At 43.0% G+C, this 127,792-nt stretch overlaps 1 protein-coding gene across 2 annotated transcripts; it reads right to left on the bottom strand.

Annotated features, from left to right (window-relative positions):
* Window positions 1-2,163: 2,163 nt before the first annotated feature.
* FZD6 (frizzled class receptor 6) lies at window positions 2,164-83,483 on the bottom strand. 2 transcript variants are annotated; one of them, XM_033933931.1, is made up of 6 exons: window positions 83,009-83,483; window positions 43,081-43,277; window positions 34,751-35,768; window positions 12,450-12,598; window positions 10,732-11,163; window positions 2,164-3,049 (listed from the first exon to the last, which is right to left on the bottom strand). In XM_033933931.1, the coding sequence occupies exons 1-6, from the start codon at window positions 83,201-83,203 to the stop codon at window positions 2,896-2,898; spliced, it is 2,145 nt and encodes a 714-aa protein (XP_033789822.1). In that variant the 5' UTR covers window positions 83,204-83,483; the 3' UTR covers window positions 2,164-2,895. The 2 variants fall into 2 exon arrangements, with proteins under 2 accessions (XP_033789822.1, XP_033789824.1); XM_033933933.1 differs by lacking the exon at window positions 83,009-83,483 and adding an exon at window positions 67,912-68,017.
* Window positions 83,484-127,792: the final 44,309 nt, after the last annotated feature.

The following is a 127,792-nucleotide window of genomic DNA, read 5'->3' on the forward strand; positions in this document are numbered from 1 at the left end:
ACAGAAAAGTCACCTTTCTTTACAAAAAGGGAGAAAAGACCTCAGTGTCTAATAGGGGCTCTTTAAGCTTCCCATATAGACAGGCTAGTTTTAAACAGAATTTAATCCTAGCAGACACATCCTTGGTCAGAAAAACTCCCAGTTAGTGCGTGAACTTCTATTCTAATTTTCTAATAGTTTTATATTTTTAACAGTTTTTCCTGCTTGCTTTACTCCAGGACTACACCTGAATATCGAAGTGCTCAGATAAGTGACTTCTATTTTTGACAATTGTTGTTTGAAGAAAAGTTTAAAAAAATATATAAAACTATAAGAAAATACATAAAACTATAAGAAAATTAGAATAGAAATTCACGCACTAATTGGGAGTTTTTCTGACCAAGGATGTGTCTGCTAGGATTAAATTCTGTTTAAAACTAGCCTGTCTACATGGGAAGCTTAAAGAGCCCCTATTAGACACTGAGATCTTTTCTCCCTTTTTGTAAAGAAAGATGACTTTTCTGTCCTGTATTTTGGAGGGTGCAATTTTTTGTGATTTATTTTGGGCATCCTTTTCTTGATTTTTTGGATATTTTTGGCCATCATAACAAAACATTTTTTTCCCCCCATCCTCTTAGGGACTTAAAATCTCCTTTTTAGCCACTTATTGAAGTTTTCTATATTTTGTAGCCTTTCTTCACCCTTTCCAAAGGCAGGCGGTATTTCAGAAAAGGCTTCGGTTCTTACCAAGGAAAAAGAACGAGATAGCCGATTTAAGATAAGAGGCTCTTGGGAGATATAAACCCGGGAATCAGACCAAATAAAATGAAAGTGGAAGTAAGGAAGAAGTAGGAACTAGAGAATGACACAGGGACAAATTTGCACAGGAAGGAACTCAATTTCCCCATCCCTGCGAGTTATATCGCTGTCCCTGTCCCAATCCTTTACGCTCTGCCTTAACTGCACAAGCTTCAAACATTTGTGATTTTAAAAGGCTTGAGATTTGTGCAGATGAGGACAGATCTTGCAGGAATGGGGCAGGGATAGGAAAAGAACTTGCCGGGAGGGGGAAAAATTTGTCCCAGTTCATTCTCTAGTAGGGAACTACAGGTCTAAGTCTGACTTCTGTGGTAAGTAAATTAATGGAAACTCTTTTAAAATAGAGAATAGTGAAGTCTCTGGAATCCAATGAATTGCAAGACCCAAGGAAATATGGATTCACTAGAGGCAGGTCTTTTCAGATAAATTTGAACAACTTCCTTGACTGGATGACCAGAGACCTGGTTAGAGGGAGTGCACTAGATGTGTTGTATTTAGATTTTATCAAAGCCTTTGACAGTGTTCTACACAGGTGTCTAATAAATAAACTAAGTGCTCTCGAGATAGGCCCCAAAGTGATGGGTCAGGAACTGGTTGAGTGGAAGGCGACAGAGGGTAGTGGTCAATGGAGATTGCTTTACGTAAAGGGATGTTACCAGTGGTTTGTCTCACAGTTTGGTTCTTGGGCCTGTTCTTTTTAACATTTTTGTAATCAATATTGCTGAAGGGCTGTCAGGTAAGAATTTGCCTCTTTGTGGATGATACCAAAATCTGCAACAGACACCCTGATGGTGTGGATAACATGAGGAAGGACCTAGTGAAGCTTGAGGGATGGTGTGAAATTTGGCAGCTAAGATTTAATGCTAAGACATGCAAGGTCATGTATTTGGGCTGCAAAAAACCGAGGGAACAGTACAGTTTAAGGGATGAAGAACTTTTGTGCACAGAAGAGGAGCGGGTCTTAAGTGTGATAGCATGTGATAATCTTAAAGTGGTCAAACAGGTTGGAAAGGCAACGGCAAAAGCTCAAAGGAAGCTTGGGTGCAAAGGGAGAGGAATGGTCAATAAAAAAAAGGAGTTATTGATGCCCCTGTATAAGACTGTGGTGAGACCTCGTTTAGAATACTGTGTACAATTCTGGAGACCACACCTCACAGGATTGTTGGTCCAGAGGAAGGCTACTAAAATGGTCAGTGGTCTACGTCATAAAACATACGGGGACAGACTCAAAGATCTCAATATTTATAGTTTGGAGGAAAGGCAGGAGAGAGAAGATATAAGAGACTTTTAAATATCTACATGGCATAAATACGCATGAGACGAGTCTTTTTCAATTGAAATGAAACTCCAGAATGAGAAGGCATGGGATAAAGGCTCAGGAGTTATCTAAAGAACCTTTTTACAGAAAGGGTGGTAGATGTATAGAATGGCTTAGTCTCCCAGAAGAGATGGTGGAAACAAAGACTCTCTCAATTCAAGAAAGCATGGGGCAGGCAAGTGGGAACTCTTAGAGAACTGAGGAAATAATGAATGTAGCAGATGGGCAGACTAGATGGGCCATTTGACCTTTAACTGCTGTCATGTTTCTATGTTTCCATCATCTCCACACTTCAGGGAACCCCTATTCATATTACCTGTTATTATGTCATCAGCATAGCTTGCTGGGACTTGTTCAATTCTAAATTTGCTTGTTCTGCGAGTCATCTCTAGTCTAGCCCCTGCGCAGCATCCCCCTTTCCACACATAGGAAGCATAAGCTCCATTATGTCAATCCATGGGTGCAGTAAAAATGAAACAGTAAAATCTTTGCTCCTTTTTTTCTCATCATGTAGAGCAACCAGGGGGCAGATTGAAGGGACTGAAAATTACTACAGTATCACAAGGACTAAGCATATCCATTTCATTGTCCTAATGGGTCCCCCTTAAACAAATGAAGCAACAGGAGCTAGTGCAAGGGACAACAAATATCAAATTTGCCCTATGTGCTCCCTGGACACTGTCTGCTTCAGCCTTTTTAATAATGGTAACAGAAGAGTGAGTATGTGTGTGTGTGTGTTTAGACAGTAGTTTTAAAGCTAAAACCATTCATGTACTCATTCAGGCACTTGGAAGTGTTGTTCCTGTAGACTGATCTTTTCCAGCATCAGGAGTGGAGTTGCTTGGCATCATTATAGCTCCCTTGCTGCTGCTGGGTCGAGAACTGCTGGCATGTACCGAAGATGTTTCACTAAATTCTCCAGCAAGTAGAACTCTGAAATTAGATAAAGAAAAAAAATATATATATATATAGGTTAGCTACAGAATTCATTGGAGGCAGTCTTTGCTTTTATACTTTTCCATGCCCTTTTGAACTTGCTAAAGCAGTGCAGTGACTAACTGTGGGCAAATATTTTTGGTTTCTGGCTTTAGCCTGAGCAGACATGGCAGGAGCAGGCTTGGTCTGCTACATATGCCTGCTTCTATTGTAGATATTGATGTCTGGAGAGGAATTTTGTGTATCGGGAAAGGGATGAGGGCAGTGATGATTTTCTGCTGGTTCATGCCACTGATCAGGAATTTTCTGAATTGTGACAAATTGCTTCCTTTTTTACATTGCAGCCAGATTGGAAGCTGGCTGTATTTGGGCCTGACCCAACATTTTTTTGTTTCATTTGTAAAGATCACTGGAATGGGGTCTTACATGTTGTAATGAAGTTGATTATGTTACTCTAGTCCAGAGATTTTCAACCTTTTTCATTTCATGGCATATTTACACAGGACTAAAATTGTCAAGGTCCTCCACCCCCACACATGTTCCAGCATTTTATCTTCTTTCCCCCCACTCCCACAAATGGTCCAGCATTTTACCTCTCTCACAAATAGTTCAGCATCTCTCTTTTCTGTCCCCTCTCTAGCCAGGCATCTTCCTTCATCTCTCTGCAACCCCCCTCCTCACATGCACATGCAGCGGTCCTGCGGGGGGGGGGGGGTGAATCGGACGTAGGGGGGGGGCATCAGGCTTTCAGGGTGGGGACAGGACTTCAAGGGGGAGAGCAGAGTCGGGGCGGGAGAAAGGAGAGTCGGGGTGGCCAGAGGAGAGTCGGGGCGGGCGAAAGGAGAGTCGGGCAGCGACGGGAGAGTCGGGGCAGCATGCACGGTATACGGGTGTGCGCGGTATATAAAATTTTTTTTCCATATATGTCGGTTTCCCGCACGCTATACCCGTGTGCGCGTTTTACACAGGTGCGCGTTATCTACATGAAAATACAGTAATACATGACCCTCAGCTCACACGGCACACCTGCGGACTAGCCACAGCACACTGACTGAAAAACGTTGCTCTAGTCTGAGCAGCAGCTGGTCCAAAAAAAAAAAAAAAGGTGTAAAGAGAGTTTATGTAACTTTCTAAAGACATACAGATACTCTGGGAGATAGCAATATTTTTATTCTCTTAAAGATGAAATCTTTAGGTTGCAATTCTTTTCCCTATGACATTACATTGGTGTGAACTAATTTCAGAGCTGGCTATATTAAAAGAAAACTAAAGGATCATTTAATGTCATTCTCTTACTAACTACCAGCAGATGAAAGAATTTAAATTGTGTTGAAGTACTTTAAACATTAAACAAAAGTTAATTTGTCACAGACATAGTAAAGTTTTTTTGGCACATTCAGTTATTAAAAAAATAAAGCACAGTTGCCTACTTGTAATGGGGCTCTCCTCGGAGAATAGGATAACAGCCATCTAAAGTGGGTGACACTGATGGCGCCAAGATGGATCAGTGTCCCAGAACTCAGAAAAACAGTAAAGGTTTCCTGAGCATGTGGACTGGCTTGCTGTTTAGGCAAAATATAACATTTATAAATGAAATTTCCAAGCTGCTGCTGCTACTACATCAAGTACCTCTTTCTTGTATGCAGCTCGCTTCATGCTTGTAAAGGAGGGGGAGACGGTATAGCAGATTTATCCTGCTCTCTGAGAACCTCGGTTATAGGTAAGCACTTTCTCAATCAATAAACAGAATATACAGTAGCTAAGGATTCTGTAATTAGAGGTAGCCACTAGAGAATGACACGGTGGTTGTTACCCGCAGGTAACCCGCCGAAACGGAGAGAGAAAATTTAGTGGTCGCTGCGGGGATGGGAACAAGGCCATTCACCGCCCCGTGGAGCGGTGAATGGTCTTGTCTCCGCAGTGAAGCCAGCACGGATTGTGCAGTCCAGCATCCCCACCCGATCGCCGCATCCTACATCCTGCCATCTCCCTCCCTCCACCTCACCTTAGGTGCACAGCAACTTGGGCTGCTGGTATGGCACTGCTCCGTCATTGATGTACAGAGTGGCTTTGCTGCCTGTCTGCTACTGCTCCATCTCTGGACCTACAGTTTGGCTTTCGTCCCTGTTGGGCACTGTTCCTTCTCTTGACATATGAGCAGCTTCATCTGCCTATCAAGCCCTGCTCCGCCTCCGGATCTATAGGATGGCTTAGGTGCCTGCCGAGTCCGACTTTAATTCTTCTCCCAGTTGCATGCTTTAAATAAGCCGCGCGTGTGCGGCTGCTTGAATTGTTGAATCTCCTCCTCCAACGCAATCGGAAACAGGAAGTTGGGTCAGAGGAGACGATTCAACAGCTCAAGCAGCTGCGCATGTGGCTTATTGAAAGCATGCGGCTGGGAGAAGAATTAAAGTCAGACTCAGCAGGCACCTAAGATAAAGTGGAGGGAGGGAGATGGCAGGACGCGGCGATCGGGCGGGAGGGGGCTCCTGGACCGCGCGATCCATGATCGCGCTTGCTCCCTCACACTAGGAAGGAGTGGACAGTAGTCGCGGGGACGGGGTGGGCACAGTGGTTGCGGGAACGGGGCGGTGACAGGGATGGTGGTCGCAGGGACGGGGCGGTGACGGGGACAAATTTTTTCCCCGTGTCATTCTCTAGTAGCCACAACCTGTGAACTATTCTAGGATGGATAGAAAATTGAAGCTATTACAAAAAAAAATGTTGGAGGACTCTCTGACCAAGAGCAGTTTGATCTTGAGAAGGTAATATGTATGGATGAACAAGTGGCTGCTCTTCAGATTTTCACAAGAGGGTACTTTAAAGCGATGAGTGCTAATTTTACCAGAGAGGTGCAGTCTATGCTTGCTTGTAATAAAGACACAGTAGAAAAACTCATTCCTTGTTTAACTTTCCTTCTGTTCAGGGCTGCAAAAGCAAGAAATTTTTAAACTACACACTAGCGTCCTAAGCAGCTCTTCATGATAAAGAATTTTGAACATTCCTGCTTACAGCTTATTCTTACAAACATTTTAGAATGCAATTGAAGACTTATCTTTTTTTCTAAATATCTGACTATTTAGCTCATCTTATTCCATGCATTGTGACTATTGTTAGTAATCTTTTGTAAATCGCGTTGAACTTATGGTTACGCGGTACAATGTACAATGTAATGCAAGTACAAGTACAATGTAATGCAAGTACAATGTAATAATGATGAGACAACGATGACCTACTTGAACTTGTAACTATGTATTTGTAATAACTATGACCTAACTGTATTAACACCTGTACTGATTTACCTGTACTAGCAATTCTATTGAATGTCCATGTCAAATTGTCCATTGTAACTTCTGGGTAACTGACCCAACCTCTTATAGTGTAATCTGACCTTGAACTGCATAGATAAAGGCTGAATAGAAAACATCACACCATAACAATTTTATATTCAGTATTGTTTGGTTTCTGGGTGGGGTGAATGGTTTTAATTAAAAAAAAAAAAAAGTTTTATGTTTATGGGTGGGTTTCTATGTGGGGAGAGCTCTACAGTGCCCAAGATGGTTTTAATTAAAAAAAAGTTTTTATATTTAATGCTGGTGTATTTACCTGCTAATGAATACAGCTTAATCAAGCATTTATAAAACAAAATTTTAAGGATATGTGCCATTATTATAACTATTTTGCAGGATACTGTTATGTGTTGAGATGTTTTCCATTATACCAAGTGATAATACCTTACATAAGTCTATCTTAAACTTGACCAGACAACTATATTTAAAATGTTGGTGTTTCCTTTAAGTATATATGCAGTTTATGTTGAAGCAGGACAGCTGTTGGGCAGAATTTGGCAAGAAAAAACATCCATTTGCCCCTTTATGCTACTTTTGGATGTCTTTCTCTTTTGAAAATGAACCCCATAAGGTGACAAGCTAAAACCCAGCAGCTAGGTACTCCCAAGTCCTTTTCCAAAGGCTGATGTTTCCTGATGTGGTTTATATGTACACCACATACTTGATGATAGGATAGGAGCTTGAAACTAATCCCATACATAAGATGTGTGCAGAACTGGAATAGAATGGGATACACTAGGTCAGTGTTCTTCAACCGCTGGTCTGTGGACCGGTGTCGGTCCGCAAAAATTTCCTACTGGTTAGTGAATAATTTGTGTCCCCTGCAAGCGTGTGTCCTCTGCAAGCGGTCCCCTCCAGGCAGTTACCTCAACCAAGCAAGTTTGACACCGTCTTCCTTCTGGCTTGGCTGCTTCTTATCTTCAGCGTCAGCTGTACTTGTTTGCCGGGACAGTGCACAGTGGCTTTTGCATGCTGCATGTGGCTGACCCAGACCTGGGAGTAGGAGAGATGCACCATGGATCTCTCTCTCTCTCTTTCCCCACTCCCTGTGCACGGGATGGAGGTGGGGACTGAGTTCAAGGGGACGGTGCGGGGACCGAGCTACGGGGATGGTTACGGGGATGGTTTTTTAAATTTCAATCTCAGTAGGTTGCCGGTTCACAAAAAAATTATTTTATTTCTGCCGATCCATAGGTGTAAAAAGGTTGAAGAATACTGCACTAGGTTATGTGCAGCCTTCCTTTTCCCAACCCAAAGCCATATACCATTCATTCCAGCAGTGGCGTACCTAGGGCATGTGACACCCAGGGCCGATCATTTTTTTTAAACCCTCCCAATATAAAAAGGGATTGGAGGAGCACCCCATAGGAGCTGCACCCAGAGCAGACTCCCCCCCCACCCTGCTTTGCTCCCCCCTCCCCTTGGTACACCACTGCCTGAAGAAGGGGTTTTGGTCTCCAAAAGTTAGTAAAAAAATGTAATACAATTAGTCCAATTAAAAATTACCTTATTTCCATTTTCTATTTATAAATGTTTATCAATACAGCTACAATACTACTTTATTCTAAAGCAACAACAAAAAATATTTTTTTCTACCTTTTATCTTCCTTTCCCTCCCCCCATCATATATATATATGATGGATCGCTAAGTAAATACTCTGCCCAACAGTTGTCCTGCTTCAACATAAGCTGCATATATACTTAAAGGAAACACCAACATTTTAAATATAGTTGTCTGATCAAGTTTAAGATAGTGCCCGCCCAAAATGTCAGGTCTGGCTATGCCACTTCAGGGAAGGTTGATTAATGTAAGATTCAACCTTATATGAATGAATGTCAATAAAGGCAGCATTAAATCATCCACAAACAGCAAAAAAGGAACAATAATAGTTATTAATACAGTTTCAAAAATGGCGTTTAGAATCCAAAAGTAGAGTAAAATAACTCAGCATAGGGAAAAACCCTTTTATAAATTTTCATAGGATCAATCATTGCACCATCTTGTTAGAATAAATGATTTTTAAATAACTTCATAATTCATAAGTACTGTAATTCTTAAATTTCCATAATGTGAAAATAAAGTCCAAAGTTTTGTGAAAAGCTCATATAAGTAAACAGATTTAGTTTCAATGTCTCTGCAGCGGTGACCCAGCGGGGTTCTGACGCGTTTCGCCGTCCTGGCTTCCTCAGAGAACCCGCTAATGCTGTGTGTGACCTTAAAAAATAAATCCTCCTTTAATAAGAAACAACAAGAAAGATACATAGTAACATTTTACAAAGAGAACTTTTAACAAAGAAAACTTTTAACCAAACACTCACAGACTTGTCAGTTGGGTACCTAATTCAAAAGGGAAAAGAAACTTCCTCGTGTTCTATGACATGAATGCTCTGCTGAGCACCCTGTACTTATGAAGTGTGAGGCTGTCTATCATCTGTGAAGAAACGCCCACCATTCTACTTCACGGTTTAACCCAGCAGGGGTGACTGTCTTCCAATGGTAAATCCATCTCTGCTCTCTTTTCCACAACCAAGCTTGGACATTTCCTCCTCTCTTTAGCTGAGCCACTTCTAGTACTATGAACTGAAGATCAGAAAGCTGATGTGAAGCAGTGTGCCAATGCTGCACTAATGGAGCCTTTAAATCGTTCCTCCTAATTTTGCTCAAATGTTCCGTAATCCGAACTTTGATACTTCTAGTGGTGTGGCCAATGTAAAGTAAATTACATGGGCATATAATCATATACACCACTTTCTGTGTATTGCAGTTTGTATGTTGTTGGAGGATATGCTTTTTAGGCAAAATAGGGTGATTGATGTATGTTGTAACTAACGCATGGGAGCAAATAGTGCAGTGTCCACACATAAAATGGCCTTTAAGATGTTGGGGAGTGCTAGTGTGGTGACTAATATATTGGGAAGTGGTGAGATGGTCACGTAGATTTCTGCCTCTAGAAAAAGCAAACATAGGGGGTTGGGCGAGACTTTTATGAACCTGGAGGATATGCCAATGAGATTTGATGATTTTTTTAATCCTAAACGCTTTGTATGAGTGAGGAAGTGTGCACACCATGCGGGCTTCTGCAGGAGATTGAGTTTGCTGAAGGAGGTAAGTTCTGTGTGCATATAGAGCTCTTTTATAGGCTTTCTTGATGGTACCATAAGGTTCATAGTACTAGAAGTGGCTCAGCTAAAGAGAGGAGGAAATGTCCAAGCTTGGTTGTGGAAAAGAGAGCAGAGATGGATTTACCATTGGAAGACAGTCACCCCTGCTGGGTTAAACCGTGAAGTAGAATGGTGGGCGTTTCTTCACAGATGATAGACAGCCTCACACTTCATAAGTACAGGGTGCTCAGCAGAGCATTCATGTCATAGAACACGAGGAAGTTTCTTTTCCCTTTTGAATTAGGTACCCAACTGACAAGTCTGTGAGTGTTTGGTTAAAAGTTTTCTTTGTTAAAAGTTCTCTTTGTAAAATGTTACTATGTATCTTTCTTGTTGTTTCTTATTAAAGGAGGATTTATTTTTTAAGGTCACACACAGCATTAGCGGGTTCTCTGAGGAAGCCAGGACGGCAAAACGCGTCAGAACCCCGCTGGGTCACCGCTGCAGAGACATTGAAACTAAATCTGTTTACTTATATGAGCTTTTCACAAAACTTTGGACTTTGGACTTTATTTTCACATTATGGAAATTTAAGAATTACTTATGAATTATGAAGTTATTTAAAAATCATTTATTCTAACAAGATGGTGCAATAATTGATTCTATGAAAGTTTATAAAAGGGTTTTTCCCTATGCTGAGTTATTTTACTCTACTTTTGGATTCTAAACGCCATTTTTGAAACTGTATTAATAACTATTATTGTTCCTTTTTTGCTGTTTGTGCTACATTTCCTTTGGAACAATATTCAATTTATTCAATTACCCAGTTGTATTATATTGAGCATTAAATCATCAGCATATTATACCAGAATAGAATTTTCAGGAAACACTGCCGCCAAGCAACACCGCACCGAAACCCCTCTTCAGCAGCAGGAGGGATGCCCATTCCCTCCCGCCAAGCAACAGCCCCCTGCCCCCCATCCCCCCCTTGCCTTATTTAAGATCAGCCGGAGGGATGCCTACTCCCTCTGGACAGCAAGCCTGCCTCTTCAAAATGCCAAAGAACATAAGACACCTTTGTTCATTCATTTATGCATCTTTCCAGTGTTTCTGCTTCAAAAATAGCATCTTGTTAGACAAAGCATACAAACTATGCATTATGAATTATAGCCCACTCAAAAATATAATTTTTCTTTTAAATTTGAATACAATAATACAGTGCCTCACCTTGCTTCATTCATAGGTTGCACGCTTCCAGATAAGCTGCTTAACTTCTTACTATTACCAGTCTCACTTTTCTTTTCCATCTGTAGTGTGGGCATCTCACAACCAGATGGTGCTTGTGATGAATGTTCTTCTCTGTCATCATTTACTTTTTGGGTGCATGTTTCAAGCCCTTTCGTGTCGTCTTTTATTGATATTTCTTGGGTATTTTTTGTTTCTGCACATGCCTCTTGGCTTAAAATGTCATGATTGGTAATTGACACTGCTGAAATTCCATGATTTGCCTTCATACCTGTACTTGTCCCCATTGACTTGGAGATTACCTTCAATTTGTGTGAGCTAGATTTGTAGCGTTTCTTATGTTTTACTTGAGAATTATGCTTCAAAAAGAATTCACACGATTCCTGAAGTACTCTTCTGCTCTCTCTGATTGGGCTGTAAAACACAAACACAGTGACGGTGCTCAGCATTGAAGGTAACGAAACCTTAAGTGGCTAACAACAAAAAAAAACGGATCCAACAATTCTGCAGTGGAAAAAAGTATCAAAAACAAAAAGGAAACTGCAGAGATGATGTACTGAAGTCAGGAATTTTATTAAAAGACAACAAGTGTTGTATTTCAAATAATGGTTCTTTTTTGAAAAACACCGGGACCCGACACGGTAGGAAACGCTGGTTTCTATTTTCCATTTGGTTCTACTTTACACCTGGTACGATTCGCAGCTAGGACCCCCGAGGAAGGAGCATTTCTTCAAAATACGGACCGTGTTGGGTCCCGGTGTTTTTCAAAAAGAACCATTATTTGGAATACAACACTTGTCTTTTAATTAACTAAGAAAAACCTCCACAGATTCCAACAGATTCAGAATGCTGCGGCCAAGCTCATCTTCGCTAAAAGTAAATTTGACCATGTCTTCCCGCTCCTGGCCAAGCTCCACTGCTTCCGATAATCGCCAGGGTCCACTATAATGCACCTGTTTAACTTTCAAAATCCTATATGGTATCCTCCTCCCTTTATCCCTCTTCTTGGAATTCCTCAAACCCTAATACCACCAGATCCTCCCACAAATTAAAAACTATCCCTTCCCCTCGCTAAAAAGGCATTTCCCACACAGGAAAGCTGGGACCTCCTTCCACTTCAAAATCACTGAGCTCTGGAACAACCTTACCTCCCCTCTTCGGAACTTGAGCTCTCTCCAAGTTTTCCATAAACATCTGAAAACCTGGCTTTTCTCAAAAAATGTAAGTCTCCCTCCCAACTTAGGAAATCAAGGAAACTTCTTATTCTTGGCATCTCCAAGTCCTCTAAATTTTCTTCACACTTCTACCTCTAACCCTCTGTTGTAGTTCCTTCCTATTTCTCCTACTGTAAACTGCGTCGAGCTCTACGAACGTGGAGATGATGCGGTATACAAACCTAAGAATTAGATTAGATTAATAAAATTCCTGACTGCAATTTCCTTTTGTTTTTGATATCTTAAGTGGCCATGCATTCATAATCTTACTGTTGCTGTGAACTACTGCATTAACTAGAAGGATTATATTCCAAAAAAGCTCAGCAGTATTCTCTCTGCAAAAGTTTACATCTGTGAAAAAAAGATATATATTTTTGTGCCCATGCCATCATTAAAGAACTGATAGTTTCCCAAAACAAAATAGCCAATAAATAATTGTATTTCATCTTCTTCCTCTACTTCCCACCGACAACAGAAAATTCTTACTCTCTTTTGTGATTCCTGTTGAAGAAGTTGACCCATTCAGAGCAAGTCTTTCTACTTCCCACCCAGAAGACAGCTGAGATGCCAACAATTAGTGTCATCAAGTATTTGATCAGAAACAAGGACAATTCAGGTCTTGCCAATGCTTTAACCTTAAAAATAAAATATAGTACATTTCAAAAATCTGAAAAATCTATCTAGACAGGCATATACATACTGTACAGCACAAATATTAAGACACCTCTGGAATTTTTCTTGACAGTTTTGATCTCATGGAGACATTGTGTGCTTGTTTATTTTTATTTAAAACATGCATATATACCTTTTACTATCATTTTCTGACTTATTAATGGTTCACTAATGTTTTAAGTATTAGAAATTCAATTTAAATTTGAAAATGATTTTTAGCTTTTTGGATTATTGAAAACCAAATTAGAATCAGTGCATTAGATGACATAGCCGCAATTAAGCTGAAAACCTGAAGAGGAAAAAGTAACCCTTGGTTATGATGATAACACTTTTAGACTCAGAAACAATTATGTAGAAGACTGGAAAAGAAATGGAGGACAACAAAGATACTTACCTATACAGGTGTTTCTCTGAGGACTCCCCCCCCCCCCCCCCCCCCCCCCCCCCCCCCCCCCCCCCCCCCATTACATATATTCTCAAATGTGGCCAACGTTATCCATGGAACCCAGTACAGACACTACCAAGTGCACTGTCACTTTAAATCTATAGGCAGTGCCCATACTGTGTAAGTGCCTTTGCCTTCCCACCAGACGGCTTACAGGACCATCAGTTCAGTAACAAAGCTACAAGTCAACTAAGGGAGGTGGAAAGGTTGTGGGAATATATGCCTGCTGTCCTCATAGAAAACCTGCTTTCTCATAGCATAAGCAGGCGTAATATTCTCACAAGTGGGATTCCCAAGCTGCCAGGATCACAACTCTAGATGAAGATAACAGCTATTACACAGCCTTCCTGAGTATACATGAAGGAGATACAGTTCACTAGGCAAGTGAAGATACAGTCAAACCTCGGTTTGCGAGTAACCCGGTTTGCGAGTGTTTTGCAAGATGAGCAAAACACTCAGCAAACTTTTGACTCGCAAATCGAGTGTTGACTCGATTTGCGAGCACCCCCCGATAACTGGCATCGCTCCCCCCCGCTCGCAAAGGCCCCCTCGCCCCCCCCCCCCGCCCCCCGCCTGCACAACTTAACCCCCACCCCAACCCCCGTCTAGCACAGGCATAGATCGTGAGCCTAGAAGATCTTCCGGCTTCTGCCTGCCTGCCTTGAGCATGCATCTGCGCATGCTCAAGGACTTCTAATTCTCCCTCTCGCCGAGATTCTCAGGGGGGGGGGAGCGATGCCGGTTATCGGGGGGGGGGGGAACATATCAAAGCGAGTTTCCATTATTTTCTATGGGGAAACTCGCTTTGATAAACGAGCATTTTGGATTACGAGCATGCTCCTGGAACGGTTTATGCTCGTAATCCAAGGTACCACTGTAGTTCTCTTGGTAACAGAAACTCCAAGTCTGTTAGAGTCAAATGCCACAAAGAGTTGTGAAGATCCTCTGTGATAATAATAATAATAGTTTATTTTTATATACCGCCAAACCATCAGTTCTTGGCAGTTTAAGCAATAGTAATTACTACAAGTAATTAAAATACAGGCAAATACTGACTATAATTAAGGAAGAAACTAAGGATTTTAACACTGATGTTGTTATCCATCTGGGAACAAATGACCTGGCCAACAACTCCACACTTGCAGCACAGAAAGCTTTTCGGGAGCTTGGTGAGGGCGGTGAAACCTTTTGTAAAGACTTAGCTTTTTCTGAAATACTGCCTGCATATGGAAAAGGAGAGCAAAGAATGAAAAAACACAGAGGACTTAATAGATGGCTCAGAGCCTGGTGTCATCAAGAAGGCTTCAGGTACATTAGGAGGATGGGGAAATACATGGAAGACAAGAAGCTATATTGCACTGATGGGCTACATATTACTACAGCAGGAAAAAGAAACCTTGCAGAGAAATTTAGACATATATTTTTCTAGGCATTTAAACTAGAAGGTGGGGGTGGTGTATGTAGAGACCACCCCGGCAAAAGAAAAGATGTGATAGTAGTAAAGGCTGCAACAAAAGCAATATCAGCAACTCATTTCTTAGTATTGCAACGGAAAGTGAAACGACACAAAAATCCATACAAAAAAGGAGATTATCGCTGAAAATAGCTGGAAAGCGATGACCACAAATGCTCGCAGTCTAAGCAACAAAGTTCATGATCTGCAAGCCCTGATATTAGAGGCAGATCTAGATATTGTTGCTATCACAGGACATGGTTCAGTGAATCACATGGATGGGATGCAAACATACCGGGATATAATCTTTTTAGGAAGGACAGAGATGGTCATAAAGGTGGAGGAGTAGCTCTCTATGTAAAGATCAATATCCAAGCGACCGAAATGCAAGGGACCTGGGGAGAGGAAGAAGCGATATGGATTGCTCTGAAAAAGAAAGATGGAACTTCTATCTACGTGGGTGTAGTCTACAGACCTCCGACTCAATCGCAGCAAATTGATAAGGATCTGATTGTGGATATCCAAAAGTTTGGAAGGAAAGAGGAGGTTCTGCTGTTGGGAGATTTCAACCTGCCGGATGCGGACTGGAATGTTCCGACTGCGGAATCGGAAAAGAAGTAGGGAGATTGTGGATGCCTTTCAAGAGGCCTCTGCTCAGACAAATGGTGACGGAACCCACAAGGGAAAAAGCGATTTGGATCTGGTCCCACACAAATGGAGAGAGTATCTCTAATGTTCGAGTGGGTGTTCACCTGGGTAGTAGCGATCATCAAACGGTTTGGTTTGATATAACGGCTAAAGTGGAGAGGCGGGCCGCACGATACTTAAAGTCCTAGATTTCAAACGTACGGACTTTAATGCAATGGGAAAGTACCCTGAAGAAAGAGCTGTTAGGATGGGAGGACATAAGAGAAGTGGAAAGACAGTGGTCCTAAGCTGAAAGGAGCGATAAAAATGGCTACGGACCTTTATGTGAAGAAAATCAATAAAAACAAGAGGAAAAAGGAAGCCGATATGGTTCTCCAACCTAGTGGCTGAGAAAATAAAGGCGAAAGAGTTGGCGTTCATGAATATAAAAAAACCCAAGAAGAGGAGAGCAGAAAGGACTACAGGGTGAAAACTGAAAGAAGCCAAGAGAGAGATACGTTTAGCGAAGGCACAGGCGGAAGAACAAATGGCTAAAAATGTAAAAAAGGGAGATAAAAATTTTTTCAGATATATTAGTGAAAGGAGGAAGATAAAAAATGGAATTGCTAGGCTAAAAGATGCTGGGAACAAATATGTGGAGAGTGATGAGGAGAAAGCAAATGTGCTAAACAAATACTTCTGTTCTGTGTTCACAGAAGAAAATCCTGGAGAAGGACCGAGATGTCCGGCAAAGTTACACGAGAAAATGGAGTAGATTCTGCGCCGTTCACGGAGGAGGGTGTTTATGAGCAACTTGAAAAACTGAAGGTGGACAAAGCGATGGGACCAGACGGGATCCATCCCAGGATACTAAGGGAACTCAGAGAGGTTCTGGCGAGTCCTATTAAAGACTTGTTCAACAAATCTCTGGAGACGGGAGTGATTCCTGGGGATTGGAGGAGAGCGGATGTGGTCCCTATTCATAAAGTGGTCACAGGGATTGAAGCAGGAAACTACAGGCCGGTGAGCCTCACTTCAGTTGTTGGAAAAATAATGGAAGTGTTGCTGAAAGAAAGGATAGTGTATTTCCTTGAATCTAATGGGTTACAGGATCCGAGGCAACCATGGCTTTACAAAAGGTAAATCGTGCCAAACGAATCTGATTGAATTTTTTGATTGGGTGACCAGAGAGCTGGATCAAGGGACATATGCTAGATGTAATTACTTGGATTTCAGCAAAGCCTTTGATACAGTTCCTCATAGGAGGCTGTTGAACAAACTTGAAGGGCTGAAGTTAGGACCCAAAGTGGTGAACTGGGTCAGAAACTGGCTATCGGACAGACCGCCAGAGGGTGGTGGTAATGGAAGGTCGCTCGAAGGAAGGAAAGGTGACTAGTGGAGATCCCTCAGGGTTCGGTGCTGGGGCCAATCCCTGTTCAATATGTATGTAAGTGACATTGCTGAAGGGCTAGAAGGAAAAGTGTGCCTTTTTGCAGATGATACCAAAATTGTGTAAACAGAGTAGACACGAAGAGGGAGTGGAAAATATGAAAAAGGATCTGCAAAAGTTAGAGGAATGGTCTAATGCCTGGCAACTAAAATTCAATGCAAAGAAATGCAGAGTAATGCATTGGGGATTAATAATAGGAAGGAACCGTATATGCTGGGAGGAGAGAAGCTGATATGCACGGACGGAGAGAGGGACCTTGGGGTGATAGTGTCCGAAGATCTAAAGGCGAAAAAACAGTGTGATAAGGCAGTGGCTGCTGCCAGAAGGATTCTGGGCTGTATAAAAGAGAGGCGTAGTCAGTAGAAGGAAGAAGGTGTTGATGCCCCTGTACAGGTCATTGGTGAGTGCCCCCACTTGGAGTATTAGTGTTCAGTTTTGGAGACCGTATCTGGCGAAAGACATAAGAAGACTTGAGGCGGTCCAGAGTGAGGGCGACGAAAATGATAGGAGGCTTGCGCCCAGAAGACGTATGAGGAGAGACTGGAAGACCTGAATATGTATACCCTAGAGGAAAGGAGAGACAGGGGAGATAATGATTCAGACGTTCAAATACTTAAAGGGTATTAACGTAGAACAAAATCTTTTCCAGAGAAAGGAAAATGGTAAAAACAGAGGACATAATTTGAGGTTGAGGGGTGGTAGATTCAGGGGCAATGTTAGGAAATTCTACTTTACGGAGAGGGTGGTGGATGCCTGGAATGCGCTCCCGAGAGAGGTGGTGGAGGGTAAAACTGTGACTGAGTTCAAAGAAGCGTGGGGATGAACACAGAAGATTTAGAATCAGAAAATAATATTAAATATTGAACTAGGGCCAGTTACTGGGCAGACTTGCACGGTCTGTGTCTGTATATGGCCGTTTGGTGGAGGATGGGCTGGGGAGGGCTTCAATGGCTGGGAGGGTGTAGATGGGCTGGAGTAAGTCTTAACAGAGATTTTGGCAGTTGGAACTCAAGCACAGTACCGGGTAAAGCTTTGGATTCTCGCCCAGAAATAGCTAAGAAGAAAAAAAAAAAAAAAAAAAAAAAAAATTTAAATTGAATCAGGTTGGGCAGACTGGATGGACCATTCGGGTCTTTATCTGCCGTCATCTACTATGTTACTATGTTACTAGAACCAAATAACAGTGTCTTATAAAAGAAAGTAATACAGTTCAAAAAAGATACTAACTAACAAAATGCAACCCTAACTTATTCAGAGTAATATATACACAATACAAATTATTTATACTAAAATAGGTAAGAAACTATGAAAGTTATTCCATAAAATAATAAAAATCCACTTATCATGATAATTTTAAAATCGATTAAATTTTGTATTGTTTAAATAAATAAGTTTTAAGATCTTTCCGAAATTGATAATAAGTAAGGGATGGAGAAATAAGAGTATTCAAACATGAATTCATTACTCCTGCTTGATAGTGGTTCTTAAACCTGTGCTGGGGAACCCCCAGCCAGTCAGGTTTTCATAATGGCTGTAATGAATATGCATGAGAGAAATCTGCATGTCTGTCACCTCAATTATATGCAAATCTGCCTCATGCATATTCATTAGGGATATCTTGAAAACCCAACTGGCTGGAAAGGTCCCCCAGGACAAATTTAAAAACCACTGCTCTTTGAGGTTTAGTCTAATCCAGGTAGTATGCCAGAACACGCTTACAGTCCAAGGTGTGATGAACTATCTGTCCAGGATGTATATGCAGTTTTGGAAAGAAAACAGACAGACTATGGACTTGTTGAGGTGGAATTCTGAGACAACACTAAATAGGAATTTTGGATGAGTTTGAAGCACTACTCTGTTGTAGTAGAACCTTGTATAGGTGAATCCGATACAAGAGCTTAAAGTTCACTCACATGGCATGCAGAGGTGAAGGTTATGAGGAAAACGACATTCCAAGTGAGAAGTTTGAGAGAGCAAGATGTAAGCAGCTCAAAAGGGAGGCTTCATGAGAGCAGATGGTATGACATTAAGATCCCAAGCAACAGGTAGAGGATTTCATGGAGAATAGACCTTTCATGAAACAGGCTATCAAGAGGTGAACAGAAAGAAGTTTGTTGTCCAAGGGGAATGAAACGCACTGAGATGTACTTGAACAGAATTGGTTTTTAGACTAGAGTTAGAGAAGGTAGATGGTAGTGGACAGGTGACGGGTTCCATGGAATGTAAAGTACACCCGGAAGAAAATCTTGTCCATCTGAAGCGGTAACAGCGCTGAGTTGAAGGTTTTCTAGATGCTTCAGTGCCCGTAGGTACTGCAGCCAAGAGGGAGGAAGCATTTACTTGCTTGGTGAAAGAAACCACGCTGTATTAAGGAGTGGGGATTAAGGTGAAGGAGCTATAACATGGCTATAACATGTAAGGTTTCTTGGTCAAGAACTCTGGGAAGAGTAGAAACTAGACGCCCTAAAACAGTGTTCTCCCCAGAAATTTTTTCCAGCCGGGTGGCATGAAAAAGTAGTCGGGTGGAGCGGGACGGGGAAATTTGGTGGTGGGGAAAATTAAGGGCTCCTTTTACTAAGCTGCAATAGAGTTTTTAGCGCGTGCAGAATTGCCGCGCTACACGACTAGAACTAACGCCAGCTCAATGCTGGTGTTAGCATCTAGCATGTGCGGCAATTCTGCGCAAGCTAAGCGCACGGTAAAACTGCTATCGCAGCTCAGTAAAAGGAGCCCTACATGTGTACTATTTGCATTAGTTAATTATTGTTATTTTCCAATGCTCAATATGACTGCCTTTCTTAAGGTTTGACACTTGTTCCATAATTTTTTATTAAATTTAAGAAGTATCCAATTCTAGAAGTGAATAATTAGATATTTGCCCTCTTTCAAATGGTATAGAGCAGCGTCTCTCAAACTTTTTTAACTCTGGCACACTAAACAGAGCAAATGTTTTTTGTGGCACACTAAATGCAGCAAATGTTTTTCATGGCTGGAAAAATTTTCTGGGGAGAACACTGTTGCCGTTAGTTTTCAAGGTCCAATCACGTCAAAGACTGATGCTTATCTGGGCAGTTGTATAATACAAAGAATGGATAAGATAACATGAGAAGTGAAATTGTCATGAATCAGAGGGATACATACCGTGTAGGTCCTAAAAGCAGGCTTGTGAATTAGATATAAACTATGAAGCATATGTGACACCCGAGGCCCATCATTTTTTTTACACACCCCCCATCTGTATGAAAACACTGATTTTTAGTAACAATCCACACATCACGCAAGAGTGTACCTAGGAAAAGGCAGCATCTTACATACTGCAGTGAGCAATACATCAATACACCCATTGTAAAACTAAACAAGCCAGACTAGTACAGATCAATCCTACACAGTAAATCCTAACTGAAAACCATGTCCTTTCGAATACACAGAACACAGAAAACACACCTTCGCCTAGTATGGAATATGTAATCACAACTAACCCCTCTCCCTTTTACAAAACTGTAATGTGGTTTTTAGCCATGGTGGTAACAGCTCAGACTTTCATAGAATTCTGAGCAATTACCACCATGGCTGGTGCTAAAAAAACTCTCTACAGTTTTGTAAAAGGGGGGTAAAATAGAAAAACGTAGACAAAAGGTGAAATTGAACCACCAAGAAGCTAGACTCTGCATACAATGCAACACTACAAAGAACAGCGATGCATCTCCCCCTAAAGCAAAAAATAAATAAATATAATTTTTTTCTACATTTTCTTCTCTGGTTTCTGCTTTACTCATAGTCTTGTCACTCTCTTCCTTTCATCCACTGTCTACCCTCTCTCTGCCCCTTCTATATGTCATCTTCTCTCCTTGTATTCCATTTCCATCTCTCCCTTCACCCCTATTATTCTGGCATCCATCTTCTTCCCTTCCCTCCTCCAATAGTCTGGCATCTCTCTCCTCTTCTTCCCTTCCCTCTCCCACACCCCCATGTGTCTGGCATTTCACTCTCTCCTCTCCCTTCCCCCCACTTCCATCAGCATCTGCCCCCTTTCTCTCCCTCCAACACCCTTCCATACCACCCTGACCCCTTTTTCTCCCCTCCACCACCCTTCTATGCTCCTCTCTCCCTCCAAACCAGCAAGGTCCCATGATGACTGCTTCTGTTGTCTCTGCCTCTGGAAGATGTAAGTGACGTTGGAGGGGGTGGGCCGGCAGACGCAGGGAGTTGCAGCTGCCGGTCCACCCCGTCCGACATCACTTACGTCTTCCGGAAGCAGAGGCAGCAAATACAGTCATTGCGGGACTTCCTGCACTTCAGTGCGGCTGCCGACTCTGCTTCGGAATAAGTACGGCAGCTGTGCTGAGGTGCAGGTGCCATTTAGAGCAGCTCAGAAGATTCTGGATCCAGCCGGCTGTGTACCCTCCTAGGGCTGGCACCCAGGGCGGTCTGCCACTAATGGAGGGGACAAAAAATAATAAAAAGAATGGATAACTTGACCGATTTAGATAGGTCATACAATTATAACCACAAAAATGTCATAAAATGTAATTCTAAACTCAAAAGACTCCAGATGAAAAGCAGACTATAGAAAGGAAACCAGAAAAGACCAACCCATAGTACTAAGATCCAAATGCTAAAATCGGACATGTCCATTATGAAGAGACGTATGGATCACCGCTAATTATAATGAGTGAGTCTTTAAAATATGAGACGGTAACGGATAGCCAGACCTTGTGGACGGAAGTGACAAATACTGGAGCCAAAACCAGAGCACTGTGATGAAACTTGCATGGAAATATGGATACCTATTTATACTTTTGAGTAAAATTGCGATGCGAACATGTCATAGAAAAGAATAAATAATGTGTAAACTAAAAACCAAGAACAATATATTGTAACACCAAACTCAGAATTAATGAAATAACATGCTAAAAGAACTTAAACACTCCCCCCTTAAAATAGGGCATATACATACTTAAAATGATGGCTGGTTACAAACAGTATGTCTAGACTATATAGACCTAAACAGGGCAAAAGTAAACGTATGAGAAATGAACAATACAGTGTATCTTGAAAACATAAGCCGACAGTAGCTCAAAGACAAGCCGACCGGGTAGATGAAAAGTGAAACCTGGGAAAGATCTAAATTATTGTTCAAATGAGCTTCTTTTTTTTTTTTATTATTATTTATTTATAGAATTTTTACAAAATTTCCAAGCATATACATCTTGTACAGTAAAGTGAGATCACACAACATATTAAATTAACATTCCAAAATTAATATTACTACAAGGAACTTCTAATCTAGCTGATCTCACACTAGTCCTCAATATTATTAGATCCATAATTAAGAGTAGAACAAATATAATTCAAATTAGTTAAATAAGAAAAAAATCCTTTTCTGACTAAAGTGCAGGGAATTAACCTTCAATAGACGTTATTATGTTGTTATTATTCCTTTTTCTAGACGTTTCACTGAGATAAAGCTAATCAGCTGAGATGGCTCTGTAAATATATACTTAAATGATAAATATCTAACTACACATTTACATGGATATCTCAAAAAGAAAATACCCCCTATTTGAGTCACTCCAGGCTTAAGAATTAAAAATTCTTTCCTTCTTTTCTGAGTCTCTCTAGAGACATCAGGAAAAATCTGAATATGCTGCCCCAGGAAGTCTTTGGATCTGTTTTTGAAGAAAAGTTTTAATATCCAATCTTTGTCTGGAGCCAAAGCGACAGACAACAAGAGAGTAGCTGGAACAGCCAGTTCCCTATCTGATTGTTCCAGTATTGCCGAAATGTCCATTGACCTCTCCCGGGGTTCCTCAATTTTCCCTTCTTCTTTGGATATGGGCTTAGCAGATAGATAATACACTCTTGTAAGAGGAGGTAAGGAGTTTTCAGGAATTTCCAAAATTTCCATAAAATATCTTTTCACCATTTCTCTAGGAGAAGTTGACAGGATTCTTGGAAAATTTATAAATCTCAAATTATTTATACGACCATTATTCTCCTGCACTTCCAACTTCTTTCCTGAGTAATATATTATCTTTAACCAACATATCTTGATTTTGTTTCAGTAAGATTAACTCCTTATTTGTATTTTGTGTCTCAGTTTTAAATTGTAACATATCCTGCTTTAAAACTTTTATTTCTTCCTTTTGTTCTTTTAATTCTTTATCCAAACTTTTTATTTGAGGATTTAAGGAATTCCCCAAATTCACTACCAAGTCCCATAATGCTTCGAGTGTGACTGTAGGAGGTTTGTAGGTGAAAAAAGTTGTAATGGTGTAGTATCTAAATGTTCAGAAATTAGCTTTACCTCAGTGTGGTCTTGTATTCCTCCAACCTCTGTTGTTGTCCCGGTCGCAAGTCCCGTTGTCATATTCAGCGAGCCCTCCATACTAGCCTCTGTGGACAAAGAACTAGCCACCTCCTCAGGTGGATTCTGGTCCCGTGGAGAGCTAGTAGCTTGCGGCGTGGGTTGGAGGGGTGGCGTCCTAACGTCGGGGCTAAGAGTGACTTCATGCTCAGGGGAGCCCACCGTACTACTCTCCGGGGGTATCCCCAATGAGCTAGCACCCGACCCTTCTTGTTCCCGTTGTAGGCGTCGGAGAAAATCATCAATAGTAACCACTGGAGTTAAGGGTCGCCGGGAGGCTCCTCCGGCGTTCCTTCCTCGTCTTTTTGGCATTATTAAGAAAAAGAAGAAAAGAGAAAAACTTCAACGCCGTCCTCACTGCAGCAGTTAAGGAATATATACTTCTTGGATCCAATAATAGGGAGCAGGATCTGATCCGGATCTAAGTAATCCATATGAATTTCCCATTACCGGCTCCCGGTCTCCACGTGGCTCCTAAGGGGCTCCCAAGGGGCCTTGCGTGCCCCTTAGGGCACGCCCCTTAGGCCACGCCCTGCGGCCGCGCGGCTGCGGCCGCAACCACAGCAGCGGCTGCTTTAAGTAATATCGGAGACGGACCTGGTGACGTCAGGGGTCCGTCTCTGCTAATGCCTGCATGCACCGCCAGCCAGCCAGGAGGAAAGGAAAAGCCGCCGCCGTTCAATCCGGGGTCAGCACGGGACACCCCACAACTCCACTCCGGTCCAGTAAGCTGCTCCCAGCACAGTCACAGCAGCGGCTGCTTTAAGTAATATCGGAGACGGACCCGGTGACGTCAGGGGTCCGTCTCTGCTAGTGCCTGCATGCACCGCCAGCCAGCCAGGAGGAAAGGAAAAGCCGCCGCCGTTCAATCCGGGGTCAGCACGGGACACCCCACAACTCCACTCCGGTCCAGTAAGCTGCTCCCAAATGAGCTTCTTTTAAAACCAAAGAATAAAACCACAGCAATCGGGAAAGTAAAAAAAAAGGGAGAGTAAAATGGACTTACCGAAAAGGTCTCTGCACTGATGAGATAAACTCGTACGCAGAATAAATGTGAACACGTGACAGTGGGGCTATGATATTTGATCCGTTGAAAGAGGTGCCAAAAAAGTGTCGGCAGTGGATTGGATGCATACTGATAGGGGAGGGGCATCGGGCTGTTAAAAAAGCTGCTTTAATAAATGAAAATACTGGTGAAAAACTAAATAAAAAACCAAAACCATGATAAAATACCAAACCTGACTGCAAATGGTAGTGAAAGTAGCATAAGGCACCCATTGTACTGTTAGTGCCAGAGCTACTTAGAATAAAGAACCGTGCTGTACTTGAGGAGATAAGATGTAAAGTGCTGGCCCCTCACTGCACCACTTGATAAAACTAAGAAGCGATGTTCTAGAGCAGGGGTGCCCACACTTTTTGGGCTTGCGAGCTACTTTTAAAATGACCAAGTCAAAATGATCTACCAACAATAAAATACCCCACAAAGCACACTGTAAGCATAGAAAATGTTAATTATCATTCCTATTCTGGGTTTTTTTCAAAGAGGTCAAAGCAGATGACTCTATGCACTGTCACCTCAGTAACAACCATAGAAAAATAGACAAATATACCCCCTCCCTTTTTACTAAACCACGATAGCAGTTTTTAGCGCAGGGAGCTGCGCTGAATGCCCAGCGCTGCTCTCGACACTCTTAGGCTCCCTGCGCTAAAAACCTCTATTGTGGTTTAGTAAAAGGGGACCATACTGTAAAATATAGACTGCAGATAAAAATTCAGACACATTTTGATCACTAAATTTAAAATAAAATTTTTCCTACCTTGTTGTCTGGTGATTTCATGAGTCTTTGGTTGCACTTTCTTCTTCTGACTGTGCATCCAATCTTTCTTCCCTTCTTTCAGCCTGTATGCTTCCTCTCCTCCAGACCTCATTCCCTCCCCCAACTTTTTCTTCCTCTCTCCCTACCCTTTCTTTCTCCCTGCCTCCCTTTCTTTCTTTCTCTCTTCATGCCCTTTCTTTTTTTCTGTTTCTCTTTTTTCTTTCTGTCTCCCTGCCTGCCCTCTTTCTTTCTCCCTGCCCTCCCCCAAGCCACTGCCACTGCCATCGGGGAACAGGCCCCCAAGCCTCCGCCATCGGATAACAGGCCTCAAAGCCACCGCCACCGCCCTAAGCTCTCCCTGCTTCGGGCCGACCAGCATTCCTCTCCCAGATGTCAATTCTGCCGTCGGAGAGAGGAAGGCTGACCGACCCAAGATCGCGATCGACCTATTGGGGAAATACTGCCACTGCCGGGTCCTGCCTTCGTGGAAACAGAAAGTAGGCAGGACCCGGCAGCAAGAAGAGCAAATTGTAAGCTTTACTGACCCATCTCCCGCCTTAGCCTGTAGTGAACGCATGTTTTGGGGCTCTAACATGTGTGTGCCGGCTTCCCTTCTCCCCCCCCCCTCCGGACATAACTTCCGGTTTCGGAGGGAAGAGAAGAGAAGCCGGCATGCACATATTAGAGCCCCGGAGCATAAGTTCGCTATGGGCTAAGGCGTGAAATCTCCAAGCTGGTTTTTTTTTTTGGGTGTTGAGCAGCACCGGCGGCAGCAGCAGAATACACAGCGGATGATAGCCGGGCAGTCATCTAAATTACCTGGGCAGACCGCCCGGCTAAAAGGCCCTAGGGAGAACACTGCCGCATTGAAGTATATGATATTGCGTATACAACAAACCTTAATAAAACTTGATTATAATTTTAAGTATTTTTACTCCTGTCTATTTTCTTATTTGTTAGTATGTAAATCATTGTTAGTGTCACTCTTTTATGAACTGTTTCATGTTATGTGTTTTAATTATAATACATTGAGAGTGAGAGATCCCCTCCATAAACTGGCAGGCTAAGTCATTGCTAAGTAAGTAAATAAGATGGGACTGTCACTTTTTCTCGTCCCTTCAATCCTTAGCCTTTTGACTTCACTACAGAAGTGCACCAATACTGCCCTTTATTTGCTGCATCAGCACATGTGTCCATCTAACAGCTGGCTGCACCAGGCTATATACAGAGGTCTAATAGTTTAACTCTGTCTATATCTGCTGGCAGAGGGATATAACCCTTTTGTCTGGACTAGTCAGGCAAGGCCAAAATCGGAATGCGGAGTGATGCATGTGAGGCATAGAAATTCAAAGAAGTTGTATGCAATAGGTCTTGGAGGTGAGAGAATGAGGCTATGTGCACAGACAAGGCCAGAGACCTTGGGATGACAGTGTCTGCAGAACAATATGACAAAAGTGGAGTCTAAAGCAATAGGATTGCTGGGCTGTATAGAAAGGAATACAACGCCCCAGTGCAGGTTATTGGTGAGGCCTCGCCTGAAATACTGTGCTCAGTTTTGGAGGTTGTATCTCAAAAGGAAAGAGAGAGGGTAGAGCTGGCTCTGAGGAAAGCAATCAAAGCAGTGCAGAGTCTGTGCCAAAGACATACAGTAAAAGACTTGAGGACCTAAAGATGTATACTTTAAAGAGGAGGAGGAACAGGGGAGATGTAATGCAGGCATTAACATCTGAAAGGTAATAATGCACATGAAACAAACATTTTTCAAAAGAAAGAAAGCTGCAGAACTACGCAACATGATATAAAATAGCAGGAGAAACTTTTTCACGGAAAGGGTGATGACACTTTGGCTTTATCTGCTGCCACGTATTATGTTACCATGTTAAAAGAGATCTGGAACATAAAGGTTTCAATAAATCTACTCTCCTAGTTGAGCAAATTCTAACCAAGAATTAATCTTTCAGAAAAATTTCCACTTAGTTTTTTTTAACATTAAGCAAATAGTGGCTCTAATGTATTCAACACAATGTGGTGGGTGTGTTCCTCTTAAATCACACAACAGCTATTTTTTTACTTTGAATTCCCATTTCTAAAATAGATGTTTAGCTAAACCAGTCTGCTTACACTTTCTAACATCCCTTACTTTGGATAATAGACAGACTTTACAAATAATCTTGTGTCCATATTAGTAAACTGGATGTCTCCAGAATCTTTATAGGAAAAGGAAACAAACACCTTCCCTGATGAAAAACCAAAAAAGAGAGGTAAATAGACTTTAGTGGCAAGACTATCGCTTCTTAAACAATACACAGCAAGAATAATTAAAATGAATTCAAGATTGTGAAAGGAGCAGAAGATCATCAAACAGGGTAAAAATAGCCTATAGCAGTAGTTCCCGAACCTGGTCCTGGAGGCACCCCAGCTAGTCAGGTTTCCAGGATATCCACGAGTGAGATTTGCATGTACTGCCTCCACCGTATACAAATTTCTCTCATGAATATTCATTGTGGATAACTTGAAACCCTGACTGGCTGGGATGCCTCCAGAATCAGGTTTGGGAACCACTGGGCTATAGGATCTCTTACAGCACACAGCTGTTTCAGGTCCACAACCTAAACGTTCTTTACTATCATCTGTCCAGCTTCTTACAGAAAGCCAGTCATGTAAACCAATTAATATGATACAATTCTCTACATTACATTATGCAGGTACTTATATTCCACAACTAGCAAAAATTCATTAGTAAAGAGGTAGGGACAAAACATTCCGGAGTTATATAACATTCTAAACTATAAAGGATAAAATAATTTAAGAACATAAGAATTGCTATACTAGGGCAGACCAAAGGTCCATCAAGCCCAGTATTCTTGTTTCTAACAGTGGCCAACCCAAGTCCCAAGATAGATCCCAAGTGGCAAAGCAGATTCTATGCTGCTTATCCTAGGAATAAGAAGTGGATTTCCCCAAGCCATCTCAATAATGGCCTATTGACTTCTCTTTTAGGAAATTATCCATAAGAACTTAAGAATTGCCATAATTAACTAAACAATTTTCTAAACAAGAAAGTCTTTGGTAATTTTTTAAAATTAATATAATTTTGTTCAGACCTCAACCATGAAAAAGTGAATTCCAAATAGAAGTAGCCTAATAAAAATAGTGAAGAAAAAATTATTTAATATCTAATATTTTTCAGCTTAGGAGCGTTCAAAATATAGAATTGCATTTTATTACGTCAAGAGATCTGACAGTTCTCTAAAAGTGGTCATTTTTACTTTCTGTATAAAATGTTTTCATGTCTAGAGAATTCCCATGTTATATTAATCTAACAATTAGTATATTGATTGGCACTGTTCAGGAGGTTGGATAGATGATAGTAAAGAATTTTTAGGCTGTATACCTGAAACTGTGCACTTTAACAGATCCTATAACCTGTATTTACCCTGATTTGATGTATTTTTATTTATTTATTTATTCATTCATTCGATTTTTAGTCCCTCCTCCCAAAGGAGCTCAGAACAGGTTACAAATCAGGTACTCAAACATTTTCCATATCTGTTCCAGTGGGTTTACAATCTATGTAATGCACCTATGGCAGTGGAGGATTAAGTGACTTGCCCAGGGTCACAAGGAGCATCGCAGGGTTTGAATCCACAACCTCAGGGTGCTGAGGCTATAGCTCTAACCACTATGCCACACTCTTTTCCTTCTTTTCACAGACTTGAATTTATTTTATATATTCTTGAGATGTATTGTTGTTTAAAAAGCAACCACCAATAAAAGCATGCTGATTCAGATCATGCAACCAGCTGGATTCATGATATTTCACTATTTTTTTTTCTTTTAGTATAGACTCCATTAATTCATGTGGGCTTCAAGTGACATAGCCAGTTCAATCGCTCCCAAAATCAAGTGACATAGCCAGTTTGATCGCTCCCAAAATCAATTTATGTACCAGGACAGGGTTATAGAAATCCAGGACTGGTTCAGAATTTCTCTCCTGGAACTGGGTAGCTTGCCAGCTCTCCTGCTCTAACCATGAAGCCTCTCTTATTCAAAGGATGTGCTTGCATAGTCCCCATGTTCACTCACAAACTATTACTGCTATCATACCCACAGCTAGGCTCTGCACTTTTCCCTGCTACTTTTGGAGAGGTAAAGTAATGGTGGGAGGGGGGGGGCCCTGTTAGGGAGGCCAAGAAATATATATTTGCCTAGGGCTCTCACAAGTGTTAATCTGGCCCTGGTAGTACCACTAATATTTTCAAGGACATTCTGATACAGGACTAGATATCATGCCATTTATAGAAGGTTGTTTGCATGGAAGCAGAAAACTGAAAGCAAATAAAACGGGACCAGAAAATAAATATCCTAATCTAATCTAATCCTTAGGTTTGTATACCGCATCATCTCCACGTTCGTAGAGCTCGACGTGGTTTACAGTAGGAGAAATAGGAAGGAACTACAACAGAGGGTTAGAGGTAGAAGTGTGAAGAAAATTTAGAGGACTTGGGATGCCAAGATATAAGAGTTTCCTTGATTCCTAAGTTGGAGGGAGACTTACATTTTTTGAGAAAAGCCAGGTTTTCAGATGTTTGCGGAAAACTTGGAGAGAGCTCAAGTTCCGAAGAGGGGAGGTAAGGTTGTTCCAAAGCTCAGTGATTTTGAAGTGGAGGGAGGTCCCTAGCTTTCCTGTGTGGGAAATGCCTTTTAGCGAGGGGAAGGATAGTTTTAATTTGTGGGAGGATCTGGTGGTATTAGGGTTTGAGGAATTCCAAGAAAGAGGGATAAAGGGAGGGAGGATACCATATAGGATTTTGAAAGCTAAACAGGCGCATTTATAGTGGACCCTGGCGATTATCGGAAGCCAGTGGAGCTTGGCCAGGAGCGGGGAGACATGGTCAAATTTACTTTTAGCGAAGATGAGCTTGGCCGCGGCATTCTGAATCCGTTGGAGTCTGTGGAGGTTTTTCTTAGTTAGGCTTAAGTAGATAGAGTTGCAATAGTCCAATCTGGAGAGGATGATGGATTGGACAAGGAGGGTAAAATGTTTTTGATGGAAGCAGGATCTAACTTTCCTCAGCATGTGAAGGCTGAAAAAGCATTTTTTTACCAAGGATTGGAGGTGGTCATTGAAGGACAATGTGGAATCAATGATGATGCCCAAGACCTTGCTCGAGAACTCAAGCTGCAGAGAGGAGCCAGAGAGTAGTGATACTAAGAATTCAGAGAGGTTCTGGAAGTTACTTTGACAATTCTGCTCAAAATAAATTTCAGCAGAAGTGGCTTCAGAGGACTGGAGAAAGGGGGAATATCATAAAAAAGTGAAAATAGTGAGGAGGCCGATAACCAAGCCAGGGTGTGTGATTTCAGTGGTGAGTAAAATTAATGAAGCCACTGCTAAAAGAAAAAAAAAATAGTGAAATATCATGAATCATGCTGGTTGCATGATCCGAGTCAGCATGCTTTTATTGGTGGGAGACCCTGTCAAACAAATCTGGATTGGATAACCAAAGAATTAGATCAGGGTGGGCACTGGCTGTGGTACATTTTGACTTCTGTAATATTTTTTGATAGTAAATAAAAAAACAAAGGTTAGGTCCAAAAAGAACAAATCTAAGATGACCAATCTTCACAATACCATACTTTTTTTATTTTGTAAGGTACCATTTCCACTTGAAAGTCACAACATAGCAAAGATACTTACTGGTAAGCAGATATTCTCTGAGGACAGCAGGCATATAGTCTCATACGTGGATGACATCATCCACAGAACTTGGTACAGACAATACCAAGTGCACTGTCACCTTAAATCTTTAGGCAATGCCCATACTGCACACTTGCTGATGCCTTCTCACTTGATGTCAGCTCGCAGTTCAGTAACAAACCTAAGAAGCCAACTAGGAGGTGGGCAGATTGTGAGAATATATGCCTGCTGATCTTGGAGAACAAACACCTGCTACAGGTTAGTATCTTTGCTTTCTCTGAGGACAATTAAGCATGTCTTCAACATGTGGGATTCCCATGCTGCCAGGATGTCTCTGGAAGAGGTCAAACACTGAATATACAGGAGTCTGGCGAAACCCTACAGGTTTGGAGGGAAAGTTGGCTTTAAGTAGATTATGCAGAACTGCTTGCCCAAACAGACTGTCTCTTCTGGAACTGTGTTCTAAACCACTGTTCTTCAACCGCCAGTCCGCAGGAAATTTCTGCCGGTCCACACAGGGCCGGCAAGATTAAAGTGACCATAGGTCTGTTTTCAGACCTCCTGTCCCGTTGTCCCCACACACAGCTTCGGGACAGCGTCCCGAAGCTGTGCTCGAGGACAACAGGACAGGCGATCATTTCCTGTCCCTCCCTCCTTCCTTTCCCCGAGTCCTCTTCTCTTACCGCCCTGCCGCTGCTGCTAAAGCCGACAGGCTGGCTGGCCCAGAATGTCCTCTCCGACGTCAGAATTGACGTCAGAAAGAAGACTTCCTGTTGGCTTTAACAGCAGCAGCAGGGCGGTAAGAGCAGAGGAAAGGAAAGGAGGCTTTTTTTTTTTTTTTTTTGCGGGGCAGGGAGGGAAGGAGGTAGGCAGGCAAGCAGGCTGGCTTTGGCCAGGGAGGGAGGGAGAGAGGTAGGTAGACAGGCAGGCAGGCTGGCTTTGGGGGTGGGACAAAGTATGGAAGGCAGTGAGAGGGACATAGGAAGGAGGCACTGGGGGCACTAAAGACATGGGAAGGAGGCACTGAGGACACTAAAGACATGGGAAGGAGGCACTGGGAGCACTAAGGACATGGGAATGAGGCACTGGGGGCACTAAGGACATGGAAAGGAGACACTGGGGGCATTAAAGACATGGGAAGGAGGCACCGGGGGCACTAAAGACAGGAAGGGGGACTAAGGACATGGGAAGGAGGCACTGGGACTAAAGACAGGAAGTGGCACTAAGGACATAGGAAGGAGGCACTGGGGGCACTAAAGACAGGAAGGGGGACTAAGGACATGGGAAGGAGGCACTGGGGGCACTAAAGACAGGAAGTGGCACTAAGGACATGGGAAGGAGGCACTGAGGGCACTAAAGACATGGGAAGGAGGCACTGGGCGCACTAAGGACATGGGAATGAGGCACTGGGGGCACTAAGGACATGGAAAGGAGGCACTGGGGGCACTAAAGACATGGAAAGGAGGCACCGGGGGCACTAAGGACATAGGAAGGAAAGAGGGAGGGAATAGAAAGGGACAATTCTTGGGCCCGAGTGCAGAAAAAAAGAAATGAAAGAAAGGATACACAGACAGAAGGAAATGCAACCAGAGACTCATGAAATCACCAGACAGCAAAGGTAGGAAAAATTATTTTATTTTCAATTTAGTGATCAAAACGTGTCAGTTTTGAGAATTTATATCTGATGTTTATATTTTGCACTATATTTGTCTAATTTTCTATAGTTATTGAGGTGACCGAGCTCGCAGAGATGGGGCGGAAACGGGGTTTTTAAATTTTAGCCCTAGTAGTTTGCCGGTCCACAAAATAATTCTTTTATTTCTGCCGGTCCACAGGTGTAAAAAGGTTGAAAAACACTGTTATAAACAGTAGTGGTTTGAGGACCAAGTAGCCGCTTTGCAGATTTCTTCAATAGATGCAGAGCAAAAATGAGCAACCAAGGCAGTCATAGCCTATATACTTAGAGCTGTTTTATTTATTCAATTTTCAATACCATTCTCCCTGGGGAGCTCAGAATGGGGTACATTAATTTATTCAGGTACTCAAGCATTTTTCCTTGTCTGTCCTGGTGGGCTCACAATCTCTCTAATGTACCTGGAGCAATGGGGGGATTAAGTGACTTGCCCAGGGTCACAAGGAACAGTGTGAGTTTGAACCTACAACCACAGATTGCTGAAGCTGTAGCTTTAACCACTGCACCACATTTAGTACAGCCTGAGTATACGCAAAGGAAATACAGTCTGCTAGCCAATTGGAGATGACTCTCTTGAAAACAAAAATTCCTAACCTATTAGGATCAAAGGTGAGAAAGAGCTGGGAGAACCTTCTATGTGGTTCAGTCTGCTCCAGGTAGTATGCCAGAGCATGACAGTCCAAGGTGTGAAGGTGGGAATGTGGCTTTGGAAAGAAAACAGGCAAAATGATGGACTGGTTGAGCTGAAATCCTGAGACTATTTTAGGGAGGAAATTTGGGTGTGTTCAAGTAACTACCCAGTCATGACAAAATCTTGTAAAGGAAGGATGCAATACAAGGGCTTGAAGTTCACACACACACAGCATGCAGACATGGGAACCATGAAGAAAACGATATTCCAACTGTAGAGTTTGAGAGAACAAGATGTAAGCGGCGAGAGTGTATAAGAGCAGAGAGAACTACATTAAGATCCTAAGACAGGATGAAGCTCAAGAGGTAGTTTTGTGTGGAAGAGGCCTTTTATGAAAAGGACCACTAAGGGATATGCAGAAAGAGGCTTCTTGTCCAGGTGGGAGTAAAATGCACTGACAGCACTTACATGAACTCTAACTGAATTGTTTTTGAGACTAGATTTAGAGAAGTAAAGAAGGTAGTCGAGGATGGACAGAAGTGGATATGAGACGGGTTCTAGAGAATGCAATGCACACCAGGAAGAAAACTGTGTCCACTTGAAATGATAACAGCAATGAGTGGAAGGTTTCCTACACGCTTCAATGACAGCAGCTGAGAGGCCGAAAGCATTTTCACCAAAAGCATTTTCCTGGTTGGTGAAAGAAACCACACAGTTAGTGCCAATGAGCATGAACTGGGATGGAGGAGGGGCCCTTTAGTTAGGAATGGTGGAAATGGTTGCAGGTTCCATGGCCAAATGGGTGCCCTGATCTTGGTACAGTTTGAGTAGAGATTTCCCTATAAGAGGAACTGGAGAAAATGTGTAGAGGAACTTGTCCTCCCAATGAATTAGAAAGGAATCTGATGCAATGCAATTGGGGGCAGTAGTTTCAAGTTTATTTATGTCTTGATATACCGCTTTTATAAACAAAGCAGTTTCCATTTTATACAAAGTATTTAAAAGTTTTATAAAAATATAGAGGGAACACAAAGCATTCTGAGAAGCAAATTGTTTGGTGCTGGCATTTAGCCAGGAGTTTATGCTGTTGAGAACTTTGTTTCGTTTATGTGCATTCAGTGGAATAGTGTCAGGTCCTACTGTCCACTTGATCTTCATACTGGATACAGAAACTGAGGAGTCAGCAACACCTAAGACTGTGGACCTTTTTACATGTTGTGACTTTTAAGTGGATGTAGTTACCTTCCCAAATAAAAAGTGTGTTGTTGTGAAGATAGGTCCAAAAAGAACAAATCCAAGAAGACCACACATGTGTCATTTATTTGTTGTTTTACATCCATGAGGTGCCTTCTCCTTTTTCTCATCTAAACTTTTGACAGTGTCATACCTAAAAGGTTCTCTGCTTCATATCTGAAGGAAATTATGATCTCCGGAGATTGCTGTTTTTGTAAAACAGAGATATATCCTCATTGTGTATGAAATTTATGGTATGTACTTTAAATTTAGTGATTATTGGGGATTGGGGGGATTCTTTGGTTGGGGTGAAAATGTGTTTGATGGTACGTTTGGTGTTCGCGACCTTGTTGTATTGTCGTGCTGTATTGTGTATTTACTGATGGTGTGCCAATAAAACATGATTTCTACTAAATTTAGTGATTATGTAGTGTTCCTTCACGTGATGTTATTACAAGAAATAATTCTTTCCACTATAACGTATGTGTTAAGTGTTCCTGTTGCCATCTGAACCACTATCACAGTTAGTGTCATTCTAATCTTTGTGGATTGAGAAAAATGCTGTCAGAAAGGGGTGCAATACATTTTGAATTAGTTAATTCCACATCTTGGTCTTTCAAAACTAAAGATGGTCCCATAAATAAGACGATGCCTTGAAATTAACCATATCAATAATTGTATAAAGTTGTGCTAGCTACCTGATAAGGACACGGTATGTGATATTCTCTACAGTGATCAGAGAGCCATGTGATCTCCCAGGTTGTCCTATAAACCTGCTCAAAAGCATAGCATCCAAGAAGTGTGACCAGTGGTACAAGATACAAACCACTAAATACTCCAATTCGAATCATGAACTTCTTCAATTTTTCTTGGTTTCTTTCGTCGTGTTGTATGACTTGCCGCACATGATTTAAAGATATAATTCCTGCTAAAAGGAGAGAGAGCCCAATGATAACACATAGGCACAGTGGCATAAGAACAAAATAGCGAGCTGCATCCAGGTCATAAAAACCAACAAAGCAAACGCCACTGATGTTATCCCCTTCAACTTTGTTCATGGCCAGAAGCATAACTGTGAGAATTCCAGGAATGCCCCACGCAACAGCATGAAACCACATTGACTTTAGTTCAATAGCCTCACAACTCCATTTCCGTCCAGCTGCTAAGAACCAAGTTATAGTGAGAATTACCCACCATATAGTTCCTGCTATTGTAGAAAAATATAGAAGCATAAAGAGAATGGTGCAAGCCTTATTTTGTGAGCCAAGAACAACTGTCTCTCCAGTGCCCAATTTTTCATCAGCCTTATTACAAGCTGTGCCGTTACCCAGTAGAAAGCCAATAAAGTAGACGAGGGATACCATGCTGTAACAGACAGAATAGAAGATGATTGGTCTTTCTGGGTAACGAAATCTACGGACATCGATCAAAAAAGTCAGAAATGTGAACAAAGTTGCACAAAGACAAATTATTGAAACTATTCCAATGAAACCTTTCGCAAAATCTAATTCTTCTTTGCCAAAGTACATGTTAGGACAAGGTGGTGCACACTGACCGACTCCCAAAAATGTGTAACTTTGTTCATTGGGGGTCTTCAAGTGTTGTGGACACCAAAATCCATAGTCTCTCTCAGCCCGCTCTGGTAGTTTCTGCTTGTCTTCCACCTCTGATGTCAGATTAGGTGCAACAATTACAGTATCATCACAATCCTCCAATCTACAGAGAGAAAAAAAATACATGCATTAATATTTATATCATGACTACAAATATATTTGGTTTCCATATATCCTATATCAGTAAGAAATTTGCATATAATTGAGGTGGTATGCATCCAAATCGCTCTCTTGCATATTCATTAGGGATATCCTGGAAACCCATATCCCCCAGAAAGGTTTGGGAACCAGTGTCCTATACTATTGAGAGTTATTTGTAATGCACAGTTAGTTTGTGCCCCTTTGGTTCCTTCTCTCTTCTATCCTAATGCTGATGCTAGTCAGAATAAACAATTTTGAGAATGCATATTTTTCAGTTTATCATGGATTGATCTTCTCACAAGTAATTGCAACAAGGATCGAGTAGTCATTGTCTACAATTTTGGTATTATTCAGCATCATAATATACTGCCCTATATTACTATTCCCTTTCCCTAATTGATCCTCTTCTCTGTACTTAGAATCAGGCACTTTCTTTTGGTCTACATTAGACAGCAAACAAAAGAATCTATTGAGCTCTTGCGCTAATCTGTAATTGACTAAGGCATCATCTGGAATCAGCATCAGTGCACCTGGATCAATGTTTTAGTCCTGGCTAGGTAACAAAAGAGTCTAAAACCCCAAACTAGATTTTCTTAGAGCTGTACATTGATTATGTTTTTTAACTGCATAACCCAAATGTAAAAGACTTGAAAGAAATTTAGCATGAACAGCTCTACTAAAAAATAAAAGGGCTCCATCTACAAAGCTGTGGACTCAGGGGCACAAGGGGCAGGAAAAGGCACAGGAGAGAAGAGAGGACCTGGAGAGGTAAGAGGAAGTGCTGGGAGAAAACCGAAGCGGGGAAGCAGGTAACTCATGCAAAATTTTTAATGCTATTAGGTTATTAACAAGTATATTTTTAAAACTATTTCTTGATAGTCCTACTGTTAAGTTTCAATTTACCGAATTTAACTCTACCTCATTCATTGTATTTATGTTTATATTTGGCTTTTTTTTAGCTACTGTTTTGTTGTTAACAAAATTTTAAGTTTTATGTTGAATTATACCTTCTGTACACCACCTTGAGTAAATCTCTTCATAAAGGCAGTTAATAAATCAATACAAATAGGACAAAAGTACTGAACCTTATGGAATTCCACAGGGAAGGTATCATAAGTCAAATGAGTCAAAGCCTACATTTTTAAAATTTATTTATTCACTTTTCTATACCGTTTTCCCAGGAGAGCTCAGAACGGTTTACATGAGTTTATTCAGGTACTCAAGCATTTTTCCCTGTTTGTCCCGGTGGGCTCACAATCTATCTAATGTACCTGGGGCAATGAGGGGATTAAGGGACTTGCCCAAGGTCACAAGGAGCAGCGAAGGTTTGAACCCACAACCCTAGGGTGCTGAGGATGTAGCTTTAACCACTGCGCCATACTCTCCCCTACATGCCATAACAAGATTCACAATAGCTTAAGAATAGCCATACTGGTCCATCTAGCCCAGTGTTTCTCAACTTAGTCCTGGAGTACCCTCTTGTCAGTCAGGTTTTCAGGATATCCACAATAAATATGAATAAACTTGATTTGTATATACTGCCTTCACAGCGGTCTGCCTTACGGGGAAAACTTTGCCAGTTGCTCTCACTTTCGAATATCTAGGTGTCATTCTTGATGCAATGTTAATGTACGATCAACAAGTGACCAATATTATTAGGCAGGGTTTCACAATTTTGCAAATGCTAAAAGCTATGAAGGGTTCTTTTCCCATGGTCCACTAGGTCAAAGGCAGAGCTCATATCAAATTGCATGATCAGGGCATTAAGGCCCTTGCTGAACAAGAGCTGCAGATTAGAGAATGACACGGGGAAAAAATCTGTCCCCGTCACCGCCCCACCATCCTCTGCACCGCCCCGTCACCGCCGTTCCCTTCACCGCCCCGTCACCGTCATCCCTTTCACCGCCCCGTCACCGCCACTGCCATCCCATTCACCGCCCTGTCACCGTCCCCGCTGCATCCATATAAGCCTTAGTACTGTAATATTTAGCTTATTCCTTTCTTATAAATCAAAGTTCCTGCTGCTGAACTAGAGAAAGAGATGTTCAGCTGGCAGGGCTTTGTTTATAAATTTTTATCAACACAACTAATATACTATTTTATCCTAAAGCAAAAAATAAATAAATAAATATAATTTTTTTTTCTACCTTTGTTGTCTGGTTTCTGCTTTCCACATCTTCTCATTGAATTCCTTCCATCCCCTGTGTGTCTTCTCTCTGCGTCTTCCATTTGCTGTTACTGTGCCTCTCCCTTACCCCCCCCCCCCCCCCAATTGGTCTAGCACCCATCTTCTTCCCTCCGCTCCCGCATAGTCTGGCATCTGTCTTCTTCCCACTCTGTCTTCCACATTTCCCTTGGGGGTCTGTTCCTCTCCACCCTCCTTCAATGTCTGTTCTATTCCTTTCCACCACCACCCTTCCCTCCCTCCTTTACCATCTGTTCCTTTCTACTACCCTTCAGCTCCTCTCGCGTGGCCTATCTACCTTCCTTCCTCTTATTTTCATGGCACGTTACAATGTAATTTGTGCAAGCCACTGGAGCCTGCAAGCTCGGTCCCTGTCCCATCCCCACAAACCATCTCGCTTCTGTGCTCCTATTTTCTCCATTTCTAATATCTCCCCTATGTATCTGTCATTGCCCCCCCTGTGTCCATATACCATCCCCATGGCATGTCCCCTTTATGTCTCTGTCCCTATGCCCCATGCACATAATTTCCCCTCTTTCTGTTACCTTCCTGTGTCCAGATTTCCCCTATCTCCTCTTCCATACCAGTGTGTCTCTTCTTTTCAACCCCATCTAGCTTTTTTCCCTCTTTCTTCCCCCCCCCTGCTTCTAGCATCTGGCTCACCTGCCAGTCCTTCCCTTTCTTTCCTGCTGTGGGTTTTTCTTTCCGACTTCATCCCCTTGGCCCAGAATCCTTTTCCCTTTCACTCCCTCCTTCCAATTTGAGCCGGGAACACTAGCGATCGCACGGTCCCTGCAGCCACTACCTGCCTGCCCAATCTATCCTAGTGTTTAGCCAGCTCTCTCCCTTCTCCTCACCTTAGTTTATAGGTTTTCTTTTTCGGCGACCTGCACGCTTTCCCAAAGAGCTGCGCACACGCGGCTGCTCAGTGTTCAATCTTCTGCTCTGCTGCAACTTCCTGTTTCCGGTTGCGTCAGAGCAGAAGATCGAAACTGAGCAGCAGCAGGTGCGCGGCTCTCTGTTAGCGTGCGGGTCGCCGAAAAAGAAAATCTACAAACTAAGGTGAGGAGAAGGGAGAGAGCTGGCTAAACACTAGAATCGATTGGGCAGGCGGGTGTGAGCTGCGGGGACCGTGCGATCCTTCATGCCTCACTGCGGGGACAAGACCATTCACTGCCCCGCGGGCGGTGAATGGCCTTGTCCCCGTCGCCGCAGCGACTGCTAGTTTTCTTCCCCGTTTTCGGCGGGTGACCCGCGGCTAAAATGCGGTGGCCGCGGGTAAACCGCCACCGTGTCATTCTCTACTGCAGATTATCTAAGATAGCGCAGTATGATTTAGAGTATTTGTTATATAGTTTGATATAATTATTCTATTCTGGATCATGAAAGGAACTCCAGATCATGTCTGCTGGTATTTCATTTCCTTGTATGTTAGCTATTTGGTGATCATTGGTGTCATTTGTTGAACAATTGTTTCTTAGGTTTTTAATTTTTGAATCGAAGTGTTGTGCTAAATTATTTGCTGAAGGTAGATTAATATTGTGTACGAGTTGAGTGTAGCGTGTGGTGTCAAATAAATTTGTAACTAAGTTGAACAACTCTTTTGTATTGATTCCTTTTGAACTAGTGCTAGATAAGTTGATTTTGGAAGAGTAGAATGCTTTACGTTTGTCTTTTATCAGTTGTTTGTAGATTTTTTTTGTTAGATCTCCAGTTGTACGGTCTGACGATTCTCCTGTTTTTTTCCAAATTCTTTCTAGTCGTCTTACTAGTTGTTTCATTTTTAGAAATTCGGTGTCAAACCATTTGTTATATTTATTTGCGCAGCTTTTACTATTTCATTTAGGGGCAATTTTATCTAAAATGGATGTGCTAGTTTTTGTCCAGTGATCCCCAAAATCGACTCCTTCACCTATCTCCGCTTGTAGTTCATATTGTGACCAATATTCTTCTGGATTAATATAACCTCTTGTGTGATGTTCTATTTTTATCTTTGGATGTGTTTTAGATTTTGAATGAGTCCAGCTTAACTTGAAGTAATAAGTAAAATGGTCAGACCAGATTTCGTGACACCAGGTGTCATCAGGTAGAGAAATGGCAGGGTCTAAAATTTCCTTTGTGGACTTGGCTACCACATCTAAGTGATGGCCTTTTTCATGAGTTTGTGTGGGTACAGGGAGATTGTAATTGAGTAGGGAAAGAAAGTTTTTAAAGTCTTTTGTATCCGGATTGTCCTCTTCATCTAGGTGTATGTTTATGTCGCCTGCGATGATATTGTAGGAAGGAATAATAGAATTATGTAGAACAAATTCACAAAAGTCCTCTTTGGCTTTTGGCCAGCTTTTCAGTGGGACATAGAATAATATGCAAGATAGGGATTCTTCTAGTTCCTTACTACTGATTTTACAGGCTAATATTTCTAACTGATTGGTCATTTTGGAATCCAATAGTTCAAACTCAAATCCTTCCTTAAGAATAATTGCTAGTCCTCCCCCTTTTCTACCCTCACAGTTTAGCGTAAGAATTTTAAAATTATCTGGTAGAAGATCAATTATTATTGGATCATCTTCAGATAATAGCCATGTTTCGATTAGGAAAAGACAGGCTATTTGCTTTCTGATGATCCAATCTTTAATTAGAAAAGCTTTATTCCTGACAGATCTAGTATTAAGATATGCACAGGGATAGAGGCAGATGTGATAGGTTTGTTAGGAGTAGTGGCTCTAATAGGCTTTACTTCCCTTATTCTTTTTTAGGGGTTCGTTGATGTCTTTCTTTATTTGAGATTACATTAATGTGATTTATCTTGTCTTCTTGTGGGTTAATTATGTACTGGATTGATAGATCAGGGTAATGGATTGAGTGTAATTGTGGATAGAGTGAGTTAACATCTTTGATGCTGCCGCTTATTAGATAGAGCAATGAAATCAATAGGAAATTCATGTTTGCAGGGTAGTATGTCCCTTCCTGTCGCAATAACTATATTAGTTTCCCTGATACTCCTAATTTCTAGGTTGTTTAGTTGGTAAACAGATTGATATAGTTCTTAAGATGGTGCAGATTGATACCGCTCTTAAGATGGTACAGATAGATATAGTTCTTAAGATGTAGCTAGTAACTGGTAGTTACTGGCTAGTAGTGGTTGAGTTGGGGGAGTTAGCTCTCACAACTTAAGTCATACATGCATCTAATACATGCGTTAAACAGTCATTCATATGTCTAATACTTGGGTCTAATACATGCGTCTAAAATATGCATCTAAAGCATGTGCCTAATTCATGTGCTTAATTTATGCAGCTAAAATGTGTGTGACATGTCCAATACATGTATCTCATGCATCTAATACATGCGTTTAGCAATCACATATGTGTCTAATACATGCGTCTAGTACAGGGGTGTCCAACCTTTTGGCTTCCCTGGGCCGCACTGGCCGATAAAAATGTTTCTGGGGCCACACAAATGCGCAAACGCTGCAGCAAGACAGAGAAGAGAGCCGGCAAGATGGTAAACACCCAGGGGCAGCAGAGGAAAACACTGCATCGTCCTCGACCAGAGCCGCACAAAATACTTCACTGGGCCACATGCGGGCCACTGGGCCCTCGCAGGTTGGACACCCCTGGTTCTAGTACATGCATCCCAAGTGTCTACTACTACCTACGTTTAGCAATCACACATGCGTCTAATACATGCATCTAACAATTACACATGCAACAAACAATCTGGCAAGTATAGTGTGAAGAACAAAAAACTTTAGCAAAAATCTTAACAAAAGAACCTTAGCAGGTCGCTGGTGTTGGTGGGAGCAGGCAGGCGGGCAGGAACTGGTGGTTGGCTCTGGTTGCTGCGGTTGTAAGGGTTCCCAGCCGCTTCTGGGGGGACGGAGCACGCTCACACGCCCGGCCCAGTAAGAAGAGAGGCGGCTTGGGAGCTCTGAAGTTGTTGGTCTCGGCGCGGGTCACTGGTATCCTCGCGGAGCTCCTCGAAGAGTGTGTGTCTGCTCACAATCAGCAAGTTGATACTCTTCAACACTAATATGAAGATCTACATGCAGTGCAGTAACTTATCAGACCATGGGTCTGGTTTGCAAGGACCAGTTCCGCAGAGAGGTGCAAGCTACTGTAGTAGATGTCCGGTCTGTAACAGGTCCGGTCGGCTTCCCGGCAGTCGCTTCACAAAGGTGCGCACTAAGGTGCACGCGCCTTTGCCATGCGTCTTCGCGCCGAACGGCCGCGCGCCGTTAGACCTGCTTCTTTTAAAGTTTCTCCCCTGCTGGATCGGGGGAGGGGTGGAGCTGTGTTCAGGTGCCCTGCTGGTGAGGGGCTCCTGATATTGTCGCTGATTATGCGCCACACTTTAGGTACAACCACTTACAGACATCCAGCTTCTTCAAACTACTGACTCCTCAGAAACGGACTTGCTTTTCGTTCTCTTCCGCAACTCAAGGAAATTGTGAAGGGACTCTCGAGTAGCAGATTTAAACTAAACCCAAAATCTGTTAGTCGTGTTCTCTAGCTTAAATCTGTACCAGTTCTTATTCATTGCAACTTCATGGTACACCAATTTTATTTCAAGACTCTAAAGTTTTAAGTAAACTTTACATAAGTTTTTGACCTTTGATCAACAGATTTCTAATCTTAGGAAAAAATCCTTCTTTGTACTAAAACAACTACATAAACATCCACTCCATTTTAGATCGGCCAATTCCGTCATCTCCATTTCTTAGTACTTTCACGTCTATTGTAACTCCATTCTTCATGGCTCAAAGTAATCATTCCTTCAAATGATACAAGTGATTTAAAACACACATCATAGCTTGTTGCTCTTGCTCTCCTCTTCAGGCTACGCCTTTATGCATATGTATAATATCCAAATGTAGCTCACCCTGTGCAACAAATAAGGCATGAGCTAACAGAAGATTTCAAATAAAGAGGCAGGGACAATAGTAAACATATGCTTCTTAAATCATTTACTACTCCAATATAATTTGAGAAAGAGATTTTTTTGTTTTCATTTTACACAAATTTGTTACACAGCCCACTCTTTTATTACAGTGGCTATCAAATAACTCCCCACAATATTAATATTGTACCTTTCACATCTCAACTCTTCAGGCCAGGTGATCGCAAAAGTTTCAATCTGATGTTTGCAGTCTGAGAATACTTGCTCACAAAGGCTTCGGCAAGGTTGAATTACATGGACCTGATCAGTACAAGCTGGCACATAGGCTCTGCAGAGAAACCTTTGAACATCTGGTGAGCAACGAAGTGTCAGAAGAGGAAAGAAAGGCTGAGGGGGAAAAAAAAAAAAAGAATACTTTCATATGTAGGAAATATAGCCTTTTACAACACTTAATATATACAACTAAAGGGAAGGGGGGAAAAATTTAGCTCATGCCTTTTTCAGTCATAGCTACATTCAGGTACAGTAGGCATTTCCCTGTCCCTAGAAGGCTTACACTCTAAGGATCATGTTTACTAAAGCTTAGTGTGTGCTGTATGGACCACAGAAATAAAATGATCATATGCTAAGCTTTAATAAACATGGCCTATGCGGCTTACCCAAGATCACAAGGAGCCACAGTAGAATTTCAACTAGTTTTTATACTCCTGAAGTGGAGGAGTAGTGGAGGAGTAGACTAACTTATAAAGCGATACAGGGACTTTTTGATTCAAACTTTTCACCATCCTATTTAAGGATTGGGCAAAAAAGCTTGAAAAGCTATCTGCATACAATTTAGAAAAATAAAGTATGTAAGTTATCTCAATCTATTGGGGTTTTACAGTTATCTGAAAAAGTTAAGTCCCCTCCTACTGTATATATGTCACATTGAATGGTTTCTGATCTTTAAACAAAACATATTAGACAAAGGGAGCCTGAGTAAATACATTTTTAAATTATTACTTCATTTATTGTATTGTAAACCCTCTGGAGTGTTGAAATAACTGTTTTTAACTGTTATATTGTTTAATTTTCTTTCTCAATTTGCTATTACCTCTTCTGCCACCGCACAGCAGCGGTGCGCCGGACGCCTCCCCCACTAGGTCAGCTGATGCTCTTCATAACTGGGCCTTCTGCGGCACACGCCGCAGAGGCGCGCCGAAGGAGCGTGCTAAAGGAGCAGACCCTGTTCCTTTGTGCGCTCCTTCGTGCGCAAACGGAGGGCGCCGCATTACCCAGATTTTTACTACATTTCAATCCACACAATCTGATCCCTATTAGTCACAAACGTTGGCTTACTTTTTTCTTTACTTTATTTTTACAGGAACCCAAAATATTGGCTTGAATTATTCTACAAAAGTCAATATGTCTACCAATAATATCCCAGCTTTTTGGGGTCATCGCCCCCAAACTCATAGAACAATAGTCCCTCGTCATCCCTCCCTCTTAGAAATTCCAACTTCTACCTCTTTCCTTAATATTAAATCATCAACCACTACCTCAATATCTCTTACAAATGTTTTTTTCAAAAATAACAGCTTGAAATTAGGACTTGTTAACGCTAGATCAATCAAAAACAAAAGATGATATCGTCCATCTTGATTTACACATTCTCTTTATCACAGAAACCTGGCTCTCTGAAGGTGACGAAGCATACCTTTCTTACTGTTGTCCCCCAAACTATGATTACCTCTTCAATCACCGCCATAACCGCAAAGGTGGAGGACTAGCTGTTATATTTCAAAATATTACTGATTACTCTGATTACTCTTCAAAAAATGCTACAATCGAATATATCCACCTTACACTCAACTCAAATACCAAAATCAACTTTTTATTACTCTATGTTCCTCCCCCGATCGGACAAAACAAATTCTCTCTCCTTCAGGATATTCTATTTGATTACTGTTCCTCTACAACTCTTCCCCTTATCTTAGGTGACTTCAATATTCATTTTGATGATCCTTCTAATACATTTACTAAGGACTTATCAAATTTCCTAAAACCTCTTAACGTACACCCAAAAATAGACGAACCTACTCACACAGCAAACCATACTGTAGATATGATTTTCTCTCCATCATCTCACTATTTCACTCTCTCTGATCTCTTAGTCACTCCTGTCCCTTGGTCTGATCACCATTTCATATCCTTTTCTCTTGATCTGTATAACGTAAAATTACCTCAATCAGTTTCTAAAACTAAACTTATCTCATACCAAGACTATTCCAAATTGGATACTACAGATATCATTTCTTTTCTTGAAGATTATAACATCTTCAGCCAATTCCATTGAAGACCAATTAGCATCTTGGAACTCTTCCTTGTTATCTCTTCTAGACATCAAAGCACCAATAATAAACAAAACTCTATCTCTTCGTAAATTCTCAAATCCTTGGGACACGGCAGAACTTCACTTGATGAAACAACAATTACGGTCTTTAGAAAGAAAATGGCGACATACCAAAACACAAATCAACCTTCAAATTTATAGAGATAATGTTTCAACTTATAAAATCAAAATCAACCAGGCAAAAAAAACAATACTATTCAAATAAAATTGACAAAGCAAAAATTTCCTCTACTTTATATAGTATCTTGAAATCCATAGATCAAAATAACAAAATAAACACTACCACCCAGAAGTCCACCTTAAATGCACAGGAATTAGCTGATGCATTTAATCAAAAGATCAATAACATTCGAAGTTCCTTTCTTTCTAACACAACCAGTAATCCCATGAATACTAATCAAACTGAATTTATTCCCATATCAAAGTGCTCTAACTTCAAAATCCCTTCCATTAAAGATATAGAATCTCTCTTTCGAGGGGTCACGTGATGCAGCCTGTCTGAGTAGATGTGCGTTCAGAGAGCTCCTGCCCAGTGTTCCCGCTAAGCTGCGCTGGCGTGCGCTGGCGCACAAACTATTACATCGCAGCGCACAAGTTTCACGTCACAGCGCACACTCGAGCGGAGGTGAGAGGAAGCGGCGGCGGTCTGCCCTGATTGCCTAAGATGCAGCAGCGGCGGCTCCTTTCATGATCCCCGTAAATTACGGGGATGCCGCCGCTGCTGCATCTTAGGCGATCAGGGCAGACCGCCGCCGCTTCCTCTCACCTCCGCTCGAGTGTGCGCTGTGACGTGAAACTTGTGCGCTGCGATGTAATAGTTTGTGCGCCAGCGCACGCCAGCGCAGCTTAGCGGGAACACTGCTCCTGCCCCACGGAGACATAATCGGCGATTAAACCGGCTTTTTCTGCCTCCCGAGAGGACGCACACGGCCCTACGGTTGGGGGAATTCCTGTGCTCTCTGGCAGCCTCTTTGAGCTTTGGATCCGGTGCTGGGTATGCCCGTAAAATCGGCACAAAGCGTTCGGGATAAGCCCACTCTTACCCCCTCCAAGATGGCGGCGGAACCTGCTACTTTCACCATTCCCGCGGGCAACTGGATCACCGACATCACGCGCTCGGTCTCGGCGGCGCTGGCTGATAGACTTAACAAAATACAGTCGGCTGTGGACGAGATGAATGAGACATTTGATTCCCACAGCCGACGACTGACGGACGTGGAACAGCGAGTGTCCGACCAAGAAGACACGTGCGCGGGCCTGACCGCCCTGGTGGTGGATTTGCAGAACAAAACCAGGGAGCTACTGGCCACCATGGAGGAGCAGGAGAATCGGAGCCGCCGTAACAACCTGCGGCTGGTCGGGCTCCCAGAAACAGTGAGTGATCAAGATCTGTATGCTGTATTTAGTAGGTGGCTGCCCAAGCGCTTAGATCTAGCTGGAGCCACCGAGGGGTTTGCGTGTGAGCGTGCACATCGCATCGGAGCCCGACCAGCGGAGGGGGGGAGAGCGAGGACTGCCATAGCCCGCTACCTTAATTGGCGGGAAAAGGAGCTGATACTCCGGGCTTACCGCAAGGCAGGGGCACTGGACTACAACGGCGCTAGAGTTCTCCTCTTTAATGACCACTCCGTGCGGGTGGCGGCCCAGCGTAAAATCATGGCGCCATTCTGCACGGATCTCCATAATCGGGGAATTAAGTTTGCGCTGGTTTTCCCGGCGAAACTCCGGGTATGGCAAGATGGCAAGACCTTCAACTTCAACACAGCGGAAGAAGCCAAGGCATTCCTGTCGAAATTGCCAGTCTAAGTGATCGTCCTGAGCTTTTGCGTCCTCTACCTTCTACCTTTTCAGATGGGACTTTGTGGGTCCGGGACGCCCGAACGCCACTTGACACCTGCCTGCAATCTTAACTTTGCCCTAATCGGGGTTGCGGGGCTCCTGCTACAGCGATGGGATCACGTCTGCCCGTTTGGATATCGTTCTGGGGGATTATGCGGAGCCTTGGCCTTCTGTGACTGCGGGGACCCTTCTTTACCATGCAATACCCTGGGACAGTCCGGAGACATAACTTCTGGCTGGAACTTCTGCTCCTTGGTTTTTAGTTGGTCCCTCTGAAGACATGGCCCCGGACTTGATGGTGGTCTCGAGTGACTTTCTTGGGTTGTGCGTCCTCTGGGATGCGGAAGGGGAGTTTACTGGGGGTGGGAGGGAGGGTCTCTGGGCAGGCTGGGGGAGATAATGGGACTGTATGCTGGCTGGGAGGGCGCAGTTTGGGGGGTTGGGGAGGGGGGTGGTGGGTTGCTGGGGGGGTTTGGGATGGGGTGTGTGTGGGGGTATGTGTATGCTTCAGTGGTGTGCGTGGGGAAGGGATGCATGGGGGTTCTGCACGATGGGCTTCGGGGCACCTGTTCACTACGGGCGGCGGAGCTTAGCTGGGAGGCTTCGTATGCGCCTATCTGCTCAAGTTGTACCTGTTCAATTTTTGTACGACCTGAGGATCCTGGGTGACTCTTTGTACTTTTGGGGGGATGCTTCCCTCCTTTTTTCTGCGGGGTATGCTGCTTCTCTCACATTGCTATGGCTGATTTAAGGGTTGTTACCTTCAATGTAGATGGCATCAGGTCCCCAGTTAAACGATCTCGCATACTTACTACTCTGCGCCGGATGAATGAGGATGTGGCTTTCCTACAGGAGAACTAAATGAAAACCAATGTACCAAGTCTAAATAATCCAAGGATAAACAAAAAGGTAGACTAGTAAAACTTAAGGTTTAAGATACCAAAAGTGTTTGTGTACTCTCAGATACCCGTCTCTTAGATCAATGAAGTTTTCACTAAGGTTGTATATACGGGTTCAGATATCAATCATTGAGTACCCAAATTGCAAATAATATTGTGAAGTGCTATAAAGTGCTGTAAAGTGCTAAATGAACTCAAAATAAACATGAAAGTAAATCTGTTGCACTTATCTTAATGCACCCAATACACCCTACGGGACCCGTTTCACCCGAATTGGGCTTCTTCAGGGGTCAAATTTTTGTGTTGTCTCGAGTTTACAAGCGCCATTTTTTGTCTTGTAAACTCGAGACAACACAAAAATTTGACCCCTGAAGAAGCCCAATTCGGGTGAAACGGGTCCCGTAGGGTGTATTGGGTGCATTAAGATAAGTGCAACAGATTTACTTTCATGTTTATTTTGAGTTCATTTAGCACTTTACAGCACTTTATAGCACTTCACAATATTATTTGCAATTTGGGTACTCAATGATTGATATCTGAACCCGTATATACAACCTTAGTGAAAACTTCATTGATCTAAGAGACGGGTATCTGAGAGTACACAAACACTTTTGGTATCTTAAACCTTAAGTTTTACTAGTCTACCTTTTTGTTTTTCCTACAGGAGACCCATCTAACTCAGATTGAGCATTCCAAATTACGGAGACAATGGGTCGGGGAGGTCTACTCTTCCACTTCGGGAGGCCGACAATGGGGAGTGGCAATTTTGCTCCACAAGCGGCTGCCCTTTGCACTGCATAAACAGCTGGTGGATCGAGAGGGGAGATATGCCATTCTCCTGGGGGAAGTGTGGGGCCTGAAGCTGCTTCTTTGTAATTTGTATGCCCCGAATTCCTACTGTCACAAATTTTTTTCCACAGTCCTCTCTTTGGTTTCGGCTTACCCAGACTACCAAGTGATCCTGGGGGGGGATATGAATATCACCGCAGACCCAGGGGTGGATTGTAAACCTCCTAGGGGTAGTTTGAGGGATCATGACAACAAGGGAGTGGGTTTCCCGACACAACACTTAGGCCTGGTGGATGTCTGGCGGGCACTTCACCCGTATGATTCGGACTACACTTTTTACTCCCATGCTCACAAGGTGTATGCACGCCTGGATTACATCTTACTTGATCAGAGGCTGTTTTCTCGGGCTACTAAGTCGGAGATTGTTGAGGCTACGGTCTCTGACCATGCCACAGTGGATCTCACCTTGACTCTTGCCTCTGGCAGTAAAGCTTCTTCTTGGAAAATGGCACTGTACTTGTACCACGACCCCGAGTTTAGGACCTTCTTACGGGCACGCTGGGTTGAGTATCGGGCCACTAATGCTACTCCAGAGATAGGACCGGTATCTTTCTGGTATGCCTCCAAGGCAGTCCTAAGAGGGCATGTGATTGCCTATACGGCTGCCAAGCGCCGAGCTCGGGGTGCGGAGCTTTTGTCGCTTACTCGTCAGTTGCATAAATTCCGCAGGGCTCATATCTCCTCTTTGTTGGACTCGGATAGATTGGAATATAAGACAATCCGGGAGCGCATTGAGAGCTTGCTCCATCAGCGGGCGGAGCAGTCCCTTTTGTTTCAACGGTATAATCTGCATAGGTGGGGCGGTAAGACGGGGAAACTTTTGGCGAACTTGGTACGACCCTACAAAAAACGTCAACTTATTACTGCTATTCGAGACGCAGCGGGAGTTCGGCATGTTGGGGAGAGTCAGATTGCTGACCAGTTTGTCCGGTACTACGAGAGTCTGTATGGAAAACGCCCGTTGGATACGTCTGCGCTCGCGGATTTCTTTCAAGGCCTGTCTTTACCGCACCTGGCAGAGGAGCAGGTTGCCTCGTTGAACCAACCTGTCTCTGAGGCAGAGTTGCGTGTCTCCATTCGGTCCCTTAAACTGACGAAGGCACCCGGCCCGGACGGGTTCGGGCCTGAATATTACCGGATTCTGGAAGATTTGGTGGCGCAGCCCCTGAGTGCGATGTATAACGCGGTAGCGGAGACCGGAGGTTTGTTCCTGGATAATATGGCTCATGTAGTTCTTCTTCCTAAGCCCAGTAAGGACCCGGATTTAGTGGGGTCGTTTCGTCCCATCTCTCTTTTAGACCAGGACATTAAACTCTTGGCCGTGACCTTGGCGAGGCGCTTGAATTGCTTTCTCCCCGCCCTAATTCATCCAGATCAGGTTGGTTTCGTGCCGGATCAATATGCCTCCATGAATTTGCTGAAGGTCCTGGGCGCGATTTATGACAGGGTGGGCCGGGGCGGCTTGGAAGCGGTGGCGGGATTGGATATGGAAAAGGCGTTCGACAGTATCTCCTGGGATTATCTTTTTTGGGTTCTGCGCAGGGGTGGTTTTCAGGGTGGGTTTCTGGCTTGGGTGATGGCATTGTATGATAACCCTAGGGCGCGCTTGCTGATTAATGGGGGTCTAACCGTTGATTTTGGCTTGCAGAGGGGTACGAGACAGGGTTGCCCTCTTTCCCCCCTTCTTTTCCTTTTGGCTATCGAGCCCCTGGCAGCTAAAATTCGACAGGATGAGTCTATTCGGGGCATCGAGGTGAGGGGTCAGGAGTGCAAGATCAGCCTTTTCGCTGATGATATCTTACTTTATATGGATCAGGTTACTGTGCACCTGCCCAGAGCTTTGGAAGTGATACGAGCCTTTGGTGCCCTGTCAGGCTTACAAGTTAACTGTAGTAAATCGGAGCTCTTACTGCTGTCTGGGGGTCCGGTGGAGCCCTGGCATGCTGTGTTGCCTATCGCCCCAACGATAAAACCGATGCGCTACTTGGGCATATACCTCAGTACCGACTTACCTACTCTTTATAATGCCAATGTTCGGCGTCCTATTGAGACCATTGGAAAGTTGTGCCAGGCCTGGCAGGAGCTGCTGTTGGGCATCTTGGGACGGGTGGCTTTGGTAAAGATGGTTCTGGTTCCGAAACTTCTATACCCTTTGCAGACTATGCCACTTTGACTTAGCCGGCGTGATGAACTCGCTTTTAAGTCGGCTGTTTCCCGTTTTATTTGGAGATCCCGAGCTCCTCGGATAGCGATGCTTAAGCTCACTTTGGACAAATGTTCAGGAGGTCTCAATGTCCCGGACATCAGGCTTTACAATGTTGCTTCTCTCTTCCGCTGGATCCATGAGGGTTACACTGGGTGTTCTCGCTACTCCCCACAGGGATGGTTGACTAGCTGGAGCTCCCCTTTTCACTTTTTGAACACGCTCCACCATCAGGAAGACCCTGGAAGGAGGTACCGGGTCTGCTTTCATTTTCTGCGACCGTTTCGGGTGGCGTGGCAATGGTGGCGGCGCAGGAAACAGCTCCCGCCGGAGGTGTCCCCATTTTTGCGCCTAGAGGGCGATTCCCGGTTCCTCCCGGGTTGGGGTAGGTCAGTGTTTCGGAACTGGGCGGCTCGGGGTTGTGTGGCTATGGAACAATTGATTGACTTGTCACCCGAGAGTTTCCCCTCCTTCCAGCAAATACGGGATACGTGGGACCTTCCTTCCTGTTACTTATTCTCATACTTTCAACTTCGTCATTACTGGGATGCTGAGAGGCGAGGCAGAGATGGGGTATGGGTTAAGGGACGTTTGGATACTCTTTTCTCGGCTACTCCGTCACTGGCTAACTCTCTCGCTCATTGGTATCGAGTACTCAAGTCGTCTCTTTCTTTATCAACACTTACCCCAGTGCGCTCTTCGTGGGAATGGGATTTGGGACAGAGCATTTCTGAGGCCCAATTCTTGGCTTGTTTTAGTACTTTATACTCGTATACCAAATCTGCTGATTTCCAGGAGCTTCAGTTCAAGATCCTTCACCGAGCCTACTTCACAGCTCAGAGAGGGGCGCGCATAGGGCTGTGGGGCAGCGAGTCCTGTGTTAAATGCAAGGGTCGGGTAGGTACATACCTTCACTCCTTTTTGGAATGTCCCCAGCTGAGCATTTGGCAGGAGGTTCTTCCCCTATTGGAGCGTGCTGTGCAACGTACTGTTGAGTGAGACTACGGATTTCTCCTCCTGGATCTGCAGGATTCCCTCCAGGATCAGGGCTTTACTATTCCCCAATGTCGATTCTTCTATAATGCTATTCTCTTAGTTAAGAAATTGATTTTGACTTACTGGTTGTCGGTGGACTCGCCCCCAATACCCCAATGGAGGAGTAGACTTCGGGAAGTGGCTCAGTTTGAAATTCGGTCTTATGCAAGATCTCCAAATGTGCTAAAGCAGCACTATGTCGGTCTGTGGGAGAGTCTGAGGGACCTGGTGCCATCCTAAGAGCTCGACAAGGGCTGGTAATCGGGTAGTGCTCTTCTGTGCACTCTTTATTGTGCCTTTGCTATGTTTCTTTTTTCCTTTTCCGTTGATTTCTGTGCACTCTTTAGTGTGCCTTTGCTATGTTTCTTTTTTCCTTTTTCGATGATTTCTGGTGCTCCGGGATGGGGGAGAGGGGGGGTTCTGGGATGCTTGGGGGGATGAGTGGTATGGTGAGTGGTGCGGATGGAGTTGAGTGTGTGTGGTGGTGTGAGTCCTGAGTGGTTCTCTTGGGTCACGGGTATACTAAAAAAGGTGAAAGGTCACTGTCCATGGTACATGGTTTTTCTTCTTCTTCTGTCCATTCCTGCACTTACCTTAGTCGTCCTCTATTTCTTCTTTTCCCTAGCTCCTATTTGGTATTTTGATGGGGATGCGCTGGGAGGCTTGTTTATGCTTTTCCTGTTTTCATGTTTGTAATGGACCGTTTTTGAATCATTGCTGTTTGCCTTTGTGCCCCGTTGGGTGGTGTATTTTTCACTGTCAATAAACATATGTTTAAAAAAAAAAAAAAAAAAGAATCTCTCTTTCATCAAATCAACCTAAAAAGTTCCAGCTCAGAAATTATTCCACTTTTTTATTTAAAAAAACATTTTTCCTGCTTTGGACCTTTCATTCATTCACTTATTCTAAAGAGCCTACTCACTGCTACTGTACCTTCTCTATGGAAAACTGCAATTATTACTCCTATACTCAAAGACCATAAAATTAGTACAAATGATCCATATTACTATCGCCCAATAACCAACTTGCCCTTTCTAGCAAAATTAACAGAAAAATTGATATTCAACCAAATTTCCGATTTCATTGAAACAACTAATGTTTTACATCCTAACCAAACAGGCTTACGAAAATTCCATAATACGGAATATTCTTTGATAGGATTAACAACCAATATAAAATATTTCTTAGATCACCATAAATCTGTAATCCTATTCTCATTAGACATTTCTGCAGCATTTGACACAATAGATCATGACCTACTTCTAAATCGGTTAGAATCGATAGGTGTAAATGACAAAGTACTTTCCTGGTTTTCTTCGTATCTTGCTAACCGTACCTCATTAGACAGGTTCAATAATGAACATTCTGAAGCTTATACGTCTTCTTTTGGAATTCCGCAAGGCTCTATCTTGTCCCCTCTCCTGTTCAATATCTTTCTCTCTCCACTACTAAGTATCTGTCAGTCTATCGGGTTCACCCCTTTCTCTTACGCTGATGATATTCAACTCATTCATCCATTGGATCCAGAAAATAACAATGATATTTCATCTATCAATAAAAAACTAGAAACAATTCAAAACTGGCTTAACTCAAATAAGTTGTCATTAAACATAAATAAGACCAAAACAATGCTCTTCACTTGGAAAAAGGACATAGCCTTGAAGACCTCTTTTGTTCTTAACAATATTCTCTTGAATTTAGTTTCCACTATTAAAATTCTTGGGGTTACTCTATCATGAGCATATTTCTCTCACTGTTAAAAATTGCTTTTTTAAGTTACGTTTGATCCGATCAATCGCTAAATTTTTGAGCGCCAAATCAATCAAAATATTGATCCACTCTTTGATTATAGCAAAACTAGATTACTGTAATGCACTCCTACTCAATATTTCCCAAAAAGAAAAAAGAAGACTTCAGGTCATACAAAACACAGCGATCAAATTAATATACAATGCTAGGAAATATGACCACGTTACCCCGCTGCTGATAGATGCCCACTGGCTTCCTATCAGCCATCACATCTCTTTTAAAGTAATACTGCTTACATTTAAAACTTTAATGTTTAATGTACCCCAATTTATATCAAGATTATTAATACCCCATAATACCCTAAGTCCACTTCGGTCATCAAGCCAAAATCTCCTCTCAATTCCGTCTCTGAAAATAGTAGGCACAAGACGATCAGACATGTTTTCTGTGATGGGCCCTCAATGGTGGAATTCTTTGCCACAATACATTAGAAATTAAAAAGATCTTACATCTTTCAAAAAATCCTTAAAATCTTATTTTTTTAAAGATGCTTTTAACATTTAAACTTTTAAATATAAATTTCTAAATACATCAAAAGTTTTATTTACCCCACTCCCTTTTGTTTTTTTTCTTCTCGTTCTTTTCTTCTAAGACAAAAATTGTAACCTTTCCTCTTTCCCCCCCTACTCATGTTTGTATTATATGAAATAATTTTGTTAATTTGTTTGTCTTTACGTATTATACTTTATTTTTGATTCTGTTCATCGCTTAGTGTTTCTAATAAGCAATTCATCAAATGGTAATAAAACATGAACTTGAAACAGCCCATTGGATAAAGCAGCAGGGTTCATCTTCCACTAATACTTGTTATGATCTTGGCAAATCATTTAACCCTCCTTTGCTTCAGGTACAAAGTGAGATTGTAAGCCCTCTGGGGAAAGAGAAAATACCTAATGTACCTGAATCGAATTTGCCTTGAACTACTGAGAAACACAGGAGCTAAAGTCAAATCTTCCCTTCTGCACTGATCATACCTATATAATGCTTAATTACAACAGAGCAAGCAGTATTACCAAATAAATAATGGAATGGAATAGGAACTGTTTTGGATTGTTTTAGGTTACCTTTCTAAATAATGCTCAATGCAGCTTCCAGAATTATTAATAAATTCAGGTACAATAAGTTCCAACCTGAAAGAGTTTACAATCTAAGTGAGTATCTGGGGCAACGAAGGATTATATGACTTATCCAAGATCACAAGGACTCTCAGAGGGGGAAATAAAGATCTAAACCCAGGTTTTCAGCTCATTGCTATAACATTTTTGTGTCATCTGCTTTTTTTACAATCAGATTCAGATTCTGACATCAGATTCAATCCCGACGTCAGAGAAAAGGTTACGGAGTGCTCTGGGGGAGGAGGGAGTTAGTCCGGCTCCAATGAAGTAACAGGGTTGGCTTCGGGGGTAGGGGTGGTCCAGCAGGCAGGGAGATCCCCGGCGGCTAGGCCGGATACCCCCAAGGGTACATGTACCGCGTGTTAAGAAACACTGCATTAGAGAAACATGAATTGATCAGGACTTGGCACTTACAGTATATACTACAGAATCCAGTTCAAAATACAACAGATTAATATGGTTAGCTTTGTGGCTTAGGTAACAATGCAGGGGAATCAGGTTTGCTCTCAGATCTTGAGCAGAGGAAGAGAACTGTTACCTAGCAACCTCTACCAATTATGAGGATGCACCACAAAGACAGCAGTCTCCCTGACTTCAAGGTGGCGAGGCAATCCAAAGATCATACTTGGGAAAAATTATTTTAAAAAACCCAAAAATAAAAACTACACACACACACTCCTAAATAACAAGCCAAAAATGACTTGTAGTAATATGGGGTTAGCTTGTGATGCCATAGAAACATAGAAGATGACGGCAGAAAAGGGCTACAGCCCATTAAGTCTGCCCACTCTGCTTACACACCCCCTGTCTATGCCCTAATGACCCAATTTCCTTATCTTGACCCTCGTAGGGATCCCACATGGGTATCCCATTTATTCTTAAAGTCTGGCACGCTGTCTGCCTCGATCACCTGCACTGGAAGCTTGTTCCAATGATCAACCACTCTCTCTGTGAAGAAATACTTTCTGGTGTCGCCATGAAATTTTCCGCCCCTGAGTTTGAGCGGGTGCCCTCTTGTGGCCGAGGGTCCCTTGAGAAAGAAAATATCATCTTCCACTTCGACACGTCCCGTGAGGTACTTAAATGTTTCGATCATGTCTCCCCTCTCCCTACATTCCTCAAGAGTGTAGAGCTGCAATTTGTTCAGTCTCTCTTCGTACGAGAGACCCTTGAGCCCCGAGATCATGCAATACACAGTGCAATATGGAAGTACGTTTAAAATCCTTTGTTTGATTTATAAGATTCTGGCAAATGATGCGTCATTATTTTTTCCATCTTCTGTGGTATTGTGCTCTTCTTCTAGATCGTTGAGGTGTGAAAATACTAGGAAATTACCTGCCAGTCAACAGTATTGGTTGATTGAACCATTTACTTTATGTGGGTCATTTGAATAGAATGCTTTACCACTTGATATTTAGAAGGACAAATAACGTTGTTTCTTTTCTTAAGAGACTGAAAACATTTTTGTTCTCACAGACTTTTAATACATTAGGCAATGACATTCACCTAATGCAGCTTATAATGTTTTACTATGGGATGCACTCAGGCATCCTGGGGCAACTGCTGCCATCTGTGTGTGTTAAATCACGCAATAGAAAATATTTTTAAGGGTTTTTTTTTCAGCAGGTGTCTAAATACGAGTTTGCTGTGAACTGCCTCATAAATTTTTGTGTTATTTTCTAATTTAAGTGTTATTGCACTATTTATTCACACGTTGGTAGCACACTAATGCACCCAATGATGGTGTGTGGCAGTTAGGGAGCTGTGTTTCTCCTTTCTGCCTTGATTGAAGCCTCGGAGTGACGACTTTTGTGGCCATCTCCCTTAGGTGACTATCTCACACTGAGGGTTCATGTTACACAAATTATTATTCTTGCATTTTTTAAAGAAATAATTAGTGAGGCTAGTTCTAAGTGCAGTGCGTGGAGCTGGTCAGTGGCTCTGCTTCTTATTATCTCTTGTTCTTTCAAAGGACAGAGAGTGGGCATTCCTGTGCGAAACAGCTAGGGACATATTCTATATATGGCACCCAAAAAAACTGGCACCAACTAGCACAATTCTATTAACAGGTACATGCGCATTATAGAACTGCGCATCATAACTTAAGCGAACCTATTTAGGTCAAGGAAAACCAGGCCTAAATACTTGCACCTAATTTGTACGTGCATTGGGCATATTCTATAAAACAGTGTGCATACATTTTAGGAATGCCCATGATTCGCCCATGAGCCTTCCCTGGCCATGCTCTTAGATTTGCGCACTAGAACTAGCACACCACTCTACAGAATGTGCCTACCAAGATGTGCATGTAACTTCTAATTAGTGCCAATTGGCACAAATTAGGCTTGTTAAACAATTAAGTTGTGTGTGCAAATTGACTGTGCACACTGATTTGTATGCCCAACTTAAGGTGCCAAACACAGAATTTGGGGGTTAGTATATCCACATTGGTGGTAATGCTCACAAAGTATTTTTTTTTTTTTTAACTGTGCACTAATGCAACATTAGCACATGGTCATTGATACAAAAAAAAAAAAATTGTCCATTTTACATTTACAAAAAAATGCCCTTAACACATAAAAAAAACCTGCACAAGGATGCACTAAGGCCTCTCTCTACCCCAGCTTAGTAAAGGATCGCTCAGGTTTTGCAAGACCTGAAGGGACAGGGAAATAACTACTGTACCTGAATGTAATTCGCCTTCAGCTGCTAATGAAAAGGAATGAGCTAAATCCAAATCACTTCATTCATTATGTTTTTTGCAACATCACAGGGTAGAGTGGGGCTCTCTGGTAGCTGGACACACTTATTCAGGGTCCTACAATTTGGGAGAGGTAAAATTGAGTCTGTGGGGTTCCCAAATTTGGAACCCCCATGTCCGAGAGCCTCTAGTTTGTGTACCTCCATATTTTTTGCATGCTATAACCCTTGTTAAATGAAAAAAATACTGCCCACACAAAAACAGTACTAAAATGAAAATAAATTCTTATGTTAAAACTGCTCTAGTACGCAAATGAAAGCCTCACTGGTTTGGCTTTTGTATCTTATTCTAAAAGTAAGGCTGTGAAACTGTGAAAGTTAAGGCCTCCTTTTATTAAACTGTGAGAGCAGTTTTTAGCACGGGGAGCCACGCTGAATGACTCGCGCTGCTACTGAAGCTCACAGGAACTCTATGAGCGTCGGGAGCAGTGTGGAGCATTCAGCGCGGCTCCCCGTGCTAAAAACTGTTATCACATTTTAATAAAAGGGAGTATTAGTTTCAAGACAGTAATAAGGCGTTATACCTGTTAATGTATTTTCCTTTAATAGGGTGGCTGTATCATACTGAACAACTGGGTTATCACCAGCTACTAGCAGATTGGGGGTAGAACCAGTATGTGGGCTGATAATTAGTGGAAAATTCCAGTATGCCTCAGTCAAAGTAGCATTAAGTCCAGAATGCACACTCATACCCCATGCTATAGAGAAAGTCCATTTTCTTCCTCTTTTTTTTTTTTTTTTTTTTAAACACCACTGGAGAGATCATGAGTATCAGCCACAACACTTGATGGGAGGTGGGGAGTATCATCTCAGGAAGGTACAGCCTGATCAAAAGAAAGGAAATGAACAGATATAACTATATTTCACCTTCCTTATTGTCTGGCCTTAACCATTTTGAACTGGGATGTACCAAAACAGAACTCAATGGAGAAGACAAAGGCCCAAAATAACTCTTCTAAAGTCTGAACAGGCTTTGGCCAGCATATCCAGCCTGTAATGCTTCATAAAGGAATAAAGCAATGACTATGTCCCTACCCAGGTGGTATCCTTTGGGGGGATTGCCCAGGCCTCTGTCGAGGTCACCTGTTATTTTTGACCCATCATAGACTTCAAAAGTATCCATGCCTATTTCATAGAAACATAGAAACATGATGGCAGATAAAGGCCAAATGGCCCATCTACAGTAACCATTATTTCTGTCTCTCTCCGAGAGATCTCATGTGCCTATCCCAGGCCCTTTTGTATTCAGACACAGTCTCTGTCTCCACCACCTCTTCTGGGAGACTGTGCCATGCATCTACCACCCTTTCTGTAAAAAAGCATTTCCTTAGATTACTTCGGAGACTATAACCTCTTAACTTCATCCTATGCCTTTTCATTGCAGAGTTTCCTTTCAAATTAAAGAGACTCGACTCATGCTTATTTACATTACGTAGGTATTTAAACATCTCTATCATAATCTCCCCTCTCCCGCCTTTCCTCCAGATTGAGATCTTTAAGACTGTCCCCATACGCCTTGTGATGAAGACCACATACCACTTTAGTAGCCTTCCTCTGTACCAACCCCATTCTTTTTATATCTTTTTGAAGGTGGGGCCTCCAGAATTGTACACAGTATTCTAAAAGAGGTCTCATCAAAGTCTTATACAGAGGCATCAATACCTCCTTTTTCCTACTAACCATACCTCTCCCTATGCAACCTAGCATCCTTCTGGCTTTCGCCGTCATCTTTTCAACCTGTTTGGCCACCTTAAGATCATCACATACAATCACACCCAAGTCCTGCACTTCTGTCATGCACATAAGCTCTTCACTCCCTAATCTGTACCGTTCTCTTGGGTTTTTGCAACCCAAATGCATGACCTTGCATTTCTTAGCATTAAATTTTAGCTGCCAAATTTCAGACCATTCTTCAAGCTTCGGTAGGTCTTTCTTCATGTTATTCACACCATCCGGCGTGTCTACTCTATTGCGGATTTTCGTATCATCCGCAAAGAGGCAAATCTTACCCGACAACCCTTCAGCAATATCGTTCATAAAAATGTTAAAAAGAAAAGGCCCAAGACAGAACCTTGAGGCATACCACTGGTAACATCCCTTTCCTCAGAGCAATTTCCATTGATCACTACCCTCTGTCGCCTTCCACCCAATCAGTTCTTGACCTAGCCTGTCACTTTGGGACCCATCCCAAGGGCACTTGGTTTATTTATTAGATGTCTGAACACTGTCAAATGCTTTGTTAAAACCTAAATACATCACATCGAATGCACATCAGATTTGTCTGACAAGATCTACCTCTAGTGAATCCATGTTATCTCCGGTCCTGTAATCCACAGGATTCCAGAAACTTGACCATTCTCTGTTTTAAGTGTTTCCATTAATTTGCTTACCACAGAAGTCAGACTTACTGACCTGTAATTCGCTACTTCTTCCTTACTTCCACTTTTGTGGAGAAGGACCACATCCACCCTTCTCCATTCCTCCGGTACCACTCCCGACTCTAGAGACTCATTGAAAAGGTCAGTCAGCGGAGCTACCAGAACTTCCCTAAGTTCCTTCAGCACCCTAGGATGTACACAATCCAGCCCCATTGCTTTTTCTACCTATATTTTAGCTAGCTCCTCACAAACACAATCCTCTGAAAATCGATCAGGGTCTATTACTCTTCCATCCCTATTCACGTTTGTCTTATGCGGTCCTGCTCCCAGCGCTTCAGCTATGAACACAGAACAGAAATATCTGTTAAGCAATTTGGCCTTTTCTTTATCAGTTTCTATATATTCCTCCCCTTCACCTTTGAGTCTCAAAATGCCACTTTTACACTTCTTCCTATCAATAATATATCTAAAAAAAGTTTTGTATCCCCGTTTTACCGTGTCAGCTATTTTTTTCTTCCATTTGCATCTTTGCTTTCCTGACTATAAGACCAGCCTCTCTTAACCTTTCCAGATATTTTTGTCCGTCTTCCTCTTTTTGCGATCTTTTGTAGTTTATGAAAGCTAACCTCTTATTCCTTACCTTCTCAGCTTCTACTTTTGAGAACCAAAGTGGCCTTCTTTTCCTCTTACTTTTACTTACTTACAGGGTTCAGCACTTTAGGATGGAGATGATCAAGACTGCTTAGGTCAGATATATTTTGTCAAATCATGTAATCCACTTTGAACATCACATTTAATGCAGAATATAAGAACCATATTTGATGTAACTTAAGTGGATTAAGTTATTATGTGATTGCGAGGTAACTGAAGGTATTTTGTAACTGTATTGTCTACGAACTATTATGAATGTTTTTATTGTTAACCGCTTAGTTATAGGCGGTCTAGAAATTCTAGAAATAAAATAAATAATTAAATATCTCAAAAGAGAGTCACATTGTTGAGCTTTTCCTTTCTACAAGTTACAGGAAATTGTTGCACCAAAGGACATATGATTTTTTTTGTGTGAAATATTTTTTATTGAAAGGACATATGATTTAAACACCATGCAAATGAACTGAACTGACTTCAAGCTCACTGTCCAATTTTCCAAGAAAAACTCAGAATTTGGCCCTTATCACCTTATGCAAAGAAAAGTACTGAACTACAAGCCATGTAATTAGGATATAACAAATATTTCCTTTCTACAAACTTGATCAATACAGTCAAATTGATTTACTACAAAGTTCTGAAATGTTTTCATTGTAATGTACATTGGAAACTTTTAGTCTCAACATAAGCAAATTGTTAGAGGACTAACAAAGACTCTTTCAGAATCCTGAATGCAGCCCTGTGTCCTTACTTTGCAACATTGAACTATCTGCAGTGAAGGGGTGGGAGGGGAGGTATAGGACACTGGGGAATAGAACTGGGAAGCCAGGTAAGAGGAAAAAAAAATCAGATTTTGAAAGCACTCATTATGTCAGATAAATCTCCTATTCCAAAAATGCACACATGTCTTTCATAGAGCAAAATGCTAGTCGGCAGTTTTTATAAATGCACATAAATGATTTGCTATAATCCTACAAGCAATATATTCCAAGACCAAACACTCTAAGGTTTTCATTTTTTTTCCGATGTGTAGCTTGTCACTCTGCAGTTCAACTTTACAGCACAAAAGGCCAGAAAATACCCTACACAACAGAACATAAAGGGTATAATGCAATAATTTTTTTAATTAGACAAATTACTAAATAGGATTCCTTTTAGTACATGAGGCTCCGGAGTAATCTAAGGAAATACAAATCTAAGGAAATACTTTTTACAGAAATGGTGGTAGTAGATGCATGGAACAGTCTCCCAGGGGAGGTGGTGGAGACAGAGACTGTGTCTGAATTCAAAAGGGCCTGGGATAGGCATGTGGGATCTCTCGGAGAGAGAAAGAGATAATGGTTACTGCGGATGGGCAGACTAGATGGGCCATTTGGCCATCATTTTTATGTTTAGATAAAAAATTTATTTGATACCGTGTTAATTTTAATCAGTCATTCATGTTTTCCTTTCTACTGCTAAAGTTACAATGCTAGGTTCTCCACTTTTTGTTCTTAAGCCAACAGAAATTGGAAAGAATTAAAACACAAAAGAGGATGAGAATGTTTATTTCTGAGGCAAAATAACTCTCTAAAAACTTAATGGCATGGGATGAAACTTCACATGTGTAAAAACCAGTAAAAAGAAGAGAGTTTGAAATTTGACCAAATCAGAGTAGGGGTTCCAGAGAAATAAGCCCCCTCCCTTCCGAAAAATAGTCCAATGCATTCCTAAGGGAGGAGTTCAGCTTTAGTAGCATAAAAGTTAGCAAATTCCTTATTTCAAATGGCCACTTCCCATGTTCTACCTTCTTAGTCCCCCAAAAAGTATTCCTGCACACACAAACAACTAGAGAACTGCGCGGGGACAGAAATCCCACCCGTCCCCACCAAAATACCACCCGTCCCCACCTGTCTCCGCGAGGAATCCCCTCCGTCCCCACCCGTCTCCGTGAGGAATTCCATCCGTCCCCGCCCGTCCCTAGAAACTTCAGAAATAGTTATTTCATTTAATTATGCTACTGAATTAAAGGCTCTGGTAGAGACCCATTTACAAATAAGCAAAGACACTATTAATTTGGAAATATTAATTGGGAAGAATACATACTTTATAAATGAATTTTTACCAGAGCCTCTAATGTAAATATAAAATATAAATACTCAGCTGATGAGAACCCCCAAGCTGTCAGCTGAAGACTTCCTTTGCAGTTGGCCAGGGGTCCCTTCTGCCAAGCTTGGCAGGCAGCAGTAGCGTCCCTGAGTCACAGATGCTGGCACCTCAGTGGCTCATGGATGCTGCCAGCGACTGCTGCGCTTGGTGGAGGGGAGTTCTGGCCATCTCTAGAGGAGGTCCTCTGCTGGCGATGCTTGGGGATCCCCACTAGTCACAGCAAGGGTCAGCAAGTAGGACACATCATTATCAGACCCATTATAAAAGACAAAAAATGTGCCACTTCTCAACCTCACTACTACAGACCCATCGCACTAATACCACTTTTCATAAAACTTATGGAGGGAGTAATATGAATTCAATTGATGAAGCACCTGGAACACTTTCAACCACTCCATGACTCCCAATCAGGCTTCTGACAGTCATTCGGTACTGAGACGGTAATTACACCACTTATCACTGATCTATATAATCTAAAGGGTCTAAACGCACTCGTCTTCCAACTGGACTTCAGCAGAGCTTTGACCATGTGGATCATGACCTGATGCTATCCTGCCTAGATGTCTATGGACTATCAGGAAAACGTTTGTAGTGCATACTGTTGTTAAGCTGTCTATATGCTTCTTGATTATATTTTTCTTTGGACTGAATTACTGTCGCCCCAACTTTATCTGCTCTGGAAACTAAAATCATTGGATCCTGACTCAATTCTTGAATAGCTATGTTTCCTATCAGGAAACATACTGAACTGGTTCAAGGGCTTCCTGAAATCTTGCAGCTACCAAGTCAAAATTGGGGACACACTATCTACGGCATGGACCAGCGACTGTGATGTCACACAAGGTTCCCCATTGTCGCCCTTGCTCTTCAACATCTACCTTGCTTCCCTAGGAGAACAGCTCAGTAGTCTAAACGACTGCCATTATAGCTACGCTGACGACATTACAATAGTCCTTCCTGTCACATGCCTGATGACCATAGAAATACACAGAATAGACACCATCCTGTCTACAATAGAAAATTGGATGACCCACTTCAAATTAAAACTGAATACCTAGAAAACAAAATTAGCCACAGCCACCAATTCTTCAATAAACTCTATAACCCTAAGGGAAAACAAATTCCCCATCTCTTCCACAATTGGAATCCTGGGCGTGCATCTAGATAGACAACTGTGCATGTCCGCCTAAGTCAACCTTGTCACACGCAAAGGATTCAACACTCTGGAAACTCAGATCCATCAGAAAATACTTTGACCAGGCACCTTTCAAACTCCTAGTCCAAACACTAGTCCTAAGCATCCTACATTACTGCAGCATCATCTACCTAGCAGGACTACGCAAACATTTCTGGAAACTTAAGTGTCATCCAAAATGCCGCAGTAAGGCTCATATTCAACCTAAAAAAATTCAATCACATCATACCTGTCTACCAACAACTTCATTGGCTGAAAATTGAAAGCCGAGGACTTTTCAAATTTTGATGTCTCTTTTACAAAGCTCTGTACGGTCTACTGCCCAACTACCTCACCAATCAGTTCACATTCGCCAGACCCAATCATTCTTCCCCTTCACCTCAATTAAAGGATGTACCCATAAGAGATTCATCAACAGACTTCTACCCTACCAAGCAGCCTCCAAAGTTCCCAAATGGAGCCAACTGTTCAGAACATCAACCTCTTACATGCACTTCAGTAAGCTCCTAAAAACGCTGCTCTTCCCCAAACAGGACCCACCTTAAATTTTCCATGAAAAGACTCCCAACCCACTGACTCTCTATTCCACATTGTTGCTCTAAGACTATGAACATCCTTACCTATTTGTTTATCTCCCTCCTTATAAAACCCTGCTTAACCTCCCTCAATGCAATCTATACCTTTTTCAGTCCTCTCTCCATTGCTGTAGCTCACTGATTCTCCTCAGCCATTTTTCTTGTAAACCACCTCAAACCGAAAGGCGTTCGCGGTATATATATAAAGATTTGTTATGTTATTTGAATGTGGTATAAAAAAATCTAAGCATAAAAGGAAAACAAGGTGCCAATCCGGCATTTTCTGGGCTTTCCAGCAGAGGAAGATGTTCAGTTTTGCATCAATATGCCTCACATGAAGTCAGATGTTACCAACAAGTCTCTTCATGTTTCCTTCAACTTGTGTGTTCTGTGGCACCTACCTATTCATAAGGCACATCTGCCCAATACTGATTTCTAGCATAATTATGTCCCAGAAAACGTTGTATTAACTTTCTGAAGTCTGATGTGTATAGATTCCCATTTGCTTAATATAGATGAACTTTAAATGTTATACTTCAACAATCCCGAAAGTGGATTTACTGTGTGCTAACAGTTTTGTCTATTAGCAACTCTAACTGTGATCCCTTTCTTTCAGCTTGTTTCGACTTACAATTAGTTTTCGGAACAGAAAATTTTAAATAAACTTGGACAATTTTATTTTCTAATTTATTTATTTTATTTATTTAAAACATTTTAAATCTGCGGCTCACAGTATTACATACATATTTCAGGATTTGCACAACATAAAGATCTTATACATCAGCAAAAATCATAAGATTATACCATCTCAACCTATAAATTGCATCTCAACTGCTCTTTACTACATTGCTTCAATTAAGCAGCACAAAAAGATGATATTCAGAAAGTAAAGTATTAATTCAAGAAGCAGAATATTAGCTTAAAAAAGCTTGAACAAACAAAGTTCTAGTTTTTGTTTTGCTATTTTGAGGCTTATGTTTTCATGATTATGCAGTGCAATGAATTCAATAAATAGTCTAAGAAAAAGAAAATCAAAGCAGTGTAACTTGGCCAATAGTACATATTAAAAACCTTTGATGTACTGCCGAAAACGATATACCACATTCTTTCCTTTTATCCTAACCCTCCACAAAGTCTCCTCTCTTTCAGCTAGCACAGAATTACTAAGCAGAGAACAATACAGCACTTAACATTTCAAAACCGAATGTCCTCTCTTGAAGCCTTCACTTTACATTTTGTAGGGCAAAATTTCCCTTATAGATAAACCAACTTCATGACTAAGTTACTGGCAAATTATCATATGCTGGGTTAGAACAAAAATCCATTGAGCTCCATCTCCAAGGATGCTTAATCCAGGTACTTACACCATGCACATCTAAGGAGTAGACTGCTTTCAGCCAGAATAACAAGAAAACCACATTTTCCTGGCTGGATGCAAAACCTGCCCATTATCCATTACTGCATAGGCAAAGGACACACTTTAGGGCATGCATTAAATGATTTCAAAGCATGCACTGTGAGCAGTGGCATAGTAAGGGGGAGCAGACTGCCCCGGAAGCCATCTTGGTGTGGGTGCCAGCACCTCACCCCCCCCCCCATGCTTGTGCCCATCATATCATTCCTTCTGTTAGAAACTCCCCAACCCCAAGATGTCCTGACTGTCGAAATTAGATTGTAAGCTCTTCTGAGCAGGGGCCATCTATTGAATGTTTAATGTCTGTGTACGCCTTTCAGCGCTATAGAAATGAAAAATAGTAGTAGTAGCAACAAGAGGAGAGGGAAGAGATGCTGACATGGGATACGGATAGGGAAGGGAAAATGAGATGGTGCTCTCCAGCTGTGCCTCCCTATTCCTGAAATGTTGCCACCCTAACCTGATGCCTTGTCCACCTAACGGAAGTGATGGCCTTGCTTAACACTGACCCCCACCCTCTCCCCCCAGAACATGTGTGTGATGTCTAGGGGAGGAAACACAGTCAGCACCTGATCCTGGTGAAAAAACTGCCATGGGACCACTCAGCATGTGCTCAAGCTCTCTGTGGACAAAAACTGGAGTTGTGGGTTGTGGGTTCAAACCCCACGCTGCTCCTTAGGACCCTGGACAAGTCACTCAGTCCTCCATAGCCCCAGGTGCATTAGAAAGATTGTGAGCCCACCAGGACAGATAGGGAAAATGCTTGAGTACCTGATAATAATAATTATTTTATTTTCTTGTATACCACCCCACCAGCAGTTCTAGGCAGTTCACAACAGAAGAACAAACATTTCAGTTAAAAAATACAATTTCAAAAAACACAAATATTATAACTACTACATCCATTAAATATAGCATCAGATAAAAAGTACATTTAAAGTACAGAGCCTAATAAAAAATACCTTCTTAAATATCAACATTCTTGTTTATCAAATAGGTGAGTTTTCAATAATTTCCTAAATGTAAGATAAGAATAGGCTTGAACAATCAGCGGACTCATCCAGGAGTTCAACTTCCCCGCCTGATATTCCAATGTCCTGTCCAAAAAAGTCTTATAGCGACAGGCCCTTGGGGTAGGGAAGAGGAACATACCGGAATTTCTGGTACATTTTAATGAATTAAACAGTTTCAGGTAAGATACCAAATAGGAAGGTAATAAACCAAAAAGAGCCTTATAACAGATACACCCAAACTTTAAAAATGCTCTGGCCTCAAAAGGCAGCCAATGCAGTCTAGCATAAAAAGGACTAACATGATCACATTTCTTAAGATCAAAGATTAAAAGAACTGCTGCATTCTGAACTAATCGAAGCCTTAGTAGAATTAGTAGACTGGACCAGCACCCGAAAGGACCCTAGATCAAAATACTTCTTAATGGTCCTCAATTTCCACAAAATTGCATAGCTTTTTTAAATTAATGAATCCATCCGTATGCTTCTTAAAAGTTAAACTACGATCTACAATTATTCCCAACCTCTTAGATAACCTTGATAGGCAGTATATAAAAACCTAATAAACTTGAACGTAGGCCGGCCAAGCAGGCTGCCCCTTAGTTAAAGACTACTGCCCTCAGAATCTGTGTTCTCTGCAACTAGAGATGCCCCTAATTTGGGAGCTTCTGAAGCATCAAAAAGCTTCACAACTGGATTTAAAAAATGAAATAACTTTTAAATAAACACGAGCAGAATAGACTGATTCCTACCATCTCACTTGTAGGGAGGTAGTACAGGACAGCCCAGAGGGATGGGAGGAGGAGCAGAAAAATAATAAGACACTCTACACAGGATCTCGCGACCAGGGATACACAACCCAAGTGTTCCAGAATGATATGCCTATTGCACTAGAAATGATTTACTTGGCTCAGTGTGTCTCAGGGAAAGTGAACAGTCTACATTCCTGTGTGAGTGAAAAAGAAATACACCCCTCAGGAGATTAGTTTGCTCAGTGTGCAGTTACTCTGATTAAAACAGAAATCCATATTTCACAATATCACCTAAAAGAATTCAGCACAGTTCAATGTGGTTAAACAGTGTTTGTCTTTGTTCACATTCAGAATCTTGAAAAAAGGGGGAGTGAAGTTGTGTGTCAAAGCAGAGAGAGGAATGTGCAAACAATGTGGGATTACTCTGCAAGAGGTAACTAACCTTACTGGAAACTGAACAAAAGAGATCAGCAAGTTAGTTGTTAAAAGATGAAGTTATACAATTTTGTTTCATGAGCGCACAGTAACTGATTACATACTGTTTAAGAGTAGTGACAGCAGGGATAGGAAGGGAAAAAAAGATAGTCTGAGAGACCAATAACAAAAAAGATTAACAATACATTTTTAACTTCTTTTGAAGGCCAGAACTTTCTTCCACAAGTTAGTCACCCTTTGCTCATATTATAAAGGCATTCAAATGATTGTCTCAAGGGCAGGGGATAAAAAATAAGGAGAGCTAGAAGGGGTGATCAAGAGGTAAAAAGGCAGTATAATTTGATGGTTGATACGATTCTGGGTTTCCTATTATGTTAAGTCCTTTCTTGTTGGTAAGTATTTTATTATCCTAACTTAGGGGCGGTTTTACTAAGATGCAGTAAGCACAAACATGTGGAGAATAGGCTTGCCCAAAGAATCACTTCCAGGGTGGCTGTCATGGAAACCAGGACCTTGAAGCACAAGACTGTAACAAGCAATTAATTTGCCCCTGCAACTTCTTCCACATGAGTTCCGAAATACAACTTCCCCTGCAAGATGTAGAAATGAACTCCTAGATAGTTGAGTTTCTAGGAAAGAATCAAATGACTCTTGGGAAGGTTGATGACTCAAGTCCAAGGACTGCAATCACTCAAGTACACATCTCCCTTCAAATTTGCGGGGGTTAGGGGCACAACTCTCTCGTGAATATTAAAGAATCATGAATAACTTTAAGGCCCCCTCCCCTCCTCCCAGACCCCTCCACAGTTTACCTTTAAAGGCCCTGGTGGTCTAGCGGTGAAGTGAGGCAGGAGTGATCTTCCTACACTTCAGCCCTGTGCAGATCCGCTAGAATAAAAATGGCTGCCTTAAGTTCCCACAGCAGTCTTGCGAGACCATAGTAATTTCTGGCAGTCATTTCTGATTGCGGATCTGTATGGGGAGTAGCGTAGGAAAATCATTCCTGCCCCACTTCACTGCTACACCACCAAGGCTTCAAAGGTAAGCTGTGACATGGTAACAGTAAATGACAGCAGTTAAAGACCTGAATGGTCCATGCAGTCTGCCCTGTAATCCCATGCATTATATTTTCATGATTAAATTAAAATGTCTTGTTTTTCTTTGTTTATTTCTGGGTCATAGACCTTAGAAGTCTACCTGGTACTGACCTTTGGTTCCAACTACTGGAGTTATCATTGAAGCTCACTCTGGGCTATCCAAACCATCTCCTTTGCTGGATTCAGACTGTGAAAGTTTGCTCATTTATATTCTAATTCGCGATCCTCTGTGTTCATCCCACACTTTTTAATTCCATCACAGTTTTCCTCTCTACCACCTTCTTTGGGAGGGCATTCCAGACATCCACCAACCTCTCCATGAAGAAGAATTTCCTAGCATTACTCTTAAGTCTACCACCCCTCAACCTCAAGGTATGTCCTCTAGTTTTACCAATTTCCCTTCCCTGGAAAAGATTTGGTTCTATATTAATACCTTTCAAATAGTTAAATATCTGTATCATATCACCCCTGCCCCTCCTCTCCTTCAGAGAATACATGTTGAGATCTTCTAGTCTCTTTTTGTACTTCTTTTGGCGCAAACCTCCTACCATTTTGTATTGCTTTCCTCTGGACCACTTCAAGTCTTTTTATATCTTTGGCCAAGTATGACCTCCAAAACTGAACACAATACTCCAAGTGGGGCCTCACCAATGACCTGTATAGGGGCATAAACACCTCCTTTTTTCTGCTGGTTATGTATTTCTCTATACAGTCTAAAATCCTCCAGGCTACAACCACTGTCTTATCACACTGCTTTGTCGCCTTCAGATCCTCAGACACTATCATCCCAAGGTCCCTCTCCCCATCTGTGCATATCAGCCTCTTGCCTCCCAGCACATACATCTCCCTCGTATTTCTGCCCCCATATGCATCACTCTGCACTTCTTTGCATTGAATTTTAGTTGCCAGACATCAAACCATTCTTCCAACTTTTGTAAATCCTTTTTCATGTTTTCCACTCCCTCTGGGGTGTCCACTGTTACTAATCTTGGTATCGTCTGCAAAAAACCAAACCTTTCCTTCTAATCCTTCAGTAATATCGCTCACAAACATATTGAACAGAATCGGTCCAAGCACCGATCCTTGAGGAACTCCACTACTCACCTTTTTTTCCTCTTAGCATATTCCATTAATCACCACCCTCTGATGTCTGTCCATCAACCAGTTTCTAATCCAGCTCACCACTTTGGGTCCAAACATCAGCTGGTCAAGTTTGTTCAAGAACCTCCTATGAGGAACTGTGTCAAAGGCTTTGCTGAAATCTAAGTAAATTATATCAAGGGCACTTTGTTGATCTATTTGTATGGTCATCCAGTCAAAGCATTTAATCAGATTTGTCCGGAATGATTTACCTCTAGTAAAGCCATGTTGTCTTGGATCTTGTAACTCATTTAATGTAGGAATTTTACTATCTTCTCCTTCAGCAATGTTTCCATTATATTTTTCATAACCGAAGTAAGGCTTACCAGCCTGTAGTTCTCAGCTTCATCTCTGCAACCACTTTTGTGGAGAGGAACCACATTAGCGCTTCGCCAATCCCATGGATCTACTCCTATTCTCCAGGGATTTATTGAACAAATCTTTAAACGGAGCCACCAGAATTACTCTGAGTTCCCTCAATATCCTTCCAATCCCATAGCTTTATGGAGGCGGGAGGGGGGCTGCTTGTTTGCAGGCTTACGAATAACCAAATTCATGAATCCCAAAACCACAAATATGGAGGGAGACCTGTACTCTCCAAGGAAGATAGTATTAGCCAGTCATCCACATATGAACGCACCCTCCCCCCTTCCCAAACAAAGGAAGGCACCACAATGACCTTGGAAAAGGCCCTGGGAACAGTAGAGAGTCTGAAGGGCAATTGGGGGAGGGGAAGGGGGAGACCGAATCATCTTTAGTTTAAAGAAACATTTCTGCACTACTGAGCTAATTTGTACATTAAAGGAAAATTTATTGTCCAGAATTACCCCTAAGAGTTTAATCGTGGATACCAGTTGTATAGAAGCAAATGAAATGCAGCTTGGGGATAAAAGAGGTTTATTTTCTTTTGATGAAAATATCATGGCCTTTGATTTACTGATGTTTAGGGAAAGAAGATTCTTGAAGAGCTCCCTGTAATGCATTCATTTCCATTTTCCTTGTTAAAAGGTTTTTGGCTTGTCTACTGCATCCCTTGCATGCTACTGTCTCTAATAGTCTTGATTCTGGTACATTTCCTGTAACTTGGAAGCATGCAATGGTGACTCCAATTCTGAAATCTTTGAAGTCTGATCCAACTGATGTTAATAATTATAGGCTGATTTCTAACTTACCTTTTCTTTCCAAAATCTTAGAGAAAGTAGTAGCTGTGCAATTGTCTGATTATCTTGAGTAAATTCATGCTCTTCATCCATGCCAAACCGGCTTCCGCCGACACCATTCCATGGAACACTCTCTTCTTGGACTAACGAATTATGTGCGATTAATTCTAGATGTTAACCGAGAAATTGTCCTCTTTTCTTTAGACATGTCGGCAGCATTTGATCTGGTTGGCCATACAATACTGTTAAATCGATTGAAGGATCTCAACATCACTGGCACAGCTTGCCAATGGTTTAGTTCTTATCTGACAGATCGGACCTATTCTGTTTCTCATTCTGGTAGTCTTTCCAGTTCTCAATCACTTTTATCTGGTGTTCCACAGGGTTCTGTTCTTGGACCTATTTTCTTTAATATCTTTCTTGTGCCCCTAACACTTTTGTTACAGGCTCTGGGCTTCACCTTTTTCATTTATGCTGTTGATATACAGATATTGCATCCTCTCAATTCTAACAATCCCAATGACTATTCTTTGATATCTACAAACCAGGATGAGGATTTTGACTGGCTAACCATGAAGATATTAAAAATCAATTCTTGTAAAACTTCTACCATGATCTTTTCTCCAATTAAGCGCACGCTGAGCCTGCCAGGTCATATTTTTAGTTTGAAAGGTAATCCTTTATCATATTCAGCATCGATTAAAATCCTAGGTGTCACCATGGATTCCACCTTGTCGTTTCACTTGCACATCTCCGATGTACATAAGAACATAAGAGTTGCCTCCGCTGAGGCAGACCATAGGTCCATCTTGCCCAGCGGTCCGCACCCGCGGCAGCCCATCAGGCCTATTGCCTGAAACAGTACTCCCTGACTAATTTTATAACTTACCTCTACCTCTATTCTTTTCTGTACCCTTCTATCCCTTTGTCCTCCAAGTACCTATCCAAAGCTTCTTTGAAGCCCTGTAGCGTGTTCCTGCTTACTACATCCTTCGGCAGCGCATTCCATGTATCCACCACCCTCTGTGTGAAGAAGAACTTCCTGGCGTTTGATCTAAACCTCTCCCCTTTCAATTTCTCTGAGTGCCCCCTTGTACTTGTGGTTCCCCTTAATTTGAAAAGTCTGTCCCTGTCTATTTTTTCTATACCCTTCATGATCTTGAAGGTTTCTATCATGTCTCCTCTAAGTCTCCGCTTTTCCAGGGAGAAATGCCCCAACTTTTTCAGTCTGTCAGCATATGAGAGGTCCTCCATGCCCTTTATTAGTTTAGTTGCTCTTCTCTGGACTTTCTCAAGTACTGCCATCTTCTTTTCTAAAGCTTCGTCAGCTTTGCTTGGTTAGGTCACTATTAAACCTCAATTCTTTATGAATCCATGTGCATTCACTAGTCATTTCTAAATTGGATTATTGCAACTCATTACTTATTGGACTTCAGCATTAACAACTGTGTCGACTCCAGCTAGTACAAAATACTACGCTCAGGCTTCTTTATAATCACTCAAAATTCGACCATATCCCTCCACTTCTCAGACTTGAGCACATGCTTCTGATCTCTTTCAAGATACCTTTCAAATATAGCCTTCTCACTTTTCAGATTCTGGACTCTGGTCTTCCTCTAGTCTTATTTTCTCATTTGATTCCCTATTTACCCAGGAGAGAGCTGCATTCCTCAAATCAATCCTTATTGTCTATTCCATCCTTTAGGCAGCTGGTTTTGGATATTTAGAGAGACTCTAGTTTCTCTGTAATGGCTCCAACTCTCTGGAACTCCCTCCCGTTATATCTGCGAACAGAAAAATCTCTGAAGTCGTTTAAGTCTCACATTGAAGGCTTATTATTTCAAAATAGTATTTGAACCCAGTTCCTAATAGTTTGCCACTTCGCAACTTTTGCCATGACTTGTGACTAAGGAGTCACAAGTCTGCAATATTTTCTCATAATTCTGACTAGGTAGTTAATTTCCTTGTAACTTTTTCATATTACTTCTGATCATGTAGTCACTATCTTACACTTATCTTTACTTTTCTTTTTCTTTCTGTATCCTACCCTCTTGTTCCTATTTTTCCCTTAAGATATTAGAAACATAGAAATTGACGGCAGATAAGGGCCACGGCCCATCCAGTCTGCCCACCCTAATGACCCTCCCCTGCCTTTACTTTGCGAATAGATCCCACGTGTCGATCCCATTTGGCCTTAAAATCAGGCACGCTGCTGGCCTCAATCACCTGAAGTGGAAGACTATTCCAGTGATCAACCACCCTTTCGGTGAAAAATAATTTCCTGGTGTCACCACGCAGTTTCCCGCCTCTGATTTTCCACGGATGTCCTCTTGTTGCCGTGGGACCTTTGAAAAAGAAGATATCCTCCTCTGCATCGATGCGGCCCGTGAGATACTTGAACGCCTCGATCATGTCTCCCCTCTCTCTGCGCTCCTCGAGCGAGTATAGCTGTAATTTATCTAACCATTCTTCGTATGGGAGATCCTTCAGTCCGGAGACCATCTGGGTGGCCATTCTCTGGACCGACTCCAGCCTCAGCACATCCTTACGGTAATGCGGCCTCCAGAATTGCACACAGTATTCCAGGTGGGGTCTCACCATGGATCTATACAGAGGCATAATGACTTCAGGCTTACGGCTGACAAAACCCCTGCGTATGCAACCTATGATTTGTCTTGCCTTGGAAGAAGCTTGCTCGACTTGATTGGCAGCCTTCATGTCCTCACTGACGATCACCCCTAAGTCCCGTTCTGCTACCGTTCTTGTTAGGATCTCGCCATTAAGGGTATAAGTCCTGCATGGATTTTGGGTACCCAGGTGCATAACTTTGCATTTTTTGGCATTGAAGCTGAGCTGCCATGTCTTAGACCAGGTCTCCAGTAAGAGTAGATCGTGCATCATATTGTCGAGCATTGAATTTTTTTCTATTGTACTTTTGCCCACTACATTGCTTAGTTTGGCGTCATCGGCAAATAATGTTATCTTACCTCGGAGCCCTTCTGCCAAGTCCCTTATAAAGATATTGAATAGTATCGGGCCTAAGACAGAGCCCTGGGGCACCCCGCTGATCACCTCCGCCATTGCAGAGGGGGTGCCGTTCACCATCACCCTTTGAACCCTACCTCCAAGCCAGTTCCCAACCCACTTCGTCAATGTGTCACCCAATCCTATGGAACTCATCTTGCTTAGCAACCTGCGATGAGGTACGCTATCGAATGCCTTGCTAAAGTCCAGGTATACGATGTCCAGGGACTCTCCAACATCTAACTTCCCCGTCACCCAGTCAAAGAAGCTGATCAGGTTGGATTGGCAGGATCTCCCCTTAGTAAATCCATGTTGACGGGGATCCCGTAGGTTCTCTTCATTCAGGATCGTATCTAATTGGTGTTTGATAAGAGTTTCCATTAGTTTGCTCACTATTGATGTGAGACTCACTGGTCTGTAGTTTTCTGCTTCTGTCTTGGAGCCTTTCTTGTGGAGTGGAATGACGTTAGCCTTCTTCCAGTCCAACGGGACGCTACCTGAACTAAGGGAGAGGTTGAAGAGCGCTGACAGCGGCTCCGCCAAGACATCACTTAACTCCCTGACCACCCTGGGGTGCAGGTTGTCCGGTCCCATTGCCTTGTAAACCTTGAGCTTTGACAGCTCCACGTAGACACTGTTGGGCGTGAATTTGAAATTGCTAAATGGGTCTACTGAGTCAGCCCTTGTCTGTAGCTGAGGTCCATGCCCCGGTGCTTCTCGGGTGAAGACAGAGCAGAAGTATTCAATTAACAGTTGAGCTTTTTCTGAGTCCTTTTCCACATAGTATCCGTCTGGTTTCCTTAGACGTACTATTCCCCCTGAGTTTTTACTTCTGTCACTGATATACCTGAAGAATGATTTATCTCCCTTCTTGATGTTCTTTCCTGCCCTTCTTATCCAGTTGGTTAATTTGTTTGTGTACATTCCCCTTATGATATTTTTATTTTAAATATTGCCCAGATTTTATTTATTGTACACCACTTTGACTTTTTGTTAAAAATGGCGGTATATCAAATAAAAACTAACTGTATTTGTATAACTTTGTCAGTGGCTGCTCCCACGCATATGTGCCAGCTCTGTGGGTGCCTGAGCATCCCCAATATATTTGGGATCTCAAGTGACCAGGCCGGTGTGCAGTCCAGGCATCTCTTCCCCTTCTTGACCCTCTCCTTCCTTAGAAGTCTCCTTTTAATCTTCTTGTTTGGAGGGGCTCCGGCACAGCAACTATTCTCACAAGCTGCCGGTGCTGCCCCGAAACTTTTCCTCTGCTGTAACTTCCTATTTCCACCTGGGTGGATTGTGATAGATGGAAAGGTTTGGGGCAGCTTGCAAGAATGACTACCATGATGGGGGCCACTCCTAACAAAAAGAATGAAAAGAGACCGGAAAGGTGAGGGGAAGGGAGGGATAGAAACAGAAGGGGAAGAGATGACCGGACCACGGAGCCCCCTGTAGCTGTTTTAAGTTAGCACAGGCGTGATGGTGAGAAGGGATGATAGCAGAGGGAAACACAGATGTGGGTGGGTGGGAGGAGGAGAGAGATGCCAAGCTGTGGGAAAGAGAGGAGAAAGATGTCAGACCACAAGAGGAGGAGAGGGAGGAGATGGTGTACAGTGATGGAAGGGAAGGGGATAGAGAGAGGGAAGATATGGTGCACAGAGATGGAGGGGAAGAGGAACAGAGATGGTGTACAGGGATAGAGAGGGAAGAGATGGTGCTCAGGGATGGAGGGGAAGAGGAACAGAGATAGTGTACAAGGATGGAGGGGAAAGGGAAAGAGAGAGGGAATAGAGATGGTGTACAGGGATGAAAGAGGGAGAGAGAGGGAACAGAGATGGTGTACAGGGATGAAAGGGGGAGAGAGAGAGAGGGAACAGAGATGGTGTACAGGGATGAAAGGGAGAGAGAGAGAGAAGGAACAGAGATGGTGTACAGGGATGAAAGGGGGGGAGAAAGAGAGAGAATAGAGATGGTGTACAGGGATGAAAGGGGGAGAGAAAGAGAGGGAACAGAGATGGTGTACAGGGATGGAGGGGAAAGGGAGAGAGGGAACAGAGATGGTGTACAGGGATGGAGGGGAAAGGGAGAGAGGGAACAGAGATGGTGTACAGGGATGAAAGGGAGAGAAAGAGAGGGAACAGAGATGGTGTACAGGGATGGAGGGGAAAGGGAGAGAAAGAGAGGGAACAGAGATGGTGTACAGGGATGGAGGGGAAAGGGAGAGAGAGAGAGGGAACAGAGATGGTGTACAGGGACGGAGGGGAAAGGGAGAGAGAGAGGGAACAGAGATGGTGTACAGGGACGGAGGGGCAAGGAAGAGAGGGAACAGAGATGGTGTACAGGGACGGAGGGGAAAGGGAGAGAGGGAACAGAGATGGTGTACAGGGACGGAGGGGAAAGGGAGAGAGGGAACAGAGATGGTGTACAGGGACGGAGGAGAAAGGGAGAGAGGGAACAGATATGGTATACAGGGATGGAGGGGACAGGGAGAGAGGGGGGAACAGAGATGGTATACAGGGATGGAGGGGAAGGGGCGATAGAGAAGGAACAGAGATGGTGTACTGGGATGGAGGGGAAGGGGCGAGAGAGAGGGAATAGAGATGGTGTACAGCAGGGGTGCCCAATACGTCGATCGCGATCGACCAGTAGCTCAGGAAGGCAACGTGAGTCGATCGCTAGACTCGTGTTGCCGTCCTGATCTACCGGGCCGATCAGCCTTCCTCTGTGTTCTCCCTAGGGCCTTTTAGCTGGGCGGTCCGCCCAGCTATCATCTGCTGCTGCCGCCGCTGCTGCTGAACGTTAAAAAAAACCCCAGCTTGGAGATTTCAGCCCGTAGCGAACTTATGTTCCGGGCTCTAAGGTGTGCGTGCCGGCTTCTCTTCTCTTCCCTCCAAAACCAGAAGTTATGTCCGGGGGGGGGGGGGGGGAGAAGGGAAGCCAGCACGCACATGTTAAGAGCCCTGAAGCAAGCGTTCGCTAAGGGCTAAGGTGGGAGACAGGTTAGTGAAGCATTTCCTCTTCTTGCTGCCGGGTCCTGCCTACTTTCTGTTTCGGCGAAGGCAGGACCCGGCAGCATTTCCCCCAATAGGTCGATTGCGATGCTGGCCGGTCGAAGCAGGGAGAGCTTGGGGCGGGCATTGGCTTTCGGGCCTGTTATTGGTGGCCTGTTATTACTGGTCCCCGTTATTACTGTTATTGAGCCTGTTATTACTGGTCCCCGATGGCAGTTTGGGTACTGGTCCCCGTTATTACTGTTATTGAGCCTGTTATTACTGGTCCCCGATGGCAGTTTGGATACTGGTCCCCGATGGCAGTGGCAGTGGCAGTGGCTTGGGGGAGGGCAGGAAGAAAGAAAGAAAAAGGGCAGGCAGAGAGACAGAAGGAAAGAAGAGAAACAGAAAAAAAAGAAAGGGAGGCAGAGAGAAAGAAAGGGCAGGGAGAGAGGAAGGAAAAGTTGGGGGAGGGAATGAGGTGTGGAGGAGAGGAAGCATACAGGCTGAAAGAAAGATTGGATGCACAGTCAGAAGAAGAAAGTGCAACCAGAGACTCATGAAATCACCAGACAAGGTAGGAAAAATGATTTTATTTTAAATTTAGTGATCAAAATGTGTCTGAATTTATATCTGCTGTCTATATTTTACATTAAGATCTCCTTTTACTAAACTGCAAGAGGTTTTTAGCGCAGGGAGCCTATGAGCGTCGAGAGCAGCGCTGGGCATTCAGCGCAGCTCCCTGCGCTAAAAACTGCTATCATGGTTTATTAAAAAGGGAGGGGGGTATACGGACCTCAGCTGGTATCAAATTCAAGCGTGGAAGACCCATTTCAGAACTTTGAGTTCACACCGGCTGACGTTTACAGCGAACTGGCAAGACTCAAGGTGAACAAAGCCATGGGACCAGACAAAGTGCACCCAAGAGTGCTCAGAGAGCTGTGCGGAGTCCTGGCAGAGCCATTAGCCATGCTCTTCAATCTTTCCCCAAGGACGGGGAGAGTCCCACTGGACTGGAAAACAGCTAACGTCGTTCCTCTGCACAAAAAGGGTTGCAGAGCAGAGGCTGTGAATTACAGACCAGTGAGTCTCACATCGATAGTGTGAAAACATCCCAATCAACATGGATTCACTAGGGATAGGTCATGCCAATCTAATCTCATCGGCTTCTTTGATTGGGTAACAATGAAGCTGGACACCGGGGAGTCTCTGGACATAGTGTACTTGGATTTTAGTAAAGCTTTTGACAGTGTCCCACACCGCAGGCTTTTAAGCAAGATGAAATCAATGGGGATAGGTGAGACGCTAACTACTTGGGTCAAAGATTGGCTGAGTGGTAGACTTCAAAGGGTGGTGGTCAACGGCACCTTCTCTGAAACATCGGAAGTGACCAGCGGAGTCCCGCAGGGCTCAGTCCTGGGTCCACTCCTTTTTAACATATTCATAGGGGACTTGACATGAGGGCTTCAGGGTAAAGTAACATTATTCGCCGATGACGCCAAAATATGCAATATAGTAAGGGAAAATAATTTGCAGGATTGTATGACGCAGGACCTGCTTACATTGGAGAACTGGTCCTCAACATGGCAGCTGGGCTTCAACGCCAAGAAATGTAAGGTCATGCACCTCGGTAGCAGGAATCCATGCAAAACCTACAACTTAAATGGAGAAACGTTGGCTAGGACGATAGTTGAGTGAGACTTGGGAGTGATCATCAGTGCAGACATGAAGGTTGCAAATCAGGTGGAAAAAGCATCATCCAAGGCAAGACAAATGATGGGATGTATCAATAGAAGTTTCGTAAGCAGGAAACCTGAGGTCATATTGCTACTGTACAGAACCATGGTAAGACCTCACCTGGAGTACTGTGTGCAGTTCTGGAGGCCACATTACCGCAAAGATGTGCTTAGAGTCGAGTCGGTTCAGCGGATGGCCACTAGGAATATTTCGGGGCTCAAGGGTCTCTCGTATGAAGAGAGACTGAACAAACTGCAGCTCTACACTCTGGAGGAACGCAGGGAGAGGGGAGACATGATTGAAACGTTTAAATACATCACGGGTCGTGTCGAGGTAGAAGATGACATCTTCCTACTCAGGGGACCCTCGGCCACAAAAGGGCATCCGCTCAAACTCAGAGGAGGGAAATTTAGGGGTGACATTAGGAAGTATTTCTTCACGGAAAGAGTGGTGGGGCACTGGAATAAGCTTCCGGAGCAGGTGGCCAAGGCCAACAGCGTGCTTGACTTTAAGAATAAATGGGACATCTACGTGGGATCCCTACAGAGGCCTAGTAAGACACTCAGACTTGATAGGGCAGGTCAGTAGAGTGGGCAGACTTGGTGGGCTATAGCCCTTTTCTGCCGTCACCTTTCTATGTTTCTATGTTTTTATTTCTCTATTTTTGTATGGTTGTTACTGAGGTGACTGTGCATAGAGTCATCTGCTTTGACCTCTTTGAAAAACCCCGGAATAGGAATGATAATTAACATTTTCTGTGCGTACAGTGTGCTTTGTGGTTTTTTTTAAATTTTATTGTTGGTAGATCATTTTGACTTGGTCATTTTAAAAGTAGCTCACAAGCCCAAAAAGTGTGGGCACCCCTGGTGTACAGGGATGAAGGAGAAGGGGCGAGAGAGAAGGAACAGAGATGGTGTACTGGGATGGAGGGGAAGGGGCGAGAGAGAGGGAATAGAGATGGTGTACAGGCCAGGTGCTCTGGTAGGAATAAATGTTGAGAAGCATACAGTGTAGTTTAATTTTGTGGTTAACCATTATGTACTGTTATTAAGATTATATTGTGTGTATATATGAAAAATAAATGGAAAAAAATGACAATTAGTACTATTATGGGGTAGAGGTCAGAGGAGGAGCTTAGGCAAAGTATGGGGCGTAGCTTTTGAGCACCTCCAATCATTTTGAAAAGTTGGCTCCTATGCTAACGTTACGTGACTGGTAGAAACACCCCCCCACCAAGAACGCTTTTGAGCATCAGAGGCTGAGCTGCCTTGCAAGTAAGACTGGTTACAACCAGTCTTACTTCCAGGGCAAGCTTTTGAGCATTGGAGCCTAAAAGAGGTTAAGAAAAGCTTGGGGTCATTATCTTCTGTGATGAAGAAACAATCAGTAGATGAACAGACTGAAATGAAATTTGGGGATGAGTTGACACCATAAAAGGAGAGGGTAGTGATATTTGTTCTAAAAGAGTTTGGTGGCTCCAACCCAGTCAAAGTGTTCAAACTTGAGAAAAGACAATTGCTGAAAACAATGAAAAAAAAAAGCCATCAGTTATAAACTAGGAGCAACATAAGAACATTCTCATGTAAACAGGCAGAACGAGGCAAGCCATTAGATTTTACTGCCCCCTACAAGACTGTCTTCCCTTTGCATATGGGTAGACATACTATTATTAATCTACTAATTTAGAGGCATTTTCTTACAGGCAATTTTTAGGAAAGCAGCATTAAAAAAAGAGACAGGAAAATCTGTGATCTCAAGTCCTGGCCCAAATTTGTAGATTTTCCTCAGTGGCAGGGTTAATGAATCACAATAAGACTACAACAAACAGGAGGAGGAACTGAGGGGCAGATGCTCAAAAGCTTACCATGGAAGTTGCATAACTTGTAGCCAGTCTAGCTTGAATGTATGTTCGGCCTCTGATGTACGAAAGGGTTCTTGATGGCTTTTACCAATCGTGGAAGCAGCTATCAAGAATCCTATATAAATGCATTACAAGGAGCTAATTAGCATTAAATGGTCTGTGTTGGGTCCCCCACTCACTTAAAGCATATGTGGATTATTTACTGATGTACGCCATTATACTTTGTTCTATTAACGAATAAAAGCCTGCCTCACGTACATCTTTTTCGCAGTATTCCCCCTTTTATGCGTAGAGGAGAAGGGTACAGATAACAGAGACTTATCCAATGAGCAGAGTGCCTTTGAGGTAGTGTGGGAAAAGAGGAGAGATACTGAGTTGTTTCACAGTCAATACACTTGTAGGTTAGTAAAAGGAGTTTGAAATGTATTTGGAAACGGATAGGGAGACAATGAAGCAACTTGAGGAGAGGGATAATATGGGCATAGCAACACAGGCGGAATATGAGGCATGCAGATACAGAAAGAGAAAGCAGGGTATATGAATAATAGCCTATGATTCCAGACACACCAGAATGTGAAGCTGTAACAACCTGCGTAAAAAGTGATTCAGAAGGCTGTAAGGGTGTATGTGAACAGCATAGATGTACTGTAGAAGTATAAATATATAGTGAGGGATGGAGGGAGTTTGGGGGGGGGGCGATAGGATGACAAGGAGATTCAGGAGCAATGCATATGAGGAGATAATTGTTAGTCAGACCAGCGTTGCATGTTTGTAATGGAAGGCAGCTAGACACTCACTGGGCTTGATGGAATCTTCAGTGTGTCTCAATATTGCAGGGGTAGGGAACTCCGGTCCTCGAGAGCCGTATTCCAGTCGGGTTTTCAGGATTTCCCCAATGAATATGCATTGAAACCAGTGCATGCAAATAGATCTCATGCATATTCATTGGGGAAATCCTGAAAACCCGACTGGAATATGGCTCTTGAGGACCGGAGTTCCCCTACCCCTGCAATATTGCAATTCTTATGCTATTTGTGTTGAGCATTGCCCAACAAATGAAAATCGCTCCCAATCCAGTGTTTTCTACCAGGTTGCCAGAGTTTTGTGCATTGAACCTCCAGTCAACTACTATCCAATTTTCTTGCAAGTGTTATAATTTGGGAATATGGGATGATAAAACCTACCTGAAAACACAGAGTTCTAAAGATTAGGATTTGCAAACTCCGCTTCCATGTTTTTAAAAGCTGTCCCTCCCACCCCAAACAAAGGGTGTTTGAGCACTCCTAACATTGAGTAAACTCTAACTGTATCCAGGAAGGGGTAATTTCTATTGTGTTTAACACCCTCAATCATTTTGAAAAGTTGGTTTCTATGCCCACCACCGTCTTACACGTCCTGCTCTACCCATATGCCACGGCTGGATCGCACTATCACTGCACCCCAGAACAACCAAACAAACAAACAAAAAAAAAACCCAAAGAGAAGGAACAGTTTTCACATACACTTTCATCAACAGTGGAAAAAAGGCTTCTGAATTTTTTTCTCCAATGCTCCATTAAACATATCCACACAGCTGTAGACAGGGTATGTCGGAACGCCGCATAAAAACTGATGCAAATCTCGTTGCATATTTACCAGCTAGAACACACTTACCACCAGCTCGACAGCAGCAATATCTTGCTCATAATGTCCCATCAAATTGGGGAAAAATGTCATGTTGTAACTCATACCCATGCATCGGGGAACCGTGATCGGTTCACAGGTGAACAAACCATGTCCCTGAACGAGGCCGAACACTAAGCCGCATAAGACAAAGAGTTTAAACGCTCCCATTCTCCTCAGCAGCATAAGGTCACTCTGGAACAAAAGCACCGTCTACGGTAAACGTTAATCTTCACTGAACGGAAAGATCCAGCCCTGTGCCATTTTCTGGGAATCCCCTGGCTACAGCACTGCTCACTAGACGAATTTTCCCGGTAAACCCCGTTGCTTTTAAAAAAAAGTTGCATGCGAGACTGTTGCCCGGCGCTGCCGCCGACGAGGAGGCCTCCCTCCCTCCTTGCTTCCCGGTGATCGTGAGTGCTGAACTCGTGGAAAGCAAAGAGGTAGGGACGGGAACACAATTCCTCCGCGCATGCGTACCCAACACAGCTACGTCACAGGCCACCTAGAGCCCAGAAGCCGTCCTAGACCAGCAGCGGTGAACTGTCGGCGTGGATCAGTATTGCGCATGCTCGTTGTGGGTTCCTGGATGCAAGAGGAGCGTTTGGGGAAGGGAATAAGGTTAGAGCAGAGTCTCTCAAACTGGAAGTGACAGGGGAAAATCTATTGATGGAACCAGAGTGTCTTCCATTCTTGTTGAAAAGACTGTAAACTTTTTAAGTGAACTGGAAGTAACAGGGGGAAATCTATCAATGGAACCAAAGTGTTTGCCTTTCACTGAATGCCTGTAAATAGTTTAAATACTGTTCCTTAATCAACTTCAAATAAAGTTCCAGTTTGGTTTACTCATACCTGGAACTGAGCTTTCATTTCATCAGAAGGGAGTGAGAAACCGCAGAGTTGCCTATCCTACTACTACTATTTATCATTTCTATAGTGCTGAAAGGCGTACGCAATGCTGTACATTTAGCATACAATAGACATCTCAGAAGAGCTAACAATCTAATTTGATAGACAGGACATCTCCAGCCTAATGGAGTTATCTGGCCCTGGCCTACGCCCAAGCTTGAGTGTGAACTGTTAGTCCATGAGTGATTGTAACGACCATCTGTGTTCTTCATCAGTTTCATCTTTTTCTGAGCCCTGGCAGGGCAGGATTAACCAATAGGCCAAGTAGGCACGTGCCTAGGGCCCGAAATGGTCAGGGGGGCCCGATGAAGAAGGGCATCAACATTGTTTTTTCCAAACAGCGATGGGCCCCTTCAGCATCGATCGGCAACGCAGCCCTCCCCACCCCCCCATTGACGGAAAGTAAGACAAGCAAGCAACGCTTGCCCAAAGCTTCCCTCTGATGCAGATTCCTGTTTCCGCCTGGGCGCATGGTTGGGTGGGGCGGGGCAGGGGGCCCAGTGTACTTGTGCCTAGGGGCCCTCAATGAATTAATCCTGCCCTGAGCCCTGGTATCAAGCGGTCAGCCCCCCCCCCCCCAAAGAGCTGGCTGGAGCCCTGTGCCAAGCTGCGGACAGGGCGGGAGACCAGGGATACACTAGTTTAGTAGAAGAATTTATCCATGACATTCTGTTTGTTGGATTTTTATTGTTGTTGTTTTAAGATGGGATTGCATATTGGGTAAAAATGGGAAGATATTGCTCACAGTGATGCATAAGCATTACCATACTGTGACAGACCAAAGGTCCATCAAGCCCAGTATCCTGTTTCCAACAGTGGCCAATCCAGATCACAAGTGCCTTGGTTCCTAAACATTTCTGGGTCAACGCCAGCAGGGTGTAGAAACCACTGCCTGTGGCCTCTTGACAAGGTAGGAGGAAGTGAGAAGGCCTGTTGAAGAGATAGGAGGAAGTGAGAAGAAATGCTACACCTGGGGGTGGGGCAGGGTGGAGAGAGAGAGGAGTGCTATTATATGAGGCCCTCTCATAATTTTTGCCAATAGGCCCCTGATGTTCTAGCTACAGCACTGGGTGTTGCACTTAATTAAAAAGATGATTGAACTTCACTGGTTCCTTGTAAATGATTTTAAATTGGCTTCTTTTATATTTAAAATTTTCCAAGGGTTGGTTCCAACTGATTTTCTTCTTTGGTGTATTTCCCTTGAAATCGGTTAAAGGATAATCATATGCTAATTTTTCACTTTTTAAAACCATTTGACTTAAGAAGATTCTGGAAAAATCATTCTCTTGTAATGCTCTTCCTATTCAAGTGAGAAATATGGGCTCATGTCAATCTTTTCATAAGAATCTGAAGACTTTTATTTTTGAACACTTTTAACTTTAAAGCTGTTTTGATTATTGCTCCCCCCACCTTGTATGAAGCTGCATTAGGCTTTTTTATCACTGGCCGTGGCAGTAAAATCTCCAATGTTCATAGAATTCCTATGAGCATCGGAGCTAACACTGTCTTGGCTGGCGATAAAGAAAAGCCTAAAGCAGCTTCATAAAAGGGGGCCTGTATTTGTTTACATTTATTGTAAACTGCCTCGTGCCAAGTGTTGTTCAAAGTACCAGGTCAAAATACTTAAGTAAAAGTAAAATTACATGTATATTTTAATACTTAAGGCCCCCTTTTATCAAGCTGCATTAGGGGTTGTTTTTTTTTGGGGGGGGGTTTCTTTATTTATAAGTTTAATACATTTATAATATCAAATGGTATCAAAGAAAAAAAGGGTTACAATACAAAATTTGAACAAACATTACAAAAGAAACAATCCTTTACAAGCCCACTAAATGGGGAGATATATTTGTATTTTAACTAACTTAGTTTTAAGGAAAACAAAGAAATGGGTTGAATTCTAAAGAACCCAAATCATTCCCTACTAAATTAGGACTCTGACATCCAACCAAATTTCTCATCAAATGAATAAAGAAAGCAAGGTAAAAAAAATAAAGTAAGATCTCACTTCTGTTCACGAGCTAATAAAAACTGCTGCAATTGAATGGGGTCCCAGAAAACAAATTCGGTGTCTCCTCTCTGGTTATTCTAGTCCTCTAAATTTTCTCTTCATTTTGCCTCTTCCCTCCACTGGAGTTCCTTTCTACCCTAACTCTTGTTAACCGTGTCGAGCTTTACGAATGTAGAGATGATGCGGTATATAAACCTAAGGTTTAGATTAGATTAGATTAGATTGTAACTTTACGAAACATTTACAAGGAAACTTTAAATAAAAAGATGCTTCAAGTGCTAATACTCTAGCTCTCAATTTCAAAAATTCTTTCCTCCTAAACTGCGTAGCTCTTGCGACATCGGGAAAAATACTGACCAAATCTCCACAAAACTTGGTCAGTCTATTTTTAAAATAAAGTTTCATTAACAACATTTTATCTGTCTCACTCATGCATATTAATATAAATGTGGACCGAGTCTGGATAACATCTTGAGAATCTTCCAGAAACTCTGTCAAATTAACCTCATCTGTTACCAGATGGTCCACTTCCTGAACAGTTTTCTTTTTTTTCTGGGGAATATGATAACAATTATTTATTGGAAAGCAATCCGCATTGGGTAATCCCAGTATTTCTTTAAAGTATTTTCTCAACAATATTTCCGGTGACAACAAATGAGTCACTGGGAAATTAACCAAGCGGAGATTCTTTCCCCGATGCATATTTTCTAACATTTCCATTTTTAAATGTAGTGTGACGTAGAATCTTTTACCGCAGATAGTGAAACAGCTTGCAATGTATTAGTTTGAGTTTCAATCACACCTAATCTTTTTTCCAAACAATTTAAATTGGAATCCACATTCTCAAACTTTTGAACCACAGAGTGTGAGAAATCCGATGTTTGTTTCATTGATTCTCTGAGAAACCCTTCAACTCTAGAAATACCTAACCATAAGTCTTTAAGAGTAATATCTTGTTTTTCCACTAGTTGTGATTGTTCATCTACTACACTTGTAAACTCAAGTGATTTAGGTATATCAGTAAAAAACAATTTACGTTTTTTGATCACGCTCATAGACTAGGCGGTTGGAAGTTTATTGGACCTTCAGAAGTTACTTTTTCAACCACCCAGCAGCGATGTGATTGCTTGTCATGAGCTTACCAGGATCGTTTTGAACAAGCTCTCAGGACTGTTTTTGAAACATGCACTAGTCTGGTCTCCTGAGGCAGGCAACGAAACGGGGCCACGTTGGGACCCCTTTAACCTTGTTCTTGCAAGCTAAGTGAACGCTTTTCTAATCTATTTATGCAGTGACATTTCGCATGATTGACATAAGAAGAAAGGAAAACTACCATCATATTTTGAAATTGTGAAAAGTTCTTCAAATTTTATGGAAAAAATCCTAGTCTATGAGCGTGATCAAAAAACATATATAGTAGCAATGACTGGAAGGTGAACTCTTTACACAGGGAGGTTTTTCAGCCTTCCCTTCAGAGTTCCCTATCTCTGAGCTTTTATAAAAGTTTTTTTTTGATCACCTTCTTCAGACAGAATACTCTTAGGGTCAGTTGTTTTGATTATATAGCAAGCTTTTTCTGACCTTGGTTTTTCTCAGTATATTTCCCTGATATTTCTTAAGGAAAGATGGATGTAGGGCAGAAAGTGAAGAAGAAGAGAAAAAAACAAATCGTGACCTTAGAATTACAGGGTTCTAAATGACAATTTTCAGCATTTTTAACTCCGATGACTTCCAGGTTCTATCTGACATATAGATGTTACAACACTCACGAGGATTTATTGCAATTTAACCGTTCCTTCATTTCATAAGAAATTACATGGTTCTATGTACAGAAATTAGTCTATGCATAGGATTACAAGGTTCTAACTGCGGTACAGTTAGAACCATGCAATTCTAAGGTCGTAAAATGGATAAGAAGGCCCTGGATACACAGTTAAGATCACAGACAGAAGGAAGTGCAGCCAGAGACTGGGAAAAGATGGTTAGAAAGATAAAATCACCAAACAACAAAGGTAGAGGAAATTATTTTATTTTAAATTTAGTGATTGAAATGTGTCAGTTTTGAGAATTTACATCTGCTGTCTATATTTTGCACTGTTGAGGAAGAAATGAATTTGTTTCTATTTCTCTGGTGTTGTACTGCATGCAGAGTCTTGAATCTTAGGGTTTGGTTTGTATATATTAGTACTTTTAGTTTGTGGTTCTGCATGTGTAACCAAGGCTAGGTGTTCTGGTAGAAATGAATGTTGAGAAGCATATAGTGTGCTTTGTGTAGTTTAGTTTTGTGGTTAACCATTATATTTTATTAATAAGATTATATTGTGTGTGTGTGTGTGTATATATATATGGAAAATGAATGGAAAATGGTATTACAATTAATACTATTATGGGGGCGGGGTCTGGGGCAGAGCTTTTGGGCGTTCTGCTGCCCATGGTGCTATCTAATTCACTTGCATCTTCATCTTTATCTTCATTGTCTTCGTCATGCCATCCAATTTCAAAGAAAGCTTTCTTAAAATTGGAATCATTATCTGTTCTAACAATTATTTCTCTGATGGCAAACTCTTTTTGAATATCTTTGAAAACTGATGCAAGAACATCAACTGTGTGGAGACCCTTCAGTCTTAAAGAAAGACAAGCAGATTTCCCTTCTAAAGACTATCAATCCAGAGGATGACACCCCAATGTAAAATTTTCCATGGGATGACTAGCAGTTTGATGTGATAGAGCCATGTCTGTTCACCAAGAATTGCTATTAGCTTCAGCTTCATCTCCACTTCAAAGTGACCCAACAGTCATTACTGTTGTGTTTGACTGGAGACCAGTAATCAGCTAAACAAAGGCAACTCTACTGTTCTTATAGGCTATATTCACTGAACAATAAAATTTAAGATGAAATGATCCACAGTTTGCATGTCGAGGTTTGCAATAGCAAAATTCTGTTTCATTTGGTTTACTGGGAATCGTCATTTATATCTTGCTTCTGCTTTTACTTTTTTACTTGTAACTGCAAGCATCAGATATAACTAGGTAAAAGTAGTGGAAATTGACAAAATTATTACTTTAGTAAAAGTAACAAATGTTATCCCGTACTTCTTTACAAGTAAAAGTAGCAAAAACTTTTATTTAAGTACAGTAATTATTTACAATTTGCCTAGTTACTATACAATACTGCTAGTGCCCTTTCTTTGGGGAAAAAGTAGTATAAAAATGCAAAGATTAGATTAGGTAAGACTGAAGAGCTTCAGACCCCAGCAGAGGCATCAAAGGAGCCAAAAAAGACTGACCCACTCAAACATAGAAACATAGAAATAGACGGCAGATAAGGGCCACGGCCCATCTAGTCTGCCCACCCTAATGACCCTCCCCTTGTGAATAGATCCCATGTGTCGATCCCATTTGGCCTTAAAGTCAGGCACGCTGCTGGCCTCAATCACCTGCAGTGGAAGACCATTCCAGCAATCAACCACCCTTTCAGTGAAAAAGAATTTCCTGGTGTCACCTCATAGTTTCCCGCCCCTGATTTTCCACGGATGCCCTCTTGTTGCCGCGGGTCCCTTGAAAAAGAAGATATCTTCCTCTGCCTCGACGCGACCCGTGAGATACTTGACCGTCTCGATCATGTCTCCCCTCTCTCTGCGCTCCTCGAGCGAGTATAGCTGTAATTTGTCTAACTGTTCTTCGTACGGGAGATCCTTGAGTCCCGAGATCATCCGGGTGGCCATTCTCTGAACCGACTCCAGTCTCAGCACATCCTTGCGATAATGCGGCCTCCAGAATTGCACACAGTATTCCAGGTGGGGCCTCACCAAGGATCTATACAATGGCATAATGACTTCCGGCTTACGGCTGACGAAACCCCTGCGTATGCAACCTATGATATGTCTTGCCTTGGATGAATCCTGCTCCACCTGACTGGCAGCCTTCATGTCCTCACTGACGATCACCCCCAAGTCTCGTTCTGTTACCGTTCTTGTTAGGATCTCACCATTAAGGGTATAAGTCTTGCATGGATTTTGGCTGCCTAGGTGCATAACTTTGCATTTTTTGGCATTGAAGCTGAGTTGCCAGGTCCTAGACCAGCGCTCTAGTAGGAGTAGGTCGTGCATCATGTTGTCGGGCATTGAATCTTCGTCCGTTTTGCATTTGCCCACTACATTACTTAGTTTGGCATCATCGGCGAATAATGTTATTTTACCGCGAAGCCCTTCTACCAAGTCTCTTATAAAGATGTTGAATAGGATCGGGCCCAAGACCGAGCCCTGTGGCACTCCACTGATCACTTCCGTCATTTCGGAGGGGGTGCTGTTCACCACTACCCTTTGAAGCCTACCTCCAAGCCAGTTCCCAACCCATTTCGTCAATGTGTCACCTAATCCTATAGAACTCACTCACTCATTCTATAATCTTGCATGCATATTTTTTTTAGCTTGGTATGCAAAATTGAACATACAGGTTATAGAACAGTGCCAGTTATACACGCAAATTAATTGGCAAATTAACTGCTAATTGGTACTAACAACCAATAATTGTAGTTGATTAACACTAATTTGATTGATACCTAGTTGCTATTCTAGAAATTTAGTATAGAAAATCTATAGTGCATAACTGGAAGGACGACTGTGGAGAGGCATGGGTGGATCAAGGACATGCCCAGCACTTATGTGCTAAGATTCTTGAATATTGTCAGTTATGTGCACAACTACAACATTTAGTTGCAATCATTCACACCAGTCATTGACATGGTGTAAGCAGCTGCGCCTAAATGTTCGCATGTAAATGCCCCCTTATGCAAGTATTCATTATAATTATACATGTAATTGCTGATACAGAATTTTCATTTCACATGTAGTATCCTAGCGCCTAAATTTCAGCAGCCTTTTCATAATTGCCCTTTGTCTGGGGGAAAAGTAATCAAGTCTTGATGCATCAGACAACAGTGTGACAACTGGACATCTGGGTGACAGACTTCCAGATCATTTCTGTTGGAGCGAGCAGTTATTGGCAAGAGTAGCTATTAGAAAAACACAGTAGAGCCTGATTAAACCCAGGATCTTCGGTTTCTGCTAAAACCAAATGTGCAACTGAAACTGCCCACTCAGTTTTGGCAGGAACCAAATCCATAAATGAAACTCCTCCCACTCTGGACCACAAAAATCCCCCTACTGAGCTGGCGATCTTGGTGGTGGTAGCGCCCCTTTCTCTCAACCCACCTCTCCCACGATCCCTATCCCACCTGTAGGCCCACCCTGGGCCTACCTTAGGAGGGCCTGATGATCTAATGGTGTTTTCGGGGGCAAGATCAAACCCCACTTGTGCCTGCCATGTGCTACTACTGCTTCATTGCAATGGCTGCTGAGACTTCCCTCATAAGACTGCCATGGGAGATCCTGGCAGGCATTTTGCAATTGGAACCAGCATGGGCAAATTTTCTGCCCATGTTGGTTTCAATCGCAAAATGGCTGTTGAGACTATTATAGGAGGTGCCAAATGCTATTTTGCAAAGGGCAGCGGCATGGGGAAGGAATGAGTGGTGTTTGTTTCTGCCCATGAAGATACCACTAGACCGTCAAACCTTTCTAAGGTAGGCTCAGGGAGGTCCTATGGGTGGGATGGGGGGAGTGATCCCAGCGAGTGAGGGCGGGGGGGGGGGGGGAGAAGTGAGTTTCAGCAAAAATTCAAAGGCATTTTCTGCTGAAACCTGAACCTAGATTTGGGGCCAGTTTCAGTGCCTAATCTAAAACAAATTCAAACAGCCTCTAAAACACAGTAATTATATTTAGACATACATTTTACTATTAGGTACTATATTAAAATGCACTTATAAATTAATATATTTTTCCATGGAAAGCAGTGTCTGTATGGTATACTTATATAGGTAAAAACCTTTTGATTATACAGTATAGTAAGGTGTGGCTTTCTCTTTGCAACAGCTTATGTAAATAAAGTAGGTCACAGTATTGGTAACAGTAGCTGGCAAATTCAACAGACAGTTGCAGTTTCTATAGCAAAAACAAGCCCAAACCAAATAGTATTAACCTTTATGACCCTTTTCAGTATCAGGCTTCTCCTCTCAAAAATAAGCAATTTCTTTCCTTTCTATATGTGATTTCTCAGCAGCATACAACAGATTATCAGTGTCAAATAACTACTTGACTTACTATTGGAACTTCCTTTTAGCTGCACAAATTAATCACAGATCTAGATTCTTTTAAGTACTGAAACAAAACAAAAAAAAGAAGAGTAAAACATGAGTTGCCATACTGGGACAGATTGAAGGTCCATTAAGTTCAGTAGCCTGATTCCAACAGTGGTCACAAATATCTGGCAAGATCTGGAAAGATCCTAAAAGAGTAAAACAGGTTTTATGCTGCTTTTCCTAAAAAAATAAGTAGTGAATTTTTCCAAGTACATCTTAATAATGGTTTATGGACTTTTCTTTTAGGAAATTATCCAAACCTTTTTTAAACCCTGCTAAGCTAACTGCTTTCACTACATTCTCTGGCAACAAATTCCAGAGTTTGATTTAAATCTTCTCCTTACGTAGCTTCATTGCATGCCCCATAGTACTAGTATCTTGGAAACAGTAAGCAAGTGATTTAGGTCTACCCATTTCACTCTAGCCTACAAAGGAAATATTTTATTGTAGCGGGGGGGGGGGATTGGGGGGGGGAGAGAAAATACCCCTCAGTCCATCTTTGGGAACCTCTAAAAATGGATTTCTGGTTTTGCTCCTACTACCATGGTTACAGCTTCAGTAATACCTTTCTCTTATCTCTTTAGTAATTTTCCTGCTGCTTTGGCTTTCCTTCCTGTAGCATTCTTTATTTGCTGCCTGTTGCAGCTTTCTTTACATGCTATGGTTGCAGCTCTGTTCTTATTCTTTATGATGCAAGGGGAAGCTTATGCTCCAGCTTCTCCTCACCCCATGGGACAGGCAATCACCCCTCTTCCTCCTGGTTAAATGTATTTGTTAAACTATTTACAATAAGACAAAGCCTCCATTTCATTTGTCATTTTCACTTGCATGGACTTTTCTAGCTTGGTGCTTCAGTTTGGATTTCTGCCAGGTACTGTGGCCTAGATTGGCCACTGTTGGAAACAGGAAACTGGGTTAGATGGACCATTGGTCTGACCCAGTTTGGCTGTTCTTATGTGCTCATTTATTATAGGCTTTCATCTGGGTATATAATATGTTTGATGCTAACAGATATCCTGAGAATTCCTATTGATGGTATAGAGCAGTTGGGTGTGTTTTGTTCATTCATCACAGGAAGAACCACTGTCACTTGATTGTATGAGAGCAAATGAATTTATTATATACCCTGATAGTTTCTTGGAACCAGCAATCACCCAATCTAAAAGGCAAATAGCTATTATACTGCAAAAACATACACCACTGAAGCTAAAATAAGCTTTGTCAGCAAAGTGGTAACGTAATATAGGCGTTTAAGGGCTGCAATGATCAAATGGGTCACTAGATGACAGCAAAACATATCCCAAAGCACAAAGAAATGCATATTCAATAGTACGAGTGGAGTTATGAAAATTCAAAGTTAAAAAGTGAGAGAATGGAGAAAATACAGAAAATGCACTAGTAGTAAATCTTCAGAAATTGCAGTCAGTTATCTATTCTTAGCAGTACTGAAACTATAAAGATGACTGATATGTATGTAAGAGTGTATACTATTAATTTTAAACAATGTAAACTCATAATTCACACTTTCTCAGTTTAATTTCCAACAGGTGGCTTCTTGCAATGGCAGACAATGAGAGTGGTGACTAGACACAGGTGAGTACAGGGATTCCATTAGAAAATATCATGACAGATATTTGATAGAATGAGCTATTTTGTGTAGTACAAAAGTTTGTTTACTCTTCCAGATTGGCAAAAAGAAAAACTTTTTCTTCTGACTCCTTGGCCATATCGCTTACAAAGGTTTTGAATACAACTGGCACCAAAACAAATCCTTATGTTGAAATATATTTATTAAAGTTTCCAAGAAAAAGTGCAAATAAAATCACTTAACAATGCAATCTAGAAACTCTCACATATGCACAGATCAAACCCCCACCACCCCTCCTCCCACTCCCTCCCCACCCCCACCAACCACAAAGATATCAATATCTAACAGTCTGACATATGGCATGGGACCCCCTTCACCAATTCAGTAATCGTCTACGAGCCCAGGGTGTAAGGTCCATCCAAAAGTGTTCCCAAATCTTACAGAAGTGGCGACCAGGTCTCAGGTCCAGGTCACCAGCCTGTCTCCGCTCCAAAGAAGCATGTACTATCATCAAAGATCTCCATTGAGAATAAGTTGGTGGATCCCGGGATATCCAATTGGTCAAAATGGCTTTCATTCCCATAAGCACAGTTCTCGCTATAAAGGCTGTCATCCCTTTCAATTTTGGTGTGGCTATAGTATAATAGCCAAATAAGGTTCTGGGCGTAGGTGACCAACATCTGCCCCAGAGAGATGTAATATATGTGCCCAGACCATGCCAAAAATGGAGGATCAGAGGACAAGACCAAAGCATGTGTCCCAAAGAGGCATGAGCCTGTGTGTACTTGGGGCATTTATGAGTAGGGGTAATTCCCATCCGAGCCGCCCTTTCAGGGGGAATGTATAGTTGCAGAACCACTTTCAATTGTAATTCCCAGTGGGTAACATTGGCAGATACACGCTTGATGGTTTTCAGCACCTGTTGTAGCTGTTGGGCTGTCAAAGAGTACTGCAAGTCTTCCGCCCAGGAGGCCGCCAAAATGTTCAGGTTAGGTCCCGCTTGACTATCCCGGAGGCCCATGAGATGAAATTTTAGAGGGATCCTCTGTTGGGCTGAAACACTAAAGAGCTCAGAAAGTGCTTCACGACTGTCCTCCGTAAAATGTCCAATTGGCAAAGACTGAACATAATGTCGTATCTGGTAATAGGCAAATATGTCCGTGGCTGGTAAATCAAATGTGCGACATAAAGTTGGGAAGGAAGCCAAAATTCTGTCCTCCGAGTACAACTGGAATAAATATCGGAGGCCATTTACAGTGCAGCGTTGAAATGAAATATTTTGCAGTCCTGGCAAAAATGCGTCATTGCCCTGAATGGGTAAATATAAAGACACCACTGATGACAGCCTAGCACTTTTACAAATCCACCACCAGGTCCGCCTAGCCGGAGCAAAAATAGGGTAATTTGCCACCACCAGGCGGAGCGATGTGTCAGTAACATGTAGCATATAACTAACATGAAAAGGAGCTAGTAATGACAATTATCCCAGGACAAGCAGGCAGCATATTCTTAACGTATGGGTGACGTCACCGACAGAGCCCCGGTACGGACACTTTTAACTAGAAAGTTCTAGTTGACCGCACTGCGCTTGCGCGGGTGCCTTCCCGCTCGACGGAGGAGAGCGTGGTCCCCAGTTTCTTCGTTTCCGCGGAGCGAAGAAGACGCATGTGCTTTCAACGGCTGTTGAAATTTTCTACTTTGCCTTCCCGCTCGCGTAATTTTCTTCCTTTTTTGCCTTTTTCCCTTCGGGTTTCTTTTTCGTCTAAAAAAATTCTTTAATTTGTCTTTTCCTTTATTTTTCTGGCCGGCCCTGGCGGGGCCTGTTGCCAACATACAGGCCTCCGGGTTTGATTTTGCGGAGGCCGTGTTTCCATTCATGCCCCCTCAGCCGGGTTTTAAGAAGTGCCAGCGGTGTGCACGCCCGATCTCTCTCACTGACCCGCACAATTGGTGCTTACAGTGCCTGGGTCCAGAGCATCGGGCTGACACCTGCACCCGCTGTGCTACTCTTAAAAAACATACGTTAAAGAATAGGCAGATCCAGCAGAACATCCTTTTTGGCACCGGATCTGCCATGGAGTCTGCCACACCATCGACGGCGCCGCTAAAGTCGGCACCGACTACCTCCACACCGCCTGATCTTTCCTCGGGGTCGATGGCATCAGGTAAGCCGGCTAAGAAGCCTTCCACTTCCCTTGAACACCCTCCTGCCATGGCGGCGACACCGGTCCTCCCGGCATCCAGCCGACCCCGTAAACGCTCCGCCCCGATTTCGGTGAGTGCCTCGTCATCGGCCTCCTCATCGCCGGGGCGTAGAGCAGCACCTATGGTACCGAAAAAGAAAAAAGCGGTACCGGTGCCTCCTCTGGACGACCGCATTGCGGCCATACTCCAAACTCAATTACAGGAGCAGCTACAGCAACAACTACAGCACCTGTTGCCAACAATATTGGCCCCGCTCCTTCCGGTACCGGACGGGCCCGAGCCTCGCACCATACCACCGGAGTCGACTCCATCGGTACCATTAAACACGTCCATGCCGGTGCTCGTGGCGGAACCCATCAACCCTCTCGTGCAACTACACTCTGATGCCGATCCTCTCCGACATCGGGACCGTCGCCAAGCCGACCGAGACCGGCACCGCTCCTCTTCCCCCGGTACCGTCTCCATGCGTTCTGGCAAATCTCTCTCTAAGACTCGCCACGCAGAACCATCCACACCACCGTCCCATCCTATACACACCGACGTCAGGGACCCGGACCTCTGGGAAGAATCCCAACCCGGTACCGACGATGAGGCTTCTTCAACCGACGAGGAGCCCTCCTCAATCGATACCGGTTCCAAGCCTGAACAATCCTCGTTCACCAAATTTCTTCGGGAAATGTCAACGGCTCTCTCTATCCCATTAGAATCTGACTCTAAGAAGTCACAGGCTTTCTTAGATGCCCTGAACTTCGAGCAACCCCCCAAAGAATTCCTAAAGTTACCCGTCCACGACATCTTACGGGAAACTTTCTACAAGAATTGGGAGAACCCTCTCTCGGTACCGGGGGCCCCTAGAAAACTAGATAGTCTCTACAGGGTCATCCCTATTCCGGGATTTGACAAACCCCAACTACCCCATGAATCTCTTCTTGTCGAATCCACCTTGAAGAAAACCCAGGGATCCAGTATTTATGCTTCTACCCCTCCTGGCAGAGAGGGCAAAACGATGGATAAATTTGGCAAGCACCTTTATCAAAATTCAATGCTTGCAAACAGAGCCAATAATTACACCTTTCACTTCTCCTTCTACATGAAGTATCTGGTTCAACAACTCTCTTCATTACAAAAGTATCTTCCTGAATGTAAGGTCCCTCTTTTCCAACAACACATTTCCAGTCTGCTCCAACTCCGCAAATTCATGGTGCGCTCTATTTATGATTCTTTCGAGCTCACCTCTCGAGCTTCGGCCATGGCGGTTGCCATGAGATGTCTGGCCTGGCTGAGAGTTTCCGACCTCGATGTTAACCACCAAGACCGCCTGGCTAACGCACCTTGTCTTGGTGATGAACTTTTCGGAGAGTCCCTAGACTCCACCACCCAGAAACTCTCTGCTCACGAGACCAGGTGGGATACTCTCATCAAACCGAAGAAGAAGACTCCACCTGCTCGCCCCTATAGACAGCAGTCTTCATACCAACGCAGATTCTCAGCCAGACCTCTTTATCCACCTCCGCAACAACCTCGCCGACCTCGTCAGCAACAGCAAACTCAGGCTCGCTCCCAATCTCATCAACCTGCCAAGCCTCTCCCTCAGTCAAAACCTTCTCAGCCCTTTTGACTCCTTTCTCCAGGGCATAGCCAGTCTCTCACTAGTGTTACCTCTTCCTCAACCTATCGGAGGACGCCTGCAACTTTTTCTCAGCCGTTGGGAGGTCATCACGTCAGACCAGTGGGTCCTTACCATCATTCGCCACGGCTACTCTCTCAACTTCCAGACTCTTCCACCAGACAATCCTCCCATAGAGTCTGCTTCTCACTCCTCTCAAACCCTCCTCCTTCTCAAGGAGGTTCAATCCCTCCTTCTTCTCAATGCCATCGAAGAAGTCCCCCAAGACCAAAGGGGTCAGGGATTCTACTCCCGCTACTTCCTGGTACCCAAGAAGACAGGAGACCTACGTCCCATCCTCGATCTCAGGGACCTCAACAAGTGTCTGGTCAAGGAAAAGTTCAGAATGCTCTCCCTTGCCACGCTTTACCCTCTTCTCTCTCAACACGACTGGCTATGTTCCCTAGACCTCAAGGAGGCCTACACTCACATTCCAATCAACCAGACTTCACGTCGCTACCTCTGGTTTCAGATACAGCACCATCACTACCAGTACAAAGTGCTACCCTTTGGCCTCCCATCATCGCCCAGGGTATTCACCAAGTGCCTTATTGTGGTGGCGGCCTTCCTCAGGTCTCACAACCTCCAGGTGTTCCCCTACTTGGACGATTGGTTGGCGAAAGCACCTACGTCTCCGCTTGTGCTACAAGCCACTCAACACACCATCTCTTTCCTCCATCTTCTGGGGTTCGAGATCAACTACCCCAAGTCGCATCTGCTTCCCACACAGCGACTTCAGTTCATTGGAGCAGTTCTCGACACCACTCTAATGAGGGCGTTTCTCCCCTCCGACCGTCAACAGACCCTGCTCCATCTTTGCTGCCAAGTGCTCCTTCATCACTCCATCCCTGCTCGGCAGATGATGGTCCTCCTGGACCACATGGCTTCCACGGTCCATGTGCTCCCTCTAGCACGACTCCACCTCAGAACACCTCAGTGGGCTCTAGCCAACCAATGGTCTCAGACCACGGACCTTCTTTCTCATCCCATCTGTGTGACATCGTCTCTTCAGCGATCTCTTCAATGGTGGTTGAACTCCTCCAATCTTTCCAGGGGTCTGCTTTTTCATCTACCCCCTCACTCCATGGTCATCACCACGGATGCCTCCCCCTAGGCATGGGGAGCCCACCTGGGAGAACTTCGCACACAGGGTCTCTGGACCCCTCAGGAACGTCAACATCATATCAACTTCCTGGAACTCAGGGCCATGTTCTATGCACTCAAAGCTTTCCAACACCTTCTCTACCCTCAGGTTCTTCTCCTGTGCACAGACAACCAAGTCGCCATGTATTACATAAACAAGCAAGGCGGCACCAGTTCTCCCCTCCTCTGTCAGGAGGCCATCCGCATCTGGACCTGGGCCACGCCTCAAGGCTGTCTACATCCAGGGCGAACAGAACTCCCTGGCCAACAATCTCAGCCGCATCCTTCAACCTCACGAGTGGACTCTGGATCTGACCACACTCCACTCCATCTTCGATCGGTGGGGCACTCCTCAGGTGGACCTCTTTGCAGCTCCTCACAACCATCAACTGCCCCTTTTCTGTTCCAGACTCTACTCTCCTCATTGTCTGGCCCCGGATGCGTTCCTGCTCAACTGGACGGGTCGGTTTCTCTATGCCTTCCCTCCACTTCCTCTGATGTTGCGGACGTTGTTCAAACTCCGCAGAGACAATGCCACCATGATTCTCATCGTGCCTTGGTGGCCTCGCCAACACTGGTTCTCTCTCCTGCTCCAGCTCAGCTCCAGGGAGCCCATTCCTCTTCCTGTGTTTCCTACTCTACTTACGCAGCAGCATCAGTCTCTACTACATCCCAATCTGTCCTCGCTCCACCTGACAGCTTGGTTTCTCTTGGGCTGACCTCTCCACAGAATCTGTCTCAGCCTGTCCGTCGCATTTTGGATGCCTCCAGGAAACCGGCCACCCTCCAATGTTACCATCAGAAGTGGACCAGGTTCTCCTCTTGGTGTCTACTGCATCACCATGATCTCACCTCATTGGCGGTGGAAACTGTACTGGACTATTTGCTCTCTCTGTCCGACGCTGGCCTCAAGTCTACCTCCATCAGAGTCCACCTCAGTGCCATCACTGCGTTCCATGAGCCTATCCTCGGAAAACCTCTTATGGTCCATCCCTTGGTTTCCCGGTTTATGAGAGGCCTCTTCAATGTCAAACCCCCTCTGAAGCCTCCTCCAGTCGTCTGGGACCTGAATGTGATTTTGTCAGCCCTCATGAAACCTCCGTTTGAGCCTCTTGCCACTACTTCACTCAAATTTCTGACATGGAAGGTGCTTTTCCTCATTGCCATCACCTCTGCCAGGAGGGTTAGTGAGCTGCATGCACTGGTTGCCGACCCACCTTTCACTGTTTTTCACCTTGACAAGGTGGTTCTGCGCACCCATCCTAAGTTCCTTCCCAAGGTGGTCTCGGACTTTCACCTCAACCAGTCCATTGTTTTGCCTGTCTTTTTTCCCAAACCCCACTCTCATCCTGGGGAACAGGCGCTGCATACGCTGGACTGTAAGCGTGCCCTTGCTTACTATCTTGATCGCACCAGGGCTCACCGCTCATCCCCTCAGCTCTTTCTATCTTTCGACCCTAACCGTTTAGGTCGCCCTGTCTCTAAACGGATGCTTTCTAACTGGCTTGCTGCCTGCATTGCCTTCTGTTATGCTCGGGCCGGTCTCTCACTGGAAGGTGCTGTCACGGCCCACAGAGTCAGAGCTATGGCTGCTTCCGTGGCTTTCCTCCGTTCCACGCCCATTGAGGAAATCTGCAAGGCTGCCACTTGGTCCTCAGTTCACACGTTCACTACTCACTACTGTCTGGATGCCTTCTCCAGACGGGATGGAATCTTCGGCCAATCTGTGTTACAAAATTTATTTTCCTAATGGCCAACCATCCCTCCTCCCCCTCTGTTAGCTTGGAGGTCACCCATACGTTAAGAATATGCTGCCTGCTTGTCCTGGGATAAAGCACAGTTACTTACCGTAACAGGTGTTATCCAGGGACAGTAGGCAGATATTCTTAGGACCCGCCCTCCTCCCCGGGTTGGCTTCTTAGCTGGCTTATCTTAACTGGGGACCACGCTCTCCTCCGTCGAGCGGGAAGGCACCCGCGCATGCGCGGTGCGGTCAACTAGAACTTTCTAGTTAAAAGTGTCCGTACCGGGGCTCCGTCGGTGACGTCACCCATACGTTAAGAATATCTGCCTGCTGTCCCTGGATAACACCTGTTACGGTAAATAACTGTGCTTTCTAGTGCAGTTTCTGTGAAATGAGAAGTACCTCTAAACCAATCATTAATGTGTCTCATCTGGCAGGCCAAGGCATACCAGCGAATATTTAGCAAGCCATATCCTCCCCTTTCCTAGGGATGCACATCCGAGGAAGGGTCATGCGAGGGCGACGGCCCCCCCTAGATGAAATGTTGTAATCCCTTGGTAAGATGGGCATTGTGGGTATGGGATAACAGTAAAGGAAGTACCTGGAATTGGTACAACCATTTAGGAAAAAGCACCATATTATACGGGCTACCCTTCCCGCCACCGAGAGAGGAAATGTGGACCAAATTTGAAGTCGTTGTAACGTATCGAGCAGTAAAGGGGAGAAGTTACACTTGCAAAGAATCTTAAGATCTCAAAACAAATCCTTTAAGCATTACATTCATCTTTTCTCTGTGTAAAGTCTATTTACTACTGTAATCCTTTGTTCAGGGATACTGTATTGTGTTCAGGAAGCACACATAAAAGATATTTATTTTCCCTGATCTTTTCTTCACTATTATTAAATAACATGCACGCTTATCTCCAAGGGTAGACCTGTTTAAAACTTAAGGGCCCTGATTCTGCAAAGCGCGCAATTTGGGCGTCCACAGTATGCGTCCTTTGTAGAATCGCACTCAGCGACGCTCAGCACTGTGTAGATGTCCAATTTTTGAGACGTCTTTTATAGAATCAGGTTTTAGGTGAGAGTTAGACGTCCCAACAATGTCCTTAATGTTATATTTTATTATTATGATGCTGACCTCATTGTGAGATCATCAAGGTGCACCTGCAAGGTAGAATGCCACAATTAAAATATGTGCTGGGATTTGAACCCATGACCTCTGGAAGATGAGCACAGGGCTTTTACCCAGTGAGCCACAGCTGCTTCCTTTTCATTGTGGAGGTTCCTACCATGAGAACTTAGTGATCCTAGCCATATGTAGGTGAAAACACCTGAGAAGATCATAGCTTAGCAGATCCCTAAGCTATCATCAGATGTGAGGAAAAACAACATTAGTGGAAGCTGCTATGGCTAGAATCAGCATAAAAAATGGATTCAAAAACAGCAGACTGGTGTAATCAAACCTATTTTTTGGACGTATCCAGGGCCTTTATAGGCTTCTGAATACTGCTGTGCACCCAGAGCTAAAAGGGGCGTATCTGGAGGAGTGGTTAGGGTGGGAAGGGGGCCAACCTAGACTTAGTCGTCCTGCAGGGATAATCAAAGGTTTTACTAGACTTCCTGGACGGAACTTATACATTGTGACTTAGATGATATAAGTGCCCAAAGGGTATCCAAAATGACCAGATAACTACTACAGAGACAAAGTAAAGACCCACACACACTCCCCCAGTGTTCACTGACCCCCTCACACTCCCACAAAGATCGGAATAAAAACATACATACCTGTCTCCAGAGCATCAGCACCTAGTATAGGAAAGCCTAGTAGAGCTGCATACAGATCTCTTAGCCTGAGGTGGGCTAGTAAACTATAGAGAGGAGGACCCAGGCCCTTAAGCCACTCTAACCACTACATTCATGGTGAAAAATGTAAACCCACAAAAAAAACCCAAACCCTACTGTACTGCCATAAAGGCTATTGGGATTGTAGACAGGTGGGTATAGTGAGTTTTGGAGGTGTTTGGAGGGGCTCACCATATCCTATAAGGGAGTTCTAGTGAGATGTTTATGTGACATTCACAGAGGTGCCCTGTAAGGTGCCCCACTGCTCTGTTGCCATGTCTGGGTGCCAGTCCATCACAATGCTGGCCTCGCCCACATCCAAATGGTCTTGTTCTGGGCGTTTGGGACTTGGATAAATTTTTGGTCAAGAATGTGGTATAAAGATAGATGTATTGACAGTCTGGACAAACAATAGCCTGGACATCCAGATAGACTGTTTTTGGAAAAAAAAATATTTTAGACGTATTTTTTGAGAATGGGCATTTTCCCGACTTTGGGCGTTCAGTGCTATATGTCCCAATCAGACTTAGACGTATGTTTTGATTATGCCCCTTCATATGTTTAAATAAGTTGATTGGAGCAATCTTGGATATGTGCAATGATTGAGAGATGTCACACAGACACATGTTTTTGGGCTTGACCCGCTGTTTGGTCTGATATATACACTTCTGAGCACTGTTCGAAGACAGCATTAGTATAGAGAAGAAACAGTATGCCAGATTTTTTTTGTATGATTTTGCCAGTAGCATTGTTTCTGGCTGCATATTTAGAACATTGTGGTTTTCTATAGGATGCCAGAAGTTAGGCACCGGAATATAGCATGCCAAGCATAAATTCTATATAGGCAATTACATGAATAACTGCCATTATAAGTCTGCAGTTATGTGCCAACATTTAGGCATGGCCGCTTATTCCATGTCAATGGCTAATACAAATGTCCAAATGGAAACAGACAAGATGACCTGTGTTCAATGTCTTTATTCACAATCAAGACCCAACACGTATGTGTTTCGGCTTTGAGGCCTGCCTCAGGGGTCCGATTTTCAATGTGCAGCACCTTTTCACAACAGACTTCTTATGATCGAAATGTTAAGAACATAAGAAGTTGCCTCCACTGGGTCAGACCAGAGGTCCATCGCGCCCAGCGGTCCGCTCCCGCGGCGGCCCATCAGGCCTATGACCTGTGAAGTGGTCCCTGACTATTCCTATAACCTACCTCTACTTCTATCTGTACCCCTCAGTCCCCTTATCCTTTAGGAACCTATCTAAACCTTCCTTGAACCCCTGTAGCGCCTGTTCAAGCCAATTGTCACATTAAGCAAAATAGATGATGGTAATCACTCATGAGAGTGTGACCGCTCTGTGGAGTAGTGCATTGATCTCACAAAGCTGCTCAATCAAAAGTGAATTGTCCACCACAAAATATTGCATTTGCAACACAAGTGTCAGTATTCTATACACTTAGGGGCTGATTCTATAAATGGCACCTATGTTAGGTGCTGCTAGGCACCTTAATCATGGATGCCTAGCGACACCTAATGAAAATTCAAGTGCAACTTAATTCATTTTTAATGGGTTAAATGGCGTGGATATTTGTATGGTGCCTAGTGCTGCCTAAGTCAAGGCATCCTCTGACACCTACATGAAAAGTAGGCGTGGTTAGGAATGGAGAATAGGTGTGCTGAACTTACCTGTTAAGAAGAAAATGACAGTTTTAGGGGTTGTTTTGAACCCAGGTTTAACCATGAAATTACAGATTGTTAAGACTGTAAAGATTGTTAAACTATTGATCTTGACCTATGATTTTAGAACTGTTGTACAAGAGATGGTTTTGTTGAGGTTGGACTATTGCAACACACTCTACCTTGGAATTTCCAAGACAAGAGAAAGAGCGTTACAATTGATAGAAAATACTGTGGCCAGGTTAATTTGGGGTGTAGAAAGGTTGACACTGGTTACCAGTTTTATTTCGAGTAAAACACAAGGTTATTTTTGTGATCCATCAAACTGTTTATCATCAAACACTGGTATTTTCAACAAGTCATTGCAAACGAAAAACCAAGAAGATCTTTATGATCTGAAAATAAAAATTTATTAACCTCAAGGAAGCAAGGTTACTATGCAGACACCAGAGCAATGACATTCTGCATAGCTGGTATTAAGATGTGGAATGCTTTTGGTGAGTCAGTTGCAACAACATATTGATCGATTTCAATTCAAGAAACAGCTAAAAACCCAATTCTTATGACTTAATAGTTCTTTGGAAAAGAAAAGATAGTTCTCCCCTATTGATTTTAAGATTTTAGTTTCTCATAATTATGATGTTTGTTTTAACTCATGTGAACCGTTTAGTTCTTAAGCAGTGTAGAAAAATGTTAAATAAAATAGGTGTCGCTAGGTGTGAAAATTAGGTGCCGGTAAATTAGGCCAGGTAAAATCTAGACTAATATACTGGTGCCTATCTCTATGACGCCTAGGATGCCAAAGTCTGCTTAGGCGCCGTGAGGCATGATTCTATAAACAACGCCTAGTGGTTGATTGCAGCGACTGCAAGTTAGACGCCGTTTATAGAATCAGCCCATAGGGCCAAATTTTATATATGGCACCAAAAAATTGGCACAGATAGTACGGTGCTTAGCACAATTCCATAAAAGGCTCCCATTATGTACAGAATTGTACTTTGCAGCTGTACATAGCAAAACATTTAGGCACATCCATTTAGGCCAAGGAAAACCAGGCCTTAATGCCTGTACCTAAGTTGTACACGTAGGGTTACCAGTCTGGATTTCCCCGTACATGTCCTCCTTTTGAGGACATGTCTGGGGGTCTGGACGGCTTTTCAAAACCCAGCACTTTGGGTTTTGAAAAGCTTTCCTCCGCATCACGGGCAGGAGGGCATTCGTGCCTGCGCAGACGTCCTACCTGACGAGAGCAGGCAGCGGGGGGGGGGGGGGGGAGCAGAGCTGGGGCGGGATTGGGAGCTGGACTAGGGCAGGACTGGGGCAGGGATGGGTGGAACTGGGCGGGACTGGGGGGCAGGGCTAGGGGGGTTTGGGATTTTCCAAACGGAAAATCTGGTAACCTTATGTACACAGATCAGGAGTATTCTATAATAGTGCATCTAACTTTTAGGAACACCCATGATCCACCCATGCTCCTCCCCTGACCATACCCATTTTGAGATTCACGCACTAGAAGTGATGTGCACCACTTTATAGGATGTGCCTACCAAGTTGTGTGTGTAACTTCTAATTAGTGCCACTTTACATCAATTTTCGGAACTGATTGGCTTTGTTAAAGAATGAAGTTGTGTGTGCAAATTGGCTGCCTACACCAATTTGCACACACAGCTTATGGCGCCGTATACAGAATTTGGGGATTAACGCCTAAGTTATCACCAATAATTGGTCGTTATTGCTGATTAGCAGCTAATTTGTCAATTGAGTTATGTGTGTAACTTTGGGTACTCCAAAGCCTGCATGCATAAAATTAGGTGCGCAAGATCATAGAATGAGAGTGGAAGTATCTGTTTATCTCTGGGGAAGGGCAGAGGCTGCCATCTTTAGTTTAGTATTTCCAACAGATGCCACTGTAGAATTTTCCTGTATTTGATTGTTTTGCAGTAGCTTTTTAAAAAAACTATTAACTGTGTTTTGTATATTTTCATAAATGATCCTTGACTTCAGAGCTCATAAAATCCTGCATTACCCTTTCTGTACTAAACATGCTTCTGGCCTCACATTGATATGAGATGGATCCGCCTGTCTTGTTAGCTCTATAAACAACTTCTGCAGCTAACTGTTTGCTACTGATATCATCTTCTTATCAGCACAGCACTGAGTTGACAAAGGTATTACTGACTCAATAGATTTTATGGATATATGAATAATTTGTCAATGTGAAAGCACAAATAAAATATGTTTCCTTTTCTTAATGTATTCCAAGGTTGATTAAATTATTTTATGAATGTTACTTTACTTATGATAATATTTGTGCTGAGAATGGCAGTGCTTTGAAAATGATCTCTGGTTGTCTAACTGCAATATTCCTTTTTGCCAGATATCATTGAGTTCTTTAACTTAATTGGTTTTCCCCATCTTTTCTCTTGTGCTTTATTATACATGAGTCAGCCTTATTTGTGAAAGCACAAAGCTGGAACACAGAGGAATATCTATTATTACAATTATTTAGCAATTACCTTATGTACTCTGAGATCAGCTCCATGCACCTTCTCGGATTGTACATGCAGTTTTTCTTTTGAGTTAGTCACCCAGATTTATGAGTGAACCCCCCCCCCCCATGGGAGTGGGTTTCTGACAGAGCTTGGAAAGAGGTGTTTGTGACCAATGGGTTTGAAACCAGCAGTAATTTGTTTGTGTTACATAGTAACATAGTAGATGACGGCAGATAAAGACCCGAATGGTCCATCCAGTCTGCCCAACCTGATTCAATTTAAATTTATTTTTTTTTATTTTTTCTTCTTTGCTATTTCTGGGCAAGAATCCAAAGCTCTACCCGGTACTGTGCTTGGGTTCCTACTGCCGAAATCTCCTTTAAAACCTACTCCAGCCCATCTATACCCTCCCAGCCATTGAAGTCCTCCCCAGCCCATCCTCCACATTTGTTTGTGTTAAAACTGGAAAAGGGGTTTCTGTCTGCCACTTATCTGACTGCAGGAGGATTGTATCCAATTTATGAAAGATATATGGCTGAGTGTACAGAGGAGGGCAAATCATGCACTGAAGGACGAACATTCAGACACTTGGGTGAAATGTTATGCATTTTAAGAGGTTAATGAATGGAAATAAAGCTTGTGAGCTCAAATGGATATGAGCTGAGCAGAGCTGAATCAGAATAACAGAAGTGGATACTGTATTTATTCCCAACAAGTTTAAAACAGAGAAGAAATGATGGGGATGATAGAGCCAGCATGCTGAAAAGTAGAGTCTAAATCTATGAGTTTGTACTGCATAGAGTCATATTTATTTATTTTATTTATTCATTCAATTTTCTATACCATTCTCCCAGAAAAGCTCAGAACGGTTTACATGAGTTTATTCAGGTACTCAAGCATTTTTCCCTGTCTGTCCCAGTGGGCTCACAGTCTATCTAATGTACAAGGTCATGAATTGGGCTGCAAAAATCCAAGGGAACATATCTGTGCATTATACCCATTTGAGAGGTAGCTCTTTAGATAGGAAACTCTGTCACTGGATGACACAGAACTCTCTTTAGAGCTGGTATAAGAACATAAGAAAAGCCTTACTGGGTCAGACCAGTAGCCCGTTGTCACAGTGGCCAATCCAGGTTACTAGTACCTGGCCAAAACCCAAGGAGTAGCAATATTCCATGCTACCAATCCAAGGCAAGTAGTGGTTTCCCCCATGTCTTTCTCAATAACAAACTATGGACTTTTCCTCCAGGAAATTGTCCAAACCTTTCTTAAAACTAGCTACGCTATCGGCTCTTACCACAACCTCTGGCAATGCATTCCAGAGCTTAACTATTCTCTATGTGGAAAAAAATTCCTCCTATTGGTTTTAAAAGTATTTCCCTGTACCAGCAGAGGTATATTACTAGGGGCACTCTTCAAGAAACAGATTGGCAGCCCTTGGGTGCAGAGAGCTCTTGGCAGAAGACCAGCAGCCCTTGAGAGCTGGGCTTAAGGCAAACAGCCTTTGGGAGCAGCTCAGGGCAGAAGAAAAGGGCTTGCGGAGGCACTATCAGTGCTTGAGGGCCAAGAAGGGCAGTGGGAGTCCTCTAGAGAGGGAGCCCTGTTACTGGTGGTTGCTGAGCCCTGTTGATAGCTGATATACAGGACTGCAGCAGGGAGCTATCCCAGAGGCTCCTCTCAAAGAAGGGGAAGGCTACTGGAGTATGGATTAGCACTAGTAGTCCAATGTAGGTGGCCAGGGCACTGGGGTGCGATTGGTACCAGCGGTCCAACAAGAGAGAAGGCTTCTTGGAGACTAGCGGTAGAGGTGGAGCACTCATGGGAGGGCTGGGGCCCTCAAAGCTAAGGAATAACTATCAGGAGACTGCCACATGTGCAAGCTCACCAGCCAGGAAGCACCTATCTACCCCTAAAAGCTTTCATGGATTGGGTTAGAACTTGGGGACTGGGTGAGGGTTGATTAGAAAGGGAAGGAGGGATCTAGATACACAACCGTGCCCACCTAATGATTAAGCTAAGAAGCTTGGGAGGAGCCTACAGCTACAGTGTTGGCAGTCAGAACTGAAAGGGGCTCAAAGGTTTTGGAAATGCAGGATTTGAACTGAGACTTAAAAATTTCAAGAGACCATACACAAAGGGTTTGAAATCTGAATAGTATTCAAAAGCTGTTGAATCATGTGCACTAGTATTGATTTAAGTGTGGAAGTACTGTAATTATTAAAAGCTGTTCCTGATAATTTGTTTATTGATTAGGCCTATATATAGTTCAAATAAAATCAGTTTATCTGCCAACCTTGTTTACAGAAGCATTATGGATTTTTCCTGGAGGGAGAAGAGGGTGAATCCACCTGCTAACACTTCTTTTCCCCAGGTGGAGGCACTGAGTGCTAGCCGAGTGAGGGACCAACGGAGACTGCGTTTGGGGGACTCCAGGTAGGTCGGACCCCAGATCCAGAGCTGCTTTGAAGGGAGCATTACACAAGTTATTCACCCACATTTATCTATCTCAACTCCTATGTTATGTACTGGTTTATTTGTATATATATTCTGCCTCCATAACATCTAGAATTTTCAGAGAAGATTCTAGTTTTAACAGCCAAAATCTAATTCCTTTCTTGGAGGTTGTAAATTTAAAACAAATTGGAGAAAATATTTTTTCAACGTGTAATTAAACTCTGGAAATTTGTTGCCAGAGAATGTGGTAAAAGCAGTTAGCTTTTACTAAGGTGCGCTAGCCGACATAGCATGCGCTAAATGCTAACGCGCTCATTATATTCTATGTTAAATCGGCTAGTGCGCCTTAGTAAAATACCCCCATTATTAAGAGTGTCACAGTTTAAGCATTTTTTAAAAATCTAAACATTATGGAGTATAACATGATGTAAAAGTGTGGTCCGGTGGTTTCTCAGATACTGAGATAACCTTTGTTTTTGATTGCGTTTTTGTATTTAGGATGTTTATATGTTTTATAAATCTTAGACACTGTGGGGCTCATAATCGAAATGGAAATACATCTAAAAATTGGCCTAAATCGGCACTGAGACAAGTCATCCAAGTGCCGATAACTGAACTGGGTTTTAGACGTATCTAAAAATGACTTAGGCCTTCACAGTGCTGCAATATGCCCAGAGCTAAAAGGGGTGTTTCAGGAGGAGTGGTGATGGTGGGACATGGGCCGTCCTAGACTTAGTTGTACTGCATGTATAACCGAAAGTTTAACAACACTACCTAGATGGAACTTGGATGTTGTGACTTAGACCTGGTTTTAGATGGCCTAAGTCACAAGAAGGTATCCAAAGTACAGACCCCTACACACTCCCCCAGTGATCACTAACTGCCCCCCCCAGCCATAAAATTCGTAGTAAAAACGTCACATATCTGCCTCCAGAACATCAGCATCTGGCAACCTGAGACAAGAAAGCGTAGTAGAGCTGCACAGAGGTGGCTTAAGTTGTCTGGGGGTTGGGCTAGTGAATTATGGTGGGGAGGATCCAGGCCCATAAGCCACTCTAACCATTGCATGCATGGTAAAACATGTGCACCCCCCAAAAAAAAAAAACCTTATGTACTGCAATATAAGTGGCACCTGGAGCATAAGGGCTATTGGGGTGGTAGACAGGTGGGTCTAGTAGGTTCTGGGGGTGTTTTGGGGGGCTCACCATGACCTATCAGGTTGTTGTGGTGAGATGTGTATGTGGCACCCTTTTTGTGAAGTTCACAGCAGTGCCGTGTAAGGTACCCCACTACTCTGGTGTAATGTTTGGGTGTCCAGTCTACCACTTTGCTGACCCCCACCCTAGGTGTTTTTGACTTGGATGAATTTTTAGATGAAAATGGGGTATAAAGATAAATGACTTAGCAGTCTGGACGATCTGACGGCTGGACGTACAATTAGACGATTTTTTAAAAAAAAATTATTTTGGATGTATTTTTTGAAAGTGGACTTTTTTCATGTCTGACTCACGACTTAGGCCCAAAACAGAGTAGGCGTATCTTTTGATTATGCCCCTCCACCTACTACTTCTATATTTATTTAGGGAGGATTTTTTGGATTTTATTTTTATCACTTCCTCCCTATCTTTTGCAGGTTTTTGTCTTGGTATGTATTTTACCGACATAAATGTGTGCTTGCAGTGACCTAGAAAGGGGGTGCATACAGCGCCGGGTGCTGTCTTCGTGGTGGTGCTGGCACCTCTTCTCCCCCCTTGTGCCTCTTTGGTCCTTCACTGGCGTGAGCAGCATCTCCAAACTGCTGCCCGCGCCGGCCTTGGCTCTCCCTCTGAAGTCACTTCCTGGTCGCACTTAGATGTAATCACAGAGATGTGGCTCAGATGTGATCCCAGAAGTGTATAAATAAGTGGGTCTTGGTGCCGCTTGTAAGACAAGAAACTATTGTGTAAATTTCTACTTAAAGAATTGATTTGTGGCTTTCATTTTTGGGCCTCACAAAAACAGAAGAAAAATTTACAGCAGATCCAAAAACAAATCAAAACAAGCGGCAGAGACAACAATTGGCAAAGAAGACAATTGTAGTCTCTACCGCTGTGTTTTGACTTACTTTCATTTTTGGACCCTTTTTTCTTTGGCTATTATCAATAGAACCATGGCAGTGCTTTTCAAAGATGGAAAAAAGAAACACACAACATATGCATTTTAAGAGAGCTTGTTCAAAATGATACAGTACACTAAAATGAATCAACAGAATTTACCGTTTCAGCAAATAGCTGTTTAGCAGCATCCAAGGTGGAAAAAAACATACAATATATCATAAAGCCATTCTACTTTTGCTATGTAAGAATGAGAAAAAAGAAGTTTTGATTTATCTCAGGCAATGTCTTTGAAATATCAAAGAGACACAAGTTTCATTCTTTTCATAATGCAGCATCTAGAACAGTAGGCTACCCTACAGTAAATTAAATACCAAATGAAATCCATTCTCTAAAGAGAAAAGCGATACCCGTAATAAAAGCAAAGAAATATACTGGTTACATATACAAGGAAGCAGTTTTAATAAGGCTGAACTGCTGCTATTGTAAAAAAACAACCAAAATCAGTACAGTAGGATGTTCTTTTTACTGTGGATATATGTCCAGAACAGCTAGTGGCTCTGGGAGTACAGTAAGACATGAAATGCATGACCCAAGAGTGGACACCTATGTTCCCTCTAAGCATTGCGTGTGAGCAATTGCTCACACATTCTAGGAGCGTCACTCAACGATTTTACATGGTCGCTCACAAAAATACTTGCAAATTTGGAAATCTATTGATTTTTAGAAAATTAGAAAGTGTTGCTCATACACACACACAAAAAAAAATTTGCACGCACCCGGCTAATCCTTAGAAGGAGCATTGGTGGACACCTACAGTGGACAGGAGACCAATGTCATAGAAACATGATGGCAGTTAAAGACCAAATGGCCCATCCAGTATGCTCATCCACAGTAACCATTATCTCTTCCTCTCTCTAAGAGATCCCAAGTGCCTATCCCAGGCTTTCTTGAATTCAGAAACAGTCTCTGTTTTCACCACCTCTTCTGGGAGACTGTTCCATGCATCTACCACCCTTTCTGTAAAAAAGTATTTTCTTAGATTACTCCTGAGCCTATCACCTCTTAACTTCATCCTATGCCCTCTCATTCCAGAGCTTCCTTTCAAATGAAAGAGACTCAACTCATGCGCATCTCAAACATGAAATGAGCATCTTTTGCAGTGGTAGACTGAAAACAAAGCCAGAGACCAAACAAATCAGGCAAAGAAAAAGGGACAATCCATTGTATACTGCATCAGAAAATTCTGACTGTCCTCTTTACCTTTTCTTCCACTGCCATATCCATCATTTCTTTCCATATCTCCCAACCTCCTATGTGGCACGTCCCGACTGACCCTCCACCCCCCTCTCCTCTCCCCCATCGAGAGATCTGACAAACCATCTGGTCTCCTAAAGTAGCAGCAGTGGTGGCGATGACTGGAGGGTCAGAGGCAGTACTCTGAACAGGCTATTCACGGCCTACCCACTAGGGCTTCCCTCTGCTGCTTCATCAGTGAAACAGCAGAGGGAAGGCCCCAGCGGGGCAGGCCACAAGTAGCCTGCTCAGAGCTCTGGATCTCCCCATCACCGCTGCTGCTGTTTTAAGAGGCTCTGAATGTATGTCATGCCTCATCAGGGGGAGGGTTGGTCACTGAATCTTTGAGTCCAATTCGTGGGGAAAATGAATCGAGTCACCAAAGTTAAACGGGGAATCGAATTAGTAAATCAGGCAGCACTAGAGTGCAAAAGGAGAGGAATGGACAGTAGGAAAATGGAGATGATAATACTGTTGTATAAGTCTCTGATGAGACCCGATTTAGAATAGTGTGTGCAATTTTGAAGCCCATACCTTCTAAAAGACATAAATAGGATGGAGTTGGTCCAGAGGGCTGCTACAAAATTGGTTTGTGGTCTTTGTCAGAAATCATATGGGAATAGACTTAGATAACTTAACATGTATACTCTGGAAGCAAGATAGGAGAGAGGGAATATGACAGATATTTAAATATCTCTGTGGCGTTAATGTACATGAGGTGAATCTTTTTCAAATGAAGGAAAACTCTGGAAGGAAAGGGCATAGGATGAAGTTAAGAGGTGATAGGCTCAAGAGTAATATAAGAAAATACTTCTTTACAGAAAGGGTGGTAGATGCGTGGAATAGTCTCTCAGCATAGGTGATGGAGATGGAGACTGTATCTGAATTCAGTATAGCGTGGGACAGGCTTGTAGAGCGAGGAGGAGATGGTGGATGGGCAGACTGGATGGGCCATTTGGCCTTTATCTGCTGTCATTTTTCTATGTAACATGGGAGCACCTGGCGTCTCCTAAGTAGGAGGTGGTAAGTGCTCCCACATTAACCTTTTTTCAGGCAATGTGCTTTAATGTGAACCTTAGTGTGTGACCAAAAAAAAAAAAAAAAAGACTTCCTTAAATACTACCACATTAAAAATGGGCATATTGCCTAGGAAAGTCCCATGTTAAGCCCATTTCCTTAAATGGTATAGTAAAAAGGCCCCTTAGTTCTGTCATGACAGCATGATAATTCAGATTCACTAAACCATCTGTGGAAATGAAGAGCAGGTGCTAGCTTGCTACCAGTTTTGAAAAGAAGGGAACATTAGACATTCTCGGGCTGATTCTATAAATAAATGGTGCCAAGGTTAGGTGCCACTAGGCATCCTAATCAAGGACACCTAACTTAGTTCCGCAAACAACTTAATTGCTTTTTATTGGTTTAAATAGTGTGGTATTTCACCATGCCATTAAAACTCAATTTAGAAAAAGACATTATTTTAAGGATTTAGTTGCTCATGGATATCTGCGTAGCGCCCAGCAATGCCTAAGGTGCCCTCTAACCATGCCTACCTGAAAAGTAAGTGTGGTTAGGGGGCAGAGAATTGGTGTGGTTGACTTAGGAATTGCTAGGTGTTCGAGATAGAGAATGACACGGCGACAAACCTTTCCTGTCCCGGTGAGTTCTTTTCCTGTCCCTGCCACATTCTTGCAAGCTCTGTCCTCATCTGCACAAGCCTCAAACACTTTAAAATCATAAGTGTTTGAGGCTTGTGCGGTTAAGGGGAATAGGGCAGGGACAAGAACATAAGAACTGCCATCACCGGATCAGACCCTGGGTCCATCAAGTCCGGTGATCCGCTCATGCGGAGGCCCAGCCAGGTGCGACCTGGCGAAAAACTTAGTCACCGGTATCCCTCTATTTGCCTTCTGAGGAGATGTGTAGAAAGGGTGGTAGATGCGTGGAATAGTCTCTCAGCAGAGGTGATGGAGATGGAGACTGTATCTGAATTCAGTATAGCGTGGGACAGGCTTGTAGAGCGAGGAGGAGATGGTGGATGGGCAGACTGGATGGGCCATTTGGCCTTTATCTGCTGTCATTTTTCTATGTAACATGGGAGCACCTGGCGTCTCCTAAGTAGGAGGTGGTAAGTGCTCCCACATTAACCTTTTTTCAGGCAATGTGCTTTAATGTGAACCTTAGTGTGTGACCAAAAAAAAAAAAAAAAGACTTCCTTAAATACTACCACATTAAAAATGGGCATATTGCCTAGGAAAGTCCCATGTTAAGTCCATTTCCTTAAATGGTATAGTAAAAAGGCCCCTTAGTTCTGTCATGACAGCATGATAATTCAGATTCACTAAACCATCTAAACCATTCACTAAACCATTGGCTAAAACTGTCCCCTCCCTCACTAGGACTTCCCCCCTGTAAACGCCTTTTTCTTGCTCTCAAGAAGCTCCTTTCATGTATTCAGGTAGTCTCTACCCATAGAACTCCAATTAATATGTAAGTACTAAATATTCAGGTACTCATAACCCATAGAACTCCAACTAGTACGTAAGTTTCCCATTTAGATTATTGTATAGTATTTGACTTATTGTATTGTATTGTATTTAGACTCATTGTAATGTATTGTATTGAACTGTATTGTAAGTAGACTTATTGTATTGTATTGTATTAAGACCTTTTGTTATTCGCTGAATGTCCAGCCTTCTTACAATGTAAACCGCCTAGAAGTCGCCTGACTATGGCGGTATAGAAAAATAAAGTTATTATTATTATGTGCATCTAACTTGCCCTTAAATCCTAGAATGGTCGGTTCCGCAGCAATCTCCACCGGGAGAGCGTTCCAGGTGTCCACCACCCGCTGTGTGAAGCAGAACTTCCTGGCATTTGTCCTGGGCTTGTCCCCCCTCAGCTTCAGTCCATGACCTCTTGTCCTAGTCACATTTGACATCGTAAATAATTTTGTGTCCTGCTCTATCTTGTCGATTCCTTTTATTATTTTAAAAGTCTCAATCATATCCCCTCGCAGTCTCCTCTTCTCAAGAGAAAACAGTCCCAGTTTTCCAAGCCGTTCTTCGTAGCTCAAGTTCTCCATACCTTTTACCAGCTTTGTTGCTCGTCCCTGCACCCTCTCGAGCAGTTTTATATCCTTCTTTAGATAGGGAGACCAGTGTTGGACACAGTTTTCCAAGTGTGGTCTGTCCAATGCTCTATAAAGCGGCATTATAACACCCTCCGATCTACTCGTGATTCCTTTCTTTATCATGCCCAACATTCTATTTGCCTTCTTTGCCGCCACTGCACATTGTGCTGATGGTTTCAGGGTCCTATCTATCAGTACACCCAGGTCCTTTCCTCGCTCACTCTTACTCAGAGTTGCACCTGACATGGTGTACTCATGCTCCTTGTTCTTTCTGCTCAAATGCATCACTTTGCACTTTGGACATTGACAAAACTCACGGGGACAGGGAAATTGAGTTCCTGCGGAGATGGGTAAAAATTTGTCCCCATGTTATTCTCTACTTCGAGTTAGGCACCAGTAAATTAGGCCAGGTAAAACTGCACAGCTACACAGTGGCGACTACCAGTTAGGTGCCATTTATAGAATCAGCCTCTTTGCGCACTTTGTATATTACTTATTCTTCAAGTTAGTAAGTCAAAAAAGAAGAGAGAAGGCCTTCTGATTGAAACCACACTAATGCACATCTCGATTGGTATCTTAGAAAAAAAATGCATGCAGCAATTGTAGGTGGCAGGATAGGATTGACACATAACATGATAGTCCATGAAGGGAAGGGGGAGAGGAACTATTACAATGCTTATTCAAGGGCACACTGGAAAACTTGAGGCAGGGGAGGTAGTCATACATACACTAGCTGAAGCAGGACTACAGTTCTATGCTTTTTTAAATCACCTGATCATGCCTCTAATGTGGTTTAATGATTTTTCTCTTTTACAGGTCTGTTTTAATTTTCAATGACGCTGGATTGCTAAAATAAATGTACATACAGTATATGGCAGAGAGTATCACTAGATAAACAAATGCAGACACAGAAGTGAATCTGCTAATTGTATGCTCTGGTCATTTGTGCCCCTCAGACACATTTTCTAGTGGTTTAAAAAGTATGTTTTCATGTGAAAAAAAATCTTGAAATATGTTTGTCTATTTTATTATATAATGCTCAACTTAATATTATTATCAAATGTGTACACTGCATTGATTAGCTGTACTGTATTTTTAAGACTGTTTGACAAGGTGGATTTCTGTGTTCACTGAATCTTTCCAAGTGCAGAAATTTAGCAAACAGGCCTGTGATGTCATAGCAGGGAAACTGTCTGTTCAGTATATAGACTCCTCCCACTGCGAAGAGCACTGGCTGTTTTGAAATTTTCAGAGGGCTTTTTTTTAAATTCATCCTGAGAAACAAGAAAGCAGTTGGAGTGAAAAGGGGAAGGGAGCAGTCTGGAGTAGGGAGAAACAGCCTATTTGTCCTATTTACCCGATAGTCTCCTTATGGCCTACCTCCTGTGCACATAACCAGCTCTGCTTAGGAAAGTAGTCAGGGAGGATGTCCTAGCACCCTCAAGAAAAGACTCTGCCATGATAGAACAACTAATAATAGGTGCTCCCCAAGCAGAAAGAATGGTCAAGCACCTGAGGCTCTGTGAGAATAAAAAAAAACCTCTTGGGGCTCCTTTTTTATCAAGCCGCACTAACGGTTTAATGTGCGTAATAGTGCGTGTTAAACCGCCGGCCGCGCTAGCTGCTACCGCCTCCTCTTGAGCAGCCGGTAGTTTTTGGCCAGCGCAGGGGTTAGCGTGTGATGAAACGTCGCGCGCATTAACCCCACTAGTGCGGCTTGATAAAAGGAGCCTTGGTTTCTTACAGTTGCTCAAAGAGGTCAGAGAGGAAGAGGAACAGGAGCAGTAAGTCTGGCTTTGGTAGGGGCAAAGAAAATCTCTGAACCACCTGCCCAGTCTTTAGCCCAGATGAATGAAGTGGCTCGCCTAACAGAGCCTATTAGACATTTACAAAAAAAAAATAGCCTTCCTGAGAACACAGGAGACAGCTGATAAACAAAATTTATTTATAACCCACCTATCCACAAATAACATACAAAATAAGCTAAAAAAAAAACAAACCCCAACAAATCAGCAAAACAGGAAAACTCCATTACAATGCCCGAATCAAAAGCCAAGAGCTACAAGCTGGGGACAGAATACTGATCAGGGCTCTAGGCATCCCAGGCAAGCATAGGCTGTCAAATCATCGGTGCAAAAAGCCCTATGTGGTAGTGATTCTGGACCATATGCTCAAAACTCACCGTACCTTTAATGACTGACGCTAAACCAGTTTTATCCTGTTTAGTGTTGAAATATTTCAGCTATCGATGCCCAAGATACCTAATCACAGTCTTTTCCATGATTTGTAGTAGCTCCCGATAATCATATGTAAATTACAACAAACTCATCAATATGAACACTCTGCTGCTCAGATGATGCACAAAATGAAGCACTGGTTTTTAATGGTCTGAAATCTCCGACAGATCTGGAGGTTAAAAAAAAAGCACCAAAAAGCAGTTTTTTTATTTTTTAATGGACACAGATGATATGTGTGTGTAACATATCGCAATAGCTGTACCCATAAATAATAATAATAATTTTAAAAAGTTGTGCTGGGAAACCCCCCATGACTTCCTCCCTCCTACACCCCAAATTTTTTTAAAAAATTTGGCAGGAGGGAAGCCCACTTCCCCTTGCCTCAGCCACTCAGACCCTGATCCCCCACCTTTAAATTGAAGATTGGCAGGAGAGATGCCCACCACCTCCTGCCGCCAGGGCCTCCCAATGAACCCCAACTCCCCTGTACCTCTAAATTGAAGATTAGCAGATGGGATGCCCATTCCCTCCTGCTGGCAAGCCTACCTCTTCAAAATGACGGGCCTTCCCCTTCCCAGTGCATCCTGGGATTCACATGGAGGGGTCATGATAAAAAAACCCCCAAACAAAACTACTCTTCCTGGCCAGAACAGATGAGTGGCAGGACACTGCTTCGGGGCTTCCCCTGCCACTCAGCTGTTCGGGGCTTGCCCTGCCAGCTCTGCACAAGTGTCAAATTCCCCTGTCAGCTCTGTGCTTGTGTCAGTCGCTTTCTCCGACTGATCAGATGAGATTACAGCAGACCTCCAAGAAACTCATATGCATACAAAATTGTTCCAACACTGATTACCATTTTCAAATCAGACTATTTACCAGCATCACAGTGACCCACAGGATTTTAACGGTGATTTTAGAGTATCTGGCTCCCAGTTGCCAAACCTGTCAGTGAATGCCTGAGTAAATATGTTCAATTGTTCTTATCACATTTGCCTTACAGGTGGATGTGGGGACCCGTCCAATTGTGGCAGGGGGAAAGTGTGAGGAAGGGGATTTCTCTGTTCACTGAACCTTTTAAAGTGCATAAATTCAGCAAACAGACCTGTGATGTCATAGTAACAGGGAAACTGTTGTTGCCTGGAATGCACTTCCGAGGGAGGTGGTGGAGAGGAAAACGGTGACAGAGTTAAAAAAAAGCATGGGATGAACACAGAGGATCTCTAATCAGAAAATAATGGTATATATTGACGAACCAAGGACAGTACTGGGCAGGATTGCATGGTCTGTGTCCCATATAGGGCCATTCATTTGAGGATGCACTGGGGAGAACTTCGACGGAGACTCCAGTAGATGGAACCTAAGTACAATACCGGGCAGTAGTGGCCCAGAAATATCTAAGAAAAAGAAAAATTTAAATCATGTGTATGGTTGGGCAGAATGGATGGACCATTTGGGTTCTTATCTGTTGTCATTTACTATGTTACATTATATAGACTCCTCCCACTGCCAAGAGCTGAGAGCTACAATTGGCTAATTTTGAAAGATTAAGAGGGTTTTTTTCAGCCTGAGAACAGTGTAGAGAGATACAAGAAAGTGTTTGGAAAGAGAAGGGGTGGGAACAGTTTGGAGAAAAAGCCTGTCTCTCTCTGGCAAAATAGTTTGGTATGAGCTGGCAGAAAACTTTCTAAGCAGCTGGCTACCTCTATACATATAGCTCTGGGGATCAGTATCCCAGAACCTGAATATACCGGTAAAGGGAGAACTTCTATTTTCCTATTACCTTCTTTTTTATCTAATAGTGTCCTTCTTGCCTGCCTCCTGTGTACATAACCAGCAACATGGTACCATAGGAAGACAGGCTTACAACCGTTATGCCTGTATTTTCAGTTTCTTAAAGCGATTATCTTGCAGGTCCCACTTAATGTTCATCACCGAATCATCTGAAATTGGTCTGCGTAAGGTAGTGCAGTCATGCACATGAAGGGATTTTGTAGACCTTTCAGACTTTTCATTTTTGTGCTTAAAACACAGAGGAAAAGTGTTGAAGCTGAACTGCCATCAGTTATCTCACATTTCATGAAAATTTTTCTCAAATGCATGCGACGTGGATTAAATAATAAGTGTGCTGTATAGTAAAGTATGTAAAATGTACTACAGAATAGTAAAGCTTATTTTACTGTTATCTTCTAGCTGCCATGGTGATCTTCTCATATGGGTTATGGCCTGTAGAAGTCACATAAATATTTGGCAAGATTTGACCTCTGACATTTGCTTATCCTGCTGTGAAAAAAAAAAAAAAAGACTGTTCATCAAGTTCAGGAGATATTCAGCTCTGTCCTACACTTTTTTTGTACATTTCTTGAATTATATAAATACTGTACCCATAACAAAAGATGGGCAACAGAATCTATGAAACAATCAAGTGCAGTTGGTGTACTTGAGTAAGAGCTGTATGCTAGTTATTTTATGTATCCTGTACTATAGAAATCACTAAACAATAACAAGTGTCTTTTCTGGAAGGCATATAAAAGCATCCTACAAGTCACAAGCTCAGATTTCGTAAATGTTGGGCCAAATGTTGTGCTGGGATGAATCATGTATTGGGTGTTGTGGTTCTGTGGCCTCCTCCATTTGAAATATTATTTCATTTCTACTTTTGTACTAAGCACTCCGCCTTCATTTCTTCAGTAGAAACATAAGGGTATGATATAAGTACAGTAAAACCTTGGTTTGCGAGAATAATTCGTTCCGAGAACATGCTTACAATCCAAAACACTTGTATATCAAAGCGAATTTCCCCACAAGAAATAATGGAAACTTCCACAACCCAAAAATGTTTAATACAAAATACTGTTATGTACCGTATTTTCACGCATATAACACGCGCGTTATACACGGTTTTTACAAACCGTGCATAACCTTGCGCGTTATACGCGTGAGCGCGTTTTACAAATTTTTTTTTACATAGTTCCCCCCCCCGACATCCGATTCACCCCCCCGCAGGACCGCTCGAACCCCCACCCCGAAGGACCGCTCGCACGCACTCCCACCTGCACCCGCATCCCCATCCTGAAGGACCGCTCGCACCCCCACAGCCTCCCAACCCCCCCCTCATCATGTAGAAGCTCCTACCGGTGTCCTGCTGCTTCCTCTTGGCGGTCCCGGCCCTTCTGTGAGCCCTGCGTCTGCGCTGCTTCGTCTTCCGGCGGTCCCGCCCTTTCTCTGACATCAGAGAAAGGGCGGGACCGCCGGAAGACGAAGCAGCGCAGACGCAGGGCTCACAGAAGGGCCGGGACCGCCAAGAGGAAGCAGCAGGACACCGGTAGGAGCTTCTACATGATGAGCGGGGGGGGTCGGGAGGCTGTGGGGGTGCGAGCGGTCTTTCAGGGTGGGGGTACGGGTGCGAGTGCATGTGAGCGGTCCTTCGGGGTGGGGGTGCGGGTGCGTGTGAGTGCGAGCGGTCCTTCGGGGTGGGGGTGCGAGCGGTCCTGCGGGGGGGGGTGAATCGGACGTCGGGGGGGGGCATCAGGCTTTCAGGGTGGGGACAGGACTTCAAGGGGGAGAGGAGAGTCGGGGCGGGGGAAAGGAGAGTCGGGGTGGCCAGAGGAGAGTCGGGGCGGGCGAAAGGAGAGTTGGGCGGCGACGGTATACGGGTGTGCACGGTATATAAAATTTTTTTTACATATATGTCGGTTTCCCACGCGCTATACCCGTGTGCGCGGTTTACACGGGTGCGCGTTATCTACGTGAAAATACGTTACTCGTATTGCAAGACCTTGCTTGTTTAGAACAGTCATTACACTCTAGCAGTGTCAGAGAGAGAGATAACCATCGGCTCAGTTGTGATGATGTGATGTGTGTATATTGTATGTACTTGTATTGCAAGACCTTGCTTATACAGTACTCCCCCGATATTCACGGGGGTTCCGTTCTAGGAACCCCCGCGAATGTTGAAAAACCGCGAATACAGTTTTTAGGCAGGGGAGACAGGAGAGGGAAGCTGGAGAGGCAGGAGAGGGCAGCCGGAGCGCCGGCGAGTGAAGGAAATCACTCGTGGTTGCTCCGACCGCCTCTTCCTGTACTAAAGTTGGGCCTCACCAATCAGGAGCTGCTTTGACACGCAGCTCCTGATTGGTGAGTACTCCACTGGCTGCCCCTCGAAGCGAGAGTGATGTTCAAATTTGCCTGTCTCTGTTTCAAATCCATTCTAGCTTCGGCCCCCATGTACTTGGTTCCTCACTTTAACCTAGAATGTCCATCCAGACCCACAAGCAGAGTCCATCTATTCAACCACCCAACACTAAAGGCCTGCCGTTACAAAAGATACCTGAACAGAACACTAGCCTTCCAAGCAGGTCAATTGAACAATTGGTTGGGTAACATTATCACGCACTCCTCTTCCTACCTAAGTTTCAGAAAACTTGTTCAACCAATTTGTAACCAAGTCCTCTTAAGCCCTACCTCTCCATCTCCAACCAAATTGTTCCCAAGATCACTCATGCCTCACCTCTGTAATATGCTCTCCTGTATTTTGATGATCTTACATTGTACTTATATTCACTGATTGTCCAGCTCTTCTTTGTTGTAAACCGCCTCAAACTACCACAGCTTTGGCGGTATATAAGAATAAAATTATTATTATTATTATTACTAGGAAAACAAGAGCAAGACAAGAACGAAAAGAAAACCAGAGAATAAGGAGATGCTAGTCAGTTTTGTTAGACATGGGCATTCCCTGGGGAAAATAATGGCCTATTTCACTGAAAACATCAGTCTGGGCTGGTACTTTAGGGCAGCCAGGACTGGAGCCATTTACCCCTTCAATGTAGGAGTCAGGGTCATTATATTCAAGAATATATCCCATTGCCAACAGTGGGATAGATCTACAGTTATCAGTTCCCAGGGGCTAATTAAAAATGTCTGATCAAGACACATAATGGGAGGTAGGTAACTAACCAAGCAGCCATATTCTATTATTTTGTCCCCTGGTTACATGAAAAAACAGCCCTTCTGAACCTGTAGCCCTTCAGGAAAAACTGCTTTACCTTGCAGTATAGGGGAGAGTTAATCTTCCTGCTTGAATTTAGAGAGAGGTATTTTTATGAAATGATCTGGCAACTATAGTACCCACTGTCTGTATGCAAAAGGGGAGAAATTAGCATTAAATCAGTAGCCAATATAAAAATCGGTTGTATGCTTGGCCTAAGTCCCTCCTTAACACCAACAGTTTCCAAATTAAAACAAGACCAGGAAACAGGATCCATGTCTTGGGTGTCTATGATGGGAATACAAGAAACATTTTGCTAGGATTTTTTTTTTTTTTTAAGAGGTGCCAAGATTGAATTTACAGAAACAAATTTTAACATCAAGTAAACTTACCATAAGTAAACAAGTTACCAGACCTAACATGTGCTGGCTTTTACAAAACTGCGGTAGAGGTTTCTACCGCGGCCAATGAGGTAAATATTCCGATGCTCATAGAATTCTTCTCAGCATTTACCTCAGCAGTCTGCAGTACAAACCTCTACTGCAGCTTTGTAAAAGGAGCCCATAATTTTGCTCAATACTGCGGTATGACTGAGGGATCGCTCTTCCTTTCACTGTACTGCAGAAATAATGGAACCCTGCAATATAGCACTCAAAAAAAACAAAGCCCAAATTTTCTTCACAATGTTGCAGCAAGATACTTTAGAAATACATTTCCAACTGAAGAGCTGAAAAGTTATCTGGTTCTAGCATGGAGATTTAAGGGTAGTCCTGTATTTCTGACAACTCTGTCCCGATACATTTTTATTTATTCTTTCCGGGTCAACAGAGGTTGAAAAGAATTATGTAAAAGGGGACAAGAAATGTCTGTTCAACTGTCTGTCTGGGGAAAATAACTCTAACAATTTAATGGAATGGGATGAAACCTGGCACGTGGGGAAAACCAGTCAAGACACATTGAGTTTCAAAAGAGGCCAAATCAGACTGTGGATAATACATAGGGTTACCAGATGTCCAGCTTTCTTTGGACATGTCCTCTTTTTGAGGACTGTGTCAGGAGTCCGGGTGGCTTTATAATTTTACAACTTTTGTCCAGGGAAACCAGACATCAGCTTGTGCACCTATCTGGAGTCCTTTCAAGTTTCAAGTTTATTAGGTTTTTTAATATACCGCCTATCAAGGTTATCTAAGTGGTTTTACAATCAGGTACTCAAGCATTTTCTCTATCTGTCCTGGCGGGCTCACAATCTACCTAAAGTACCTGGGGCTATGGAGGACTGTGTGACTTGCTCAGGGTCACAAGGAGCAGTGTTGGGTTTGAACCCACAACCCCAGGGTGCTGAGGCTGTAGCTTCAACCACTGCACCACACACTCCTTCCCTCCCCCCCCCCCCCACTGTATCTATCTGGAGTCCTTCCCCCTTCATAGGATCTGGTGCATGCTTACCTGGCACTGCCTTAACTCTCCAGGCCATCAGCAGCGTGATTGAAGTAAACAAGCTTCCCAGCAACTCAGAAGCTTTCTCTCTGCTACTGCTTCCTGTTTCCGCATAGGTGAGAAGCAGTAGCAGAGAAAAAGCTTCGGGATCACCGAAGGCAGCATGTTTACTTCATTCAAGCTGCTGACAGCCAAGGAGTTACAACAGCGCCGGGTGAGCAAGCACCAGATCCTGTGTGTGTGTGTGGGGAGAATAGCATGAGGAGGGTAAAGACATGCTGGACTGCGGAGATGGGGAGTAAAGGAAAAGAAAGATGCCAGACCTCCAGGGGAAGATAGAGAGGGGAAGGGGCAGATAGAGATGGCAGACCATGGGAGGGGGGAAGGAGAGAGAGATATCAGACCACTAGATGGGGAAAGGGGGGAGAAGAGGAAGATGCCAGACCAGGGAAAGGAAGGAGGAGGGAGAGATTCCAGCCTAAGGCAGGGGGAGGGGAAGAGAAAGACAGATAGATGCTAGACCACAAAGCAGAGAGGAGCAAAAGGAAGGAGAGAGAAATACCAGACTCTCTCTGCCAGAGAGGATAAAGATTCCAGACCACAGGAGGGGGAAATAGGGAAGACAGATGTCAGTCCATTGGAAAGGGAAAGAGGGGGAGGAGATGGTACAGAGGGATTGAGGGTAAAGGGAGAGATAAGGAAATCATGGTGCACAGGGATGGGAAGGGAAGAGAGATGGAAGAAATGCTGTTTAGGGATAGATGGGAATAGAGGAGAAGAAAGAGGGAGGAGATGGCACACATGGTGGAAAGGCATAGAGAGAGGGAGGAGATAGTGTGCATGAATGGAAGGAAAACCATGGAAAAGTAGATAGATTTGAGGAGGAAAGCAGAAAATTGGAAGAAAGTTGAATGTTAAAAGTTACTAATGCCAAAGATGAATGTAGACTAAGTTAAAACTACACAGGAGGAAAATAACTTCAAAAATCAAAAAGCGTGAAAAAATTCAAGAAAATAAACAAAAAAACACGCTAGTGTAATTGCTGTAACTTCTTAAAGTCCTCTTGGAACTCCATAATCCTTATACTTTAATCAGTGGATAGACTGTGCTCAGAGACATGGAGGAAAAAGGGGACAGAAAGTCCCCAAAAACCTCACCACCCAATCATAGCATAACTTCCACCTTAACACACTTTTATATGTGCATGACTTGAAAGATTGTATTATTGAAAAAGCACTTATCTTTTGTATATATTTATTTGGCCTCGACGTGCCACGTTTCAAAATTTCTTCAGGAAGCCAAATGGTAACAGCGAAAGACTCTTAAGTCTTCCAGAATGGGTGTCAGTCTCTGGTCTAGCTTGCAATTCAGCTTTCAGATATCAGAAGTTCACTGAAAGCTGAATTGCAAGCTAGACCAGAGATTGACACCCATTCTGGAAGACTTAAGAGTCTTTCGCTGTTACCATTTGGCTTCCTGAAGAAATTTTGAAACGTGGCACATCGAGGCCAAAGAACTATATACAAAAGATAAGTGCTTTTTCAATAATACAATCTTTCAAGTCATGCACTTAAGTGTGTTAAGGTGGAAATTATGCTATGATTGGGTGGTGAGGTTTTTTGGTGACTTTCTGTCCCCTTTTTCCTCCATGTCTCTGAGCACAATCTATCTACTGATTAAAGTATAAGGATTATGGAGTTCCAAGAGGACTTTTAAGAAGTTACAGCAATTACATTAGCGTGTTTTTTGTTTATTTTTTTAAAGATGAATGTAGGGCAGAAAGTAAAGGAGAGAAAAACAGTAAATGGATAAGGTCCTGGAAACAGAGTTAAGAGCACAGATAGAAGGAAGTGCAACCAGAGACTAGGAAAAGATGAGCTGAAAAATAAAATCACCAGACAACAAAGGTAGGAAAAGTGATTTTATTTTCAATTTAGTGATTGAAATGTGTCATTCTTCAGAATTTGTATCTGCTGTCTATATTTTGAACTGTTCAGGAAGAAATGTATTTCTTTTCTATTTCTCTGGTGTTGTACTGCATGCAGAGTCTGGCATGTTAGGGTTTTGTTTGTCTATATTAGGACTTGTAGTTTGTGGTCCTGTACTTGCATAGGGTTTATCTGTGTTCTGCATATGTGACCAAGGCCAGGCGTTCTGGTACAAATGAATGTCATGAAGTGTTATTGGTGTCATGGACCTAAGTAGGAAGATATTTGTCAGCAGTTTTTTTGGGTTTTGAAAAGCAGTGCGCTCCCGGCCGCATCTGGAGTGCCTCTATGCATGTGCAGATGTTGATAGAAACATAGAAACAGACGGCAGATAAGGGCCGGCCCATCTAGTTTGCCCACCCCAATGACCCTCCCCTACCTTTCTCTGTGAATAGATCCCACATGTCTATCCCATTTGGCCTTAAAATCAGGCACGCTGCTGGCTTCAATAACCTGAAGTGGAAGACTATTCCAACGATCAACCACCCTTTCAGTGAAAAATAATTTCCTGGTGTCCCCGTGCAGTTTCCCGCCCCTGATTTTGAAAAAGAAGATATCGTCTTCCACCTCGATGCGGCCCGTGAGATACTTGAATGTCTCGATCATGTCACCCCTCTCTCTGCGTTCCTCGAGTGAGTACAGCTGCAACTTATCCAGCCGTTCCTCGTACGGGAGATCCTTGAGTCCCGAACCATCCGGGTGGCCATTCTCTGGACCGACTCCAGTCTCAGCACATCCTTACGGTAATGCGGCCTCCAGAATTGCACACAGTATTCCAGGTGGGACCTCACTATGGATCTATACAATGGCATAATGACTTCAGGCTTACGGCTGACGAAACTCCTGCGTATGCTACCTATGATTTGCCTTGCCTTGGATGAAGCTTGCTCCACTTGATTGGCAGTCTTCATATTCTCACTGATGATCACCCCTAAGTCTCGTTCTGCTTCAGTTTTTGTTAGGATCTCACCATTAAGGGTGTAAGTCTTGCCTGGATTTTGGCTGCCCAGGTGCATGATTTTGCATTTTTTGGCATTGAAGCTGAGTTGCCAGGACCTAGACCAGTGCTCCAGTAGGAGTAGGTCGTGCATCATGTTGTCGGGCACTGAATTTATATCTGTTGTGTTTTTGCCCACTACATTGCTTAGTTTGGCGTCATCGGCGAATAATGTTGACGGTATGACATAATGTTGATGGTATGACATCACACACATGAGCATGATGTCATCTTGTTGACATCCCCCCTTGTGCAGAGGCCCTCTAGACGCATCCCTAAGCTCGGGGAAGGAGATATGAGGTCGGTGTGGGGGCGGGGCGAGGGGTGTGGAACAGGGCAGGGCCATGTGTCTTTTTTTTCTCTCTCTCTTTTTAAAGAGGAAATCTGGTAACCCTAGTCATACATAAATGGCCCAATGCATTTTTGTGGGAAAAGGCATTCCAGCCACTGCAGCACAGAAACTTACACACAGTAAACAAAACTGCTCCCATCCTCATAAACCAAGCACCTGAAACTTCCCCTCCCCCACAGAGCCCTACCGCCTGCAAACTGCCATACCTTCAAAAGCTACCCTCCCACAACCACCCCATTACCCCAATAATTGTCTCCACATGAGCAGAGAAGTAGACTAATGCGGAGTGCAATGGGTTGAGAACTAAGGGAGCTAGGTTTGATTGC

Source organism: Geotrypetes seraphini, chromosome 2, assembly GCF_902459505.1.
Source record: "Geotrypetes seraphini chromosome 2, aGeoSer1.1, whole genome shotgun sequence".
NCBI lineage: Eukaryota > Metazoa > Chordata > Amphibia > Gymnophiona > Dermophiidae > Geotrypetes > Geotrypetes seraphini.

Excerpts from the sequence above, each read along its gene's own strand:
- FZD6 (XM_033933931.1), bottom strand. The coding sequence starts at position 83,203 with ATGCTGCTGAGGAGAATGGGAGCGTTTAAACTCTTTGTCTTATGCGGC. Across the intron at positions 43,278-83,008 it reads TTGCTGCTGTCGAGCTGGTG|CCTTTCTTTCCTCTTCTGAC; the intron begins GTAAGTGTGTTC and ends TTTCCCCCTCAG. Across the intron at positions 11,164-12,449 it reads AACAGGAATCACAAAAGAGA|CCCAATCAGAGAGAGCAGAA; the intron begins GTAAGAATTTTC and ends TGTGTTTTACAG.